At 42.7% G+C, this 144,179-nt stretch overlaps 1 protein-coding gene across 1 annotated transcript; it reads left to right on the top strand.

The window, feature by feature from the left end:
* The first annotated feature begins 75,863 nt into the window (after nt 1–75,863).
* BMS1 (BMS1 ribosome biogenesis factor) lies at nt 75,864–119,761 on the top strand. Its single transcript, XM_063133161.1, has 23 exons — nt 75,864–75,940; nt 78,476–78,708; nt 80,743–80,933; nt 82,355–82,434; nt 84,253–84,441; nt 85,958–86,100; nt 87,829–87,950; nt 88,443–88,639; nt 89,966–90,105; nt 93,123–93,883; nt 94,746–94,847; nt 96,811–96,959; nt 97,783–97,864; nt 98,991–99,067; nt 102,400–102,576; nt 104,346–104,534; nt 105,804–105,984; nt 107,099–107,157; nt 108,097–108,219; nt 113,775–113,922; nt 116,294–116,469; nt 117,664–117,825; nt 119,229–119,761. The coding sequence occupies exons 2-23, from the start codon at nt 78,533–78,535 to the stop codon at nt 119,457–119,459; spliced, it is 3,855 nt and encodes a 1,284-aa protein (XP_062989231.1). The 5' UTR covers nt 75,864–75,940; nt 78,476–78,532; the 3' UTR covers nt 119,460–119,761.
* The last annotated feature ends 24,418 nt before the right edge of the window (nt 119,762–144,179 follow it).

The following is a 144,179-nucleotide window of genomic DNA, read 5'->3' as shown; positions in this document are numbered from 1 at the left end:
TTGACCGCAGTCCTACTTCCATTCAGACATTTACTTCATCATTTAAGGGTGGCATGTTTCCCAAAAGAATGACCAACCTACCTGTGTCATTGGTGAGCATCACCTGGCAAGAAACATGACATTGCAAGGTGTTACATCTCTCACGGATCTGCCTCTTTATGGGTGCTTTGGAAAGAGTTGTCCTCATGGCACTGAATACTATGGGAAGGGGATCTTTCTACTTCCCTTCCTGCTATTCTATATTCCTGTTATGTCTGGCCATGGCTAGACCAGGCTTATATCCCAGGATCATCCCTGTGCATCCAAATAACACACAGGGGATCCCAGGAGCAGGCAGGGACGACCCCTTCATTTGCCTGGGATAATCCTTAGGTCTAGCTAAGGCCTCAGACTTAAAAGACACTTTGGACTCCAAGCCAAAGTGGGAGAAAGCAAATAACCCTAGGAGCCCAGATGCTAGGTGTTGAATACTACATTAGAAGAGGCTGTGGGGTAATTGAAAGAATTGAAATCCTAAATCTAACCTGGCACTGTCCCAAGTAAGGTTGCATTTGATAGTCTCATCCTGTTGGTTGTAGTATGAGAGAATGAATTGAGATAACTAGCTCCACTGGATATTTTTCAAGAAGAAAAGAAATCAGGTTTAAGAGGGGAAAGAATATGGGCTTCTCTTTTTGGAAAGCTATTGGTATGTTACACTTATTCCCCTTTTAGTGGAATAAAAAAAGATGAAATAACAGAGATCTCAATCCTGCTTAGGCTAAGCCTTAACAGTTGAGAGCAAAGAAGGAGGATCAAGTTCATGCTGTATGTGAGTATTACTCAATGGTGAGGGAAGTGCGCTCTACATTTTGTGAAATTGTGATGATCAGAATTCCAGGACAATCCACATGCACACGCACATACACACATACACAATAGTGCAACTCCCCCCCACCCCCATATATCTTAGTGGAAATCTTTCCTCCAAGCAAAAGAATCTACTACCTTGTCAATAGTAAAAAAACACAACCTGCTATTTTCACTTGCCCTTTTACAGCACAGAGCACACAGACGCAAGAAACACAAACACACATAGAAACCTCTGAAGCCAAGGAAGGAACTTATCTCCAGAACTCCACCTTTGCCATTTTGCAGCCAAAGCTGCATTTCTAAACAGGATTAATATTCAGTCCCTGCCAGCCCCATCATCTCCCACTTCAGGATTCGGGGTTATTGTTAGGAAACACACCTCCTGAGAGTTCAACCCCTTCCTCTCCTCCTTGCTGAGAACTGTTTCCAGTGCAGCCGCTCATTAGAAGGTCTACTATTTTACTTTAAGAATGGGATTCCCAGTTTGCATTTTCCCTCTACCCTCCCCATCCCTATGTCCTTTTTTGCTTTTGTATTTTAGATAAAAGTTTTTAAATAAAAAAAACAACAACTTTGAGAATGTCATCAGGTGTTAGATTCTCCATCTCAGTACTAATACATGCAAGGATACCTGCTCCTACCTGGAAAGAGAATTAATCTTTATATAAAAAGAGAAGCTCTAGGTGGAAGAGAAGATTATTGCCTAGGTTGACTGGGCCATTAAGGTAACTACAGCTTAATTTTTACCTTTAGACACATGCACACACTGGAGAGACAGGGACTTCTTACTGTCTCAGACATGGCAGCCAAACGGAACAGTGGGGAGACAGACAAATACGACTGGCCAAAGTTTTTGGCCAAAGTATCCAGTCCACCATAGCCAAGGGGGGGGGGCTATTGCCAACCCCACATAGCCAGTGCCTTTTATATTCCAGCAGCACCAATTTCTTACAGGCTGCACCATCATGAACCTTATTTTTAACCTTACCAAATATGGCAAGGGACAGGACAGGAGGGGGGCTGATAAAATGGCCAATCAGAAGAGAGGACCCAGTAGCCAAAATACAAGGGGCACAAAATCACAAAAGTGCCTGTTTTTATTATGTACCACCACACCCACCATGACTGAGTTGAACTCCTTTCTCAGCAGCTACATTCATCAGTGATTTAAGAACCAACTTTACTGAAAAACTTGCAGTCACACATTTTCAGAGAAGTTTTGATGTTTAAAAACAACACTTAGTTCAAAATCCTTTAAAAAATAGTTGGTTAAAATATTATCCAAAGATCTTTTAATAAATATCCCTTATAGTTTACAAATATTGCATCTTAAGTCTTGCATCTTAATTATTTCCCATATTGGGCCAAGGGAGATTGTGCTGTGATATTAGATGATGAAAATCACAGACTGGAGGAATTTGCTGCTGATTTATTTATTTATTGCATTTATATACCGCCCCATAGCTGAAGCTCTCTGGGCAGTTTACAAAAGTCTGTTGCCTTCACACAGAGGGGGAAGGAAAGGGGCACTGTGTAGAAGGGCCTGTGTCACCTGTGCGCGAAAGTTACAATCCTGTTGGCAGGGCCGGTGCTACCATAGAGGCCTAGGGTGCCAAGCTAAGAGGGGCGCCGGGCAGCCCGGCCTGAGGATTCAGCTGGGCCTGGGCAGGCGAGATGGCACCCCTTGCCCGCCCAGCCGAAGCGAAGCCAGGGACGCTGGGGTGGTTAGGACTTCCAGAAAGCACCCGGAAGAGAGAGAGAGAGAGAGAGAGAATGTATGGGTGAATGGGGTGCATTTGAGTGAATGCATGTGTTCATGCATGTGTTTGTTTGGAGTGAGTGATGCTGAGTGTGTGTGTGCGTGCGCATGTGTGAGTTGGGGGGGATGATTTGGAGGTGATATTCCTATTAAATAATGCATTTTAGACCCATAGACGTTCCTTTCCAATTTGTTTGCTATAATTAGCATGACGCATTTCTTGCACTTTAAAATAAATTTAGCAGTTTCAAGTTTTGTGCTTCTTATTTTTTCCAGGAAACATATGTTCTTAAAAAATCAAAGTTAGCATTTTTTTTTTAGTGTGTGTGTGGGTGTGGGTGTGAAAGTAGCTCACCTTGCCTAGGGTGCAAAATAGTCTGGCACCGGCCCTGCCTGTTGGTAGAGTCCCTTTGGATGAAAGAGAAGCCACCTTCCGCTTGGCTGACGCAGCTGCTGGCGTTGTTACTGCCTAATCTTCGCTCTCCCTTGGTTGTTCCTGAAGGAAGAGGTTAGGACAGAGGATTTACTGGTTTCCATGTGCTGTGGAATAGATTTCAGCCGTCTGGCTTGCCTATTTTGGATCAAATAACAAGAGTGCCAGAAGGCACACAACTGCACCGTAAATTTAACAATGCAATAAAGACAGAATAAGTATACCGAGTCAGACACTGACTTCTATTTACTATAATAATTCAAATCCACAAATTAATACAGATGAAATATATTGTTTTTTACAGAGTCAAGAACACTGACTTCTGTTTTTTATGACAATTTGAATACACAAAATGATACTGGTGATGGGCCGTCCTGTTGCCGCCTGGAAGCTGATGTACTTTTTGCTGGGGCAAAGAAGGAATTCCCCTTTTCGGGTTGCTGGAATCAACTCCGGGAGTCCCCCCAGGGCACATTGCAGCACGTGGTGACCTGAAAGAGTAAACGTCTGAAGAAGTGTTTGAAATGAAATGGGAAAATACCGGAATTCTATTACATAATGTATTGTTTAGGGTTACGAGAAGCAATTGTGTACCTTGTTTTGTCACCAGTATCATTTTGTGCAGTGGTGCAGTTTCGGCAGATGTGCAGAGAATCTCTCTCACACGCTCGTGTGTGTGTGTGTGTGTGTGAGTGTGTGTTCATCTGCCGAATGCACCACTGCACAAAGTGCTTTTTCTATATTTCTGATCAGGAATATAGAAAAAGCACTTGTTAAGCATGGAATGGCCGAGGATTGGGGGAGAGGAAAGAAAAATGTTAGAGGTTTGCTTAAAGTCACTGCTTTATGCAGATTTGAGCTTGTGTAAAATTGTACCTTCACGGCTGTTAAAGAAACCAGGAACTTGAAAACAGTCCTCCCAATAACTATTTTGAGAAAGGGAGATTTTAAAAAGAATTCAAGAACTTCTACATTTATATTGCTTCTCCACTCTCCCTTTGGAAGCCCACTCCTAACCACATCACTGCAGGGGTGGGAGACCCAATTTATTTTAATAGTTTGCAACTAAGCTATGAAGGCGAGGCGATGTAGGGGAATCTGAGCTGCTTCTCATAGCAGCAACTATGAGAACTGCACCCCCCCCCCCGCAGGGGCAGCGTTCCTGTCCCTCCCCCCTTCCCTTTTGCCATGGAGATGACTCCGTAGAAGTTTTGCTGGGGGAGGGGGAGACCTTCTCCATAGTGCTCTCCACAGGGACGGTGGAACGGAACAACCCCATTATATTAAAAAAAACCATATCAAAAACAGTGGCATGTGTTAGCAACACTTGGGAACAATATTTTAGGGCTAAAACCACTGCAATATTATATCACTATTAACCCCAGAACTCCCAAAACAACATCCGGAACAGAATGAGATGGCTGGAACAGCCACTTCTGAACGATCAATATCAACCAAACTCATCAGTCACGCATAACTCCATGGCAGGGATGCAATAAGCCACAAAATGTCCAAAGAAACCACGTTCCGATTCCCGTTCCGGGCATAGCGCATATTGCGCAAAACGAGCCGGGACAGCAGCTTCCAAGTGAGGTATGTTAACCAAACTCACCAGACACACGTTACTAGGTGAGCCTGATAGAATAAGCACCAAAAATTGCCCCAAACCCATGTTCAGATACCCGTTCCCGGCAGCTTCCCAATGAGGTAAGTCAACCAAACTCACCAGACGAACATTACTAGGTAGGACAGATGTAAAAAGTTCCAAATATTGCCCTGAAACCACGTTCCGATTCCTAGTAATGTACGTCTGGTGAGTTTGGTTGACTTACCTCATTGGGAAGCTGCCGTTATGGCCCGTTTTGCGCAATACGGCCTTTTGCCTGGAACAGGTACCGGAACGTGGTTTGGGGGCAATTTTTGGACCTTATTAGATCAGGCTCACTTAGTAATGTGTGTCTAATGAGTTTGGTTAACGTACCTCACTTGGAAGCTGCTGTCCCGGCCCGTTTTGCCCAATATGCGCTATGCGCAGAACGGGTTTCAGAATGCAGTTTCTTTGGATGTTTTGTGGCTTATTGCATCCCTGCCATGGAGTTATGCGTGACTGGTGAGTTTGGTTGATATCGCTCGTTCAGAAGTGGCCGTTCTGGCCATCCCATTCTGTTCCGGATGTTGTTTTGGGAGTTCTGGGATTAATAGTGATGTAATATTGTAATGGTTTTAGTCCTAAAATATTGTTCCCAAGTGTTGCTAACACATGCCACTGTTTTTGGTATGTTTTTTTTTAATATAATGGGGTTGTTCTGGCCTGTTCCGTTCCGGCTTTTACACCGTCCCCTCTCCACAGAGAGGCACTTCCATGTCGCCCATGGATTTACCATCCACGGAGTGGACTATTTCCTCTCCATGGACTAATACAGCGGTTCTCAACCTGTGGGTCGGGACCCCTTTGGGGGTCGAATGACCCTTTCACAGGGGTCGCCTAAGACCATCGGAAAACACATATTTCCGATGGTCTTAGGAAACTGTATTGACTGAACTATGTCATGTATCATCTTTTGTATTATTAAAGCTATTGTTATGTATTATTTTCATTAGCAAACCATCCCACGACAATGGATCGTGTAGAGAAATAATTTTATGGTTGGGGGTCACCACAACATGAGGAACTGTATTAAAGGGTCGCGGCATTAGGAAGGTTGAGAACCACTGGACTAATATGTCATCCAACCGCACTCCAAGTCTCAATGATGCCCCCAAACTGCTCTGGGTTTCTTACTTTGAGAGCCTCTACACAGACGTTAGGGTTCAGAACTCTCTCCACTGTCATATCATCATTTGTCTTTACACTTTATTGGTCATAGTAGGCCAATGGTTCAGTGAGGTAGATGAGGGTGCAACCAAAGGCCCTTCCCTGGAACAAGCCCCCCTGAACACCAGGGGGCTTCCTTCCAGGCAAATAGGAGGTGGCTGCTCTTGTTATGCTGTTTCCCACACTGTGGATGGAGAAGAGGGAAAGGTGGGGCTGAAGGTACTGGTTTGTCGCCCAGTGGGTTTATAGCAAATGTCGCCCAGTGGGTTTATAGCAAATGCCAACTCTAGTGCAGCCCCACCCTTGGCCTGCTTACTCCTAAATAAAGCCCTTTCCCAACCAAGTTGTCTGGGATTGTAGGTTTTGCCCCTGCACTACACCGGAAGGGAAGGGGAGACCTGAAGGAGAAAGTCTTTTCAGGATGCTTTCCAGACACTCTTTCTTGCAAATAAACTCAAGTGATATAAATAGCCATTGTTTCCAAGTAAATGGGCTTAGGATTCTGCTGAATGCCTTCCAGATGAATCTCATATTTACTCCTCCTCTTAGAATGCTTATTTCCAGTGTTCCCTTCTTTTGTGATGCATTTTCCACTTCCCCTTTGGCTTTCTTTCTCCTCCTGAACACACTCGCACTCCCCTCCGTCTAACAAGTCAAAAAGATAAGTAAAGGTTTTCCATTTCATGCTGGGTAGACATTATGAAAGATTCAGAGGCCCCATGGAATGTGGTTCCACATCCTTATCTAAGCTTATGCATGATCAAAACAGGGCCCAAATTAATGGAGGGATGGTGGTGATCAAAAGGAACCCAAAGGTGACCACCGTAGAAAAAAAATAAACCCAATGAATTAAATTGTCATTCAAAAAAATTATACACACTTGTTTTTACTAGAATAACTATTCACAATCACTCTGAGGATGGTGGTGATGGCAGCAAGGCCTGAGTCAAATCAACAAGTCCCACCCTGTGACGACCCCCCCTCCACATTTAAGCCAAGCATGCCGGCCTTATACCTTCTAAAAAGAAAGGGGTCTGTTGCAAAAGTTATGGGGGCCTGGGGGTAGACTGTGTCACCAGAAAAAGGACTCTTGTTGGTGATTTGAGCCAGATTTCTCCCCCTCCCTTTCCTGCTAGATCCATGGGTGGAGTTCAAGAAAGGGATCTCTCCTTACAGCCAGGGATTCTTGGGAAATAGGCCTTATCCCAGGGAAAAGAAGCAACTTCTGAAGCTCTTCCAATTGACTGGAAGCTTCCTTCAGGCACTGGACACAAGGCAGCTAAGAACAGCAGGGGATGTTGTTGATGATGATAAATTTAACAACTAAATATGAACATTTTAGCAGTAACATACATGATCAAACACAGCAAAAGGCTATCCATTCCATATAAGCTTGCCCTGCTATTATACATGTATCTAATCTCCAGAAGACCACTACAGGTCGGGACAGGTCCCTGGCTGGGGAAGGATGCTGTTAGAAATATGGCAGGTTCTTGTCCCTGACCTTAGGTACGAAAGACGAGCGTAGAAAAACACTGCAGAGGACACCACGTATCAGTATACTGAGGTGCGACTCGAACAGGGTCGGACCCTGATCGGAGCTTGCACACCACTTTTATTCACATAGGGTCAGCTGACAATGAAAAAAGGGGAGTGGAATGAAGGGGGTGGGATGAAGGGGGTGGGATACACAAAGAAAAAGGGGAGTGGAATACATTTACACAACCTGTGTGAGAGGAGTGGGATACATTTACACAACCTGTGTGAGAGGAGTGGGATACATTTGTAAACAGGATACCTTTACCTAGTCCCATCCCCCTTCCCTGCCATTCCACATCTCTCTGGAATGTGTGAGTCAGCTACTTCCTCTCGCAGGGTCTCCAGAAAGCACAAAGGGCAGCTTAGAGTTCAATTAACCCCTTCATTTCTTACAATCCCCCCTTTGAGACTCACTTCTTCTTTAAAATGATGTGAAGTCTCACTTATCTGTTTTACTTTCACGAGGTATCACGGTGTATTTTCTTCTCGAGTCTCGATCTTGCTGGCTTAGGGCCATGTAGGTAACTCTTATTTGCTTTTGAGTGACTGACTCAGACACATTACGAATCAAAACAGTAAGGCAGGGAATACAGCATGGCAATAAAAGAAACAGTAATGACACCATAAGCACTATGGGAACTAGACTGCGAAGCCATCTAATATCAGGCAACCATGACCATAACCAAGAAAAGATAGAATCACTTCCTTCGTTCTTCTAAGGACCTTCTTGAATCAGCATTTCCATATGATGGATAGTGCGGTCAATACTTGATGCATAATCAGAAATATACATACAACAATGGGACTTGATCAAAACACACACACTTCTTTTCGCGGCTAAAATAAAATCGAGGGCTTGGCGATTTTGTAAGGCCACATTCTTAATTTCACTTTGTTCTTTGGCCAACATTTTAACACTAGAAATTGTATCATTGAACAAACTCTCCGTCCAATTGGATAATAGGTGTAAGTCTCTATAATTAAAGGCAACTCCCACTCCTGGAATTATTCTTCTAGCAACCTCCGTCCCTCAATTAAATCTTAAGGGAGAGTTAACTTCCCTTCGATTACGAAGCCTTCTTTTGACTGTGACCTATGATGAATAATTAAAGGGGATAGCATGCACTACCAATCTTTTACTCCCCCCCCCCTCCCGGTGGAACATGCAGACACATCCAACAATCAGATACCTTTAGGGTTTTTGACAATTGCTTAATATCCTGAAAATATGCATTTTTCTCCCATAGATGTTTTTCTTCATATTCAAGAGCATATACCTGGGAAAGAATGGTAAGGAACAACACAATTTTTGCCCACACTCTTATGATTCTACAATTGCTAACTCACCAAATATAGCTGTGAGAAGCACCAATAATATAAGAAGTATGAATGCAAATACTCTTTTGTGTATTATTGTCCATAAGAACAGATTTTAAGCTTAGCCCTCCCAAGGTGCTTTGAAGTATATGTCTTTTCTTTGCTGGCTTCTTGTGTGGGACCCCTGTCGGCTTCCGGTACTGCGGCAGGGGGACCTACGTTGGTGTCCACAGGGATGTATGGTTTTAATCTACAACATTGTGTCCATTTAGCCGATCCCAGCAATTTTACACAGGCATGCGTCACCAGTCCAACCACATATGGCCCTTCCCAAGACTCCCCCAAAGTCACTTTATTCCACTTCTTCAGCCACACTCGGTCTCCCGGCTTATATTGATGCAAGGGGGCGTCCAAGGGAAGTGTCTGGGTCGTCACTGCATATTCTTGAAGCTGTAAGAGACATAACTGAAGGCCAGTTAAATGTTCTCGTAATTGGCTGTCTCCTATCTCCCATGTAACTCCAAATGAATGTGGCCGGGGAATGGGGGGTGGAAATCCAAAAAGCATCTCAAATGATTCAAGCTTTTGTCAGGGCTATTGGTAACGCCTCTACCCAAGACATCTGAAGTTCTATTTGTAATTTTGCAACGTGCTCTTCAGAGTCCTATTCATTCTTTCAACCTGCCCTGAGGCCTGAGGCCTCCAGGGTGCATGCAGCTTCCACTCAATTTGCAAAGCTTGTGCAAAAGCCTGTGTTACTTTTGAAGTAAAATGAGACCTTAAGTCACTCTCTAAACATTCAGATACTCTATACCTGGGGACAATCTCTTGTAACAGTTTAACAACCACAATGCAAGTTGTACAGTTTCTACAAGGAAACGCTTCTACCCACCCCGTAAGCTGGCAAACAATAACTAAAAGATATTTATATCCCTTGGAGGGCGGGAGCTCAGCAAAATCAATTTGCACTCGTTGGAAAGGGTAATATGCAAGCGGCTGACCACTTGGTGGCACTTCTTTTGCAGAAGGTCCAGCCTTCTGACATACTTGACAACTCTGGGTGACCCGCTTCGCTGCTATGGTGATCCCTGGGCAAAACATTTGCCCTTTAACATATTCAATCAGGGCTGTCATTCCCGGGTGCCCCAACTGGGCATGAATCATTACAGCAAGGGGGTGTACTAAGGCCTCTGGGATATAAATTCTTCTATCTGGGAGCCCCTTCCATCTTTCTGGGAGGTCCGTCACGGTCAGCTCTTTTTCTAGCGGCCTCTTGCGCTGCCTCATCTGCTAGCTGGTTTCCTTTTCGAAGGTATGGATCAGTGCTCTTCTCGTGTGCCCGCACATGCACTATGGAGACTTTTTCTGGAAGCTTGACAGCCAAAAGCAGTTGTTCTAGCAAACTCTGGTGTTGTACAGGCTGTCCATTTGAAGACACAAACCCCCGAGTGGACTAAAGTCTAGCATGGGCGTGGCAAACCCCAAATGCATACAAACTGTCTGTATAAATGTTCACTTCTTGCCCCTTTCCAAGTTCAAGGGCTCTCATTAATGCCACTAACTCAGCTGGTTGAGCTGAATATTTACTGGGCAATTTCTCCAGGTACTTTCGAGCGGGTTTAATCATGATTACAGCACATCCGGTATATCTCTGTCCATCTTTAACAAAGCTGGATCCATCCACAAACATCTCAAGGTCTGGCTTCACAAGGGGTACGTCTGAAAGGTCGGGGCGAAGTTTGGTATCTATCTCAAGGACTTCTTCACAATTCACCTGGTCCCTTCTTCTGCCCCTCTCCCTCCTTCTAAGATGCTGCTATCATTTTCACAGTTCTCTTTTCCTTCGCCCTTTCTTCTTCTTCATCTCTTCTCTCAAACACCCCCCTTGCTATCTCTAGTAAGGCCAGCAGGGGCAATCTCAGAGCTCCCGGAGTCTTTTGGAGCTTTTCTGAATATCTGGGCAGCCTGCCCGATAAATTGCATAGTCATTAAACGCAAATTCTCTGGTAGGCTCATATCAAGGTCCGTATATTCCTCGAACCCTGTCTTCAGCCTTTCCAAAAAGGCAGCTGGAGTCTCATTCTTCTCCTGCCTGATATCAAGGGCCTTACTGAGATTCGGGGCTTTCCTGGCTGACTTTCGCATTCCTTCTAGTAGCAGAGAAAAATATCTCTGGTGCCTTTCTCTTCCTGCATCACTATTCACGTCCTAACCAGAGTCTTGTGTAGGAAGGGCAGCTGTAATTTCATTTTCAGTGGCCCCAGGCTTCCCGGACAGAAACTGCACTCTTGCTCTTGCCAATATCGTGGACTTAATCTCCGGCAGGCAAGAATTAAGGAGCATTTGGGAGTCATGCCATGTGGGGCAGTGGGTACTAGCGAGAGATTCACTCTCCTGACACGGATGCCATGGGGGACGTGGGCATAGTATATGGAGTAGGCACAAGATCATCATCTTCTCCTTGCTGAAACACTTCCTTTTTCACGGAATGTTTCAATGATTCTTCCTGAGGTTTTATTCTACGGATCACCATGACAGGGTTGCAGGCAAACACCCATTTGGGTGGTGGCTTAGAGGTGACCACAGTCTGCCAAGGAATCGATATAGGGAAATTGATCTAGTCTCCCTGCGTCTGTCACTATAACATGAACAGCGCTAACAAGTGCCAGGGAGAAAGAAGCCCCTTTTGGCCAAGAAGGACAGAGAACAGGCCATTCTTTTTCACATAAGTGCTGCAACCTATCCCTCTTCATCTTAACACCATAATCACCACAAAATGCCTTAAAATTCTTCAAACAACATCCTAGAGGCGTTTCTCCTTTTGAACGGGACTGTGTACCACCCATCGTGACGAGGTCCTAGGGTCTGCTCTCAAACACTCTTGCCAATCGCTTTGCTCCTCGCCGGCCCTGATCTGCCTTTCAGCTTGCAATCAGAGAACCGCGGCTAAGAGCTCCACACTCGCTCGGACCGTCAGACCCTGCTCGGAAGGTCTCCTTAGTGTCCTTCAATCAACTCCACACAAGCAGACCCTGCCCTCCCTCTATGTGTCTGGCGTTTCACAGATCACACTCACCAGGTCTTGGTGCACTCCTTCTGTTCCCTCGGCCGACCCTTTAGGCGCGTCTGCAGTGGCTCGAGCCTAGCCCGTCTCCGACCAGCGGGTTCTATGGAGCTCCAAAGCGCGGGCCCACGTTGGAGAGACAGCTGAACTCAGCCGGTCGCGACTTCTCTTCCACCGTGCCTTCGCAGCTTTGGACTACCGCAGCCCACTCAGGGACGGATCCGAGTTCACGGCATCAGAAATTGTTAGAAATATGGCAGGTTCTTGTCCCTGACCTTAGGTACGAAAGACGAGCGTAGAAAAACACTGCAGAGGACACCACGTATCAGTATACTGAGGTGCGACTCGAACAGGGTCGGACCCTGATCGGAGCTTGCACACCACTTTTATTCACATAGGGTCAACTGACAATGAAAAAAAGGGAGTGGAATGAAGGGGGTGGGATGAAGGGGGTGGGATATACAAAGAAAAAGGGGAGTGGAATACATTTACACAACCTGTGTGAGAGGAGTGGGATACATTTACACAACCTGTGTGAGAGGAGTGGGATACATTTCTAAACAGGATACCTTTACCTAGTCCCATCCCCCTTCCCTGCCATTCCACATCTCTCTGGAATGTGTGAGTCAGCTACTTCCTCTCGCAGGGTCTCCAGAAAGCACAAAGGGCAGCTTAGAGTTCAATTAACCCCTTCATTTCTTACAGATGCCTTACACAAATCTAAGGAACATTAAAGGATACAATCCTATTATTCAAGGACATTGCGCAAGGCAAACATTCTCTTGTGAGCAGACCTCTTCCTGGGGATGCGTCTAGAACTGGCTTTCATTGAGCAAGCTCATTGTCTCATTCACGAATTTTATGGGGGGGGAGGGGCATCCAAGAAGTTAATTTCTTTCCCATTATTCGTCTCCTGGCTTTATTTACCAAAGTCTTCTCAGGCCAACTCACAATAAATGAGAAAAAGAGGTGACTAGCTCTTGTGCTATGAAACGTCAAAAGAGGTTTCTTTATTTTTCTTATCCGAAATATATTTTTTAAAAAATCAAAAAACCCCAACAACTTTCAACCAAACTTGTACAAGAGTGTTGTTGTTTATTTGTTCAGTTGCTTCCGACTCTTCGTGACTTCATGGACCAGCCCACGCCAGAGCTTTCTGTCGGCTGTTGCCACCCCTAGCTCCCCCAAGGTCAAGTCTGTCACCTCCAGAATACCATCCATCCATCATCCATCCATCTTGCCGTTGGTCGGCCCCTCTTCCTTTTGCCTTCCACTTTCCCTAGCAACAGCCTCTTCTCCAGGGTATCCTGTCTTCTCATTATGTGGCCAAAGTACTTCAGTTTTTCCTTTAATACCATTCCCTCAAGTGAGCAGTCTGGCTTTATTTCCTGGAGTATGGACTGGTTTGATCTTCTTGCAGTCCAAGGCACTCTCAGAATTTTCCTCCAACACCACAGTTCAAAAGAGTAATACTGATAAAATGACCATTATTGTAGGGCAGTAGTTGAGGATAGTCAGGCAATAGAGAAATTTCTATAAGAAGCAGTTAGGGTGGCCAGGTGTTCTCTTTTACAATCATAAGAACATAAGAAGAGCCCTGCTGGATCAGACCAAGGGTCCATCTAGTCCAGCATTCTGTTCACACAGTGGCCAACCAGCTGTTGACTGGAAAACCACAAGTAGGACACAAATGCAACAGCATCCTCCTGCCCATGTTTCCCAGCAACTGGTGTACTGCCACTGTCACTCTATTTGAAGGGCTGCTAGAGGACTGTCCTCTACTTGAAGGTGTCCTCTATTTGAAACGCTGTCCTGTCTAATTCTGCTTTTAAGGTAAAGAACCATAAGGACTTTTGCCCATCAACATTTGACACCTGAACATAAATGGCCATCCTAACACGCGCAACGTTTCAGATCCTTCATCAGGAGCTGTACAACTAAATGAATTACTTTTTGAAGTAATTATAAATTTGAAACCTTATAGAATTTTTTTTTACAAGACTGCAGTCATGTGCTTTCTGTCTCTGTCAGCAGGGCTCTGTCAGCCCTGATCCAAAATGGACCTCCACCATCGTAATCCTAGTTTTAAGAAAGAGATTATGAATGTCCAGTTTGGCTCTCCATGTTCAAAGAACACTGAAAATGATCTCATACATTAAAACCAGAAGTAACGAAAACCTGGCTGAAATGGACCTACTTCTTAGTAGGTGTACATAGGATTGCAGCTTCATGTTTACTCAGACATAAACCCCTCTCTGTGTTCAGTGCTCTCAGGTAGGGTTGGAGCCACAGTGTTGGGAATGATTAGGAAATGGCTTTTGATTTGCTTTAGTTATTGGAAATGTGGCTACAGATATTTGAAAGAATCAGGAGATAAAAGCCATAAAATTAGGTGCATGTGGAATGAAAACAGACTACATAAAATAAAGTCTATCTGATCTAGTAGAATAACTCTAGAAGGCAAAGTGAAATGCCAGGGTACAGAATTAGGTGTCATTTTCATGAACAGCATAAATCTAAAAACACAGATTAGGTTTGGATGCCTTGAAAGTCAGTGGCAATCAGACATCTGGGTATTTTATTAGAATTTAGAAGATTATTAAATTCATCAGTGTGTAATAATTAAGAATGATATCATAATATATTTTATATATTTGTATATCTAACATAGTTTCTATGCTAATATAATTCTCTAATTCTGTATTTTATATCATTATAAATTACTATATTTGCGCCTTTACACAAATGAAAGGTGTGGTCCCATTCTGAGTACTGTGAACAGTTCCATTTAGAAAAGCATATACGAATACCAGAAAAGGGCAATTAAGGGTGCAATCCTGTGCATGTTTAGACAGAAAAAAAGTCCCACAGCATGGCTGGCTGGGAAATGCTAGGAGTTTTCTGTCTAATCATGCATAGGATTGCTCCTTAACTGTGCAAGCTTATACATGCCTATTCATCTACAATCCCCACTGGGTTCAATAGGGCTTACTCCCAAGTAAATATGTGGTTGGAACCCCTTCCACATGAGGAATGGTACAAAGTGCTTGTGTCTAATAAAAAAACAAGTAAGGAGGAAACATAGGGGGAAAATCATAGCTTTATTTATTTATTTATTTATATAGCACCATCAGTGTACATGGTGCTGTACAGAGTAAAACAATAAAATAGCAAAACCCTGCTGCATAGACTTACATTCTAATAGAATCATAATAAAACAATAAGAAGGGGAAGCGAATGCACCAAACAGGCACAGGGTAGAGTAAAACTAACAGTATAAAAGTAAGATCAAAATCAAGTTTTAAAAGCTTTAGAAAACCAGAAAAGTTTTTAGCTGAGCTTTAAAAACTGTGATTGAACTTGTTAGAAATATGGCAGGTTCTTGTCCCTGACCTTAGGTACGAAAGACGAGCGTAGAAAAACACTGCAGAGGACACCACGTATCAGTATACTGAGGTGCGACTCGAACAGGGTCGGACCCTGATCGGAGCTTGCACACCACTTTTATTCACATAGGGTCAGCTGACAATGGAAAAAGAGGAGTGGAATGAAGGGGGTGGGATGCACAAAGAAAAAGGGGAGTGGAATACATTTACACAACCTGTGTGAGAGGAGTGGGATACAGAGTGGAATACATTTACACAACCTGTGTGAGAGGAGTGGGCTAAACAGGATACCTTTACCTAATCCCATCCCCCTTCCCTGCCATTCCACATCTCTCTGGAATGTGTGAGTCAGCTACTTCCTCTAGCAGGGTCTCCAGAAAACACAAAGGGCAGCTTAGAGTTCAATTAACCCCTTCATTTCTTACAATCCCCCCTTTGAGACTCACTTCCTCTTTAAAATGATGTGAAGTCTCACTTATTTCTTCTACTCTCACGGGGTATTGTAGTGTATTCTTCTCTCAAGTCTCGATCTTGCTGGCTTAGGGCCATGTAGGTAACTCTTATTTGCTTTTGAGTGACTGACTCAGACACATTACGAATCAAAACAGTAAGGCAGGGAATACAGCATGGCAATAAAAGAAACAGTAATGACACCATGAGCACTATGGGAACCAGACTGCGAAGCCATCTAATATCAGGCAACCATGACCATAGCCAAGAAAAGATAGAATCACTTCCCTCATTCTTCCAAGGGCCTTCTTGAATCAGCGTTTCCATATGATGGATAGTGCGGTCAATACTTGGTGCATAATCAGAAATATACATACAACAATGGGACTTGATCAAAACACACACACCTCCTTTCGCGGCTAAAATAAAATCGAGGGCTTGGCGATTTTGTAAGGCCACATTCCTAATTTCATTTTGTTCCTTGGCCAACATTTTAACACTAGAAACTGTATCATTGAACAAACTCTCCGTCCAATTGGATAATAGGTGTAAGTCTCTATAATTAAAGGCAACTCCCACTCCTGGAATTATTCTTCTAGCAACCTCCGTCCCTCAATTAAATCTTAAGGGAGAGTTAACTTCCCTTCGATTACGAAGCCTTCTTTTGACTGTGACCTATGATGAATAATTAAAGGGGATAGCATGCACTACCAATCTTTTACTCCCCCCGCCCCGGTGGAACATGCAGACACATCTAACAATCAGATACATTTAGGGTTTTTGACAATTGCTTAATATCCTGAAAATATGCATTTTTCTCTCATAGATGTTTTTCTTTATACTCAAGAGCATATACCTGGGAAGGAGTGGCAAAGAACAACACAATAATTGCCCACATTCTCATGATTCTACAATTGCGAACTCCCCAAATATAACTGTGAGAAGCACCAATAATATAAGAAGTATGAATGCAAATACTCTTTTGTGTATTATTGTCCATAAGCACAGATTTTAAGCTTAGCCTTCCCAAGGTGCTTTGACGTGTATGTTTTTTCCTTGCTGGCTTCTTGTGTGGGACCTCTGTCAGCTTCCGGTACTGTGGCAGAGGGACCTACGTTGGTGTGCTCCGGGATGTATGGCTTTAATCTACAACAATGTGTCCATTTAGCCGATCCCAGCAATTTTACACAGGCATGCGTCACCAGTCCAACCACATATGGCCCTTCCCAAGACTCCCCCAAAGTCACTTTATTCTACTTGTTCAGCCACACTCGGTCTCCTGGCTTGTATTGATGCAAGGGGGCGTCCAAGGGAAGTGTCTGGGTCGTCACTGCATATTCTCGAAGCTGTAAGAGACATAGCTGAAGGCCAGTTAAATGTTCTCGTAATTGGCTGTCTCCTATCTCCCATGTAACTCCAAATGAATGTGGCCGGGGAATGGGGGGTGGAAATCCAAAAAGCATCTCAAAGGGAGACACCCCCATCCCCTTTCTGGGCATGATTCAAGCTTTTGTCAGGGCTATTGGTAATGCCTCTACCCAAGACATCTGAAGTTCTATTTGTAATTTTTGCAATGTGCTCTTCAGAGTCCTATTCATTCTCTCAACCTGCCCTGAGGCCTGAGGCCTCATGCAGCTTCCACTCAATTTGCAAAGCTTGTGCAAAAGCCTGTGTTACTTTTGAAGTAAAATGAGACCTTAAGTCACTCTCTAAACATTCAGATACTCTATACCTGGGGACAATCTCTTGTAACAGTTTAACAACCACAATGCAAGCTGTACAGTTTCTACAAGGAAACGCTTCTACCCACCCCGTAAGCTGGCAAACAATAACTAAAAGATATTTATATCCCTTGGAGGGCGGGAGCTCAGCAAAATCAATTTGCACTCGTTGGAAAGGGTAATATGCAAGCGGCCGACCACCTGGTGGCACTTCCTTTGCAGAAGGTCCAGCCTTCTGACATACTTGACAACTCTGGGTGACCCGCTTCACTGCTATGGTGATCCCTGGGCAAAACATTTGCCCTTTAACATATTCAATCAGGGCTGTCATTCCTGGGTGCCCCAACTGGGCATGAATCATTACAGCAAGGGGGTGTACTAAGGCCTCTGGGATATAAATTCTTCTATCTGGGAGCCCCTTCCATCTTTCTGGGAGGTCCGTCATGGTCAGCTCTTTTTCTAGCGGCCTCTTGCGCTGCCTCATCTGCTAGCTGGTTTCCTTTTCGAAGGTATGGATCAGTGCTCTTCTCGTGTGCCCGCACATGCACTATGGAGACTTTTTCTGGAAGCTTGACAGCTAAAAGCAGTTGTTCTAGCAAACTCTGGTGTTGTACATGCTGTCCATTTGAAGACACAAACCCCCGAGTGGATCAAAGTCTAGCATGGGTGTGGCAAACCCCAAATGCATACAAACTGTCTGTATAAATGTTCACTTCTTGCCCCTTTCCAAGTTCAAGGGCTCTCATTAATGCCACTAACTCAGCTGCTTGAGCTGAATATTTACTGGGCAATTTCTCCAGGTACTTTCGAACGGGTTTAATCATGATTACAGCACATCCGGTATATCTCTGTCCATCTTTAACAAAGCTGGATCCATCTACAAACATCTCAAGGTCTGGCTTCACAATTCACCTGGTCCCTTCTTCTGCCCCTCTCCTTCCTTCTAAAATGCTGCTATCATCTTCACAGTTCTCTTTTCCTTCGCCCTTTCTTCTTCTTCATCTCTTCTCTCAAACACCCCCCTTGCTATCTCTAGTAAGGCCAGCAGGGGCAATCTCAGAGCTCTCGGAGTCTTTTGGAGCTTTTCTGAATATCTGGGCAGCGTGCCCGATAAATTGCATAGTCATTAAATGCAAATTCTCTGGTAGGCTCATATCAAGGTCCGTATATTCTTCGAACCCTGTCTTCAGCCTTTCCAAAAAGGCAGCTGGAGTCTTATTCCTCTCTTGCCTGATATCAAGGGCCTTACTGAGATTCGGGGCTTTCCTGGCTGACTTTCGCATTCCTTCTAGTAGCAGAGAAAAATATCTCTGGTGCCTTTCTCTTCCTGCATCACTATTCACGTCCCAACCAGGGTCCTGTGTAGGGAGGGCAGCTGTAATTTCATTTTCAGTGGCCCCAGGCTTCCCGGACAGAAACTGCACTCTTGCTCTTGCCAATATCGTGGACTTAATCTCCGGCAGGCAAGAATTAAGGAGCATTTGGGAGTCATGCCATGTGGGGCAGTGGGTACTAGCGAGAGATTCACTCTCCTGACGCGGATGCCATGGGGGCCGTGGGCATAGTATATGGAGTAGGCACAAGATCATCATCTTCTCCTTGCTGAAACACTTCCTTTTTCACAGAATGTTTCAATGATTCTTCCTGAGGTTTTATTCTACGGATCACCATGACAGGGTTGCAGGCAAACACCCATTTGGGTGGTGGCTTAGAGGTGACCACAGTCTGCCAAGGAATCGATATAGGGAAATTGATCTAGTCTCCCTGCGTCTGTCACTATAACATGAACAGCGCTAACAAGTGCCGGGGAGAAAGAACCCCCTTTTGGCCAAGAAGGACAGAGAACAGGCCATTCTTTTTCACATAAGTGCTGCAACCTATCCCTCTTCATCTTAACACCATAATCACCACAAAATGCCTTAAAATTCTTCAAACAACATCCTAGAGGCGTTTCTCCTTTTGAACGGGACTGTGTACCACCCATCGTGACGAGGTCCTAGGGTCTGCTCTCAAACACTCTTGCCAATCGCTTTGCTCCTCGCCGGCCCTGATCCGCCTTTCAGCTTGCAATCAGAGAACCGCGGCTAAGAGCTCCACACTCGCTCGGACCGTCAGACCCTGCTCGGAAGGTCTCCTTAGTGTCCTTCAATCAACTCCACACAAGCAGACCCTGCCCTCCCTCTATGTGTCTGGCGTTTCACAGATCACACTCACCGGGTCTTGGTGCACTCCTTCTGTTCCCTCGGCCGACCCTTTAGGCGCATCTGCAGTGGCTCGAGCCTAGCCCGTCTCCGACCAGCGGGTTCTATGGAGCTCCAAAGCGCGGGCCCACGTTGGAGAGACAGCTGAACTCAGCCGGTCGCGACTTCTCTTCCACCGTGCCTTCGCAGCTTTGGACTACCGCAGCCCACTCAGGGACGGATCCGAGTTCACGGCACCAGAAATTGTTAGAAATATGGCAGGTTCTTGTCCCTGACCTTAGGTACGAAAGACGAGCGTAGAAAAACACTGCAGAGGACACCACGTATCAGTATACTGAGGTGCGACTCGAACAGGGTCGGACCCTGATCGGAGCTTGCACACCACTTTTATTCACATAGGGTCAACTGACAATGAAAAAAGGGGAGTGGAATGAAGGGGGTGGGATGAAGGGGGTGGGATATACAAAGAAAAAGGGGAGTGGAATACATTTACACAACCTGTGTGAGAGGAGTGGGATACATTTACACAACCTGTGTGAGAGGAGTGGGATACATTTCTAAACAGGATACCTTTACCTAGTCCCATCCCCCTTCCCTGCCATTCCACATCTCTCTGGAATGTGTGAGTCAGCTACTTCCTCTCGCAGGGTCTCCAGAAAGCACAAAGGGCAGCTTAGAGTTCAATTAACCCCTTCATTTCTTACAGATGCCTTACACAAATCTAAGGAACATTAAAGGATACAATCCTATTATTCAAGGACATTGCGCAAGGCAAACATTCTCTTGTGAGCAGACCTCTTCCTGGGGATGCGTCTAGAACTGGCTTTCATTGAGCAAGCTCATTGTCTCATTCACGAATTTTATGGGGGGGAGGGGCATCCAAGAAGTTAATTTCTTTCCCATTATTCGTCTCCTGGCTTTATTTACCAAAGTCTTCTCAGGCCAACTCACAATAAATGAGAAAAAGAGGTGACTAGCTCTTGTGCTATGAAACGTCGAAAGAGGTTTCTTTATTTTTCTTATCCGAAATATATTTTTTAAAAAATCAAAAAACCCCAACAACTTTCAACCAAACTTGTACAAGAGTGTTGTTGTTTATTTGTTCAGTTGCTTCCGACTCTTCGTGACTTCATGGACCAGCCCACGCCAGAGCTTTCTGTCGGCTGTTGCCACCCCTAGCTCCCCCAAGGTCAAGTCTTTCACCTCCAGAATACCATCCATCCATCATCCATCCATCTTGCCCTTGGTCGGCCCCTCTTCCTTTTGCCTTCCACTTTCCCTAGCAACAGCATCTTCTCCAGGGTATCCTGTCTTCTCATTATGTGGCCAAAGTACTTCAGTTTTGCCTTTAATACCATTCCCTCAAGTGAGCAGTCTGGCTTTATTTCCTGGAGTATGAACTGGTTTGATCTTCTTGCAGTCCAAGGCACTCTCAGAATTTTCCTCCAACACCACAGTTCAAAAGAGTAATACTGATAAAATGACCATTATTGTAGGGCAGTAGTTGAGGATAGTCAGGCAATAGAGAAATTTCTATAAGAAGCAGTTAGGGTGGCCAGGTGTTCTCTTTTACAATCATAAGAACATAAGAAGAGCCCTGCTGGATCAGACCAAGGGTCCATCTAGTCCAGCATTCTGTTCACACAGTGGCCAACCAGCTGTTGGCTGGAAAACCACAAGTAGGACACAAATGCAACAGCATCCTCCTGCCCATGTTTCCCAGCAACTGGTGTACTGCCACTGTCACTCTATTTGAAGGGCTGCTAGAGGACTGTCCTCTACTTGAAGGTGTCCTCTATTTGAAACGCTGTCCTGTCTAATTCTGCTTTTAAGGTAAAGAACCATAAGGACTTTTGCCCATCAACATTTGACACCTGAACATAAATGGCCATCCTAACACGCGCAACGTTTCAGATCCTTCATCAGGAGCTGTACAACTAAATGAATTACTTTTTGAAGTAATTATAAATTTGAAACCTTATAGAATTTTTTTTTACAAGACTGCAGTCATGTGCGTTCTGTCTCTGTCAGCAGGGCTCTGTCAGCCCTGATCCAAAATGGACCTCCACCATCGTAATCCTAGTTTTAAGAAAGAGATTATGAATGTCCAGTTTGGCTCTCCATGTTCAAAGGACACTGAAAATGATCTCATACATTAAAACCAGAAGTAACGAAAACCTGGCTGAAATGGACCTACTTCTAAGTAGGTGTACATAGGATTGCAGCTTCATGTTTACTCAGACATAAACCCCTCTCTGTGTTCAGTGCTCTCAGGTAGGGTTGGAGCCACAGTGTTGGGAATGATTAGGAAATGGCTTTTGATTTGCTTTAGTTATTGGAAATGTGGCTACAGATATTTGAAGGAATCAGGAGATAAAAGCCATAAAATTAGGTGCATGTGGAATGAAAACAGACTACATAAAATAAAGTCTATCTGATCTAGTAGAATAACTCTAGAAGGCAAAGTGAAATGCCAGGGTACAGAATTAGGTGTCATTTTCATGAACAGCATAAATCTAACAACACAGATTAGGTTTGGATGCCTTGAAAGTCAGTGGCAATCAGACATCTGGGTATTTTATTAGAATTTAGAAGATTATTAAATTCATCAGTGTGTAATAATTAAGAATGATATCATAATATATTTTATATATTTGTATATCTAACATAGTTTCTATGCTAATATAATTCTCTAATTCTGTATTTTATATCATTATAAATTACTATATTTGCGCCTTTACACAAATGAAAGGTGTGGTCCCATTCTGAGTACTGTGAACAGTTCCATTTAGAAAAGCATATACGAATACCAGAAAAGGGCAATTAAGGGTGCAATCCTGTGCATGTTTAGACAGAAAAAAAGTCCCACAGCATGGCTGGCTGGGAAATGCTAGGAGTTTTCTGTCTAATCATGCATAGGATTGCTCCTTAACTGTGCAAGCTTATACATGCCTATTCATCTACAATCCCCACTGGGTTCAATAGGGCTTACTCCCAAGTAAATATGTGGTTGGAACCCCTTCCACATGAGGAATGGTACAAAGTGCTTGTGTCTAATAAAAAAACAAGTAAGGAGGAAACATAGGGGGAAAATCATAGCTTTATTTATTTATTTATTTATATAGCACCATCAGTGTACATGGTGCTGTACAGAGTAAAACAATAAAATAGCAAAACCCTGCTGCATAGACTTACATTCTAATAGAATCATAATAAAACAATAAGAAGGGGAAGCAAATGCACCAAACAGGCACAGGGTAGAGTAAAACTAACAGTATAAAAGTAAGATCAAAATCAAGTTTTAAAAGCTTTAGAAAACCAGAAAAGTTTTTAGCTGAGCTTTAAAAACTGTGATTGAACTTGTTAGAAATATGGCAGGTTCTTGTCCCTGACCTTAGGTACGAAAGACGAGCGTAGAAAAACACTGCAGAGGACACCACGTATCAGTATACTGAAGTGCGACTCGAACAGGGTCGGACCCTGATCGGAGCTTGCACACCACTTTTATTCACATAGGGTCAGCTGACAATGGAAAAAGGGGAGTGGAATGAAGGGGGAGGGATGCACAAAGAAAAAGGGGAGTGGAATACATTTACACAACCTATGTGAGAGGAGTGGGATACAGAGTGGAATACATTTACACAACCTGTGTGAGAGGAGTGGGCTAAACAGGATACCTTTACCTAATCCCATCCCCCTTCCCTGCCATTCCACATCTCTCTGGAATGTGTGAGTCAGCTACTTCCTCTAGCAGGGTCTCCAGAAAACACAAAGGGCAGCTTAGAGTTCAATTAACCCCTTCATTTCTTACAATCCCCCCTTTGAGACTCACTTCCTCTTTAAAATGATGTGAAGTCTCACTAATTTCTTCTATTCTCACGGGGTATTGTAGTGTATTCTTCTCTCAAGTCTCGATCTTGCTGGCTTAGGGCCATGTAGGTAACTCTTATTTGCTTTTGAGTGACTGACTCAGACACATTACGAATCAAAACAGTAAGGCAGGGAATACAGCATGGCAATAAAAGAAACAGTAATGACACCATGAGCACTATGGGAACCAGACTGCGAAGCCATCTAATATCAGGCAACCATGACCATAGCCAAGAAAAGATAGAATCACTTCCCTCATTCTTCCAAGGGCCTTCTTGCATCAGCGTTTCCATATGATGGATAGTGCGGTCAATACTTGGTGCATAATCAGAAATATACATACAACAATGGGACTTGATCAAAACACACACACCTCCTTTCGCGGCTAAAATAAAATCGAGGGCTTGGCGATTTTGTAAGGCCACATTCCTAATTTCATTTTGTTCCTTGGCCAACATTTTAACACTAGAAACTGTATCATTGAACAAACTCTCCGTCCAATTGGATAATAGGTGTAAGTCTCTATAATTAAAGGCAACTCCCACTCCTGGAATTATTCTTCTAGCAACCTCCGTCCCTCAATTAAATCTTAAGGGAGAGTTAACTTCCCTTCGATTACGAAGCCTTCTTTTGACTGTGACCTATGATGAATAATTAAAGGGGATAGCATGCACTACCAATCTTTTACTCCCCCCGCCCCGGTGGAACATGCAGACACATCTAACAATCAGATACATTTAGGGTTTTTGACAATTGCTTAATATCCTGAAAATATGCATTTTTCTCTCATAGATGTTTTTCTTTATACTCAAGAGCATATACCTGGGAAGGAGTGGCAAAGAACAACACAATAATTGCCCACATTCTCATGATTCTACAATTGCGAACTCCCCAAATATAACTGTGAGAAGCACCAATAATATAAGAAGTATGAATGCAAATACTCTTTTGTGTATTATTGTCCATAAGCACAGATTTTAAGCTTAGCCTTCCCAAGGTGCTTTGACGTGTATGTCTTTTCCTTGCTGGCTTCTTGTGTGGGACCTCTGTCAGCTTCCGGTACTGTGGCAGAGGGACCTACGTTGGTGTCCTCAGGGATGTATGGCTTTAATCTACAACAATGTGTCCATTTAGCCGATCCCAGCAATTTTACACAGGCATGCGTCACCAGTCCAACCACATATGGCCCTTCCCAAGACTCCCCCAAAGTCACTTTATTCTACTTGTTCAGCCACACTCGGTCTCCTGGCTTGTATTGATGCAAGGGGGCGTCCAAGGGAAGTGTCTGGGTCGTCACTGCATATTCTCGAAGCTGTAAGAGACATAGCTGAATGCCAGTTAAATGTTCTCGTAATTGGCTGTCTCCTATCTCCCATGTAACTCCAAATGAATGTGGCCGGGGAATGGGGGGTGGAAATCCAAAAAGCATCTCAAAGGGAGACACCCCCATCCCCTTTCTGGGCATGATTCAAGCTTTTGTCAGGGCTATTGGTAATGCCTCTACCCAAGACATCTGAAGTTCTATTTGTAATTTTTGCAATGTGCTCTTCAGAGTCCTATTCATTCTCTCAACCTGCCCTGAGGCCTGAGGCCTCATGCAGCTGCCACTCAATTTGCAAAGCTTGTGCAAAAGCCTGTGTTACTTTTGAAGTAAAATGAGACCTTAAGTCACTCTCTAAACATTCAGATACTCTATACCTGGGGACAATCTCTTGTAACAGTTTAACAACCACAATGCAAGCTGTACAGTTTCTACAAGGAAACGCTTCTACCCACCCCGTAAGCTGGCAAACAATAACTAAAAGATATTTATATCCCTTGGAGGGCGGGAGCTCAGCAAAATCAATTTGCACTCGTTGGAAAGGGTAATATGCAAGCGGCCGACCACCTGGTGGCACTTCCTTTGCAGAAGGTCCAGCCTTCTGACATACTTGACAACTCTGGGTGACCCGCTTCACTGCTATGGTGATCCCTGGGCAAAACATTTGCCCTTTAACATATTCAATCAGGGCTGTCATTCCTGGGTGCCCCAACTGGGCATGAATCATTACAGCAAGGGGGTGTACTAAGGCCTCTGGGATATAAATTCTTCTATCTGGGAGCCCCTTCCATCTTTCTGGGAGGTCCGTCATGGTCAGCTCTTTTTCTAGCGGCCTCTTGCGCTGCCTCATCTGCTAGCTGGTTTCCTTTTCGAAGGTATGGATCAGTGCTCTTCTCGTGTGCCCGCACATGCACTATGGAGACTTTTTCTGGAAGCTTGACAGCTAAAAGCAGTTGTTCTAGCAAACTCTGGTGTTGTACATGCTGTCCATTTGAAGACACAAACCCCCGAGTGGATCAAAGTCTAGCATGGGTGTGGCAAACCCCAAATGCATACAAACTGTCTGTATAAATGTTCACTTCTTGCCCCTTTCCAAGTTCAAGGGCTCTCATTAATGCCACTAACTCAGCTGCTTGAGCTGAATATTTACTGGGCAATTTCTCCAGGTACTTTCGAACGGGTTTAATCATGATTACAGCACATCCGGTATATCTCTGTCCATCTTTAACAAAGCTGGATCCATCTACAAACATCTCAAGGTCTGGCTTCACAATTCACCTGGTCCCTTCTTCTGCCCCTCTCCTTCCTTCTAAAATGCTGCTATCATCTTCACAGTTCTCTTTTCCTTCGCCCTTTCTTCTTCTTCGTCTCTTCTCTCAAACACCCCCCTTGCTATCTCTAGTAAGGCCAGCAGGGGCAATCTCAGAGCTCCCGGAGTCTTTTGGAGCTTTTCTGAATATCTGGGCAGCGTGCCCGATAAATTGCATAGTCATTAAATGCAAATTCTCTGGTAGGCTCATATCAAGGTCCGTATATTCTTCGAACCCTGTCTTCAGCCTTTCCAAAAAAGCAGCTGGAGTCTTATTCCTCTCTTGCCTGATATCAAGGGCCTTACTGAGATTCGGGGCTTTCCTGGCTGACTTTCGCATTCCTTCTAGTAGCAGAGAAAAATATCTCTGGTGCCTTTCTCTTCCTGCATCACTATTCACGTCCCAACCAGGGTCCTGTGTAGGGAGGGCAGCTGTAATTTCATTTTCAGTGGCCCCAGGCTTCCCGGACAGAAACTGCACTCTTGCTCTTGCCAATATCGTGGACTTAATCTCCGGCAGGCAAGAATTAAGGAGCATTTGGGAGTCATGCCATGTGGGGCAGTGGGTACTAGCGAGAGATTCACTCTCCTGACGCGGATGCCATGGGGGCCGTGGGCATAGTATATGGAGTAGGCACAAGATCATCATCTTCTCCTTGCTGAAACACTTCCTTTTTCACAGAATGTTTCAATGATTCTTCCTGAGGTTTTATTCTACGGATCACCATGACAGGGTTGCAGGCAAACACCCATTTGGGTGGTGGCTTAGAGGTGACCACAGTCTGCCAAGGAATCGATATAGGGAAATTGATCTAGTCTCCCTGCGTCTGTCACTATAACATGAACAGCGCTAACAAGTGCCGGGGAGAAAGAAGCCCCTTTTGGCCAAGAAGGACAGAGAACAGGCCATTCTTTTTCACATAAGTGCTGCAACCTATCCCTCTTCATCTTAACACCATAATCACCACAAAATGCCTTAAAATTCTTCAAACAACATCCTAGAGGCGTTTCTCCTTTTGAACGGGACTGTGTACCACCCATCGTGACGGGGTCCTAGGGTCTGCTCTCAAACACTCTTGCCAATCGCTTTGCTCCTCGCCGGCCCTGATCCGCCTTTCAGCTTGCAATCAGAGAACCGCGGCTAAGAGCTCCACACTCGCTCGGACCGTTGGACCCTGCTCGGAAGGTCTCCTTAGTGTCCTTCAATCAACTCCACACAAGCAGACCCTGCCCTCCCTCTATGTGTCTGGTGTTTCACAGATCACACTCACCGGGTCTCGGTGCACTCCTTCCGTTCCCTCGGCCAACCCTTTAGGCGCGTCTGCAGTGGCTCGAGCCTAGCCCGTTTCCGACCAGTGGGTTCTACGGAGCTCCAAAGCACGGTCCCACGTTGGAGAGACAGCTGAACTCAGCTGGTCGCGACTTCTCTTCCACCGTGCCTTCGCAGCTTTGGACTACCGCAGCCCACTCAGGGACGGATCCGAGTCCACGGCACCAGAAATTGTTAGAAATATGGCAGGTTCTTGTCCCTGACCTTAGGTACGAAAGACGAGCGTAGAAAAACACTGCAGAGGACACCACGTATCAGTATACTGAGGTGCGACTCGAACAGGGTCGCATAGGGTCAGCTGACAATGGAAAAAGGGGAGTGGAATGAAGGGGGTGGGATGCACAAAGAAAAAGGGGAGTGGAATACATTTACACAACCTGTGTGAGAGGAGTGGGATACAGAGTGGAATACATTTACACAACCTGTGTGAGAGGAGTGGGCTAAACAGGATACCTTTACCTAATCCCATCCCCCTTCCCTGCCATTCCACATCTCTCTGGAATGTGTGAGTCAGCTACTTCCTCTAGCAGGGTCTCCAGAAAACACAAAGGGCAGCTTAGAGTTCAATTAACCCCTTCATTTCTTACAAACTTGTAGTTCGCAAAGGTTCTGGAAGAGCGTTCCAGGCGTAAGGGGCAGCAGAAGAAAATGGACGAAGCCGAGCAAGGGAAGTAGAGACCCTTGGGCAGGTAAGAAACATGGCATATGAGCAGCGGAGTGGCGCAATAGTGTGAGATGAGAGAGGAAAGATAGGAAGGAGCTAGACTGTGAAAAGTAGGGGTGTGCATGGACCCTCCAATCCGCTTTGTGGCCCGATCCGGAGAATCCGGATTGGGCCCGATCCTCTTCGCGCCGCTCCGCCCGTCTCCCGCTCCGCTCTGCGGAGCGACATCCAGCTTCGCCGCCGTCACTATATGGACGGCGGTGACGGCAGCAGCGCAAGATAAACCACCCACCCACACCGCCCCCTTACCTTCCTCCGTCGCGGGCTTCAATTGAGGCCCCGGTTGAAGCCGGAAGAGGGCTCGGCCTTTACTTCCAGCTTCAACCGGGGCCTCAGTTGAAGCCCGCAACAGAGGAAGGTAAGCGTCCCTCCTCCCTGCTCCCTTACCTGGTGCCGCCGCCGCCACATGGATGGTGCCGCCGGCGCTGCCCCCTGCCCCCTTACCTTCCTCCGTCGTGGGCTTCAATTGAGGCCCCAGTTGAATCCGGAAGAGGCCTCGGCCTTCACCGGGGCCTCAATTGAAGCCCGCGACGGAGGAAGGTAAGCGTCCCTCCTCCCTGCTCCCTTACCTGGCGCCGCCGCCGCCGCTGCTGCCACTTGGATGACGGCGCCGGCGGCACCAGGTGGGCCAGGCCCCCGTTCCCTTACCTTCCTCCATCGCGGGCTTCAATTGAGGCCCTGGTTGAAGCCGGAAGAGGGCTTGGCCTTCACTTCCGGCTTCAACCGGGGCCTCAATTGAAGCTCGCGATGGAGGAAGGTAAGTGTCCCTCCTCCCTGCTCCCTTACCTGGCGCTGCTGCCGCCGCCGCCACATGGATGGTGGCACCGGCAGCGCCAGATTAGTCCCCTTCCCCCCCACTTACCTGCAGGCGAAGCTCCGGATTGAGGCGATCCTCTTCACCTCGATCTGCAGCCCCCCTGACTCTCTTCGCCTCCGCCTTTTCTGGAGGCAAATTAGGCCGCCACGCTCCTGCTTCTCTGAACCAAAGAGAAGCGGAGCACATCCCTAGTGAAAAGCTTTGTGTGTTTTTTTAATAAATTTTTTTAAAAAACATCCAAACAATACAATATGAAACAATGCCCCATAATACACAATAATATAAAGTAAACAATTTAATAACGTATGTTCTAACTTAATTCCATTTAACATAACATAATTAACATAAGTGTCCTCCCTCCAACCCCGGGATCTTATTCATATTTCTAAAATCTCATTACTTCCTCTGGAGGTGTTTTCCTTCTCCCCTTTAATATTACAAATTCTAAAAACTGTTTCCATATTCCTTCAAAATCATTCGTTTTTCTCATTCCTCTTCTAACTTTCATGTTACATGTTAATTTATCATTAATAGCAATATCTCATATTTCTTTATACCAATCTTCTATATGATAATCCCCTTGAATCTTCCAGTTCCTAGATATCATTAGTCTTGCTGCTGTCAACAAATTCATTATCAATTCTTTTGTCTCTTGATTACAATTCAGCTCTTCATAAACTGATAATAATGCCACAATAAGTGTCTCTTCAATCTCCATTCCTAAAATTTCTTTTATCTCTTTAAACACCATTTCCCATAATTTTTGTACATATTCACATTCCCACCACATATGTGAATACGTTCCTTTCTCTAGACAACCTCTCCAACATATTGCTGAATTCATCTTATTTATTTTATTTTATTTCACAGAGATTAGCTACCACCTTCAAACAAGCTTGTAATAATTTTCTTTTATCCTCACAGACATATTTCTCAACACTCGTTTCCATATCCCTTCCCAACTCTGTTGCCCTATTTGTTCCTTCAAGTCAGTTTCCCATACCATCTTACCTACACTTTCCGTCTCTCCCTTTTCCACTAATATTGTTTATATTTCACTCATTAAACCTTTTATTGATTTGATTTCTCTTTTATCATTTTCTTTTTTTAAAATCAGCTTCTCAAACTTCATAATTCCTCTACACTCTCCATTATCAATTAACCATTTCTTCGTCCACTGTTCTAATTGAATATAATTTAACAACGATATATTTCCCGCTTTTAATCTGTCCTTTATTTCTTCCCTAGTTTTCATCCTTTCTAACCAATCTTTTAACTGTGAAAAGCTTTGTAGGTCAACAGGAGAAATTTATATTGGACTTTATGAAGAGAGTCGGGAGAGGGCAGCTTTGATGCCTTTCAGTGGGGCCTCGTGATAACAGTCTTCCAAGCCTTTGCTATCACAGGCAATATGCATCTGAATGCTGGGTGGGGCGGAGACCAGTCCTAGCGCTTAGCCAACTGACAGAGGCAGGCTGTGGCTGGATGCTTCTCAAGATCAAAGAGCAGAGGAGGACAGGCCTGGGTTTAATCTAGCAAATCACCTTAGATTTTTTGTACTGGTTTTCCAGTGTCTGAATCAAAAATGCCCTTGAAAGTATCATTGATCTGGAATGCAAGTAATGGAGAACAGAGGAGGAGTAGGGTTGTCTAGTTGCTGCAATAGACAGGTAGGCCTTAGTTAGACCTAAGGATTATCCCAGGAAAATGGAGGGGTCCTCCCTGCCTGCTCCCAGGATCCCCTGTGTCATTTAGATGCACAGGGATGATCCCAGGACAATCCCGGGATATAAGCCTGGTGTAGCCATGGCCATAGTTGCATGCGCTGGGTGAGATGCTTTATTTTAAATTATTGTCTTGTAGCGTTTTATTGTATCAGAGCCGTAAGTCTCATCCTTGGAATCTCCTTTCTGTGCCAGGGCTCAGTGCTGGAACTTGAGAATGAATACTACAGATGGATCTGCCTCTGACCATGTTCAGAGTGCATTTCCCTCACTTCTGATCACCGTCAGGTACATCTAGAAACTGGAGGAAAAGTCAGAAGGTGTCGATTCTGTGACTACTTGAGCCGCAGCACCTTCTGTTCAGAAAATCTACCCCAATTGGCTCCTTGTCTGTATCTTTGGAGTATGAAATAATAATAACTTCACCCTGGCTGACCCCTTCCCCACGCTATAAAACATTTCTTTAAAAATAGGAAGGAAAAAAAGGGTGCTGCAGTGAGCAGCATGCACCCCACCCCAGTGGACCCTGGCAGTGGAGGCGCTGCCCCATCATTTGGGAGGAGCAAGGTCCAGCATTAGCTTCACCACTGCCTGCAAGAAGAAAAGGTATGCTTTAAGTAAGGTCAGCTCCTGGCGTGAAGCTGTGAGGAAGGTCAAAAGTCGGGCTGTGCTCCACTTCCACTCGAAGCCACTGCCTTAACGTGACAGACACAGGTAAGGGGGGAGGAGGGAGGGGGCCTTACCTTGCACCGCCACCACCACCGCAGTCCATGTGGCAATGGTGGCAGAGCCAGGTAAGGGGGCAGGGTCTAACCTGTGTCGTCACGTTCCGGCATCGGCTTCACCTGAGGCTGAGGCTCAAACCGGAAGACCAGGCCACAACTGCAGCTTGGTCTTCCTGTTTGAGTCCTCGGCCTCAGGTGAAGCAGCTGCCGGAATGTGATGGACGCAGGTAAGGGGGAGGAGGGAGGGGGGCCTTACCTGGCACCGATTGGGAGCGGAGCTCCGCAGCGGAGCAGAGAGGCCCGTAGGTGGATCCATGCGGGGCAGAGCGGCCGGATCTGGAATTTGCGGATTGGGTTTGTAGCAAGGACAGAAGCCCTCCAGATCCATGCAGAGAAAGAGGTTGCACACAGTGTATTCCAACCCTGAGCAAAGCCTTTTTAATGGTCAGAGTCACACTGCAAAAGCGATGCAAACTGCTTGCTGGCAGCTCAAGCTGCCTTTAAGGGGCTTGACTCGGACCCAAAGGAGCCCTCCCTGCACCCTTATTATCCAGCTTGGGCACCTTCTAAGAGCCCAGTGCCTGCTTTTAAAGCCATAAGAAACAAGGACTAAGCATACTCATAATTGCTTTGAATGTTGCTGGTAGCTGAGCACCAGGGGCCAGGAGGGTCCTGCTTGAGCATCCTACAATATTTTGGAAGGAGGATTTTGGTAAGGGAATGTGAACCAAGAAACACACCCACCGGACCCTAATTCCCTTCATTCCTCCCCGCACTCATTCCTCAATGCTGCTTATTATTATTAATTGTCATAATCACCACCATCATCTGCCCTCTTCCAATCTTCACCCAAGAGCTCTCTCCCATCAAGCTTCCAAGTACAGAGTTCTGAATCCTAACATTGGGTTAGAGGCACTCAAAGGAAAGAAGTCAAAGCCATTTGAGGTCCTTCCTGAATGCATGGCTGTGAGCTGGAGGGAACCAGGCCTGTTTGGACCTTAGCTGACTTCACTCTGAGTTATTCATTAACAAAACTCCCCTTTGCCTGGAAGAAAAGTCATGGCTCCTTGGAAGGCAAACAGAAATTAGCATTTTGGAGGATGCCCCCCAGGCCAAAAGATGTCTAAGGGCTCTTTGGTGTGTTGTTTTTGTTTTGTTTTTTAGATATCTTGCCTGTGATTGGGTCTTTAATCAATAGAGGCGTGGCACCTGAGTGTGATTCTGTTGGAGGATGTCCTCTGAGTTCTAGACAAGCCCATAAAAATGGGAAACCACGTTCAGAGTTTTATTTAAGGAGAAAACGCCCCACTCCCATCAGAAAAACAGATTTTTTTATTAAAAGAGCCTTCACAACAACAACTTACATGCAGGGCATGGAACCAGCTAACGAAGGTAAGGTAGAACCCCCACCATTAGATCTTCTTTAAAAAAAACTGCCTAGGACAAATACTTTACAATAGATTTGATGTGTGGGGTTAGCAGTTATTTTTCTCTGTGTGGTATAATTCAATCACGGTCAAGCAATTTGAAAGAACAGAGATGCTCAACTGTGGGAGGAAGGTGACTGATTTCTTAAACTTCTTGATGTCTTCAGGGGAAAAAAGAATTTTGTTTAAATGTATTTTATGGATATGGTGCTTCTCCCACAGTAAATTATGTTCAAAGCTGCTCTCAGATAAACAGTTACAAAGCCTCAATGTTTCATTTTAAAAGTTGAGAGTGCTTTCCCCCCCTTAGCGGTTGTGATTGTACTCCTGTTTGGAAGGAAAAGATAGCACCAAATCGTGTAGTTGTTGTTTTGTTTAAAGAATGTGAAGACAATATCTGCATCCTTAAGGAACACCTATAGACAGGAATGTGGGTGTGTGTGGTGGGTGTGTGGGTGCGGTGGGGTGTTTCTGTGTTTTTAATGCAGCTTAGTTCAAACGGGGCAAACTCGAGATTTGCTACAGAGTTTAGGATCGAGAAATCCAAATCTTGTAAAGCTCTGGAAATGAGCTTTTTTGTTGTTCAGTTTGGGGGGTTTGCAGCCAGCCGCACTTTGTAAAGTTTTGCTTGGAAGTAAGTTGCCCTTTGCCCTTTGCCAAACCTGCTTTTAAAAAAGGAAGACAGAAAGGCTTTGGCATCCGCTTTACCTGCTCTGAAACATACAGTACCTTAGCCCAGGAACAGGTAACTTCTTGGTCTCGGAATGTTTTGGACTACAACCCCCATCACTGGAGTCCAAAACAGCTGGTGTCCCCCAGGTTGCCTCCCCACCGCCTGAACACGCTTGAATCCGGGTTTCCGTCCCGCTTCTGAATCCGATGGGGCTGCTTGTCTGGCAGCCTCAACCCAGCAGCCTTGGGTTATACCTAATGCGGATCCTGCTTAGAGTAGACCCGTTGGAATGAATGCCTTAAGTCTGATTCATTGGGTCTACTCTACGTAGGAGCTCCATTGGATAGAACCCCTTGGGTGTGCGTCTGAAGTGGAGAAGTTTCCATCAAGGCTTGCGAGGCAGTGGCGCCTAATGGCACCTTGCGTCCGTGTCTCCCAATCCTCTCTTCCCTCACCGCAGGATGGCGTCCCAAAAGCGCAGCAGGCGGCCAGAGAAGGAAGCGGACCCATTTCAGTGCTGCCGACCTGGCGATCCTCGTGGAGTCCTTCGAGAGGAACCCCCGCCCGCTCTTCCAGGAAAGGGAGAGGCTGGCCGGAGAGACGGGGAAGGATGAATCTCGTATCCAAGTAAGACGAGGGGGGAGGCCTTGGTCGTTCTCTCCTTTTAGCCCATGCTGACTCTGAGGCTGCTATTCCTGGACCCTGGGTGAAGGTCCAGGAGAGATGCTCTGAATGGTCAAGGGACAGGAAAGGGTGCACAGAGTTTGGAGTTAAAAAGGCTTCTAAGTCACTTGAAGTCAAGCTGATTCCACAGGGTATTTGGAAATGCTGGTGACATTTTAATCTGATTCTCTTAATGCTGCTGCTCCTTTGTCCTGGGGCCCGTCTACACTTGTCTAGATGAAACGTAACAAGTTGGCAGAGATGACGTCAGCAGTCACGTGATGCTGTTGTTGTTAAGTTTCTTCTGACTTTTAAAACCGTTCCACTTTCTGTTAAAATCGTTTTAAAACTAACAATGTGCTCCAACCTTTCGTTGTTTTCAAAGCCATCTTTCAAAGTCATGTCTCGTGACCATGGTCTTTGCTTCCTGATTAGGACGACTTCCGGCACAACGCGACGAGGGGGAGGGGGAGGGGGAGGGAGGGCGGTGAAAGAGGGGACAGAGGCTTAATTTTTTAAAAAAACCGCTTATCTTTTGGGGCGCACATGGCCCCTTTAAGACGCTGCAGGGCTTCCCTCGTCCCTACGCGTTGCCCCGCCTCCCTGCCAGTTTATCCAGGCAGGTCTAGCTCAGAGTCACCGGATGAAGGAGGTTTACTTCAGAGCCGGTATGAGCATAATGAAGAACGTTCTAAAGAAGAGTGTGCCCTGGTAAAACGATAGAAGAAAAGGTATTTCGATTGACTGGGCTCAAGTTGCATTTTGTAACGTAGCAAGGGAGGACGCAACAATGCACTTAAACAACGGTGTAATGAATAGTGTAGATCCTGCCCTGGTTTGCTTCTAATTTAAGAATCATCTTGGCTACGTTCTCAGTTTATTCTTCTTTGTAACTGAGGAGTTCAACAAAGTGTAAAAGGATGCCATTCCAATTGTATCTCTGCAGATATGCTACGCCAAGCAACATATCTTGGCTTTAACCACTGTTTTAACAGAAAACCAGAATTGCGCTTGTGGGCATATTTACAGACAGATTGTTTCTGACCTTGAGTGACATTAGAATTTATGTACTCCCTCTCCCCACGGCCTGAGTTCGATCCCAGCGGAAGCTGGTTTCAGGCAGCCGGCTCGGGTCGACTCAGCCTTCCATCCTTCCGAGGTTGGTAAAATGAGTACCCAGTTAGCTGGGGGAAAGATAATAATGGCCGGGGAAGGCAATGGCAAACCACCCCGCTATAAGGCCTGCCAAGAAAACGTCAGCGAAAGTTGGCGTCCCTCCAAGAGTCAGTAATGACTCCGTGCTTGCACAAGAGGTTCCTTTCCTTTCCTACTCCCTCGTTATTATTATTTTTAAATGAATAAATAAATATTCTACCCAAGTTCTTATGCTGAGAACAAAAACAAGCAATTCAAATAAGAGTAGCAGTAAAAGTAACCAGATGAGTTGTGTGGGATAAATTTTCCTGGCCATAAACAGAATGGAGTCTGTGACGTCAGTTCTGTTTGCAGTATCAGTTGTTGTAAATGATTGGAAATCATCACTTCTGCCTGAATTGTTCCTAAGAAACTAAACTCCAGTATTTAGAATTGCCACCTCCCAACACACAAATAGGCAAGGAGTGAGAGGAAAACGTAAGAGTTCAGTAGATGCTATCTTTTGCCATGAGGGCTGCCAGCATCCATATGTACCGGATGGCTTACGGTCATCCAGTTAACTCCTAAAAGGGATGAGTCATCCAGAAGTTTTCCTAGTTTTATCTCCAGGGGTGTCTTGCACAAGAAGCAACTTCCTCTTTTCTGTCTCTGGGGATCTTGTAGACCTCAAGGTGTTGTTCACCTTGTGAACAACACCTTGCATAACCTTGCATCTTGCATAGCCATTGGTGAGGGACAATGTGAAGTGCAGCCCAACAACATCTAGTGTGCCATAAGTGGACCACCCCTGCACCAGGAGAACATGCTGATGAACTGATTTTGCTTCTTGGGAGGGGTGTATTGCTTCATTTTCCTATACTGGTAGGGATCTTCCTGCGGGATATGTGAGGTTATGCTTTTCCACATACGCAGAGTGTGTTTTAGAATTGCCGGATTGTGAGGAGGGCTTTCTGGTTGGAGACTTCAACCCTGTCTCTCTTTGTTGCATCTTCTCTGCAACCATCAATCAAGTTTGATTTTCCTCCCAGTAAAGTTCATAGAAAACTGTCCTTATTTGACTGCTTTGATACAAGTTCTGGGTTTCAGTAGCAAAAAATCTTTTAGAGACTTGGGTTAGAAATCCATTTCATACTAGGGCTAAGAGTACAAACTATTCCTAGAAACTACTTGGTGGGATGAAAATAAGTACAGACGGTGACTTCTGGAGAAATCATTTGGTTAAGAAGCATAGTGGTGTGTGATCTGACTCCGTCAGCCTATTGTGGGAGAAAAAAGAAATTTAAATTCAGTCTTTTAAATGTTGTTCATTCTAAATCAGAAGTGTTACATTTAGCAGCTATTGCCATGTGATGTATGAATTTGGAATTGGGAACAGCAAATGCTGCAGAGGACAAATAACCCAGGAATGGGATCAAGTGTATTTTATTAAATATAATTGTTATCTATAATGTAGTAAGAACAGAAGATTGCAATGCCACAATGGAGAAAGTCGAGAATAGACAACAGTTCCTCAAGGTTATGATTGTTTCAGTAAGACTAAGACTACTGTATATTCATCACAGGAAAACAAACGGGATTGTATAAGGTCTCCTTATTTGATGCAAATCTTTGGTTTGTTGTTGTAACTAGAAAGTTAAAAACATACAATCCCAATCTTGGAATAATGGACATGTGGTTCTTTCCTTTTAGGTGTGGTTCCAAAACAGAAGAGCGAGGCGACCAAAAACCACCTCTTCAAGGGCACATGGAAACCAACATGTCCTTCCTCCCGACTGTTTCATTCAGGAGCATCCAGTGGGGAGTCAACACTATTTGGAAGAAGCACCAGCATCTGAGAATAGTGTTCATCCACCAAGTCAGCCAGGAGCAAGTTGGCATTCTTCTCACCATGCTGGAGTGAACACCCATTTCCAGTGGCCAAACAGCTCATTTGGAATAGGGCAGCCAGACCCTTTTCCACAAAGTGACTTTCAGTTCGGTTCTGTGGCTGGTCCCATGCAGTCCAATTTCGGAGGTCCTGGTCCTCTTCCATATCAGGACCAGGAGAGCAATGGTTATGGGGAATCTCTGCCGCAGAATTATGGAAGCTTCCTGCTGCCTTGGCAACAGACTCTTCAGAATCCAGCTGATGGTTTTCAGCAACAAATGACTCAGTACAATCTGCCTTGGGCTGATATGGCAAATAATTAAGTCCTTAAACTGTGTGAGTGATATTTCTGTATTAAGTTTTTTTAATCAACTTGCCTGGGATTCTCATCTTGTTACTGCCCACCTGTCTTGCTGCTGGGCTTCACATTTGCTTATGCAAATAGGATCTTCTTTTCTGGGACAAATACCAGCTTTGGCAGTGAGTAGAATCTTCATCAACCCTCCTTTCCATGAAAAATTGGTCCTCTGGGTAAAATCCAACTGAAGTCTTAGCATCTCCTGATAGGACAGGAAAACCACTGCCTGAAATCCTGAGGCCCCACTGCCAGTCTGTGTCGACAATATTGGGCTAGATGGACCAATAGTCTGACTCAGTAGAAGGCAGCTTCCTAGAGTAGACTCACTGAAATGAATGGGACTCTACTTAAAGTCTACTCTAAGCAGGACTTTAGTTGACTTCTACCCTCTGATTTCTTCTCTGTAGCTGCTTATGAAAAAAGAGAACGATACATTTAATACATGTCTCATGTAAATAGTTTAAAACAAACTGACTTAAGCTGTTTTTATAAGGTTACTGTGTTTTTATGCTTTTTGTGTTTTTAAGCTTTGTATATTTGTTTTAATGTTTACTGTTCTTAACTTTTGTAAAATGCCCAGAGCTTCGGCTATGGGGTGGTATATAAATGCAATAAATAAATAAATAGCTTGGGAGGATAACAAGGTCTGCACCTGGCACTGCAAGGGCCACAACATAGGTGCCAGGTGAGCTTCTCTGGAGTGGTGGTTGAGGCATTTCCCACCTGGGTGATACTCATACTGGAGATGTAACATTATAATTTTTTTGCAGCTGTGGAAATAACCCATTTTCCAGGGTGGCGGGGGGAGGGTGGCAGTTGGAAACAAACGGAAGTTTGGGAAACACGGAAAAATAAGATTTTTTTTTTAAAAAAAAGTACTTTAGAGCAGTAAAATCACTTATTGCTATAGTTTTTAAGTTTGAGGCAGCATTACCTAGTGGTGAAGTATAATTGAGAACTTCATTAAAAAAATGGCAGTGAGTTTTATAGACCTCAAATCTATAAAATTTATAGGCCTCAAATCTAAGTAAAAAGAAAAAACACGGGTTGGACAACATGCATCATGTCGTTGTCCCCACACACGTGGGTGTTAGAACTGCAAAAATTTACTGTTGCAGTTCCTAACTAGAATGAGCCTGGAAAAACATCCCCCTCCCACATGACTTCATTATTTCCAGGTGGAAGAAGCTGGTAGTCTTGGCTTCATATTTGATTCTTCACTTTCCTTCACCTCACATGTCGAGGCTGTAGCCAAGTCCTGCCACTTTTTCCTATATAACATTGCTAGGATCTTCTGCTAAGACTCTTGTACACACTTTGGTTATCTCCCCTTTGGGCTTTTGTAATCTTCTCTTGACTGGTCTTCCTTCTGTTCATCTTTCCTCTTTGGTCTCTCTTCACCATTCTGCAGCTAAGATTATTTTCTTGGCTCATGCTTTGACCACTTCGTTGAAATCTCTCCATCGGCTTCCAATATAAGCTTCTTTCGCTGACATTCAAAGCATGCTATGGTCTTTCACCTTCTTATCTCTCCTCTCTCATTTCACTCTACAATCCCCCTCGTAAGTATCCTGTATCCTCCGCTCTTCAAATGCTATGTTGCTCTCCCTCTAGTTTCTGTCTCTATTGTCGGGCTTCGCTCTCTTTGGCTCTACGTTTGAAAACTCATCTGTTTTCCATAGCTTTTGGTATTTTAGCCTGATTTACTGTTCTCATTGCTATGATTATTCCCTTATTTTTGTTTTGTGTAACCCAGTTGTTCCCAAACTTTTTCAGGTCACCGCCCCCTTGGTTCCACAAACTCATGCCCAGCGCCCCCCTACCCTACACTATAAAAATCATTATTCAGAATAGTGGTTTTCAACGACCCACCAAGGAAGATAATAACAATAAAATTCAAAACAGTAACAATTAATTGAATACTTTATTCAAAATCCAATTGGTGTGCCCTGCCATGCTGGCTGCAAACAGAGGCTTCGCTCTCTTTTCCCTCCCTCCCTCGGCAAGCCTGGGGCGGGTGCTTCCCATTTAGAGGGGATTCTAGAAGGACTTTTTTCTGTCTAAATGTGCATAAAATTGTGCCTTTAACTTATCATGTCACACTAGCATGAATACAGGAATCAAATAGGATTTCCTTCTTCAGTGGAACACACTTACTTAGGAGTAAGCACCATTTTGTTATAGGAAAGGATAATGTATTTTAATTAAAATTTTAAAATAATTATCTGCCACCTGGTACAGAGCTTTCCTATGGAAAATCTGGCTGGGACTGAAGTAGAGGGGCACTAATTTTACTGTACTTATTGTCTTTAAATATGGTTAAATATCCCACAGTTACCTTGCTATTCTATTTCTACAATTCATTTTCTCCTGTCTTTTCTTCACCCTCTCTTCGTTTTCAGGCTGAATCCTATGCACATTTACCTCAGAGTAAGTTCTATTGATCTCAGTGGGGCTTACTTCTGAGTAGACATACTTAGGATTGTGTCGTACATGTTTTTATGGTGATACAAGATACACACATACCATGTTTACCAAAAGAACGCTTGAAAAAAGGGGGTTGGACACCCTGAAATAAGCAAGGGCAGATAGGAATGGTTTCAACAAGCATTCTGGAAAAAGGTGCTGCTGAATCTTCTTTAGCCAGGAAGGACCTGGGAAATTGCCATTCTCCCTCCCTCCCCCTTTTCTTTTCTCTCCCAATCCTGTTGTAGTCCAGATTTTTTGGGAGGTGGAAGCACACACAGAGACACACAGCATCTCTCTCTCTCTCTCTCTCTCTCTCTCCAACCCCCCTCCCTCCAAGCCCCCTCCCCCCAAGCCCCCTCTCTCTCTCCAACCCCCCCTCCCCCCAAGCCTCACAATAGCTGCTGGGCTGATTACGACAGGAGGGCAGCAGCTCAGAGGGGAGATGGCCCCAATCTGCAACTCCTGATGGGGGAAGGGAGCCTGGTGATACCTTGCAGCAGCACAAGCAGTCCTGCTTCCCACCCAGCCTGCCGGCTGACTGCTGTTCTTGGCAGCTGCTCTGCCATCCTCCACATGCTCCTTCCTCTCCACCACACGGCTGCTGCTCCCGCCTTGTGCAGCAACTATCGTGAGAGGTCTGCCGGGGCAGCTTGTAGGAGGGAGCAGCTCTGGCCGAGGGAGCGAGCCAGCGAGCAGGCGGCGGTGGCTCCAGCAGGAAAGAAGCCCTGGGCCCTCCTAGGCAGGAGAAGAGTGGGCAGAGCAGCTGAATTTGCCGCTGTTTCCTGCTCTGTTGCCTCCTGTGGGTGCTTCCCCACCCCCTACTTCTGGTGGGGCCGCTGTGGGCTTGAGATAGGAGGAGAGAGCGGCTGCGTGAGTGAGAAAGTCCTTCCTGAGCAGGAGCGGTGTGGGGAGAACAGCTAAATTTGCCGCTCTTTCCTGCTCGGTCCCTGGGTTTTAGGACCTTCTGGAGAGACCACCTCGAGTGCCCCCCTGCTGCCCCTTTGCCTCTTAACGCCCCCCTATGCAATCCCACCGCCCCCAAGGGGGCAATACCGCCCACTTTGGGAACCACTGGTGTAACCCCTTCCCCCCTTCAAATGTTTTAATGTGATTTTAGACTGTAAGCCTCTAGGCAGGGTATTGCTGTTTTATTTGTATATTTTGTATAGCACCAAGGACATTGTTGGTGCAATATAAATAATAATAATAATAATAATAATAATAATAATAATAATAATAGTCTTTAAGGAGGGGGTCTATAGTATTTCCATTCAAATGGATCTCTGTGCAGTTTCAGGTAATAAAATAGCACCTTGGTTTGCAGAGCCTAAGCTTAAATTTGAATGCTACCTGCCTCCAATTTCTAATCCTTGTCTTGGATCACGATTCAAGATGCAACAAAAGAAAACAGCAGTTCTAGAAGCGCGTTTTAATAAAATTCCTTATGCCTCGAAACTCTGCCCTTGCCCTGGTGGAAAAGTGGAGGAACTGCCTCATTTTTTGTTCTACTGCCCTATCTATCCTCATATTCGTTCTAAATATTTAGATGGTTTTCTTGAGAAAAATCCAGCTGGTCAGATTCATAAATGATTTGTTTTCCCTTTTTTTTTTTTTTTTTTTTTACTATGCTTGTTGTAATCACTGGTTGAAACAATAAAGCTCTATCTATAAAAGACATTACATAGCATTTAGAAATCATTTGCTAAAGGAGTAAAGGCTTTGGTAAGTTTTTGTTGTTTATTCGTTCAGTCGCTTCTGACTCTTCCTGACTTCATGGACCAGCCCATGCCAGACCTTTCTTTTGGCTGTCGCCACCTCTAGCTCCCCCAAGGTCAAGTCTGTCACCTCCAGAATATCATCCATCCATCTTGCCCTTGGTCGGCCCCTCTTCCTTTTGCCTTCCACTTTCCCTAGCATCAGCCTCTTCTCCAGGGTATCCTGTCTTCTCATTATGTGGCCAAAGTACTTCAGTTTTGCCTTTAATACCATTCCCTCAAGTGAGCAGTCTGGCTTTATTTCCTGGAGTATGGACTGGTTTGATCTTCTTGCAGTCCAAGGCACTCTCAGAATTTTCCTCCAACACCACAGTTCAAAAGCATCTATCTTCCTTTGCTCAGCTTTCCTTATGGTCCAGCTCTCGCAGCCATAGGTTACTACTGGGAATACCATTGCTTTAACTATGCGGACCTTTGTTGTCAGTGTGGTGTCTCTGCTCTTAACGATTTTATCAAGATTTGTCATTGCTCTCCTCCAAGAAGTAAACGTCTTCTGATTTCCTGGCTGCAGTCAGCGTCTGCAGTAATCTTTGCGCCCAGAAATACAAAGTCTGTCACTGCCTCCACGTTTTCTCCCTCTATTTGCCAGTTATCAATCAAGCTGGTTGCCATAATCTTAGTTTTTTTGAGGTTTAACTGCAACCCAGCTTTTGCACTTTCTTCTTTCACCTTTGTCATAAGGCTCCTCAGCTCCTCCTCGCTTTCAGCCATCAAAGTGGTGTCATCTGCTTATCTGAGATTGTTAATGTTTCTTCCTGCAATTTTAACTCCAGCCTTGGATTCGTCAAGCCCAGCACGTCACATGATGTGTTCTGCATACAAGTTGAATAGGTAAGGTGAGAGTATACAACCCTGCCATACTCCTTTCCCAATCTTAAACCAGTCCGTTGTTCCGTGGTCTGTTCTTACCGTTGCTACTTGTTCGTTATACAGATTCCTCAGGAGGCGGACAAGATGACTTGGTATCCCCATACCACCAAGAACTTGCCACAGTTTGTTATGATCCACACAGTCAAAGGCTTTAGAATAGTCAATAAAACAGAAATAGTTGTTTTTCTGGAACTCCCTGGCTTTCTCCATTATCCAGCGGATATTGGCAATTTGGTCTCTAGTTCCTCTGCCTTTTCTAAACCCAGCTTGTACATCTGGCAATTCTCGCTCCATGAATTGCTGGAGTCTACCTTGCAGGATCTTGAGCATTACCTTGCTGGCATGTGAAATAAGTGCCACTGTCTGATAGTTTGAACATTCTTTAGAATTTCCCTTTTTTGGTATGGGGATATAAGTTGATTTTTTCCAGTCTGATGGCCATTCTTGAGTTTTCCAAATTTGCTGGCATATGGCATGCATCACCTTGACAGCATCATCTTGCAATACTTTAAACAGTTCAGCTGGGATACCGTCGTCTCCTGCTGCCTTGTTATTAGCAATGCTTCTTAAGGCCCATTCAACCTCACTCTTCAGGATGTCTGGCTCTAACTCACTGACCACACCGTCTGAGCTATCCCCGATATTATTATCCTTCCTATACAGGTCTTCCGTACATTCTTGCCACCTTTTCTTGATCTCTTCTGTTTCTGTTAGGTCCTTGCCTTCTTTGTTTTTGATCATACCTATTTTTGCCTGGAATTTACCTCCGATGTTTCTAATTTTCTGGAAGTGGTCTCTTGTCCTTCCTATTCTATTGTCTTCTTCCACTTCCGCGCATTGCTTGTTTAAAAATAATTCCTTATCTCTTCTGGCTAACCTCTGGAATTTTGCATTTAATTGGGCATATCTCCCCCTATCACTGTTGCCTTTTGCTTTCCTTCTTTCTTGGGCTACTTCCAGTGTCTCAGCAGACAGCCATCTTGCCTTCTTGGTTTTCTTTTTCTTTGGGACGTTTTTTGTTGCCACCTCTTGGACAATGTTGTGAACTTCTGTCCATAGTTTGTCCGGGACCCTATCTATTAAATCTAGTCCCTTAAATCTATTCTTCGCTTCCACTGCATATTCATTAGGAATATTAGTGAGCTCATATCTAACTGATCTGTGGGTCTTCCCTATTCTCTTTAGTTTGATTCTAAATTGTGCAATAAGAAGTTCGTGATCTGAACTACAGTCAGTTCCAGGTCTTGTTTTTACCGTCTGTATAGATGTCCGCCACCTTTGGCTGCAAAGGATGTAGTCAATCTGATTTCGGTGTCGGCCATCTGGTGAAGTCCATGTATAAAGCCATCTTTTCGGTTGTTGGAAGAGAGTGTTTGTTATGCACAGTGAGTTGTCCTGTCAAAATTCTATCAGCCTATGTCCCGCTTCATTTTGTTCTCCTAGACCATGCTTACCTGTAATTCCAGATGTCATTTGACTGCCCACCTTGGCGTTCCAGTCTCCTGTAACGAAAATAACATCTCTTTTTGGTGTATTATCCTGTAGGTGCTGCAGATCCTCATAGAACTGATCTACTTCTTCTTCTTCTTCTTCTTCTTCTTCTTCTTCTTCTTCTTATTATTATTATTATTATTATTATTATTATTATTATTTATATAGCACCATCAATGTACATGGTGCTGTACAGAGTAAAACAGTAAATAGCAAGACCCTGCCGCATAGGCTTACATTCTAATAAAATCATAATAAAACAATAAGGAGGGGAAGAGAATGCACCAAACAGGCACAGGGTAGGGTAAAACTAACAGTATAAAGTCAGAGCAAAATCAAGTTTTAAAAGCTTTAGGAAAAAGAAAAGTTTTTAGCTGAGCTTTAAAAGCTGCGATTGAACTTGTAGTTCTCAAATGTTCTGGAAGAGCGTTCCAGGCATAAGGGGCAGCAGAAGAAAATGGACGAAGCCGAGCAAGGGAAGTAGAGACTTCTTCAGCATCTGTGGTTGGGGCATATATTTGGATCACTGTGATGTTAAATGGCTTACCCTGAATTCGAATTGAGATCATTCTATCATTTTTTGGATTGTATCCAAGCACTGCTTTAGCCACTTTATTATTAATTATGAAGGCTACTCCATTTCTTCTGTGATCCTCTTGTCCACAGTAGTAGATCTGGTGGTGATCTGATGTGAAGTGGCCCATTCCAGTCCATTTCAGTTCACTGACACCCAATATATCTATATTTAATCTTGACATCTCACCAATAACCACATCCAATTTGCCCTGGCTCATTAATCTTACATTCCAGGTTCCTATGGTGTGTTGATCTTTAGAACATCGGATTCGTCATTCACCACCAGCACCGTCGGCCGCTAGCCGTCCTTTCGGCTTTGAGCTAGCTGCGTCATCACATCTGGGGCTAGTTGAACTTATCCTCTGTTCCTCCTCAGTAGCATTTTGACCATCTTCCGACCTGGGGGTCCCATCTTCCGATGGTATACCGACATATCTCTGGTTGTACTGATCCATTTAGTTTTCATGGCAAGAATACTGGGGTGGGTTGCCATTACCTTCCCCAGGGATCGTATTTAGTCTGACCTCTCTACCATGACCTTCCCGTCTTGGGTGTCCCTTCACGGTTTAGCTCATGGCATCCTTGAGGTGCTCAAGTTCCAGCACCATGACAAGGTAACAATCTCCTTTTATATATTGTTACTTTGGTAAAAGAAAATATTTCACAATCCAAAACTGTTCAATGATTCCATTTTTAAAAAAAACAAAACAAAAACAGTCATTGGGGAAGGGGAATGGTGTGTGTGTGTGTGTGTAGAAACACTTTGGTTATGAAATTATGAGCTTACTTAATATGAGCTTAATTAATGTTTGGTTGAAGGATGCTCTTGGATTCCTTGACTGCAATTATGAAAACTACATACAACCCACAGAAATCCCCCCGAATAAACCCTCTCTTCAGCCCTCACAGTTTAGTCCTAAACCTCTGAGGAAGACACCTTGAAAGGCTGAATCTCCCCCTCTTTTGAAATCCAGGTTTGCACCCTGAAGATCCCACTCTTGACTCCTGTGCACCTCAAATTCTTTGACTGCATTTTACTGCCATTCAGACTTTTACTTCATCATTTAAGGGTGGCATGTTTCCCAAAAGAATGACCAACCTACCTGTGTCATTGGTGGGCATCACCTGGCAAGAAACATGATATTGCAAGGTGTTACATCTCTCACGGATCTGCCTCTTTATGGGTGCTTTGGAAAGAGTTGTCCTCATGGCACTGAATATTATGGGAAGGGGATCTTTCTACTTCCCTTCCTGCTATTCTATATTCCTGTTATGTCTGGCCATGGCTAGACCAGGCCTATATCCCAGGATCATCCCTGTGCATCCAAATAACACACAGGGGATCCCAGGAGCAGGCAGGGACGACCCCTCCATTTGCTTGGGATAATCCTTAGGTCTAGCTAAGGCCTCAGACTTAAAAGACACTTTGGACTCCAAGCCAAAGTGGGAGAAAGCAAATAACCCTAGGAGCCCAGATGCTAGGTGTTGAATACTACATTAGAAGAGGCTGTGGGGTAATTGAAACGAATTGAAATCCTAAATCTAACCTGGCACTGTCCCAAGCAAGGTTGCATTTGTTAGTCTCATCCTGTTGGTTGTAGTATGAGAGAATGAATTGAGATAACTAGCTCCACTGGATATTTTTCAAGAAGAAAAGAAATCAGGATTAAGAGGGAAAAGAATATGGGCTTCTCTTTTTGGAAAGTTATTATGTTACACTTATTCCCCTTTGAGTGGAATAAAAAAAGATGAAAGAACAGAGATCTCAATCCTGCTTAAGCTATGCCTTAACAGGTGAGAGCAAAGAAGGAGGATCAAGTTCATGCTGTATGTGAGTATTACTCAATGGTGAGGGAAATGTGCTCTACATTTTGTGAAATTGTGATGATCAGAATTCCAGGACAATTCTTTAAAATAAAACATTTCAGGCAACCCAATGTGCCCAGAGCATGCATGTCTCTATTTGTGGTTAAAAAGAAAAGGACACCCCTGCAATTCTAACATCTATTACTTGGAAGTAAGCCCTGTGTGAGAGAAAGTGTGTGTATGGATGGTGGTCCTGGGGTGAAAAAAGAGAAAAGATGGGGTGGTAGGAAATGAATTCGCGGGCAGAGAGAGAAGGAAGAGAGAGGAGAAGAGTTTGCCTTGGGTGAAATAGATTTGTTGGCATGGAGAAATGTGGGTTTCAAGGAGTTGTTTAGCATGTTGGGGCTCAGACCTCACCTCTGCCTTGTACTGAGGGCCAGGGCTGGGCAGAGGGGGGGGGGCAGTGGGGCCAGTTGGCAAGGGCCTACGATTTTGAGGGGGCCTACTCAGAGTCCCCCTGGGCAAAGTTGCTTGATTTTTCTGTTGTTGATGATGGATTTGCCCAACGAAAAGTATGTAAAGCATTTCTGAATGTGAAGAAGTGATGTCTTATATACATCTTGAATAAAAGTGCTTGCCACTACCTTTTTTATGTATAAATCGTTCTACATATGTATTTAGAACTGATTAAAAAATACTTAATGAGCAGTTTGAAATGGGGCCTACATTTCCTATCTGGCTCAGGCCTATTACTTTATTTATTTATTTATTTATTACACTTATATACCACCCCCATACCCAGAGCTCTCTGGGCGGTTTACAGAAATTCTAAAATTGAGATTAAAATAAGTATACAAAATTTAAAATACGGAACATACACACATAAAGCATTAAAAACCATTAAAAAATTAAACATGTGGGTGATTAAGATGTGCTGCCATACGCCTGGGCAAAGAGGAAAGTCTTAACCTGGCACCGGAAAGATAGCAGCATTGGCGCCAGGCGAGCCTCGTCAGGGAGATCTTTCCATAGTCTGGGAGCCACCACTGAAAAGGCCCTGTCCGAACAGCTTTGCCTGAACCTGTTGAGAGCAGGTGGTTACTTGCTGGGACTATCCTATCAAGTAGATCAAGCAAAAGTCCTTCCTGCCTCTAGCAATTCACAAGCAGGTCATTCAGCCTTTCCCTTTGGCTTGGACAGTGCCCTAATCATCACATGCAGATCAATTAGTCTCAATTATTTAATCATTCCCTTTCAAAGGTATCACAGCACCTGTATGATAGCCCCATAAGTGAAGAAAGCTGTCTTAGCAGCCCTGGTCTTTTTGCCATATGTTCCTGGGCTTAAATATTATGCAGAGTATCATTTCCCTCTCTCAACTTTATTCACAGTGTTATGAACTTTGCTCATGTCTCCCCCTTTGTCACCTTTTTGAAGCACCTTTTCTCATCTGGAAGGAGTTCCAACACCTGGATCATTTCAGACTGCAATCCTATACATGTTTACCTGGGAGTAACTTCCACTGAACTCAGAGATGACTACTTTTGAATAGGTGCATATAAGTCTGCAATGTTTGAGTCAGAGCTATTAATGGTATTGAAAATGGAACCACAGGCTAAAGAATGAGCATGGTTTAGCGCCGTGGTTCCCAAACCTTTTCAGGTCACCGCCCCCTTGGTTCCACAAACTCATGCCCAGTGCCCCCTACCCTACCCTATAAAAATCATTATTCAGAATAGCGGTTTTCAACAACCCACTAAGGAAGATAATAACAATAAAATTCAAAACAGTAACAATTAATTGAATATTTATTCAAAATCCAATTAATTTTTTAAGTTTATTCAATTAAACATAATTGATGAACTTGATCCAGTGATATCATCTTTTCAAAGTACAATAGTCATTTAGCAAGAACATTAGATATCACATTTAGTAACTAGGGTAGAATACCTCACTATTCTGTAAATTCTTAATGTGATGGATGGGCTTGATGAAGGGATACCAGTTTCCCAATGTCTGGTTTAAAGTCACTTCACATGAGTCTTAAATCACCTTAGTAATCTGGAGTCGATTTCTTTGCTTGGAGAGAAGTAGGCAGACAGCAATAAAACCACATCCCACCAAATAAGATGTTGGAAATGCAACCAGGAGCTTCTGAACCACTCTCCATAGTGCAGAATAGTGGGGCACACCAAGCAAGGTATGTCTCTTCACTAGTGTTTTGGTGCTTTTGAAACATTTCTACTCACCAAGGACTCTTCTTAAACGGTATTAATACATGTGTGGATTCTTCCCCTGTATGGCTTGGGACCAAACTATCTTCTCCCATAAAAATGTCCCTGGGTTTTAAGACCTTCTGGAGAGGCGCTTCTCAGAAAATACCACCTTGAGCACCCCCCCTGCCACCCCTTTGCCTCTTAACATCCCCCTATGCATACCCACCACCCCCAAGGGGGCAGTTCCGCCCACTTTGGGAACCACTAGTTTAGCATGTTGTCTGAACCAGGCCACAGAAGAGGGCCAGGATCTCTTCTCGATCATCCCACAATGCAGGACACGGAATAATGGGCTCAAGTTACAGGAAGCCAGATTCCAGTTGGACATGAGGAAAAAATCCTGACTGTTAGAGCAGTATGGCAATGGAACCAGGTCATGGGCTCTCCCACACTTCGTTGTTTATTCGTTCAGTCGCTTCCAACTCTTTGTGACTTCATGGACCAGCCCACGCCAGAGCTTTCTGTCGGCTGTCCCCACCCCTAGCTCCCCCAAGGTCAAGTCTGTCACCTCCAGAATATCATCCATCCATCTTGCCCTTGGTCGGCCCCTCTTCCTTTTGCCTTCCATTTTCCCTAGCATCAGCATCTTCTCCAGGGTGTCCTGTCTTCTCATTATGTGGCCAAAGTACTTCAGTTTTGCCTTTAGTATTGTTCCCTCAAGTGAGCAGTCTGACTTTATTTCCTGGATTATGGACTGGTTTGATCTTCTTGCAGTCCAAAGCACTCTCAGAATTTTCCTCCAACACCACAGTTCAAAAGCATCTATCTTCCTTCGCTCAGCCATAGGTTACTACGGGGAATACCATTGCTTTAACTATGCGGACCTTTGTTGTCAGTGTGGTGTCTCTGCTCTTAACGATTTTATCAAGATTTGTCATTGCTCTCCTCCCAAGAAGTAAACGTCTTCTGATTTCCTGGCTGCAGTCTTTGTATTTCTTTGCACCCAGAAATACAAAGTCTGTTACTGCCTCCACGTTTTCTCCCTCTATTTGCCAGTTATCAATCAAGCTGGTTGCCATAATCTTGGTTTTTTTGAGGTTTAACTGCAACCCAGCTTTTGCACTTTCTTCTTTCACCTTCCTCATAAGGCTCCTCAGCTCCTCCTCGCTTTCAGCCATCAAAGTAGTGTCATCTCCATATCTTAGATTGTTAATGTTTCTTCCTGCGATTTTAACTCCAGCCTTGGATTCCTCAAGTTGCATGATGTGTTCTGCATACAAGTTGAATAGGTAAGGTGAGAGTATACAACCCTGCTAAACAGATTCCTCAGGAGGCAGACAAGATGACTTGGTATCCCCATATCACCAAGAACTTGCCACAGTTTGTTATGATCCACACAGTCAAAGGCTTTAGAATAGTCAATAAAACAGAAATAGATGTTTTTCTGGAACTCCCTGGCTTTCTCCAGCGGATATTGGCAATTTGGTCTCTAGTTCCTCTGCCTTTTCTAAACCCAGCTTGTACATCTGGCAATTCTCACTCCATGAATTGCTGGAGTTTACCTTGCAGGATCTTGAGCATTACCTTACTGGCATGTGAAATAAGTGCCACTGTCCGATAGTTTGAACATTCTTTAGTGTTTCCCTTTTTTGGTATGGGGATATAAGTTGATTTTTTCCAGTCTGATGGCCATTCTTGTGTTTTCCAAATTTGCTGGCATATGGTATGCATCACCTTGACAACATCATCTTGCACTATTTTAAACAGCTGGGATACCATCGTCTCTGGGATCTCTCCCACACTAGAGGCATTCAAGAGGCAGCTGGATGGCCTTTAAGGTGGATTCCTGTATTGACCAAGGTGATGGACTCGATGGCCTTATAGGCCCCTTCCAACTCTACTATTCTATGATTCTATGATTTGTGTGAGCTATCATGATATTCCCATTATCTTCTTTAATTTTTTTTCTGTGCCAATATACAACATGTACAATTACATAAAATACAGAAAATATAGTAGAGAATTATATTATTGAAATTATGTTAGATACACACACATGTACAACATAATATTTAACAATTTTGCAATCATTAATTTAGAATCCTCTACATTCTCCTAAAATTAATTGTCTGACCATACTATCCTAATGCTAAATTATCCAGTCATACTTAGTCCTTTGATTCAGTAATGGATATGTTTGCTCCAATTCATTCCAGCAACTATAGAAAGTTTGTCCGGGCAATTAAAAAATATCTCTGAATAATTCATTTCTGCCGTGTATAGATGAACAATGAACTTTTTATTTTTGTAATGATGTGAAAATGCTCAACGTTTCAGATTCAGAGGAATCCTTCCTCAGGAGCTAAAACAAATAGATTACAAAGCCATTATTTAATATAAAAGGTTAAGAACAAGAACAACACCCATACAAATATAATTGAAATTTGGATAACTGTGATATTATAATTTTTTTGTTCTAGTAGCTGAAATATTATGCATATCTATCAATCTTGGCTCCTACTGAGCAGATTCTTAATTTAAAAAAAACTTGATAAAAACTAGTATATCTACTGTCATTTATCTAAAAACTACATGTAGTATATTTAAAAAAACAAGTAATACAACAAATTGAAATTCATAAACTACTCTTTTTCAAACATGTAATACATTCTAGTCCTTCTTTTAAACTGCTTCATTAGCTGTTAAGACCATAACAGGAAGAAAACTGAGGAAATTTAAATAGTTATACAAGAAAATCTGGCAACAAGATTAGAAATACCAGTTACATATACATATTTTGACTAACCTGTAATAAGAAAAAAGAAAGGACAAGCTGAAAAACTGCAAACACAGTTTGCTTGATTAAAAAGCCTCAGTGTTTGTTGTGTGTCCTGATATCAGAATGAACAAATTTTCTGGGCTGTGTGAGCAAGCTCTGGTCCATTAAGGAATGTACTGATTGATTTTATAGTACTCTGCTAACCCGTGATGGTGTAATTTAACCCTAAAATGGTGATAAAAGGGTCAACAATTTAGTTTTTAGATAAATGACAGTAGATATACTAGTTTTTATAAAGTTTTTTTTTAAAATTAAGAATCTGCTCAGTAGGAGCCAAGATTGATAGACATGCATAATATTTTAGCTACTAGAACAAAAAATTATAATATCACAGATATCCAAATTTCAGTTATATTTGTATGGGTGTTGTTCTTGTTCTTAACCTTTTATGGTTTTGTAATCTATTTGTTTTAGCTCCTGAGGAAGGATTCCTCTGAATCCGAAATGTCGAGCATTTTCATATCATTACAAAAATAAAAAGTTCATTGTTCATCTATACATGGCACCAGAGCTGGTCTCTCTTTCCTCTACCTTCCTACTGGTGCCAATTCCCTTCACCTACCAGTACCAATATAACACAACAGGTACAACCAATTTGAGTGTAGTTCCGTTCAAATAGTAGATCCGGAGGCTGGCAGTCATTCGAAGGGTAGGAAATGCCATAGCACACGTGCCATCCCTGGTTACAAGTCTAAAAGCCCCATCAAATTTGAGGATTTGTTTACTGGCGACCATTAAGGATATTTAGTGGGAGTTTAATATTCCTGTTACCAGTACAAAGGAGTAGATGGTTTGCAGTTGTTATGAAAGCCCTTGGGTGTTTTCAGTAATTTCTCTTAGGATATGCTGAAAAACGAATATTCTCAATTTACATGAACCCCAGTAGTTGGATTAACTTCAATAAACATTAGTGAGGAACAGTACTGTGTGCATAACATTTTTAAAAGAATACAACAGCATCCCTTTGACTAATGTCATACAAGTCTTATTACAGAGCTTTTGTGCAGGGGAGTCTTCTGCGCTGATCACATTCAATGCTCCCTGCAATCTTACATGTGGACAGAAGTAAGCCCCATGGAGTTTGAAGAGAATTACTCTCAAGTAGGTGAGTGTAGGAGTTCAGTGTAAAAGAACCAGATCTCGTGCTGATTAATTCTGGCTCTTCTACTCTCCTGTGCAACACTTCTCAACATCTTTGATAAGAAACGTCCATTGTCTTTGGAGTAAGATGTTTGACATGAGTCCTTTTGCTGCTTTTCTAGTTTTGGGAGAAGACGCTCAGCAGAATGGACAGCACCTGACAGAGGATTTTTTAACCCCAAGAGTATCTTCTCCTTGCTGCTCTTTGCCCTGAATTGTACCTACAAATTCCTACAGCACAGGGCAAGGACTAGCCCTGGGATTTAAAACCCTTCCTCAATACCAGAGATTGCTGACCATCATCATCATCACATACACCCGTCCATCTGTGGCTGAACCCTTTCCTTTTGTTTTATCTATATCAGCAATTGTGCATTTTCTTTCCATTAGTACAGGCATTTTGAATCATTCCTTGCCACTCGTTCAGTTGGAAATATGCACATTTTAACCACAGCAATTCTTCCAAAGCAAGAACAATTCTGCTTTCCATGTTGTAAAATGTTTGGAGGGTTGTTTTCTTTAAAGGAGTGGATTAAAATTAATGAAATTAAATTATCTCATTGAGGAGTTAATAAAATACCTGGATATCTAACTGGCATTGACTTCTAGGACACCCAAACATAATATTTATGTTAGATTGATGCTGTTCATCCAAATGAAACCAAATAATTCTGTGTTTGATCAATTTATTTTGTTTTCTGAGACCTCTCCTACTACCTCACTTCGCCTTCTGTAAGTATTGTATTAGGTCAGCTAGATGTTTAATTGAATACATTTTTGTTCAACTTTTATTGTTTCTATTGCATATGGTTTTATTTTGTACATTGCCTTGTGATCGTTCATTCTTTAAAGTCAATAGTCAAATAATGTTAAATAACTAACTTAACTTTATGTTGTCCATTTTGATTTCTTGTGCACCTAATTTTATGTTTTTTAATCTCTGGGGTTTCCCCAATTATAACTTTTATTTATTTTCCACAAGAAACAGACACATAAGGAAAGGTACAACAACAAAAAACTCCCACAAAAAACCCCACAAAACACTACAAACTATACAAACTACTACACCACACATACATCTACTAAAATAAACACAATACATAAGGCTATATTTCATCTAAAGCGATCTTCATGTCAGACGGCAAACATCCGTTGTTTCTAGATTGCCAGGTACAAATTTCATAACAATAAGCTAATGTATATATATCCAAGGCAAAGGAACAAGTTATATATAAAACCCTCAAACAAATAAATCACACTTTTGCTGTTCTTGTATATACTCAATAAAAGGTTTCCAGTCCAATACATATGAGGCTATTCTTCTTTCATGTACTAGCGCCGTTAATTTCACCATCTCCGCCAAATTCCATCACCTTGAGGAGCCATTCTTCCATTGTTGGTACTTGTGTTTTTATCCAATATTGCGCATATAGTAGTCTTTAACACCAAATGTTGAAATAACAATCTTTTTTCTTTAAATTGATCATCGAGTCCAAGGAAAAACAATTCTGGTTTCATTTCTATGTTTATCTTTAATTTTTTTTTGCATTAATACATGTATTTTAACCCAGTATCTTTTGCTCTTTTACAAGACCACCACATATGATAAAAGGTCCCTTCTTGTTCTTCATATTTCCAACAGTCCCCCAAACAACCACTATGCATTTTCTATGCTAACTTTAATGGAGACATATACCAGCTATACATCATCTTATAAAAAATTTCCTTTAGTCTGGTACTTAATGTGTACTTTAAACCTTTAGTCCACATATTTTTCCATAATTCAATTGGAATCTTATGCCCCACGATCGATAAATTCTGATGCAACGAAATGTCTCCAGAAGTCACATAAATAGTTGAATGAAATCCACCTGTGTGCAATTCAAGTGTCACATGATCTCAAGATAAAATACACCTGTTTCTGGAAGGCCCAGAGTTTATTGGACAGCATATCTAAAGGAACAGTGTCATGAAGACTGAGGAGCGAAACAAGTCTGGGATAAAATTCTGGAGAAGCATCAATCAGGATTGGGATATCTATCTATCTGTCTGTCTGTCTGTCTGTCTGTCTGTCTGTCTGTCTGTCTGTCTGTCTGTCTATCTATCTATCTATCTATCTATCTATCTATCTATCTATCTATCTATCTATCTATCTATCTCACACGGTTTCTGAAGTGTGCCACATTTGAGCCCAATCTGTGACATGGGAGGCACTTTATATATGTCCAACTTTCTGTTTTTCTCTCCCTTCTCTTTCCCTGATCTTTTCATACACAGAGACACCTTCCTTCCTCCCCCCCACACTTTTTGCTCTTTTTATTTTTTATCATTATTTTTTTTAATCATTTTTGCTCTTTTTATTGTTTACCTTCTTTTTCTCTCGCCCTCCCCGCCCCAGACAATATATGAAAAACCCTGCTAGCTCTGGAAGTGGTATAGTCGTCATGCTGATAGTGGTAAGACTTTTTTCTTTCGATCTTAATACGCATAGGATGCCACCCTGCCATGGCAGTGTTTGCAAACCAGGACGACGGAACTCCCGGCGACAGCTTTATTTTGACAGCTGCCGGAGGGCTCCCCCCACCCCCTCAATGGTGCGTTCGAGGAGAAGAAAAGGAAAGCCCCAGCCTGAACCAGTCACTTGGAGAGGACCCCTCGTTTGCCTTCTTCGTGCTCCAATCCGCTCCCTCAATTTGCTGGGAGCAAACCGCGTTGAATTCGTTGGTGCTTCTGAGTAGACCCGCAGAGGCTTGCAATGAAAAGTATTTCTCTCTTTATAGTAGGTTGCCTTAATTCAGCATTTTAAAAAGTCCTTTCCGGGGCTTAAGAAATCCTTGTTTTCCCCAGGGGCGTCGCGCCTTTTCCCCCTCTGAGCCAGCCTGAAATCATGGCATGCTCATTATTTGGTTTGCGTAATTTTCCACCTCTGGGTTGTGACTCGAGAAATTCAGTGTCTGTGGTTGGTCTGTGTCCTCATGTTGCGTAAAAAATGCACTGGGGCTTCACGTGAGGTGTGGAACTTGCTTAAATTTCTGTGAATACAAACTGATGAATTCCGTGTATACAAATCGATGAATTTTATCATTTTATTGTAAAAATCGGGTTGGTTAGGTTGTACCTTTAAAACAGATGGTCTAAATTTATGGCTGCAGTCATTTATAACTACTAATGCAAAATGCACATCACATTGATTATTTATTTTCCAATTTTTGTGAACTGCCCCGAGAGCTTCAGCTATTGGGCGGTATAAAAATGTAATAAATAAATATAAATAAATTAATTAATATTTGCTTGTGGGCCAAATGCACCATGTAAGTCTAGCTTTTGGGCTTGCTTGTTTACTTGGGGGGGGGGGAAATAAAGCTCCTTGTGTTGTGTTTTTTTAAATTCTTTTTATTTGATTGATTGATTGATTGATTACATTTCTGTACCGCCCAATAGCCAGGGCTCTCTTCAAGATCTGGAGAGCCCAAGGTGCCCCTCCTGCATTAGGAGGACATGATGATGACCCACTTGTACTTTTTAGGAGGGGATTTTCCTATACTGGTAGGGCTCCTCCTGCAAGATAAGTGAATGTGTGCAGAGTGCATTTTAGAAGTGACTGACTGTGTGGAGGGTGTTCAGTCTGGAGCGTGTCATTTCATGTAGACTTGAACCTGCTGCCTCTTTATTATATCTTCTCGGAAGTTGTCACTGCTCACTCATGTTAAGGCCTAATTTTCATCCCTATGAAAGTAAACTTTTTTTAGTTGACTGCTTTGATATAGCTTGTGTTTTCAGTAATAAAAAGTCTTTACAGACCTGGTTTGGAAAGTTAGTTTCTGCAAGGGTGACGAGTGCAGAGAACTGAGGTTTACATGCTTCCTTTCAGGAGTTGGCAACTTGTAGGACAAAATATCTGGAGGGCCGTAATTTGCTCGCCCCTTTCTTGCTGTAACAGCCTGATCCAGCTACATCGTTCTGAAGTGTGTGTCTTATTGCAATCTTTAGTGTGTTGCACTTGAGAGAGCAAAATGTGCACAGTTCAGCTAGAACAGAAGGGCATTTGGAAGGATTGAGCAAGTGCTTAATCATCTCTATAGAAAGAAGTGGGTTGGAGATGTCTTCAATGGCCACAACTGGACTACTCAGAGGAACCCTATGCTTCACTGGGCAATTGGAGGACACCAAATTAGGGAAAGTTGTCATAAGTTGTCATAAGCATGGCTCTCTATCAGCACCTCCTACTGGGTGTTGCATTACATGACAATCAACTCTGGAAAGCTTGTGAATTTCAGGGCACACTCCTGTAAATGTCTCCTTAGAGGTATATCTCATTGAATTCAATGGTGCTTACTCTCAGGTAAATGTGTATAAGATTGCAGCCTCACACTTGTAATGTTTGCTTTGTGAAAGGTAATTTAGATTTCCAAGTGAAGATGCGGTAATCTCATTGGATGTCATTTCAGAAGGGCTCAGCAGCACAATACTACTACTCTGTAATTCTAATAGCCCTTCTCTGAGATTGCAGTCTTACCCTACACGAAATGTGTACAGGATTGCAACCTCTGTCTTACAGCGTTTAGCTTTGCGAAAGGTAAATTAGCAGTAGAACTGAATGTCATTATTTGCATGAACAGGGTTCTAGTAGCAATTCTCTGCTATTATGCAGTTCTAAGCAAACTTACTAAATGGCAGTATCCTGTAAGATGAGTAGACCTGCTTAGATCAAGCTGCACATGTGTCCATAGATTAATAGATACTCTATGTTATCTTTAGACAGTCAGGGAACATATGTTCTTGTCTTATAGATGACAATTGTGGGACAAGAATGTTCAGAACTAGAATTGGCTGGATTAATACCCTATTTCTTCGATTCTAAGACACACTTTTCCCCCCATATAAACATCTCTAAAAATGGGGTGCGTCTTAGAATCGCGGGTGTGCCTTAGGTTTTTTTTTCTGTTGGTGGTACTGAAATTAGTGTGCGTCTTACAATCGATGGCGTCTTACTATCGAAGAAATACAGTACCTAACATTTTCAGGGTAAGCACTGATAACAGATGGGGAAGATTTCATTGAGAAGAGAAGAAGTATGGTTCGAATGCTCAAAGAAACTAATGTGATAAAAGTACATACAACATCTGACTCATTAAGGAATCTTTTGGTTAAGATGCATGAAAGTATTTGAACTGATTCTGTAAGCGTAATATTTTTTAAAAGGGAACAAGATCAGAATCTCTTTGTTGTTGTTTATTCGTTCAGTCGCTTCGGACTCTTCGTGACCAGACCACGCCAGAGCTTTCTGTCCGTCTGTCACCTCCAGAATATTATCCATCCATCTTGCCCTTGGTCGGCCCCTCTTCCTTTTGCCTTCCACTTTCCCTAGCATCAGCCTCTTCTCCAGGGTATCCTGTCTTCTCATTATGTGGCCAAAGTACTTCAGTTTTGCCTTTAATACCATTCCCTCAAGTGAGCAGTCTGGCTTTATTTCCTGGAGTATGGACTGGTTTGATCTTCTTGCCATCCAAGGCACTCTCAGAATTTTCCTCCAACACCACAGTTCAAAAGCATCTATCTTCCTTCGCTCAGCTTTCCTTATGGTCCAGCTCTCGCAGCCATAGGTTACTACAGGGAGTACCATTGCTTTAACTATGCGGACCTTTGTTGTCAGTGTGGTGTCTCTGCTCTTAACTATTTTATCAAGATTTGTCATTGCTCTCCTCCCAAGACGTAAAGGTCTTCAGCGTCTGCAGTAATCTTTGCACCCAGAAATACAAAGTCTGTCACTGCCTCCATGTTTTCTCCCTCTATTTGGCAATTATCAATCAAGCTGGTTGCCATAATCTTGGTTTTTTTGAGGTTTAACTGCAACCCAGCTTTTGCACTTTCTTCTTTCACCTTGTCATAAGGCTCCTCAGCTCCTCCTCACTTTCAGCCATCAAAGTGGTCTCATCTGCATATCTGAGATTGTTAATGTTTCTTCCTGCGATTTTAACTCCAGCCTTGGATTCGTCATGCCCAGCATGTCGCATGGTGTGTTCTGCATACAAGTTGAATAGGTAAGGTGAAAGTAATACAACCCTGCCATACTCCTTTCCCAATCTTAAACCAGTCCATTGTTCCGTGGTCTGTTCTTACCGTTGCTACTTGTTCGTTATACAGATTCCTCAGGAGGCAGACAAGATGACTTGGTATCCCCATACCACCAAGAATCCCCATACCACAGTTAAGAATCTCTTAAATGTCATTTATTATGAATCAGAGGTATGGACATGTGATATATGGATGTGAAATTAGAAAAAGCAGAAAAGTGCTGCAGAAAACAAGTGGCCTAATACAGGAATTTTGACTTTATGAAATGTAATTTATATCTGTAACATAGCTGGATCAAGAAGTCTTGCAGTGACAAAATGAAGAACAACACTTATTTCATAAGGGCTAATACATATTTACCACAGAAAATTCTTTCACACAACAAAACCAAACAAGATTATGTAGGATTGTTTTTGTACCTAGAAAGCTAAAATGTAAAGTCTCAATTCTAGAAACAATGGACCTGTGATTCTTTGCATTCTTCCATATTAGGTATGGTTCCAAAATAAGAGAACCAGATGGACCAAATTCTCCAGTTTAAGGTACAAGCAAACCTCAAGTACTGCCTCCTAATGTTTACCTTCAGGACCAAAGTTATCACTAAACATTTAATTTAAAATCCACATACTGAGATTTATTTATATTAAAGAACTAAGTAAGATAAAATGAAATGGTGACATCAAAGTTCCGCCCATGATGTTGGGGAACGTAGCCCCCATAGCCAAATCTCTCCGTGGTCTCATGATCCTTTGCATCTGTGTAGGTAAATACCTGTAGGATGCGCACATCTTGGTATCCAAAATGGCAATCACTCCCATCTACCTATTCATCTCCCTTAATTTCTTCCATGAAACAGCAGCCCGGATTTGCACAGCATCATATATATATACAATTGAGTGCCCAGTCTACCCTCTTAAGTGTTCTCTCTCTGAAAGGAGCAACTTGGCTTGGCAAACATTCTTACACTTTTCATTCCCCTTTCTAAAATGGCGATTGCTCTTCCCGGGCAGGAATAAAAACAGCGATAAATGTTCTTCTGTGTGTTTTAAGTGACTTTAAATGGACTTTAGGTGATGTAAAAATAAATAAAACACAGACACTTGTCAGTTTTTGCTTGTTTGAGTGAGAGAGGTCCCATATACCCATAGAATACAATTGCTGTGTCCCGTCTACCCATAGAATACAAAGGTAGACTGCTCTGCTGATTCCACACAACTTCTTATAAAATTTTAAGATCATTTTAGAATGTTTTTAGGATGTTTTTAACAATGTATATTATGTTTTAATTCAGTTTTATGTATTTTATCGTTTATTGTTGTTCCCTACCTCGATCAGAATGGAGAGACGGGTAAGAAATAATAATAATAATAATAATAATAATAATAATAATAATAATAATAATAATAAGTGGTTCCCGTAACTACAATCTCGCTTGCAGAAATGGGCGGGTATGAGAGAGGTATGGGAAGTGAGAGGTGTGATGGGAAATGGGCAAGATGTGAAATCACTTTGTCCTGCCCTCAAAGCGACACCCACAAAAGCTGAATTTACACACACACACACCAGTGACACGTAAGGGATAAAGCAGGGTAAATGCGAAGGTTTTGGAAAAGTCGTATAATTGGAGGTATGAATATGCGCATTTTAGGGGTTATAGATCTGCACTGCAGCGACTGTGCAGCTGTCATGTGACAAACAACGGAAAATGAGTTAAGGCGATGTAAAAAGCCCATTTAGATGTGCCCCTGTACATACTGCCTCTTCCCACAACCCCTTCCATTTCCATCTCTGGCTATTCTGCACCCATATGCAAAATATCCCATATCCCGTCAGCCCTGTTGCCGGTCCACTTAATCTCTCTCTCTCTCTCTCTTTCTCTTTTCTGTCTTCCCTCCTGAACTCCTTTTCCTTGTGTGTCATCTCTTTATTAGACTGTAAGCCTGAGGGCAGGGACTGTCTTTTTTGCTAAGTGTAAGCCGCTCTGAGAGCCTTTTTTGGCTGAGGAGCGGGTATAAGTATGATTAATAATAATAATAATAATAATAATAATAATAATAATAATAATAATAATAATAATAATAATAATAATATGGAACACATGAAGTGGCAAATGGCTGTCGGTCAGTCTGAATATGATATGTTTATCCCAGGTGTGCTCATTTTCCTGGCGTGGCTGATTCCATGCTTTTAGTACCTGATTTGCAGTGGTGGGAAATATGTCACTTGCTATATCTGGCAGCCAGAGGTAAATACAACAGAAGCCTGTAAGTAGCGGTGCAGCAAGTTAGTTTTACAAAAGGGACTTCATGTCTTGCATCTCCTTTCCACGCCCCCCATACACAGCCATGGGTGTTACTGCATTTGCTAAGGCTTATCGTCTCCTCCACCCCGCCCTCACATCCCCCTGCTTCTGCATTCTTGATATTTTAGTGCAAAATATCTGCACTACATATTTTTGCTAACATTGATAAAAGAAAGGGGAGAAAATACGAGGGGATTGTGTTTTAACTACGTGAAATCATAGCACCATCCTGACTATGAAAGCAGCCTGCTTTGTATCAGGGGCATCTTCTGTCTCCACGGGCTCCCCACCATTCCCTACTCAATGTTGACCCTTAGCTGCTCCTCCGCATTCAGCCCGACCGCACCACCCACCCTCTGCATTGCCCCAATTTATTTATATATTGCATTTTTATACCACCCAATAGCCGAAGCTCCCTGGGCGGTTCACAAAATTTAAAACCATTCAAAGTATAAAACCAACAGTATAAAAACATGATATAAAATACAAAATAAAAGCACAACCAGGATAAAATCAGCAGCAGTGCAGAAATACAAAATTAAATTTCAAATTTAAAAACAGCAAAGTTAAAATTGAATTTATAGACTGTTAAAATGCTGAGAGAATAAATAAAAAGGTCTTCATCACCTGGCGTCTGAAAGGATGTAGTGAATTCTCAAGGCCTTCCTTTCAATTTTCTTATGTGGGGGGTGTCTCTCTGAGAACAGAATGAGGATTGCATTGGGCTATAATCTGGATTTTAATGAAATCGGCTTTGTCCATCAGCAGCAGAAGAAAAGCAGAGACAACAGTACATAAAAACCTGCTTTGCAAAGGTCAGACTGCTGTCGAAATCGCCTTACTTTGGGATAGAGTGGCCAGAGCCCCTAGTAGAAGTGAATGTCCTCAGCTCCATTGATGCTGCTTGGCCAATGAAAAAGTCCAGTGGGAAAAAACGGATGTAGCACAATTTAAATTAAAAGTTAAACTGGTGTAATCCTGCTGGGAGGTGTAGGACTTCTTTCTGTCTAAACATGCATGGTTTACATGGCCTAATGTGCAGCTAATGATGTGGGGCTCTGAAAGTATTCCCCCCTTCTCAACTCCATAGCAGTGAAAGGGTGCCTCCTTGAAGCTACGCAGCTCTGAATCAACAGGCGCCCAGCCCACCCACTCTTAGCTGTGCTCCTTCATAGCTGCAAAGCTTTGAATCAACCGGCTTTCCTCCCTCGCTCACATGCTCATAAAGTGAAATGAGTTACTTCTGAGTAAACAGACAAACCTCCGCCCTCATACCCCACTCTCTCCCTGTGGTGGTAGGAGCGGCCCTAAGCCTGAATGACTGGGCAGCAGCAGTACTGATTCTGGCCCGCTTGCATTGGCTGCCTGTATGTTTCTGAGCCTGATTTAAAGTGCTGGTTTTAACTTATAAAGCCTGACGTGGCTTGTGACCTCAGTACCTGATGGAACGCCTCTCCCGACATGAACCTACCTGTACACTGCGCTCAACATCCAAGGTCCTCCTCCGGGTGCCTATTCTGAGGGAAGCTCAGAGGACAGCAAGAAGAGAGAGGGCCTTTTCTGTGGTGGCCCCCACAACTGCGGAATAATCTCCCTGATGAGGCCCGCCTGGCACCAACATTGTTATCTTTTTGGTGCCAGGTCAAGACTTTTCTCTTCTCCCAGGCATTTAGCAATATGTAATTAGCCTGGGTTTGTTTTTGTATGTTTTTGTGGTTTAAAATTGTATGTTTTTGTGATTTTAAATTTTTGTATATTGTTTTTAACTGTTTTTTATCCTATGTAAACCACCCTAAGAGACTCTCCTATGGGGTGGTATACAAATGTAATAAATTATTATTATTATTATTCTCTCCTAGCTGTGGCTGTTGCCCGGATAGGGGGCAGGGAAGGAAGAGAGAAAGAGGGACAGAGATAGGGGTGTTTACAAAGCGCCAATGCTTCACACTTCCTGAGGCTCAGTTTGCCCATCCGTGCTTCAGAATAAACATGATTACCCAGCGCTCAATGAGTATTTAATGCAAGAGGCAGCGATTGAGCCCACATTCCCAACACAGCTGTTTTTTTGGTGTGTGTGTGTGTGTGTTTTACCAAAAAATAGGCTGGTAAAGGAATTCTCCAGACCCCTCTGCTCCTGTGTTCCCAAACTACCAATTGAAGGCAATGAGTAGACATGGTTAGACCTCTGCTCTTCTGAGTAGACATGGGCTGTATTTGGACATCACAGTAGTCAACCCTGTGGGCTCCGTGCACTCCATGGTTGAGCATTAGCAATACTCAACCATGGCATGGGCGTGCATGGAGCCCACAGGGTTGACTATTCGTTTCTCCCCACCCCCACCCCGCCCTCCCTAACGAATGATGGCACTGGTTCCTCCTTATCATACTGGGGCACCACCATTCTGTAAGGAGGGGAGGGGGGAGAGACGCCACTTGTTGTAGTGGCAGCCATGGCATAAGATGTGCCATGGCTGTCACAGCAGCAAGAAATGGTGGATGGATCTCCTTCCCTGACAGGAGAGGGGATCAGTCTGCTGCTTCCTTATTGCTACAGCGGCACACCGTTGATTATTTACATTGGTTATTTCTAGAAAATAACCAACAGTGTCATGTTTTTTTCCTGACAAACAACACAATAGTCAAAGGTGGACTATTTAGTCTACGGTGAACTACTGAATCAACCGTTGACTATTGTGTCATCGGAACGCAGTCATGGTTAGACCTCTGCTCTCCCCACCTGCCCCTGCAACTTTCCCTTTCTCCAATCAGTGCCCAAAGTATGCTCACCGTTCTAAGCCACATTCACCCCACATGCATAGAGAACCGTGGTAACTGTGGAGCGAAGTTAACACACATAGTAAAATGGCACAGCACAGCTTTGGGACGGATAATATGATGTGGCTGTGACATCTAAACAAAGGTGTGCAAGTTCGCAGGCACAACGGAGTAAATACCCATGTAGACATGCCCTTGGTTTCTCCTAGGTGTGATCAGAATGGAAATGGTGAAAACCTGGAAATTGTCAGAGGGTGACTCGATTGCAAATTGGTTATTGAGGGTATGGCAGATTCCCCCTTGCGTAAATTAATACCAGATATCCCTCCACCCTCTCAGTATATAATTTCATCCTCTTGCTATGTTGGGCAGCCTTCTACAACCAGCCTGGTGCCCTCCTGAAGCTTTGGACTTAAACACCCATAATCCCCAGCTTACATGGCCAATGGCCAAGAATACTGGGAGTTGGAGTCCAAAACATCAGGAGGGCATCAGATTGGTTGTGGAAGGCAACCAATTAATTCTTAATTAATTCTTAACTGTACTTTTATACTGCAGATTAGACAGATGTATAATAACAGGAACCAAATAATGTACAATGCACATATCATAAACTTTTATTGTGTTTGTGTGTGCTGTGGTTAAAATGCTTTTATTTATGTTTTGGGTCTATTGGAATACCACAACATATCTTTAACAAAGTTTTGCCTAAGTTGGCTAATTGTTGGAGGTGTCATGCAGTTAATGTTTCTTTTGTTCATATGTTTTGGAAATGCCCAATGGTTGCCTCCTTTTGGGATGAAATCACCAGACAAATAAACTTCGTGTTGGAAAGCTCTTTCATATTTTTTGATGTACATGTTATCTTAAATTATGTACCAGCTTCTTGGAAAGAAATGCACGATCAGCATAAATGGATTTTTCGCACCTTCTTGACTGCTAAAATGCTGATACTACAACATTGGAAAGATAAAAGCTCACTGCCTATAATGCAATGGATTGAAGACTTAACATTAGCAACATTTGAAAGAGTAGTATAAAGGCACCATTTACAAATGGACTTATATTTAGACATTTGGTCTGCCTTGACAGACATTTATGTGTAATTTATGCTACTTTCCCTTTTTTAATTTAGAACGTTGTGATATTTGAAACGGAGGCTTTTGTACTATGTAGTCGCATATGTCCATTTTTTATTTATTTTATTTTATTTTATGCTTTTTATTTTGTTAAATTTCACAGTAAGAATTGATTAAAATACAGCCTCCAACCCTTACTACTGTTTTTAGAAGAGTATAAGGGAGAGCATGCTTGGATAAAAGGGCGTGGGGTCACTACAGCATGGGTATTGAGGTTTTGACTCTGCCCCCCCCCCCTCTGCCTTTCCAATCCTCACCCCATGCAAGCAGAGAGTTCTGAATCTTAAAATCTGGGTGGAGGGAGGCTCTCCAAGAAAGAAAAGCAATGCCATTTAGTAGCATTTCTTGACATCTCACTTTTAACACCACCTTTTCAGACCTTGGCTGACTTGACTCAGATGTCTTACCTATGATGAAGTTAGCCTATTGGCCTATACAGGTTGTGAGCCTATCCTATCAGAGGAGATTGGATGTGTGGAGGGGGCAGGCTACTAAGTTTCAAAATCGGAAGCCCTACAAAAGGAGAAGCTTTTTTCAGGAGAAAGCCAACCCCCCCCCCCCCACACACACACAACTGAAAACCAGCTATCTTTGTTAAGAGTCTTTCAGACTTCCACAAACAAGATGGAAAAGAATAACCGAGGTAAGAACAAAACTTTTTTTGGATTAGTTAAATCTGCTTTAAAAAAGAATTGGGGCAAATAATTTATATATGGGGTTGTGCAGGATTCTTTTGCGTTCTTTGATTTAGAGAAGGATTTGAATATTTACTTATTTGCTATTTACTGTGTAATCTGTACAGCACCATGTACATTGATGGTTCTATATAAATAAATAAATAATAATAATAATAATAATAATAATAAATGAATAAAATGGTAGCTTCCCAAAGTAAATGTTATTGTTATCAATGGTATTATTATCTTTGTGGTAAGGCAGACCCTGTACTTAATGGAATTCTGCTGCCAATATCCTATTTATATGGACAGAAATTTGGGCGTTTCGCTGTGTTTTTAGTTCATCCTGCAAACGGCGGCTTGGAAGTAACTCACCCTGAACAGAGAAGCATTTCCCCCGGGGCAAAGCGCTCAGAGTTCTACGCAAAGGTCCTTGGACCTTAGCGGAATCCTATTAAAATAAATTGGAGATTTTTTTAAGCTCTAAAAGTAAATGTGGCTAGGAGGGGTCTGTCAAAGGGAGGGGGGGAAAGAAGGAATTAAAATGAAAAAGTTCTTCTAGTTTTGTTTTTAAATTTGAGTCTCTTTTTGGAGAAGTGTGGTTTATTAAGCACCGCGAAGCGCGCGGCTTTCCTCCCAAACCTGCACAAAGTTGGTTCAAAATCGTGGCTAAGATGCGTGGCTAAGATGGCGAAGCCCAAGTTAACTAAATGTCAAGAACTGGAAACAGGCCTTTTTCAAATCGGTTGTTTTGTAAAATAAATTGGAATTTTTTAAAGCTCTGAAAGTCAATGTGACTAGGAGGGGGCTGTCAAAGGGAGGGAAGGGGGGTAGAAGGAATTCAAATGAAAAAGTTCTTCCAGTTTTGTTTTTAAATTTGAGTCTCCCTTTGGAGAAGTGTGTGCTTATTAAACACTGCGAAGCGCGCGGCTTTCCTCCCAAACCCAAATTTGCACAAAGTTGGTTCAAAATCTTGGCTCAGCTGGGTAACTTTAGAGTTTGGGGGGTCTTATGGGCGCCCCCTGGACCAACCTGAGCGATCTCTCTTTCTCTTTCTCCCTTCACTCGCCAATGGCAACCATTCCATGATTAACAAGCGATTAAAAAGAAAGAATGAGCCATTTGCTCAATGGCTCTGTGCCATTGAATTCAATGGGGCGTCCCCGTAAGGCAGCCTCTACCCAGCAATCTTGGGGTGCAGCCGAAAGGAAGCCCACGGAAATGCATGGGACCAGTTTTGATGATCTTAAATCAGGCATTTCCTTGGGTCTACTCTAAGTAGGAGCCTCATCGGATACAACCCCTTGAGTACGCATCTGCAGGAAAAAAAATTGGCACCCCAAGGAATTGGTAAAATTTGCGTCCCAGCGCGGAGCTTAACGCAGCGCGCGTTTCTCTCCCCGGGGCCCACTTTTGGGCTCTTTGCAGGGAGCTGGCGCAGAGCCAACGCAGGAGCTGGCGCGGGCTACCGGGGCGGCGAGAGGAGAAAAAGGACCCATTTTACCCCCGCTCAACAGGAGGTCCTCGTAAAAGCCTTTGAGAAGAACCCCTATCCGGGCTTCGACGAAAGGATCGGGCTGGCGCAGAAAACCGAGAAAGAAGAGCCTCGCATCCATGTAAGGAAAAATAAAAATCTCTCTCTCTCTCTCTCTCTCTCTCTCTCTCTCTCTCTCTCTCTCTCTCTCTCTCTCTCTCTCTCTCTCATTTAGAGGTCACAAGGTCTAAAAGGATGCCGTTCAAACTGTGTATCTGTAGATATTCCCCTCCCCCTCCAACTTTACCTTGACTTTAATTACAATCGTGGCTGAAAACTACAAGAGTGCTAGTGGGCATATTCACAGATAGCTTTTGAATTTAGGTGGCATTAGATCTTATAAATTCTTCTAGAAAAAATCCACCGTTCCCACCCTAAGTGGTTCCAAAAGATTCACAATATAACCAAGCAATTCAAATAATAATAGCAGTGTTGAAAGAAACCCGATAAGCTCTGTGGGATAAATTTTCCCTGCCATAAACTTGTGGCCACATCAGTGCCGTAAAGAGAATTTGCCTAATACCAAACTTCAGTGCTATTTGCAATATCAATTGTTGTAAATGACGAAGTCATCAGTTCTGCTAAATTATTCCCAAGAAAGTAAACCCGAGTGTTTAGGGTTGCAACCTTAACCCATGCAAATAGGCAAGGAGAAATACACAAGCCTTTGTAAACCGCCCAGAGAGCTTCAGCTATGGGGCGGTATATAAATGTAACGAATAAATAAATAATATTGACTGTAAGTGTTCAGTGGATGCTATTTTTTGCCATGAGGGGGGGGTCCAACATCCGTATGTACACAGATGGTTTAGCACCTTCAGAAGAGTGATGTTATGTTAGCTAGTTAATTCTTACCAAGGGATGAGTCATACACACAAATTTCCTAGTTTATCTCCAGGGGTGTCTTATGCAAGAAGTAACTTCCTCTTTTCTGTCTCTGGGGAACCTCGAGGTGTCGGGCTGCAACTCCCATCAGCCCTAGCTAGAATAGCCAATAGTGAGGATGATGGGAGTTGCAGTCCAATAGGATATGGAGGGCCACAAGGTGCCCACCCCTACATTAGAAGGACATGATGATGAACTACTTTTGCTTCTTTTTGGGAGGGGATTTTCCTGTACTGGTAGGGGTCCTGTGGGTTATGTGAGGTTAGGCTTCCCAGTGTATGCAGAGTACATTTAGAATTGTCTGACTGAAGAGGGCTTTCCGGTTGGAGGGTGGTGTTTCCATGTAGACTTGTGCCGTGGCTAGAGCTAAGGTTTATCCCAAGATCATCCTGGGTTCGTCCCTGCCTGAGCGCTGGATGCCCTGTGTGGCACTTAAATGAACAGGTTTGACCCCAGGACAATCCTGGGATAAACCTTAGGTCTAGCTACAGCCTTGGTCTCTCTGTTGTAGCTTCTCAGAAACCATGGATCAAACCAAGGATTGATTTTTTTCCTCTCCAGTAAAGTTCAGCCTTTCAGCCCAATACTAACCAGGTTTACTCAAGTGTAAATCAATTTCAATGAAAATTGCATTGTAAATGAGGAGGTATTGGGATTACTTAGCGATTTGGAAACACTTTCCACTGAATTTGATGCCTTCAACTGCTGTGATGAAGAGGGAATTTCACCAGGTTCTCCATATATACAAATAATACCTTCTGAAGTTCCCTTTTCTATGCAACTGTTAAAGATACAGAAGCCCTGTCCTCCTTTTCATATGGTCAATCTAGGTTAGCACTAATCACAAGCCATGCTGTCGCACACAACACTTTAAGCCACGGTTAAAGCCGCTAACCCTGCTGCAGACAGTCTGACTGTGATTAGTGAGTGAGCAAGGCTTAGCAAAACACGTTGCACAAGACACTTTAAACCCTGCTGCTTAACCAAAAACTTTAACCAGCAGGGTTTAAGGTGTCTTCTGAATAGGCCCGTCATTATTTGCATGAATAGAGTTCTAATAGCACTTCTCTGCTATTATGCAGTAATAAGCAAACTTACTAAGTGGGACTATACTGTAAGGCAAGTATACCTGCTTAGAGCAAGCTTTACAAGTGTCCACATCTTTTGTGAACCGCCCAGAGAGCTTCAGCTCTTGGGTGGTATAAAAATGTAATAAATAAATATAAATAAATAAAAATATCTTCTTTTACCTTTAGACAGAAAAAGAATCAGGGAATTTGGGCTCCTATTCTATAGATGACATTTGCAAAACAAGAGTGTTTAGTGTTTAGGCAAACTAGGACCGGCTGGATTAATAGGTACACATTTTGCAGGTAAACAATGATAATGGACAGGGAAGATTTGATTGAGAAGAGCAAAAATATGGTTCAAATGCTCAAAGAAACTAATGTGATAAAAGTACATAAGACATATGACTTAAGGAATCCTTTGGTTAAGAAGCACGGAAGTATCTGAACTGATTCTGTAAGTGTAATATTTTAAAAAAGGAAATGTCAAAAAGTTAAAATGTCATTTATTACAAATCAGAGGTGTGGACATTCAATATATGGATATGGAATTGGAAAAAGCAGAAAAATGCTATAGAAAATAAGTGGCCTAACACAGGAATCTTGACTTTATTTAATGTATTTTTTTTTATCTATAACATAGTTGGATCTATAAAATAATTGGATCAAGAGGACTTACAGTGACAAAACGGAGAACAGCACTTATTTCATAAGGGCTAATATGTATTCACCACAGAAAATTCGTTCACACAACAAAAATAGGATTATGTTTGATCTCCCCATTTCTGAAAATCTTTAATTTGTTTTTGTACCTAGAAAGTTAAACTGTAAAATCTCAATTCTAGAACATAACGGTCCTGTGGTTCTTTGCATTCTTTCATATTAGGTATGGTTCCAAAATAAGAGAACCAGACATCCCAAATTCATTGGTTTTAAGGCACAAGAAGACCATCAAGTCCTTCCTCCTAACCTTTACCTTCAGGTGCAGAGCCAAAATTATACAGAAGCAGTATTCTAAGGCACAAAGAAACCAGCAAATCCTCTCTCCTAAGGCTTACAGTAATACAATGGAGAGCAGTGCTTATTTCAGGAGGGTTGCTACATATTCACCACACAAAATTCATTTCTTTCGCGCAAACAAAACTACAACCCAGTGCTATGTAGAATCTCCTTGTTTGATGCGTGTCTTTGATTTGTAATTGTAACTTAGTTAAATCATAAAATCCCATTCTGAAAATATTGGACAATGTGGTTCTTTCCATTTTTCTGTTCTAGGTCTGGTTTCAAAATAGAAGAGCCAGACAGCCGAAATCTGCTGATTTCAGAGCACGTAGAAACTTGGAAGCCCTCCTCCGAAACTTCTGCCATCGGAGTCAACCAAGGCAGCACCGAAGTTATGCAGGAGCCGTAGCTCAGATTTTTAACAATGAGCCAAGCCAGCCAGGAAGAGGTTGGAATCTCCCACATCCAATGGGACAATATCAACAAGTTAACAACTTCCAGCATTGCAACAGTCCTTTTGGGACAGGTCAGACAGTCCCTTTTCCACAGAGCAATTTGGGCTTGAGTCCTGTGGCTAAAGGGCTGCAGTCTAGTTTAGGTGGTGAGACTCTTACCATGATGCAGCAACAGGACCAGCAAAACACATTTTATCAGAAATCTCTCCCAGAGAATTATTACGTTGATCAAGACCTACTGCCTTCTCAAAATCTGCAGCTGGGAGGGCCAGTCTATACACCCCATCACCAGTCCTCAGTTCCAAGAATGAATTTGGACAAGCAAGAAGGTGTAATGCACCATTTTCATGCTAACCAAGGTGCAGTTAATGAGGAAAATAATTACACACAGGGCTCTCAGGGTCTGTATAGTGATCAAGTACAGTTGGAGAAACCTAGCCCATCATGGGATGACTTGTCTCATGCATCTACAAGTAACATGTCCTTGGGGTATAGTAGCAATGACACTGCTCCTTCCCCCTCTGAAGAATATGAAGAGGATTTTCAGACGCTGATGCCTCCGATCCATGCTCTTAATCAGCCGATGACTGAATATAATCCCCTTTGGCCTGAAATGGGAAATAATCAAATTGCAAAACCTTTGCAAATGCTGCTTGCAATTGACCATAGCCACCAGCAGGTTAGCAATCACTTCCTTTCTCCAAGCCAGTTTTCAAACTCCTACCCTAGTCACACATATTATTAGGAACATGTTTTATATTTGTGAAGTTGTTTGCATTGATCATTTTAGGCTGCAGGAGGTATTTATTAAAAGATATTCAGATATTTTGACAAATACCTAAATATTTTAAGAGGATCAAGAGCAAGGGGCTTTTTAAAGCATGGAATGCGTGGGATTGAAGTTTCCTTACGAAGTCATGCCACGGCACCAGCTTTCACATTGAGCCAAGCCAGCCAGAAGGAAGTTGGAGTCTCTTACATCTAAAGCAGCATTTGGGACAATATCAAGATTGCAACTTTCAGCCTCAAAACAGCTTGTTTGGAACAGATCAGAAAGACCTGTCTCCAAAGTTCCCCTTTCCTCTCGCTCTGTAGAATAGCAGTAGACTCATCAGATCCCAATCCATAGTTTTCATCAGCAAATACCACAATATAACCCCCCTTGGCCTGAAACTGAAAATCAATAAGTTGCACAACCTTTGCAAATGACCCAAACAGCAAAGCAATTACTTCCCCTCTGCACCCATTTGAAAACTGCTACTCTAGTCTTACATAACATTAGGAACAGTTTTATATGAATGTGTAAGATTCACTGTAAATGTGTTTTTGTATAGTAACATGTTTTTGTACATTTCCATTTAAACTGCAAGGTGTACTTTTAGCAAACTATTTTAAGAGGAACATGTGTATGGTCATTTTAAAGTAATGAATGTGTGACTGAAATTTTTATGTTTTCCAATGAAGTTCGGTCTTCAACTGACGTGCCAGGAATTATCTCGTTATTGCTCTCCTTCAGTTACTTCCCCTTTACAGGCCAAGAGTCAAATTCCAACCCTAGTCACATATACAATTAAATTGAAAGACCTTTGCAAATACTCTTTAAGAATATTTCTAGACCTGTAAAGTTTTTGAACAGGTTTATTTTTATTGGCTCTTTAAATTCTGTATCACTGAAATTTCTGCATAGAGTTTTTCAGTGAAGTTTCTTCAACTTGCATGGGATTATTATTATCTTGTTATTGTTCCTGTCCTGCTCATGAGTTTTCCAGAAACATCTGCCTGGGTACTGTGGGGAACAGGATGCTGGACTAGATAGACTTCCTGGGCACATATAAATGGGATCTTTAAATTGGCTTACCTCCTCTTTTTCCCATTGTTTGACACATGATGCAGCCGCAAAGTTGCTGCAGTGCCAATGTATAGCCCTGAAAATGCACATATTTATACCTTCAGTTATACGACTTTTCCAAAACCTTCGTGTTTACCCTGCTTTATCCCTTATGTGTCATGGGGGGTGGGGTGTAAATTTGGCTTTTGTGGGCGTAGCTTTGAGGGCAGGACAAAGTGATTTCACATCTTGCCCATTTCCCATCACACCTCTCACTTCCCATACCTTTCATACCTGCCCGTTTCTGCAAGTGAGATTCTAGTTACAAGAACCAATTTCATTGGAAATAAAAGGGGGTTAGGTTGGCAGAGCAGTCCACCTTTGTATTATATGGGTAGACAGGACCTCACATCACATAAAGTCCATTTAAAGGGAGAGCACTTAAGGGGGTAGAGTGGGCACTCGATTGTATACACCATGCTGCATAGACCGGACCACCATTTCACGGAAGAATTGAAGGGAAATGAATCGGTAAATGGGTGCGATCACCATTTGGGGTACCAAGATGTGCACATCCTGCAGATATTTACCTGCACAGATACAAAAGATCATGAGACCATTGTCAAGATTTGGCCCTCAGGGGCATACTTTCCCCAACATCATGGGCTGAACTTTCACATCATTTCATTTTATCTTCCTTAGTTCTTTAATATAAGTAAATCTCAGTATGTAGATTTTAAATTAAATGTTTAGCCATTCGGGCGTGCAGACTTCTGTACTGTTGGGTACATATATGCAGAGGTGCGCATAAAGAACAATACTTTAATCTCGCTCCAGAAGGGCTTGTATGACAGGATTCCCCCCTTTTAAATTGAAGGGATAACGCGCTGTAGCTGCTGCAGTATGATGATGTGGGAGGAGAATCGAATCACGGAAAATGCAGGTTAAAAAATATTGAGGCGCAATCCCGGATTCTTAAAGATGAGTGCCTTGTTTGATCCAACATTGCTCTTCTTGCGTTTTTATACAACTTAGCATATGCTTAATTGTTCTAGATGTGAAAGGTCAACTCTGCTGCTCATTGAGATAAAAATTCAATTGAAGTTATCATTAATGGCGGAGTCATCCTGAGGCAATCCAGTTCTAATGCACTCTAGTCTGCTTCTCTATGTATTTGATGAGCATTGTCTCCATGGCTGAAGCAGGTGACCTTGAATTTATTCATTATTTCCAGCTGAAAAACATTACATTTGGAATAGGTTAGCTAGACTCTATTCTACAAAGAAACATAAGCTTGAGTTCTATGGCTAATCTCATGCAATGTTTACATTCTAAACATTTTACACTTATAGAAAATGCAATTGCAGTTAAATGCAGGTGAGGACTACAGCATTAAGCACATGCTTGTTTTCTAAAGAAATCAGTTGGGAGTTAAAACAGCCTCCATATTTCCCTGGATCTCTACCCACCCCTCAATTTTTACCTATTGAGTCAAGTCACAGAAATCACTCTTGGTGCCCCTTGCCCATGTCTTAACTTGCTAATTTCACACATTTCCCAGTAAAAATATGCCTGGGCCTCCAGTGACAAGGATGGATCTAGGAGTACTCCCAAGCTACGCACCTGCTCCTTCAATTCCTAGACTCAGGAACCACCAGCCAACAGATCTGTCTTATCAGGATACAGCTTCAGTTTTTTAGCCCTCATCCAGCCCATTACAGTCTCCAGGCACTAGTCCTTTCACAGCCCCAGCTGACTCCGAAGACAAGGAGAAGTAGAGCTGAGTAACATCAGCATACTGATGGCACCCAACCCCAAAACTAATGACCTCTTCCAGCTGCTTCATATAGATGTTGAATAGCATGGGGGATAGAATAGAGCCGTGTGGTACCCCAGAACTCAAGGGGTGGAACAGGAATCCCCCAACACCACACTCTGGAATCAGCCCTGCAAGTAGGAGTGGAACCACTGTAACACAGTGCCTCCTACTTGCATCTCACAGAGCCGATCCAGTAAGATGCCATGATTAATGGTATTAAAAGCTGCTGAGAGATCCAGGAAGATCAACAGGGTAGCACTCTGTCTTTCACCTGGAGTAGGTCATCGGTCAGAGCAACCAAGGCTGTTTCAGTACCGTGCCCTGTCCTGAAAACAGACTGAAATGGGTCCAGATAATAAGTTTCTTCCAAGAATGTCCAGTTTCTTCGTTTCTGCCCAGCAAAAGGGGGTATTAGCGATGAGGCGGTAGTTCTCACATACCTCTGGGTCCAAGGATGTCCTCTTCAGGAGAGGGTGCATTACAGCCTCTTTCAAGGCAGCAGAGGCATTTACAATATACTAATTACTAAAAGGGGGTGAACACTTGTATAAAACAAAAGTTTATATAGCATGATAAACAACCATAAACAGTCATAGTACACATTAGAAAATCACAGTAAACACAAATCTCAACAGTATTTTTAAAATTGATATAAACTACTTTTAGTAGGCTTTAACAGGCTACTGGTGTGAATTAATCCTGTTTTTGCTGTTTACGTCTTCAGAATTACACCAACCATAGGGATAATGCTGTGGCCAAAAAGGCAGGGGTTCCAAACTTCATTCTATATATATCCACTTGAATGCTTAAAGCCCCACAGAAAAACCTCAGATTTTTTTCTTTTAACAGCTGGTGGAATTTCCTCTTCATCACACCAGTTAAAACTGCAGCTGCCCTGCCCTCTTTTAAATCTGGTCACTATTATAGCTCATGCAGTTTTAACTGTTGTGCTGAAAAGGGAATTTCACCAGGTTCTCCATATATACAAATGATATCTGCTGAAATTCCCTTTTCTATGCAACTGTTAAAGATACAGGAGCCCTGTCCTCTTTTTCATAGGGTCACCCTGGTTAAAACTGCAGCAGCCCTGCCCTGTTTTAAATCTGGTCACTCTAGTATAGCTCCTGCAGCTTTAACTGTGGTGATGAAGCGGTAATTTCACCAGGTTCTTCATATATACAAATAACACCTTCTGAAATTCCCTTTTCTATGCAACTGTTAAAAGATACAGGAACCCTGTCGTACTTTTCATAGGGTCACCCTATGAATTGCACGGGGTGGGACACTTTATCCTTCCCTAGTCCGAAGAGACGTCAAACGTGACGCCACTGGCCCTCTGACGTCATCGCCCACCGGCTTTTCCTATAGCACACTCCCCAACGTGGTTGCCCCTCCCCCAGATGTGTTGGACTACAACTCCCAGAATCCTCCAGCCGGCAGAGCTACACGCTCCTCGGATGGGTCAGATCAAGTTCAGTTTTGTACGCGCAGGCTCCTGTTTGCTTTTCTAGCTTAGGGCCCGGTTGCTATGGTTCCCCGGTCGTGTCACTAGTATAGCCTTCCTTCCTCCCCACGGAACCAACTGTCGCGGGCTGTTGTTTCCGGGAGGGTGGGGAATGGCACCGGACACTCCCAAGCACGCGGTTTCCTCCCTGGCTGCTCCTGAGGCACCGTTGGAGACCAGAACGAGGCTGAGAGATGTAAGCGAGGGCTGGGGGCAGTTTAGGTGCGGAGTATCCGTGTGGGCCCCTGAATAGAGAGGAGGAGGAGGAGGAGGAGGAGGGGGGGGGGGAACGGGAGGAAGCGCGTGAGGGCCTCTCGGGGCCCGAGCCGCAGGGTCTGCTTCTGTGACTGAGGCGCGGTTGTCCAGGATTGGGCAAAAGGCGGGATCATCATCATCATCATCATCATCATCATCATCATCATCATCTTATGACAGGAGTAATTGGTCCAGGCTATAGCTCAAAACAAAGCATTTCCCAGAAATAGTATGAAACGGAGCACACAAGTGAGCCCAGCCTCACACAATGTGAATAAAATCAATTATCATAAGCTAGGGTGACCCTATGGAAAGGAGGACAGGGCTCCTGTATCTTTAACAGTTGCATAGAAAAGGGAATTTCAGCAGGTGTCATTTGTATATATGGGGAACCTGGTGAAATTCCCTCTTCATCACAACAGTTCAAGCTGCAGGTACCCTGCCCTCTTTTAAATCTAGTATTGCTCCTGCAGCTTTAACTGTTGTGATGAGAGGGAATTTCACCAGTTTCTCCATACATACAAATGACAGCTGCTGAAATTCCCTTTTCTATGCAACTGTTAAAGATATATAGAATGTAAGCCTATGCGGCAGGGTCTTGCTATTTACTGTTTTACTCTGTACAGCACCATGTACATTGATGGTGCTATATAAATAAATAATAATAATAATAATAATAGGAGCCCTGTCCTTTTCATAGGGTCACCCTATCATAAGAATAAACTCTTGTCAACCATTTGTCACAGATACACGCCGTGAAGGCAAACGAAGAAACTGCTTATTTCCGATGGCTGGCAACCATTATTTTCATGATCCTAGTAATTTTTATTTTGTTGTTTTAAACGTTATTGGTTGCTACTTTTGGGGAGTGTATAGTAGTATTTTGTTATTTGTACTTATCGCTTTGTAAGTCGCCCTAAATGTCCTAAAACAGCCATCCCCAGCGTGGTGCTGTCCAGATGTTTTGGATTATAATTCCCATCATGGGAGGATGGGTATTGTAGTCAGAAACATCTAGAGGGTACCGTATTGAATACCTTTATTAAATAAGTCTTCTGACCATTTCAAAAAATCACATAATCATTAAGAACAAACAGACATTCCTTAAAATTTATGATTTAAGTAATTTATGATTTTAGGGGAAGGCTCCCCTAAAAGGTAGCATTAAAATGTATTGCATCATCATAGTACTATTCCTTGGCAGGTCGCTGCCCGTATTTTGTCTTTAGGAGAGAAGTAGGGAATGTTTTCTTAAAAATTTTGTTTGTCTGAGTTGCTAGGATTGCAATTTTCAGGTTTCATTCTTGTTCTTCCATGTCAAAAGAAGTTGCACATCTGAATGGTTGTTGCAGAAACCATTCAGATGTGCAAGCCAATTTAGTGAGAGTATGTCCTGTTGAATACAGTGGGCCTGACTGGCAAGTAAGCATGCACAGAATTGCTAGCAGCATTCCCCAGTGTGGGATTTTCCAGATGTTTTGTGCCACATTGGACTACAGTTCCCATCAGTCCCAGCCAGCAGGGCCAATGGTCAGGGATGATGGGAGTTGTAGTCCAAAACTTCTGAGGGGGTGCCAGATTGAAAAAGGCTTCTCTAGAGACTACACAGTTCCTGTAATAGGGAACCTGCCATTTCACTCCCTACAGGTGAGAAAGTTAATTTCGATGAGTAGAAAGCATAGGTGAAGTATATTTGACTAGTACATCTTTAGCCAGGAGAGTGAACATCCTTGCTTTTTAAATCGAATCAAGCTTTTGTATTATAAAATTAATACAGCAGGTAGCGATGAGAATTCAGCAAAATGTTAGGGGGAAGGCATTTGGACAGTGATCCTGAATGTGGAAGTATGGATTTTACAAATACTCAAGCTTTCTCTTGTTTATTTTCATTTATGGAGTGTGTATGGCTATATAATGAAATTCCACTTCAGTGGAATTGGCTGATAGCCATTATAGTGTAAATTCCAATAGTGGTGACCAGATGCAAACGAGAACAGGGCTCTTAATTGTGCATACATGACAATTGCTAACATTTATTCCTTTGCTGTTATTCTCCTAGGCAGAAGACCTTTGGAGATCAGTGAATCTTATACTTTCATGTTGTATTTGTTCCACTTTAATTTCAATAATAAACATAGTGAAAATAAATACTTAAGAAGAAATAATGTGGTAGCAGGTGACTATAAAGGGTAGTTTCTGTGTCTAAAATTCAGCCCTGCATCTAAAGACTGGAATGGCAAGAACGTCTGCCTGTTCTAAGACTGTACAGATGTCTTATTAATTTGTTTACATAGTACTAGCCAAGATCAGCAAAAATTTCACCATTTTCATGAAAAACAGTGTCAATCTATTGACGATTTCTATTGCATGTGAATCGGAACACGTATTCTGTTGGTGTTAGAAATATTGAAATAACTTGGCTTCTCAGTCATGTGATGATACATGCTATAAAGATATATATATTTATTTCTCTCAGTTATATTGGTAAAAGGAGGTCTTCTGTCAGAAGTTGTAGTTGAGCATTGGAAAAAGGATGGAAGAGAAGGACAAAAAACAGCATCGCAAGAAGCACAGTGGGCCAAAGTCTGGCAAGAAAAAGAAGCGTCATTTGAAAGATTTGGGACTTGAAGATGAGGAAGATGCCCGGAAGAGAAACCCAAAGGCCTTTGCTGTCCAGTCTGCGGTCCGGATGGCCAGAACATTCCACAGGTATGTTACAACTAAACTTCGTTATGCTAACAATATTTATGTCCCCCCCCCCCCCCGCCGCAAAGCTTTATTCCCTTTGAAACTTAACAATGTCACATACGGCATTACCAGCTTCAGATACTGTTCTGCAGCTAAGTTACTAATGATATAACAGCTTGAGCTTTCTCCAGATGTATCCTCAGGACAGATCTTTCTCTGTCTGGTGTGATGCTTGCATTTTTGTTACACGTATGTCCTGCCTTCAGTGAGATTAGAACAGTGTTCTAGCCTCGTAGTAATCCTGTGAACCGAGTGGCCAGCTGAAAGCTGTCCAGTGAATGGGGTGTTCCACATCCAATGCCCAGCAATGTAGCCAGTGCATTGTACTAGTTCTAATAGTAGTGTATAGATAATTTTCATGTTGTGGGACATGGATGGATGCAACTAATGGAATTATTCTGTTTGGACTCAGTTCAGCAGGCTGTGATAGTAAATGGTGAGATTCAACGATGGGTGAATGATTTGGCTGAACAAATGTGATTATTCTTGTGTTTCTCTTATCCACCCAAAAGGCAAATCACTGCTGATTTGTAGATCTTTGTAACTTTTAAAACTAGTACCTGTGTTTGCTTTTTACTTCCTTCCTTCCTCCTTCCCTCCCTCCCTATCCCTTTTCCTTTTGCGTAATACAGAAAGTCTTGTTATTGATTTGATGTAAGTTGCCCTGGGGGCCTTTTCAACTGAAAAGTAGGATAAACATGCTTTAAATAAGTAAAACAGACTGCAGCTTGTTAGACATTGTCATCCTGATCATTACTTTAGAAATCAAAAGTATGTTCTCCCTTTCATCAAGGAACGTCTCAGTGAGCCACAAAATAATAAAATGCAATATTTCTTCACACAGCACATAGTTGAACTACGGAATTTGCCATCACAAGTTGTAGTGATGGCCACCAATTTAAAAGGGGGTTGGATAATTTCTTGGATGAGACGACTATCAGTGGATATTTCCCGTATCAGAGGCAGTAAGCCTATAAACACCAGTTGCTGGGAACATGAGTGAGAGGGTGCTGTTGTACTGTGTCCTGCTTGTTGGTCCTTGGTTCAGCTGGTTGGCCACTGTGTGAAAAGAGTGCTGGACAAGTTAGACCTTGGTCAGATCCAGCATGGGTCTTTTTATATTCTTAATGCCCCCCCCCCAATCAAAACTAAAATAATCCAAAAATAGTCAAATACTGTCACCTCTGGCTGTTGTCACTCATGCGTCAGACTTCTAAATTAAACTACTGCAATGTGGTCTCTATGTGTGTGCACCTGTGAAAATGGTTTGGAAGCTATAGGTGTACAGTATGTAGCTATCCTGCCTGTCCTTTCCCTCATATTTCATCTTTTTGAGATAGCTGCACTGGCAGTCAGTTGAAATGGGCTCGCAAAGTTTTGGTCTCAACATTTATAGCCCTAAACAACTTGGGTCCTGATTATCTCAGGGAACACCTTCTCCCTTAAAAGTGAAATGTTAAATCAATATGCGCAACTTTCCTTTTATGTGTTATTGACTTTAGATTTGTTAGTTTTATACATAATAGGCTGTTTTATACATAATTATGATTTAGGGATACGAGAATGAGCATATCCATTCCTTGGGCTTGTGCACTCTCTGAGGATGAGCTTAGAAGCCTTCAGTGTTTACTATAAATTGCAGCTTGCTGTGCCATCCAAACGCTGACAATCAAACTCTCGTAAAACTTAGTTATGATTAATGGAAATGAAATAACTTCAATCGCAGTTAATGAAGCTGGCTTGTTTTCAGTAATCATAGTTAAAGTAAACCATAGTTTAGGGTTGGACAGCACACTAAACTGCAGCTAGTGTAAAGCTGAAGGGGAAGCTTCTGATCTCCTTGTAGCCATGCTAAGGGTGTAGAGGGGAGTACTTGAATCGGGAGGCTAGACTTACTCTTCTAACACAAAACCATGGATTATTGTTTTATCTTAATGCAACCATTGGAATTATGTTGTTGCTTTATTATTTAAAATAATCCTTATTCTTAAACAGGACTCAGGATTTGAAGACAAAAAAGCATCATATTCCAGTGGTTGATCGCACTCCGTTAGAGTCTCCACCTGTGGTGGTGGTCGTAGTTGGCCCTCCAAAAGTTGGAAAGAGCACCTTGATAAAATGTCTGATTAAGAATTTCACAAGACAGAAGTTGGTTGAAATCCGAGGTCCTGTAACAATTGTGTCAGGTAAGAAGTAACAAACACACACAAGTCGGTGTCAGTGTGTATGTTTGCGTTTAAGCATTTAAAACTATCAATTCAGACATCACATTAAACAGGGGATGGAAACTGCCCATGCAGCCACCATGGATGTCCTGCCCTACATACGTGCTGCTGCCTCTGCTACGCAGGGCATGTGAGGAGAGACATCTCCACACATTCTATGTAACGTCAGATCCAGGTCCTTGCCAGCCCACCAAGGAGCCCAGTTCTGGGAAACCGCAGAGCCTCTTTGTCCACCTATTTCCCAGTCCTGTTGGGAAACTGGAGATATGGAGATGACTGTCTCATGCACCCTGTTTCCCAGCAGAATTGGGGGGCCTAACAGCCCACCAAACGATTGTTTGTTGGGCTGGTCGGAGCAGATTCTGCTGGGAAAGAAGACATACGGGGAAGACTCTCCCCACACACTCATTTTCCAGCTGTGAATGTGCTGGCAAAGAGGGCACGCAAGGAAAGTTATTCCTGTGTGCTTTCTTTCCCAGCAGCATCGTAAAGTGATCTGGAAAATGTGTGTGTATGTGCATGTGTATGAGGGTGAGTGTATACATACAGGTGCCGCCAGGCCAATGCCAGATGTGACTTTTGGGCCCATACAAGTTCCCCACTACTACTCTAAACCATGTTTGTTCCTTACCATAATTCAGAACCCAAACCATCCATGGTTTATTTATTGCATTTCTATACCACCCAATAGCCGAAGCGCTCTGGGTGGCTTACAAAATTAAGACAATTCAAAGTATAAAACAACAGTATAAAACCATAATATAAAATACAATATAAAAGCACAACCAAGATAAAAACAGCATCAATACAAAAATACAAATTTAAAACAGCAAAGTTAAAATTAATTTTTAGCTTCCAAATGTACAAGAGACAAACCATGGTTGCTTCTCTGCTTGTGGGGATAGTATGAATACAGGCCAGTTGAATGTTCCTGGAAAAAATGCTTCACAGCCCAGATGCTGCTGCCGCCAAAATGGCCAGGCACTGATTGGTACCCACATCACCTCCAATAGAGGAAGCACTTGTCACAGGGCCTCCAATAACAATCCCATAGATTGGGAAGGTGGTCCTTCTATATTGGCTGAAAGTCATGGGTATAAGTAATTAGAGGAGTGCTTTCGAATGAACCCACGTGCTATGCATTATCATATAAACTATAATATATTTTAATAAACCAAACTAAGCCAGAACTCCTTGGATTTCCCTGCTAATATATCTAATTTTGTCAGGGCGTCAGTTGTCACATAGTGGCAAGAGTTGATTGTATCGATCAACAAAAGAGTTGTAGTCCTACTAAATATAATCGTTTAACCCATGATTATTATAACAGAAACATACTTTGTAATAAAATCGATCACATCCTACTTTCCTTTTGTTTACAGGTAAAAAGCGTAGGCTAACCATAATTGAATGTGGATGTGATATTAATGCAATGATTGATTTGGCTAAAGTTGCTGATCTGGTAAGTTGTATCAATATATGACGAGGCAAGTTTTCTTGATATAAAATCCATTATCGGGGTGAGTGGGTAGAAACCTTGCACAACAATTGCAAGATGCTACCTCATCATGTCGCTCTAGAGTTGGGTTCTATGAACAGTTGCTATAGTGTGTAATCCTGCACATATTAAACAGTAGTTAAGTACTTTAATTCCATAAACCTAATTCCTAATAGATATATTGAGGATTGCAGCCTTAAATTTGAATCCTAAATTTTAGCTCTGTGAACAAAAGGCGCTTCTATTCAATATGGCTTGTTGGACTGAAATTGTTACACCTTAACCAGGCACTATATTATAGCTAAGCCATATTAATCTATTACTCTTTTGTTTTGTTTGAACAATTCAGTTGCTTTCCAGTTGGAACCACTTATTTACCTTTATTTATTTCGCTACCCATGATTCCATGTTAAACCATTAGTATTGAAAGTGTGGCCAGCTCTGTTCAGACAATGGAGGTACATGCCAGGAAGATGGAAACAAATGGTCTTTTCTTTTGTGAATTATGGCCTCATAAGGCCCAGTGGAAAAAAGAGACAAAGTCTCAAGATGTAAAAACGACATGGTATTATTCCTTGAAGTAGCCCAACATGTTTCAGCCCAATACCATATATTTGATGCCTTCTTCAGGGCCTTAGCAAAAGAAGAGAGAGACAATAGAATACATAAGTATACGTTCTTAAAGGAAATGTTTTAGTGTTTCTGATTAAATGTTATGTATACACACTGTAGCAAGGCTTATGCATACTTATACTTTTAAAAAAATAGCCTGCAGAGATCTCTGAAAGATAGGTCTCCAAGATAAACTGTTAAATGCAGTAGATTATATATGTTAAGCCTGATACATTTCAGCTGTATCCATATTTGTGCTGCATTCTTAGGGAGCGTCTAAAAATTTTGTACTTTAGAAGAAAGGAAGAAAAAAATATCTCTTCATTAAAGTCCCCAGGGGTCAGAATTTTCAACTTTAAAATCCACTTGAGTTCTTTTCTCAGTAGGATTTTTTCCATCATCTGTGAAGTGTTTCTTTAAGGCCTGAAAACTAATATCCTTTACAGATTGTGCTCTATAAAATGTCCTATCAAAGGGATGCTTTGTTCTTATTTCTAATATTGCAGGGATGTTATTACCCTATCCATAATTTGAGAGACCTGGATGTTTTCCCCACAAATGGAGAATAAAATATTATTATTATTATTATTATTTACATCTTGAGACTTGGTCTTTTTTGCCCCACTGGGCTATTTTGGATGTTCTCCAGTTTGGTCTGACCCCCACAAATTAAGTGCCATACTATTATTTCAGCAAACCTCGCCCTCCCCTCCCTTTTGCACTTTTTGGATTCAGTAGGAACAGAGTTGTACTACTAAAAGGCTAAGCTAAAAGATTTTGCAACAGACAAGGTTGAAAAACGAGCCTATTTTTAGCTACATATAATAATTCCATGCATTTGAATATACATGTATGTGGGAAAGGTTACTGCAATGAATGGAAAGGATTGATATTATTTACTGCAATTAGCATGTTTTAGTTGAAAGGGGGAAATGCTATTTATCATACAACTTGCCTTTTAATTTGATCCAAGTAATCATTGTTTATTTTTAGATCACAATACAAATTGTTCCCTCTGTTAATTTTTCCTCATAATCTGATTGAAAAAAATCCTTCCTCCTCTGGAACAGCCAATTGAGAATTATTAATTTAAAATGATATTAAAGTTGTTCCAGTTCATTGTTGGCACATTCATTTTTCAACTGCTTTCTTTCTATTTTTCCGTCTCAGGTTTTGATGCTTATTGATGCCAGTTTTGGATTTGAAATGGAAACATTTGAATTTCTGAACATTTGCCAGGTTCATGGCTTTCCCAAAATCATGGGCGTTCTTACACACTTGGATACCTTCAAGAATAACAAACAGCTCAAGAAGACTAAAAAGAGATTAAAACACAGATTCTGGACTGAAGTGTATCAGGTATGATATTGCAGTAACTTTGAATAAAGGAATTGCATTGTGAAATGTACCTAAAAGATAGGAAAACACAAATGCTCACAACATCTGGGTGGATTTTGCAATTGTATTTAGAATTGTAGGCACTGATGCTACGAGGATATATTGCATTTCTTTAGTTGGTTTCTGCCACAACTTGATTTCATTCCATCCTGAAAATCTGTTGTGATGTCTTGTTGTTCAATGTTTATTCGTTTGTAAACATACTTCAATTTTATTTGGGGAGGAAATTTCATCAGGCAGCAGTACAGTGCTTGGTAATAATCCTCCAACAGTGCAAACATTTTTTTGTGCTCAGTGTGCATTTCAGTGCCTGCATGATTTCACTGTAGTTGCGCCCTTTGCGTTGTATTGTAATCTCGACAGTAATTTATGTAATTCTATTTATGCAGCACTGTGTGTTATGTGCACTTAAAAATAAAAATTAAAGGCAAGAATAGTTGACAATGCAGCGTACTGGCTTCTGCCAAGTTGTTGAGTGTGCCTGCTGGACCCTACCACCAGACCCCTTTCTTGCCTATTTGCCCACTTGCTTGTCCGCTGCCCCTTCCCCTCATCTCTGCTGCCGGGAAGCCTCTCAATTGAATGCTTCCTGCTTCCTCGTTGCTGTGGTGTCTCAGAAGCAGCAGTGGCAGGTGAAGCAGTCAGCCAGCCCACCAGGCAGGAGAAGTGAAGGCAGGCAAAGTGGTGGCAGGGTGGGGAAAGCTGTGGTGGCAGGCAAAGCAGCAGTGGTGGGTGGGTGGTGGGAAATGTGGGGTGAGGAGAAGAAAGAAGGTCAAGAAAAGCTTCTGTTTGTTACGGGCAAGGAGTTGGGCAGGAACTTCACCTTCTTGCTCACTGAAAGTCTTAGTCTACCACCGCATGACTTCGGAGGCTTCATTGGGTATTGTCAACACAATTTGAAGTGTATCTTTTCTGTAATATGTGATAGAAAAAGATCAAGGTGAAACTAAACATTGTGCTCGTCAGAGGACTGCTGCTGCAAATGTCCCTGTCCCCGTGGATGTGACATTTGTCTCATGTGTGATGACATTATGTTGTCTGTTTTCCAGCCAGTAGTTTGGAGCACAGGTGGTGAAATATACAATGTAGTGATGTTGCTAAGCATTACGGGGGAGAGGCACTGGGATTGGATGGGGATGCTGATTTGAGCAGCAACCTTGTTGGTCATAATATGTAATCCTTCCTGAAATTCTCAGAAAGCTGAACTTTGCTTTCAGTACCATGTTCTGTGCTGTTTCCTGTCCTTGCATAGGGTTGCACATCTCCTTACATTTATTTTGAGAGAAAATCCCAGAGTTGCTGGAAAAACAGTTAACAGTGCAATCTTTTACATGCCTACACAGAAGTAAGCCCTGTTGAATTCAGTGGGATTTACTCCCAGCTACGTGTGTATAGGAATGCAGCCTAAGTGTAGTGTCTTGCTTTAAGTGCAGAATATTTGTGTTCTGTGAATTAATGGTTTTATTTGTGGATTTAGGGTGCCAAGTTGTTCTATCTCTCTGGGATGGTCCATGGAGAATATCAAAAACAGGAAATCCACAACCTGGGGCTCTTTATTTCCGTTATGAAATTCCGTCCTCTTACGTGGCAGACATCTCATCCATATGTTCTAGCAGACAGGTGATTTCTGTTCGCATTTTTCGTGTTTCCCTTGAACTGTCCACAATAGTAGATTATTTTTTAATCGTATGAAAATAGTGGTTTTCTCTAATGTTTGATATTTGCAGAGGGAATATAGTTTAATTGTTTTATTTCAGAGTCTGAAAGTGAATCAGGCTAATAGAGTAGTCTCTGCAGCAACTTCAGATCCATCGATCAGTGCACATTTTACATTGGGGAAAGTTTTTGAAGGTGTAGAAGCTGTCTGCATGCTGAAAAGCTATGTTGGAAGTAAGCTGGGAAGTATGAATGTTTAGCTGTAGATAGTGAGATCCTCAATTTATCAGCTCATATCCTACGTTGGACAAAGATCTGAAGATTATAAAATGCTTAAAATTGTAAGTCTAGAGAAAATTCATAGTCATTAAAATCCTGTTAATGTCAAGCTTTAAGTGTTTGTATTGGTCCTGCCAATTTAGATGGTTAGATAACCATTATTTATTTACTTATAGTTATTTGTAGTTTGATTTTCAGGATACAAATCCTTCCAGGTTGCCTTACAAATAACATCACAATACTGTGTATTGTGTTTTTTCAAAATATGTCAACCGGGATCCTTCCCACAGTGCAAGGGAACAGTCCAGCTGCGACAGGCCATGAGGTCTTTTTGGCTGGCTGGCTGCCTCCTCTTCCTGGAATTCTTGCCATAGGCCAGGTGTTGATGAATGCGCCTGTGGGCATGGAGACATTCCAATGAGAATAGGCTTTGAAGTTATCTTTGCCTTGTTCAAGGTGAAAGGGATGACTCTGCTTCATGTCTGGAGATAAGAGAACTTTTTTATGACATGCAAATCCTGTTCAACCAAGTTCTCTAAATACTGTGTATTTTAAATACTCTACACACAATTCTTTGTTTTTGAACATGTTTTTTTCTTACTGTCTTTAAGGGTGTAATTCCATGAAGTAAGTTTTCTAAGATAAAAGTACATAGTAGGTTTTTTTCCCCCAAACCCAAGGCACTAACAGAAGAAGAGAGATCTTACATAAGCATGGAATAAAATAATAATAATAATAATAATAATATTTCTTACCCGCCTCTCCATCCTGATCGAGGCGGGGAACAACAAGTATAAAATACATAAAATATTGATTAAAAACATAGTATACATTGTTAAAACGTCCAAAAAAACATACTAAAAACGTACTAAAAGCATCATAAAATTCCACTGGATAGGCCTATAGTCTTCCATTGTTGTGTAAAAATGGAAGTATATGAAATGGTTTTGGAGGCAGTAGGAATTATTCTACTGTGGGGTTTTTTCTCTCTTTTTGTTTTTGGTGTCAAATTTACAGAAAATAATTTGGAAATGAAACTTTCCTGGAAAACTTGTACTTCTCTAGTTTTGTTGCCCTGGTGTGTAAAAAATTGCTGCTGAAGGCTAGCTATATATATATATTAAGTTCTTGGCTAGCGTGTTTTTTGCGGATGACACTTAAGACTATGGTTCAATTCAGATGATGTTCCACACCAGCAGCCATGGGATGTTGTTGGCATGTGCAGAAGAAGAGTGCATAGTAACATTCAGATTCATGGCAAGAATAACGAGAGACCATTGAAAAAACGGTAAAAGTTGGAGATGCTTAAGTAAGGCGAATTTATAGTGCCAGGTTAGAATATGCATAACATTTCCCTCTTCATTCTGAAAATATAGATAACTTGGTTTTGAAATATCTTCTTACGTTCTGTAGGATGGAAGACTTGACAAACCCAGAAGATATCAGAGTTAATCCAAAGTGTGACAGGAAAGTTTCACTTTATGGTTACTTAAGAGGAGCACACTTGAAAAACAAAAGCCAAATACACATGCCAGGTTGGAGATAATCACTTGTTAAATATTTTTGTTTCTTACTGTACTTCGTTGTTGTCAAAGAACTGTTTTGTATTTTAAAGATTTGTTAAGAATATAATTTAATCCAATGGTGCTTTACATGTAGCCCCTTCCTGTATTCTCCATTTCGCTCAGCTGTTTGGTGGGGACAATAATCCAGCCCCTCAAGAATTTTGTTTTTTTTAAAAAAGGGCTTGCAACAACCCTTATAAGATCAGTAAATAATACTATCCTATTATTGGGGGTCTGAGGCCGGAATAATACTATACCTTTGTTGCAGATTGGGGGGCTGAGGCCGGAATACTTAAATTCTGAGTAAACAGACATGGAATTGTGTGAAATAGGGGTACAGAACCTCATTATAAGACATCTAATCCATATAGTGCTTCACTGATACGAAATCACTATTATGGTCATTTTGATGTCTACATGGTTAATTTATAACTATTTTGACTTTCTTTCTCTACCCATCAGGTGTAGGAGATTTCACTGTGAGTGATGTCAGCTTCCTGCCAGACCCTTGTGCCCTTCCTGAGCACCAAAAGAAACGCTCCTTAAATGAGAAGGAGAAGCTGATTTATGCCCCACTGTCTGGTGTGGGGGGTTTAGTATATGACAAAGATGCAGTTTATATTGACCTCGGGGGAAGTCATTCACATCAAGCTGAACAGGTAGGGTTTAAGGCTTACTTCATTATTCCTTAGTAATGGAGTGCTAATTGTTGTCCAGTATTGAAGAAATCATCTCTAACCACTCTTTTTAGTCTTCTTTCCCCAGCCTGTTTGAGGTTTTATTTTTCTTGCATAGAGATAATGTCTATGTAGGAAAACACATACATACTATAATGTTGTAAATGTGGCATACATGACTGGTCTTTTGCATGCCATCAAGCATGCATTATGTGTACTGGAAGAAAGGTAGAAATATCTAAAATTGTCCTTTGTTTTAGCTAACTGGACCAGTGGTGCCTTTGGCATGTGTAAGATCAAAAGGAGTGACCTATATTGTGGTAGTTCCTCTTTTTCCATGTGGATTTTAGTTGTGTTTTTGTTAATACTCTTTTAGCATCTCTCTCTCTCTCTCTGGAGGAATAAGATAAAAATGTCCTGTTGAAATGGTTACTTAAGTCCTGTGTTTTTGTACTATTGGAACTTTGGAGGAACGTTTTCTTTTGAATTAAAGATGGAGGCACATTTCACTCTTGACACTCCAAACAGCTTACTTTTAGAATGTGTAAGACTAAAAATAATCCACCTACTCCCCGTGTTTCAAAATGACATTTCTGTCTGCCCTTCTGTTTGGAAGGATGCCTGCCTTAGAGCAGTAACTCGTATTGACATGCAATGAACTGTCTCCTCTCAAGTTTGGTCATCTGACCCAGTCATACCATATGCAGACGTGCGCCAGAATTATTCTCTTAGGATGTCACTCAGTGTGGATGGGTGTTTGGGCTCTTAGAAGCCTTTCATTACTCAATTTAATTTATCCTGGTACATAAGTGTTTCTCTTAACAGCATACTAGTTTGGGAATTTACTGTCTTAATTCATTAGGCTCTGAATTACGGCCTTTACCGATTTTTGTGAGCCTATGACGTTGTAACACTCCTTTCTCATAACCATGGTTAAGAAGAGATGAAGAGCATTACATCTGCACCAGGGCAGTGGTAGTATGCATTGAAGAATTTGGCTCTGTTTCTAGCTTTTGCTTAATATGTGAAATTTTCTGTTTTTATGATGGGCATGTGTAAGTGACATATGTTTCTTTGTTTGTCTGAAAACGTTTGTGATTTCTTTCTTAAACATTTGACAGCATTTGTTTTTGAAATTGACTGAAGGGAGAATAAAATCCATTCTTGCCCAGTCCCTTTTAGCTTTTTTATAACTAGTACACTTCTCAAAGACTGCTAGAGCAGTTCTCTGTGAGAGAGCTTATGCGAACAGCAAAAGAGATTGGTGTTTTTTAAAAAAACCTTACTGAAACAATTTTCTTTTGTCAGGAGTATGTGAGACCAAATCATGAATTAGTCCAAAGCCTCATCTCCACACACTCAACCCTTGATGCCAAGCTGGCATCAAGCAAAGTCTCTCTCTTCATGGATTCCAAACCCCTAGGGACTGAGGACATTGAAGACCAAGGGTAAGTTGCCGTCAAATGAAGGCAATGTTTCTTGGTTACAGAGAAGAGTAGTTCAGAGAGCATTTCACTTCCTTGCTATTTGCAACTTCGGTCATCCTACCAAACACAGGTCCTGATGAGACCAAGGCATCCTTCAGGTGCATGCTGGAAAAGAGAGAACACGTCTCAGGAAATAAAAGCAAAAGACAACTTATTTTATTCATCAAAGTAGTCCTATGCATTTTAGCCCTGTGGGATATATTTCAGGGTTTTCTTCAGGGGATATAAAAATATGGACAGTACAATACATTAATTTGCGTCTCTATATATGAGCATTTAAAAGATCATACTAGGCTATATAAGCATGCTAATACTATGTCTATGTGTACTTACTAAAAATTCGTAAGCCTACAAAGGTCTCTGAAAAGATATCTCGAAGAATAAATCCTGCAACACGTGACAAAAATTGTAAGAGTTTTTAATATATTTTCTTTAAATCTTTTCAGCTGCACCCATAATTGTACTGATTTGATTCCAGCTCTGCAAAGCTCTGCACCTAAAATGGGGAAAATCTAGCCCTTCATTGAGACCACATTTTTTTCGGCCTTAAGATCCATTCTAATTCTTCTTTTATAGGATTTGCTCATTATCCGTGTTTATTACAAATATATACGTAGGATGACATAATGTGAAGATCGTGCTATTCACACAAAATACCACTTGTAACACCAGCAGTATGATTTATTTTATCCAGGATCTCATACTACATGCTGGGGAAAACTTGAATAATATTAGAAATCTTTAAAAAGGCACTTCTTTGATAGACCACATTTTAGAGCAAAATCGCTTTATAGAGGATATAGGATTTGGGGCATTACAAAAACTCCCCACGGATAATGAACAAATCCTGTAAAAGAAGAATTAGAATGGATCTTAAGGCTGAAAATGTGTGGCCACAAAGAAGAGCTGGATTTTCCCCTGCTTTAAGGTGCAGACCTTTGCAGGTACTCCCTACATAAACATAGTATTAGCATGTTTCTGTAGTCAAATACAATATTTTTAAATGTTCATGTATATAAATGTATTTTACTGTATTATATTGTCCATATTTTATAGCCCCTGAAGACAGCCCAGAAATATATGCCATAGGGCTGAACTGCATTGGGCGTCTTTGAAGAATAAAATTGTTCTCTCTTTTCCATTGGGTTATTTTAGATGTTCTCTAGTTTTGTCTGACTCAGGATCCTTCCAGTGCGGCCATGTAAGAGCTGATTTCTGATGTGATCCCATGGGGCTGTAAGCTATATATGTATGATGCAGCCACATGTGCAGGGTAGAAGCATTGGTCTTTTTCACCTGAATGGGCACGTACTGTGCTGATTGTGTGGGAAAGGCCCATGTTATGTATTGCACCCATGTGACTGTAGGATGTGTATGAGTTTTATATCAGAAAATTTGAAAAGTCTAGCATTTACTCCAAGCATGTAGCCTGTCTTCCATAGTAGAGAATAACTTGTAGTGGTATTGGCTGTAACAAAAGGACTCAGTAGGTATATAATAATAATAATAATAATAATTCTTACCCGCCTCTCCCTTTGGATCGAGGCAGGGAACAACATTAGAACAGGAATCAATACATCTTAAAAAATCATAATTTAACATTGATCTGGATAGGCCTGCCGGAAAAGGCTAGTCTTTAAAGCTGCCTTAAAATTACACATAGTGTTAATTTTACGAATCTCCTCCGGCAGGCCATTCCACAATCTGGGGGAGACAGAAGAAAAGGTCCTCTGGGAAACTGATGTCAGCCTAGTTTTAGCTGACTGAAGTAAGTTCACCCCAGAGGACCTGAGTGTGCGGGGCGGACTATATGGGAGAAGGCGATCCCGCAGGTAACCTGGACCCAAACCATTTAGGGCTTTAAAGGTGATGACCAACACTTTGTACTTTGCCCGGAAACTAATTGGCAGCCAGTGGAGTGATTTTAATGTTGGTGTAATGTGGTCACCCCTAGGTGTACCGGTGACCAACCTGGCTGCCATATTTTGAACTAGTTGAAGTTTCCGAACTAGATACAATGGTAGCCCTATGTAGAGCGCATTGCAGAAGTCAAGCCTTGAGGTTACCAGCGCGTGCACTACTGTCTTTAGGTCTTCTGACTCTAAGAAGGGACGCAGCTGGCTTATCAGCCGAAGCTGATAGTAGGCACTCCTGGCCGTCGCATCTATCTGGGCTGTCATTTGGAGCGACGGATCCAGGAGCACCCCCAAACTGCGAACACAGTCTTTCAGGGGGAGTGTAGCCCCATCCAGAACTGGCTGACACACCTCCAAACCTAGGTCAGAGCCCTTGACAGCAAGCACCTCTGTTTTGTCTGGATTCAGCTTCAGTTTGTTTTTCCTCATCCAGCCCATTACTGCCTCCAAGCATTCATTCAGAGGAGACACACTATCCTTAGCTGATGCTGTTATTGAAGGTATAGAGAAATATATTTGGGTGTCATCAGCATACTGATAGCACCCCGCCCCATGCCTCCGGATGATCTCTCCCAGCGGTTTCATGTAGATGTTAAACAGCATTGGGGATAGGATGGCACCTTGTGGTACGCCATACAACAGCTCCTTTTTTGAGGAGCAACTATCCCCCAGCATCACCATCTGGAATCTACCTGAGAGGTAGGACCGGAACCACTGGAGCACAGTGCCCCGGATTCCCAAACCCCTCAGGCGTTCCAGAAGGGATACCATGGTCGATGGTATCGAAAGCCGCTGAAAGGTCCAAAAGTACCAGCAGGGACACACTCCCCCTGTCAATGCTCATGCGGAGATCATCCACTAAGGCGACCATAGCTGTCTCAACTCCGTATCCTGCCCTAAAGCCAGTTTGAAATGGGTCTAGAAAATCTGTATCATCTAGACCAGTAGTTAGATTAAAAAGTCTCTAGTCTCACACCACTGGAGTGTACTTTTCAGTATCTTTATTTTTGAGCTTTTCCTGAAACTTGATTTGATGCTTCATCTTTTTGCTTATTTTGGAAGCATTTTTGCACTGCCTAAAGAAGAGAAGAAAATGGACCCCTACACTGGGAGAGTACGTCGGAAAGCACTGTTCGAAGATGAAGAAAATGAAGATGGAGGAAGTGATGAGGAAGATGAAGAAATGTCTGTGGATGACAACGGAGATGAGAGTGATGGTGACAACGAGGAAGGAGAACAAAGTGATAAAGGTTTTCCAGATCAGGAGCTGGTTTTGAGATCATCCAAGCAACTGAGAAAAGACGACAAAGAAGCAACACTCACGGAACTGCCAGCATTTGCTGACAGCGATGACAATCTTGAGATGAGTTCAGATGAGGAAGAAGGAACCGGTCTTGGTGGGACCAGAGAAGAGGCAGATGGAGATGGACAAGGAAGCGACGAGGAGGGGGTTAATGATTCTAGATCTACAACTAGAAATACTGATTTATTTAATAGACCTTTGCACTGTGAAACAGACAAAAATGACCAGGAGTTCAGAAATACTAGAAACCTGGGTATAAAGGTGACCCCTACAGATTCTGGAAACGAGACAGCTGAAGAAGCACCGGCATCTGACTTAGAAGAATCCTCCTTGGAGGAGGAAGGAGGATCAACGGATGATTCTGATAGTGAAGGATCTGATGGGGAAGCTTCCCAACCACAGAGGGCTGGAGTTAAAACACATAAATCGAAGTTGGTAAAAAATGAGGATGATGTTGAAGAACTTTTGAAAGAGGAGGAAGAATTTAAAGAAGCTTCTGACTTTTCTGCAGACACAGCTGGTACGTGCACATGTCTCTCTTGGTATACGTGATAAGTTTAACTGTGATTTCCCCATTTCCTTTTAATGGTATTGTCCATTTTCTAGAAAAAAGAGCCATGTATGAAACAGTTTACTTAATGATTATCAGCCAAACAGTTTGAACACTGATGTAATTCAGTTCCATTGCTGTTCATTGCTATTCAATGCTTTTTACATATTACCTTGCCGTTTTCTAGTGTGAGGAACTATAGCTGAAATTCTGTATGTGCTTAGCTGGGAGTAAGCCCCACTGAACTCAATGGGATGTGTAGATTTGCACTGTAAACCATACATATATTAATTTTATTCAAAGCATTTTATCTTGCTTTTTAGTTAAGGCTCTCAAAGTGACTTACAAAGACTAGAAGTAAGTCAGACCCTGCCCACAGGCTTACAAACTAAGAGACAAGACACAAAAGGAAAGGGGTTTGGGAGGGAGGAGGAAAAAGGAAATTCAGGCACAAGATTCTTAGTTGCAAAGTTCAGCAGATCGTGGAGTTGGATTTAAACACAAAGGAAGGGCTGCTGCTTTCTCTGATGGACTTTAGCAATGGCAGGTTGTAGCAGGAGTTGTGGGATGGGGGGAGGCTTTAGTTGGTGGTGAATCCAGGTATGATGGAGGAAGCTCAGCTGCTGTTCCCTGTCCCTCTGATGGCCTCAGCATCATTTGAGATCAGATTAAGAAAAAGCAAGCTCAGGTAGAAACTGGAGACTGTAATGTATCTTTTCAAGTTGAATGCTAGCAGGCACAATTTTTATTAGAGATTTTACAACAGGCAGTTGCAAAGATCATAGGCAGTTTAACCCCAGTCAAATAAGGAGAACATGTTTCTTTCTTTCAGGAGCACTTAAATGGAAAGAAGGCCTTCCTCAAAAAGCAGCTGAAGCCTTTCTGAGGCAACAACAAATGGCTCCTAATCTCCGCAAACTTGTTTATGGGACAGGTACAAATACATCGCTCGATCTGTTTTATAGAATGAAAATGGACTAACAAAATGGGCTGGGAAAGGGCGGGGGAAACCACTAGCAGGCAAAATTATGAGTTTTCTAAAACTTTTATTGGTCTGCTTGACAACACATACCTATGATGTTTATCCATTCCATATAGGCAGCATGAAAGATGAGAAGGCCCAGCTTCCCTCTAACTTATGAAAGCTTCCCTATCTGCTCAGATGAGTTCTTATTTGCCATAGGCAACTAGGGCAGTACCTACATACAAGCTATCTGTCATCCTGGGGAGGGGTGTCTTTGAGCTCTGATGGGCACTCTGCTCTCTACCTTCTAATGCAGGTGGGGGCAGAAGGGAGATCTGGATCTATTGTGTGATAAAAACAGCAAGGAGTTCTGTTTTTCAGTTGTTTAACAGTAGTAGCAACAAAATGACTCCCTGTCCCTTGCCCTGAATTATACTATTGAAACAAAGGAAACTTGGAGTGGATTTTTGTGTTGTAAGACTGTGGCCTCCATTCACCTCCGGTACTCAAAACAAATCCCAAGGCTGAGATTTTTTGAAAAAATTCTAAGTGTCTGTCTTTTGTACCAGGCTCCAGGTAAGTAGATCTAAGGATTCTAGTAAAGTAGATATCTTAAGCCAGAAGTCTGACCACTCCTGTTCTAATGTATGCGCTCAGCACCATTAGCCAGTTTCCCAGCATTCAGCTGAGCCAAAAATCAGGTCATCAGAAAATGTACTGAAAATTTTGTAGCCTACCAATCACAGTTATGACCAGGGTGGATTTGATTAAAATCAATTTGATTTAAATCATGATTTAAATCACGATTTAAATCACTACTCAGAAAGACTCGATTTAATCATGTCTCCCCCCACCCCCCCAAAGTGCACTCTATTCATTGAATGTTTTGAAACTTAGCACTTAAGAGGTATGGGGTTGATTCTGTGTACCTAGATTTGCAAAGGAACAATGGGTCTGCGATCTCTGCAGACACAAATTCACAGTTTGGAGAACTGTAAAACCAAGCATCTGTGATAATATCTTCTAGATAGAAAAAATGCCCAATAATCTTACAGAAACCTCTGGAAGAGCATGACATTCTGCTCATGACATTAATGGAATTAATTTACCAAAAAATTTAAACATTGCATGAATATACAGCTTCATGCTACATAATTAAAAACTAATCCTTATTTCATGATGAATAACCTTTGGACTATAATGTTTCTTAAATAGAAAACTACCTTTAGATAGATTTTTCCTCAAAAAGCATTTTATTAAAAAAAATCCATTGATTTTTATCCACCCTGGTTATGATTAATGGTAAGTAATTTCTTCAAGCAATTTTGACAGGTTGAGAAATTACAAATTTTGACAGGTTACAACTGATTAAGACACAAGGTCGTGATTGTTCCAGGGAGATGGAGAAACCTAATAACCAAGACAAGATGTAAGATGATAATCAGGTGTGGATTATGATGTAATAGTAATACTGCTATTATCTTTAGAGGAGAAGCAAGAGATTTATACTGTCAAAGATGAGTTTTGAGACCTTGTCATCAGACATTCCTAATGGCTGGAAGATATATAAATTTCTTCACTACAGTACAAATGAGATTCATTCTGCTTCTCCCTCTGTCAAATGTAGAAGATTGGGGGAGCGATGGAGTTTCATCTCATTTGTGCTGACATTTGCACTGTGGTCCAAGCTGCAGGCCAAGTGAGAGCTTGGGGGAAGGAATTTATGCTGCTGAACATCCTTCTCATCAGAGGACAACAGGAAGCTTTCAGCTCTAGTGAATGGATTTATGGAGGCTTGTTGTTGCCTTCTGAGGCATACACTCTGTATAAAATAGCTGCAAGGACCAACATTTCCGGGATGTCGTCTTGAAGTACAACTGCAGCGCACTGAGAACTTTAGGGTAGCTAAGGTGTTTTATTGATCCTTTTTTAGTGGCAGAGGATGATGAAAATGAAGAAAATGAAGAACTTGGAGGGTTGTTCCATGTCAGCCGTCCCAACAAAGAATCCAAACGAAAAGCCGATGCTCTTGACTGCTCCAGATTCCCTGTGGAAGTCCCACAAGATTGGGACTTAGATGAGGTGCTTCTACGTGAGATTCATTGCTTACTCTGTTTTAAGACATGTGCCTTGTTGGATTGGTCACTTGCGAGCCTTACAGGGTCTGAGTTGTTCAAGGAAATAAAAAGAGGAAGAATTAAAATAGGCAACTGATAGATGCAGATGATACTGTTCTGAAGTTGTCTTCTCCTAGCCACTTACTGAGAGCAGTGGAGCTTGGGAGGAGGACAGGAGGTGGTGGTGGTAGAAGCAGAATTTACTAGTCCCCAACGTCACTTATCTCTGGGGACTGTGGATCAGACTGGTGGAAAGAGGAGCCGTGGCTGGGCTTTGGAAAGAGACAGAGAAGCAACAGCCAGTGGGTTGGGATAGGAGGGAAGATTTTTGAGATGGAGGGAGAAAGTGTGGTGAAATGGCTTGTTAAGGAAGGAGCAGCCATATTGGAAGTGTGCATGTGTATATGGTTTAAGTTTGGCCACTCTAGTCACATAGGTGGCTGCATTTCAGGGCAGGTTCAAAGAAGGAAAGCTATTTGAGACAAAGTCATGTAAGACTAATTGACTCCTCACTTCAATGAGGAGTTGAGCCAATTTTGTTCTGCCTGATAGCCCTTGCATCTCAAAAAGTGCAATAGCTAAAATTTTACTTAGATGGCTTCCTTCAGAAAGGTGTGGGCTAGCAGTGTTTTTCAAAGAGCAAGTCACTGAAAGTATTTTTAAAACGTTTAGTATGGTGGGCTCCAGTCATTATAACTAACTATGTAAAATGATTGCAGCTAGTCAACTCTTCAGTATGGATCTGTATTTAGACATATAAGAAGCATATTGCTCTATCCTACTGGCAGGTTATGGACAGTATCAGAGACTGTTTTGTGACCGGAAATTGGGAAGCTGATAAAGATGCAGCAAAACTGTTGAAGGACGATGGTAGGTCAAATGGTAATTCTCTTCTTAGCTGCAGTGAAAGGCTTTACTTCTTAATAGTTTAACTTAGCCCGTTTGGGTGAAGCTGCTTTGATCCCAGCTTTAGTGTGGGTAGAGGCTAATAAAGACATGGGTCAAGGGAGCGGGGATAGTGATGAATTCTTCATTAAGGGGACAGTGATGAAAATTGGAAGGAGAATTCAGTGAGGGTCACTTTGGTTGGGAGATTAGCAGTATCTGGGGAGGATCTCTGTTTGACATTTTTCCAGGTAAAGAAGGAGTGAACTCTGTGAGGAGGGTAGGATCCCTTGGCTAGGAGGTTTGGGTGGCAGTGCACTCCTCCCCCTGCTTTAATAGGGGAAATGGTTTTAGGCCTTAGCTAGACTTAACTGCTATCCCATGACGAAGGAGGGAAGACCTCGCGTTGTGTTTAACGCGGGATCCCTCCTCTGTTTAACATATGATGACCTCAGAAGGAGAGGCGTTGCGCCCGCCATTTTTTAATTTTTAAAGGGGCAGCAGTGCACGAACGCTCGTGCGCACAAGGTAGGTAATTTTTAAAATTTAACTTATTTTCCCTGCTCCCCCCACCCCCGATGGGCGCAGCACTCGTCCCGGCAAGGAATCACGCAGAGCCGGGTCAACCCACAACACCCGGCTCAGCCTGGGACCGTGGAAAAAACGGTGCCAAAGGGGTTGGCTATATTCCGGGGCAAGGGAGGGATGATCCCTCCCTGATCCTGGGATCCCCCGTGTGTCATGTGGATGCACAGGGATGATCCTGGGGTTCGCCCCAGGATAAAGCCCCATCTAGCTATGGCCTATAGCTATGGCCTATAGAGAGAAGGATCAGGAAGAGGCCACTGAACCGGGAGGGCATAAGGCAAGGTAAAACATTACCATGTACATTTGTTTTGTGTATTATTGTAACTCACTCTGAGCCTATAAGGGAAAGCACATAATCCAAATAAATAACCCATACTGCCCCATAATTGGGTGTCAAGCCTTATGAAAATGTCTGCATTGAAGAGCCAAGGAGTAGGGATGGAACACAAGTGAGTTTTTATTAATGATAAGCTGAAAAGTGGTGGAAAATATTAATGATGTTTCTGATTTCTCTGTTTTATAGAAGAAATCTATGGCGATTTTGAAGACCTTGAGACAGGAACTGTACACAAAGGCAAACCAGCTGAGCAAGATGATGAGGTTTGCGGGGAATATATGTGCTTATGGCCCAAAGCTAGCAGTGTGCTATTAAGACATTACAGTTTCTCTTTTTAAGGGGAATCAAATTCTGCAGTGCATAAAAGATGCAGATCATGCAACGTTGAATACACGGAGTGCATTTTTGCATAGTTGTATACAAATGTGTATGGATTCATTCTTTGTCCATAGTTTTTCAGATACCTCATGGCCTCTCAGCCTTCGGCAAACAAACATTTTCTTTAATTCTTATGTGGGACAAATAATTGCCCTTGAGCTGCTCAGGGACTCTGGGGCCCACAGCCAACCCCTTGCCACCCCCCAAATTACATCAACTTCCCTGTGGGAAAGAAGAAGGAACAAGATAGAGACAAACAGGAAAGGGAACATCTGGGCCTGCTCCAATTGGGCTGCGCTCCTCCCCCGGTGCATGCATCCCAATATGCCAACTGACATCATTTGCCTTGTGGGAAGGAACATCAGATGCTGGGTCCTGCCCTTGTGGAACTAGTTGTATTCATTTGTTTTTTTAGGGTGACCATGTGAAAAGGAGGACAGGGCTCCTGTATCTTTAACTGTAATGTAGAAGAGGGAATTTCAGCAGGTGTCAATTGAAGAGGGTGAAATTCTCTCTTCATCAACACAGTTAAAGCTGCAGAAGCCCTGCCCTCTTTTGTATCTGGCCACTCTACTATAGCTAGTGTAGCTTTAACTGTTGCGATGAAGAGGGCATTTCATCCACTTCAATTGACATCTGTTGCAATTCCCTTTTCTACATTACTGTTAAAGATACAGGAGCCCTGTCCTCCTTTTCATATGGTCACCCTAGTTTTTTGAGCTTATGATTCTTGCAATATCTGTTGTATTAGTTGAAAAGTGGCATATAAATCTACTAAATAGATTAGTAGAGGTCATCCGAGGGCCTGCTCCTGGTGGTTCCACATAGATCCATCCTCTGATTGGAATCCACCAGGGGAAGAGCCTTCAGCGTGGTGGCCCCCCTCCTGTGGAATTCCCTGCCTCTGGAGGTCAGGCAGGCGCCAACCTTGTACTCCTTTCGGCACCTCCTGAAAACATCTTTATTCCAAGAAGCCTTTCTTTAACATGCAGCCTTGGATTTCTGTTATTGCTTCTTTTAAATTTTGTTTTAACTGTTTTTATTCTGCTTTTATTTTCCTTTTACCATGTACACCGCTCCAAAATTTTTCAATGGGGAGCGGTATATAAATATTCTAAATAAATAAATAAATAATAAATAAATAAATAAACAAACAAACAATGCCAACAGAGCCAAAATCACTAGAGTAGCAACGTAGCATATATCTTCGGGTCTTAGCGAAGCTTTTTAAGTTCCCATTAGTTGGGCTGCAATAAAAAGAAAACAGGATTTACAGACACTATAAGCTTAATAATGAGGCACAAACTCAGTTGCAAACTTATTTGTTCTTTAAGTCTTAACCAGTTAATGGGCTGCTTTAATGGGCGTCCTGTAATTTGCATACAATGCTTTACATCTTCTTCAGGCCTTAAACATTTAGAACATGATAAAGTTAGATAAGGTTAGAAACAAGATGAAGAGCATTTCATCTTGTGGGTGGGAGCCACGCAGAGTTAAAGTTCTCTTTGATCATGTTCTGTGGGAGAACAAAACAGTGGCTAATGTTACAGCATTTCTCTCCCCACCCCCATCAGTTTCTTTCATGTGCTTGGTTGTGCTGTGTTGATGGGAAACTATCAACATATTTGGAGGGCAAATTATATATACAGATTTCTGCTTTAATATTTGTTTAGAGTCTTTTTATCCCGCACCTCAGTGAAAAAGTCGCCCCGAGCGCCTTACAATTGATCACTAAAGAAGACAGGCCTTGCCCTCAGGCTTATATTCTTAAAAAAGTCATGACACACAAGGAAAAAGGGTTGGGGAGGGAAGAGGGAAAAAACGAAAAAGAAATTAAGGAGACTGTTCAAGCTGGTGAGAAAGCCCTGCTCTCCCTTCTCATCTCCCCATAGAGGGACAGATCAACAATAATATGTGTTTCTGTAAGCTGTCTGGAAAAGCCACGAACAAACATTTTTAATAAATATTTTTTATCCCTTCCAGCTCCAATCCTCTGAGGTTCCACCTCTTTTGAGTCTGATTTTTTTTTTAGCTTCAGGTGTATGGTTACCAATCTTTGTAAACCTCAATGCAATTAGAAAGCTCTTGGAAGTCTCAGGCCATATTTATACATGCAGAAATAAATACATGGTAGAATCTTGATGTAGCAGAGTGGATTGCACCAGTTTAGGTGGGGCTCACCATTTTTAATGTTTCCCTAAATGAAAAACTCATTGCAAGTTGAAAACTGGTATACCTGGAGAAGAGGTCTTAGCCCACCCCTCTCCTTTCTTTGCTAGTTTTCTGCTTGCAGATAGGTTTTGTTTCTGGAGTGATAGTCCTTTCAGCCAACCCATTGTCACCTGATTTTGCTACATTTGTAATATCCAACCTCAACTTCTTGGTTTTCAATAAATTAGTAAAAAAGAACCATGGGATACTATAAAAACAAAGGTACCTATGTTTGCCATAATTCCCCCCCCCCCCAAATCCATATATTGCAATACCATTATGAGGCCAACATAAATGTCACAAACGAAAGTGCTTTTGAGTTGGCCTAATAAAGATATTACACCATATGGAATACTGTGTAAGTCATGTATGTTCGCTTCATATGTGGCTACATTTGTGTCCATTTGTCTCTTTGGGGGCAATTTCCTCTCATGAATTTTACATAGTGTATAGATGTGGCGTTACGTACCAGAAGTGTTATTACCACAGTACATTGCCATCACACAAACAATCCTTCGTCTCATTATTGGCATGATAAAATTGGCTTTTGCCAAGACATTAAGCAGAGCTATTGCAGGCCTTTTCATAGAATCATATAAGGCCCTCGAGTCTAAGCCCCTACTCAATGCAGGAATCCACCCTAAAGCATACCTGACAGAGGGTTGTCCAGTTGCCTCTTGAAGGCCTCTAGTGTGGGAGAGCCCACAACCTCCCTAGGTAACTGGTTCCATTGTTGTATTGCTCTAACAGTCAGGATTTTTTTCCTGATGTCCAGCCAGAACCTGGCTTCCTGTAACTTGAGCCCATTATTCCGTGTCCTGCACTCTGGGAGGATCGAGAAGAGATCCTGGCCCTCCTCTGTGTGACAACCTTTGAAGTATCTGAAGAGTGCTATCATGTCTCCCCTCAATCTTCTCTTCTCCAGGCTAAACAGGCCCAGTTGTTTCAGAAAGGTTTTAAAAGTCTGAAATGAAACGTCCCTTTCCTTTCCCCCCACCCCAACCAGGCAGCAAGTGAAGAAGATGATGAGGGAAAAAATGTCAAAGCTGGTGAGGAAGCTGAAGAAAAGAAGAAGCGCTTGGATAAGAAACGTAAACTGAAAGAAATGTTTGATGCTGAATACGATGATGGCGATGCCACCTACTTTGATGACTTAAAAGAGGAGATGCAGAAACAGGCTCAGGTATCCACTGCTGACTTGATAGCTTCTGTAGTCTAGCAGCTAAGAGAATGGGCTACAAATTGGGAAGTCTCAACTCCTTTTGAGTATTATTATTATTATTATTATTATTATTATTATTATTATTATTATTATTATTTATATAGCACCATCAATGTACATGGTAATTTATATAGCACCATCAATGTACATAGTAAATAAAGCTTTATTGTTCCAGCCCATGGTTACAACAAGCACAATAAAAACAATTCCAAAACAAACCATACATACAAGGTCAGAAATTTTGCTCTATACATTTGAGCTGCAAGAGCGAAGTTGACCAATGCCAACATGACAGTCTTGTTGTTGCATGGAAACAGAGAGTGTATTCTTGAGGGAATGTGTACTTTTACTTCTATATCATATGTACCAGGAGAATCATAATGCAAATGTTCACTATTATTGTTTTAAAACACTTTTAAAAGGAATTGTGGGAGATAGGTGATAGTGGGGCTTTGCTGAAGGAAAATCTGAGTGGGTGATAGTGGGCTACAAAGTATATATGAGCTACTGGATAACAATAAGAAGGCAGATTTCATTTTATATTGCCCGGCTTTTATTGAATGTAGATGTGTTGGAGGCAGTTCCAAGGAGTACAACAGGGATATGTTTTTTTTTCTTTTTAAAACCTGAAAGGTGAGGGGAAGTTGAAATTCCTTGAGAGCAATTGTATATCTGTATCCGAATGTCTTTAATTCCTGGCTTTACATTTGCCAGCTGGGAAGATCCAACATAGATAAGCCCCCTATTGATTAGTAAAGGCCCTGGATCTCATCAGTTGGGGGAGAGGACAGGGTTCCTTCCTGCAGTTACACTAATCTTCCAGATGCACAGTGTCAAGGGGAGAATCCCCCCCTCTTCAGCTCCAAGCTGTATAGAGGAAGCCTGGAGCAATGGGAGGTGCTTGGAGGGCTTTGCCCCTACCCAGCATCAAAATAACCCCCTGGCCCCATATAGATCACTTAGAAGGAGCTGGATGTTCTGCCAAGCAGTTAGCTTGAGAATCTGCAACTTGTCTCTCCCTCTCTGGCAGAAGTGTATAACCAACCAGCTTTGTAGGGGATAGCAGGCGCATGAGGCACAGCAGCCACTAGCCTGCTTGTGGTTCTCTGCCGAGAGTACCCCATGGTAGAATCTCCATGTGGCAAGCACCCAGGCTGCTTAAACAGAAGAGAGGCTAAGCTAGAGGTTCAGTTGGAAGATCTTATGGCTGTATGTTACCTCCTGTGTCGGAGGCAGTATTGACTCTTTACACCAGTTGCTGCAAAACTCTAGCAGAAGGGTGCTATTGCATTCATTCATATTTGTAAACAGAATGCTAGACTAGATGGACCCTTAGTCTGATCCAGCATGGCACTTATGTTCTTATCTCTAACGGCGGGGGGATTTCCCTGCTATATAGAGTTTGCTTCAAGGATGGTGTTGGAGTGAGGGTATGGAAAAAATATTCAAATATTTGGAAAGGTACCAGATATGAAAAAGGAACCAACTCAATACCATTTTGGCAGAGGTCAGTGCAAAATCAGGAGGCTCAAAGTCACAAGAAAGCAACTTAGGTCCACTACTAGGGGGGAAAAATACTATTTATAGCTTTAGGTGAGCATTGAAAAGTAGCACTGATCAAGAGGTTGAACTAATGTGGTGTAATCATTATTCCTAATTTTTAATTTACTCTTCCTTTCTGTCTTCCTTTCTTTCTATTAATGGCTCTCTGAACCGATTTTATCACACAGCTTAACAGGGCTGAATTTGAAGATCAAGACGACGAAGCCAGAGTTCAGTATGAGGGCTTCCGGCCTGGAATGTATATCCGGATAGAACTTGAGAATGTCCCTTGCGAATTGGTGTTGCATTTTGATCCACACTATCCAATTATCCTGGGTGGCTTAGGAAACACGGAAGGAAATGTGGGATATGTGCAGGTATGCAGTCACAACACTGTGCTCTTTTTTCATTATGGTGTAGGGTTCTGATGTGCTACTTTATGTAATGTTTGTGAGTGTGCATATTTTCCCCTTCCTTACTTTTCATTTGGTGTTAAAACACTAACATGAGTAAGCGAGAAGTTTTCATGAAGATGTGTCATGAAAAGTGCTGCTCCATGGAATTATATCCAGTTATTTCTTAACAAGAACGTTCAGTCTACTGCTACAGATAAATCCTTCCTTTTTAAAAACTGTCTATAATGGCTGTCAGCTTGCCTCCAGATTCCTTGCCCTCCTGTGGATAGGGCTATAACATGATTACAGATTTTAAGCCTACTCAGAAGTAAGCAGGGCAAGGTTTCTGAATGTAAGCAGGAAAAGTCTCCAAAGTAGTCAGGACTGAATGAACAGCAACTCCTTTCCCAGGCCTCAACCTTTCTCCCCTTTAGGGGAAACCTCTTATCTCCAATCAGCAGTTGAGATAAGAGTTTTTCCTCTAATGCATAGTGACAAAAGCTCCCTTTTCCACTCTGGAGAAGGGAGAAGCTGTTATTTCCAGTAAACTACTGATCAGAGATAAGAGCTTTTTCCTGGAAAGAGAGGAGGAGGGGAGGGCCTGGGGAAGAAGGCAGAGGTTCCCTATCTCTTGTAAAACATTAATTTACATGTAATGTTTTAAACCACAATTGATACCTTGCTTACATCTGTTGCCTGAATGACATTTTTGGATTGAACATAGAGGGCGCTCTCTTCTGCATGCGTAAAATGTCTGCTGCCCAGTGTAGAGCTGTTTTGTACATTGCAACAGAGATTTTCGTGAGAAAAGTGAAACTAAATCTTAAATTGTTCTCTTATGTGAGCAGAAGCACAAAGAGGATTGTAGGACCCACGAATTAAAGCACAATGCAAGCTTTTAGCTAGTGCAAGAATTTGAAAAATGGTGCTAGCAGCTATTTCCCATCCACTCATGGTTCTTTGAATCCAGCCCTTTGAGTGTGTCTTTCAGGATGGAACTCATGAAAATCTTTATGTATCTCCTTTATTCCCAAGTCATTTCTGTTTCCAAGGGCCCTGTTTAGCAGTTAGGGTGATCATACTACATAAACGTATTAATTTTGAATTGGCAGTTAGCAAACTTGAATACGCCATTGGTAACTTTTTATACAGTAAAGGTGTTGTCAGTATCAAGTCAGGATAGGGATTTGCTGAGATCATTGTTAATGCTGAGGTTTGCTTTTGATGAAACTATCCCTTGGTTTTCCTCAGATGCGCCTGAAGAAACATCGCTGGTATAAGAAAATCCTTAAGACTCGGGATCCTCTGATATTTTCTTTAGGCTGGAGGCGGTTTCAGACCATGCCTATGTACTACATTGAAGACCATAATGGCCGTCACAGGCTACTTAAGTACACACCGCAACATATGCATTGTGGGGCAACATTTTGGGGTAAGCGTAAACTCCACAATGTTCTGGCTTCAGGGAAAGCACCAGCATCCTCTTGTAAATCTGTCTTACTAAGAATACATATTTGTCGAAACTTTGCAGAAGAGTAACTGTGGAATTACTATGTTTAATGCGGAAAGGTCATTGATACAATTCGTAAGGCTGGGAAGGATCTGAAATTTGCTCTATAAAAAGGCAGGGTTTGCCATGCTTTAATCATTGACCGACAGATTAGTTTACATAATTTGTCCATTCTCTCCCAGATGATGGGATACAACAAAAGTGCTCTGGGCTATGGTGACCATATGAAAAGGAGGACAGGGCTCCTGTATCTTTAATAGTTGCATAGAAAAGGGAATTTCAGCAGGAGTCATTTGTATATATGGAGAATCTGGTGAAATTCCCTCTTCATCACAATTAAAGCTGCAAGAGCTTTACTAGAGTGACCAGATTTAAAAGAGGCCAAGGTGAAAAGTTAAGTCTTTAGGGCTATTTGAAAATATAAGTCTTTAGGTAATGATGAAACCAGGTGGATGGCAGAGTTCCACAAGCAGGTGGCCACTACAGAGAAGGCTTTATCTCTTGTGCCCACCAGTCTAATTGCTCTTGCAGGTATGCAAGCAAGGCTTCCAATGCCAATCTCAGACTTCAGGCAAGTTAGTATAGATAAAGGTGATTGTTTAAGGAACCTGGATTCAAACCATTTAGGGAAGGGTGGGCAATTTACCACCCTCCAGATGTTTTAGCCTACAACTTCCATCAGCCCTAGCCAGTATAACCAATGGTGAGGTGTAGACCAAAATATTTAGAGGATCACAAGTTGCCCACCCCTGGTTTATGGCTTCAAAGGCCAGTATCAGCACTTTAAATTGGTAGTCAGAGCAACCGGTACAATCTAGGTACCACATAATCTGACTGCCTATCACCTGCCATTACTTGAGCAGCTATATTTTGGGCCAGTTGAAGTTTCTGAACCATCTTTAGAGGCAGCACCATGTAGTGGTCCATCAATCCATCTTCTGATCGTAACACCCTGGTTTTCTTTCTGTTTTACTCACTAATGGATGATAAGCTGTTCAGCCATACACTGAAGATGCTGGTCAATCTTGCTTTTCAGGTCCAATCACGCCACAAGGGACAGGATGTTTGGCAATCCAGACAGTGAGGGGCACAACAGTAAGTATTTTATCATTCACAGTTTCCAATCAACCTAGGGCAGCCAGGTGGTCTCCAGAGGTTTTAGACTCCAACTCCTATCATCCCCAGACAGCATAGCCATTGGTCAGGAATATTGGGGGTTACCATTCAAAACATTTGGAGGGCACTAGGTTGGGGAAGGGTGGCCTAGGGCAGGGGTCCCCAACCGCTGGGCCATGGACCGGTACCGGTCTGTGGCCTGTTAGGAACCGGGCCGCGTTCTCATTGACAACAATGCAATTTCTGCATTGACAACAACCAAAACGAGATTACAGAGTAGACTGGACATAAGCAACACACTTCGGGTGTCACTGTCTCCCATCACCCCCAGATAGCACTGTGTAGTTGCAGGAAAACAAGCTCAGGGCTCCCACTGATTCTGCATTATGGTGAGTTGTATAATTATTTCATTATATATTACAATGTAATAATAATAGAAATAAAGTGCACAAATCATCCCAAAACCATCCCCTCAACACCCTCCCTCCCGGTCTGTGGAAAAATTGTCTTCCACGAAACCGGTCCCTGGTACCAAAAAGGTTGGGGACTGCTGGCCTAGGGTAAGATGGATTTATTTGTGAAGTGTGCCTGGGAGGTTATATTGATGGCAAAATATTAATCTGATGTAAGAGCATAATTAGACCTGCTTGCCAGGGTAAGTGCCCTGGCTCTGTCATGCAGGGCTCTAGTCAGGGGCAGAGAAAAGTGGGGTTCTCATGTTATGTTGCTGAACTTTGGGCCAGGTAGAAGCAGTGAGCTTTGAAGCCTGGCTTAAAATTCTGCCCCAAAGTTCTCTGCCACACACACAGAAAGCTAAACCACCATTTGTGGACCCCTGACCACAGTGAACCAGACACGGAGGTACACACTGTTAAATCTGGCATTTTCTAACTTTGCCTGTACTTGGATCTATTTCAGCCTGATTTTCGAATCGCTGCAACTGGAGTTGTTCTTGACTTAGATAAGTCTATAAGGGTTGTGAAGAAATTAAAGCTGACTGGTCTCCCATTCAAAATTTACAAGAATACAGCATTTATCAAGGTATGTGTTCGAGCAGTAGTTATGGCATTTGTAGATATGTGGTATCTAATAATCAGTGTTACAATTGCATTTTTTAGAAATGTTTTTCTTAGGGTGACCATATGATAGGAAAAACCCGGATTTGTCAAGATTTTTGGTAATAAATCCAGGAAGGGGGGGATTATGAAATTTGAAGAAAAATCTGGATTTTCCCCATCTTCCCCACCAAAAGGGCAGATGTACTTTAATGGGAATTAACAAAAATGCTTATAGCCCTGTCATTTTTAAAGATAAAGAGATGAAACTTGGCACCATGATAGCTTCTTAGGTATGGCTTTAGCCATGCCAGATTTGAAGCAGCTCCGTTCATACATTTATATTTAGGATTTTTTAAAAGTTTGAGGTTTTAAAATTATTATTTTTTAAAAAAACCACTGGAGCCATATCCTTCAAGCTCAGGTTGGCAAATCTCCTCCTTGGTGTATTGCACCTTGTGAAGTTTCAGCCTTTGGCATCAAGGGGATCTCTAGTTTTTAGCTAAGAAGTGCTGGGTGAGCAGGGCACCTTTCCTGTTGCAGATTTGCTGGGCAGTCGGGCACCTGGAGCTCAGCAGAGTTGAGGCGTCCACAGAGCAAAATGTGGGAAAGGAGAGAACTCTCATGACCAACAGTAAACTGCCAGTCGAGAGAGAGGTTCTCATCTTTGGGGATGTCCTGTTTCTGTGGATGTTGGAACCTGGCATGTCATTGGTTTGCTTCACTACCCTTTCCCTCCCACTTCACTTTGTTCACTTGTGAGCTAGGCTCTGTCTGCCCTGCTGGCATCCAATGAGGAATGTTTGAAGTGCATGTCAGAGAAAAATAGATAGATTTGCAGCTTTGGCTGGCTGGCATATCCCTTAGAGGAGGAGTTAGACTGAAGACACAACTCAGAGATGTCTGTAGCTGAGCCCTGAGAGGCTGGTGCGCCACACAGCTTGGCGTGCCACCCCCGGCCACAAGTGCGCAGCCCAACTCGACCGTCGGGAGACTCTGACAGAGAGAGAGGGAGATTGTTTGAAGCCGGAGGCTTTGGTTTGGCTGCAGTGACTTAGAGAGAAAACAGAGGCTGCACAGAGAACCCAGAGACACCTGTTGTAACTTAGCCCTAGCCCCACGGTGGTGGCATACAATGCAGGCCATTAGAAACAGGGTCTCAGAGTCGCGTGTTTGTGCAGGACGCAGGCAGGAGTTCAAAGTCTGGATATGCCAAGCGGTGCCAACACACAAACCTTGAGAAGCTAATATATATATATAAGTGAAAAGTGTGAATGGGTGAAGTGTTCACCGCCCACAACACCCACCCTAATGTTAGAGTAGGGAAACTTGACAATCATACACAAGTGTGAAAAAAATTGAAATTTAAAAATAAAAAAGCCAGCCGGCCGGTCAACAGCAAAGCCCATTAAAAGCAGCAGCAGCTTGTAGCAGAGTGAGGATACAGTCAGAAAAGATATTTGAGGGAAGGGGAGAATGTATCTCATAGAATATAGTAAAAGCTTCAAAGTACAGCAAAAGCTACAAAAGTAGGAGGAAGTGAAGTTAATTTCAGATACATTGAATGTCTCACTTGTTCTTTATTTCAGTGATTTTAACATTAAGATGTTATGTAGAACAGATTTGTCTTAATTGTGTGCTGTAAAATCAGATATGTGACCAAGGCTATGTTTGGGTGGGCACGACCCCTTTGGGGGCAGCCATGTTGTCCTCCTTTTTGGTTTCCAAAATATGGTCACTCTTCTGGCCATTATGGTTTCACATGAAATATACTGGCAATATATCATATCTGCGAAAGGCCTTGAAGCTAGGGAGAATCTGTGTGAAGCTTAGGTGGGACTAAACTCTAGTCACTTCCCTTGAGCAGCTTTCCCCAACTTGGTACCCTCCAGATCTTTTGGACTCCAGCTCCCATTAACCCCATGTAACATGGCTAATGGTCTGGAATTCTGGGAATTGTAGTCCAAAACAACTGGATGGCACCAGGTAGGGGAAGTCTGCACTAGGGCATTTAGCACCTTCTGGCATGAGCCAACTTCCTTATTGAATGTATTAAATTCTTGGTTTCTGGCTGAGGATTTGGCACAGTTTTAGAACTTTGAGCAGCCAGATGAACCGAGAGTACAGGGCTTGTAATTCCCTAGTACCATAAAGCACCTTGTGTACAATCTGGAAATAATAATACTGGTCTACCTTACAGGGCTGTTCTAAGGTTTATTAATGGTTAGGTGTATGAAGTGCCTTGAATCCTAAAAGCACTGTATAAAATGTCTGAGCATAGAGATTCCATTTAGTTGTCACACAGTGCATAGTTATACTATTGAGTCTTGCCAGTTGCCTTGAATTTGCTCAGGGCCATAAGCTGACCAAGATCTGTCCACATTTCAAGCTAGGCTTCCAATATATGTTACTGTCATTATTAAAAATGTTCTCACTCAATTCATTAAGCCACTTTGATATATTTTTTTCCTGGCACTCTTTAAATCTTTCAAGACTAGAGGGATTTGGACTTTGCATTTTTTTATGTTCTCTTGCAGAGCTTTCCAAACTGTGTGTCGGGACATGTTAGTGTGTCAGCTGCAGTGTGTAGGTGTGTCACGCGAACATAACGAGAAACCTCTGAGTCTATGCGGAATAAGCAATACCAACTTGCATGCATTTTTACACAGCAAAGGTGCCGATTAGTATGGTGTACTAGTATATTCCCCTTCTGTTGTATCCGTGTATGCACACCACGGTCGAGGGATCATACAGGTACTGCGCATGCACAGTATGCATAATAGGGTTGAAATAGCTAATTCTGCATCACTTCCGGTGACGCAGCTGCACCTGAAGTGATGCATTCGAGAAATTCCTTGGGTCTAGTTTTTTGATAGAACACCGTCTCAACCGCCACTCGATCGCAGCTCAACAAAATTGGTTCAATGTGAAAAGTCTTGGAAATGTATATGATTATCTTGCAAATCATATATTTTAAAAAATATAAATGAAAGGTTTTCATGAGATATGTTGTGTCCCCATACATTTCATTATTACAATTTATGTATGTGTCCATATCTCTTATAAGGGGTTAGTTTAACCTCCGGTTTGCTAGGAAAACTGAATTACTGTGTCGCGAAATGATGCATGTCTAAAAAGTGTGTCACCAACATGAAAAGTTTGGAAAGCTCTGTTCTATTGGTTTTGCTTTTATGGTAATTCATTTATTTACAGTAAAATAAGAAGTTATGTCTTTAAACAGTACTGTAAACTGCCCTGGGATAGACTTTAATGAGGGTTGGTATAAAAAGAGTTTAAACAACAATAATTAATAAGTAAGCCTTGATGTGTTTATTTTCCATTGCATAAAGAGAACAATATTTTGTTTACATTATTTTTACTGATAAAAGGTGCAGATCAGGGGTACCTAAGTATGTCTCTTATATTATTCAACCCTATTTCCTGTGGGTTGAATGATGACATTACTCTTTAACTCAGAACAAATCTTAATTGGCTTACTGGTAATTGGCTTAACAGTGTCTGAGTTATCACCTCTAAGCTTTTGCAAATGGATCTGTGAAGACAATATTCACTGTCTCTCTATATATTTTGCATTTCATTGTCAAACACAGATTCCTCCCTGCGGTCACCACGCATTTGAGGAAGTGGGCAAGGTCCAAAAGCTAACTTCAGAACAACTGTTTTATAGTTTTTAAGGTTTCAAAAGACTGTTTGTTGTTTTTATTATTAACATGCGCTCAAGGCTATTGGCATGTTAATAGTCCAGAATGGCTAGCTTCCTGATTGAAAAGTTACGTTTTGCATTTGAAAGCTCCTCTGATTAGATTTCACCCCCCCCCAAAGAATTTTGCTTCACCTTTTGAAACACAGTAAATAATTAATTTCCAGCACCTGACAACAAAACAAAAGGTTCTGGAGAATTTGAAACTTACGTAATGGTTCATCACTTTTTTTATTAGCTCTAAGAAAGGGATTGTTAAACATGGAATTTGGATCTATCTCACCCTCTATTTTAATTGTGTTTTTTAACTTATAGGGCAGTGCAAATGTGTGTGTGTTTTTATGTGCCTTAGGAAATGGGCTGGTCTTGGAGAACTCTAAAACTTTATATCCAGAGGATTTTATTTATTTTATTTTATATTTATTAAACTGCTTATATACCACTTCATATTGTAAGATCTCTGAGGGGTTTACATAAGAAAAACCATAAAATACAATATAAAAGCCAATATAAGAATATAAAAGAATAAATATATTTAAAACAATACATAAACAGTAAAACAGCAGTGCAATTACACATCAGGGAAAGTCTGAGTAAACAGATATATGTTCAAGAGGCGTCTAAAGTTCACCGCAGTTTCAGCCTCTTGGTCCACACTTGGGAGAGTGTTCCAGAGGGTGGTTGCCACTACTGAGAAGGCCTGCTTTAGTGCGGTTAGTTGGCATTACATGAGGAGGAAGGCATTCTGTTGCTCTTCTGTCTTGGTTTGTAAACAATGGGTTTTGGGGAGGTGAGGAGGTTTATATTGGGCAACAAACCCCCTCGGTGGGGTGGGGAGGAAATTCTTGGGTGTCCTCTGCTGTTTTCCGGGTGATTCAGTCTAGAGGCCAGAGCAACAGGGCATATAGGACCGTCCCCTGGCTGTCCTTTGCTCTTCTACAATACATTACAGAATTATTATTTTATTTCCACTGAAAACTGCCTTTGGTAGAAGGGTGCTTTCGGGGTGCAGAAGTATTAAGATCAGGCACCCCTGTCCTTTCCTAGAAGTGCGTTCTGTTACACTCCAGTTCTGGGGCCACTGAGACATGACAAGTGGGGAGAATGGAGAAATTGGTTTTTCCTGGGCATTCTCCTTCCTGTTTACTGAACAGTGGTTTCTCTGTGCTGTTTCCTTAGTCAGTTATTCTTTATTTACTTATTTGCAACATTTATATTGCTCCACATCTAAAAGGATTCTGGAGCAGTGAACCATAAGAGATAAAATAATAAAAAGATGAAAAGAGTTAAAATTTCTCTTTTTAAAACCAGAGTACCATTAAAAACTGTGGCTGGTTCTTCAAGAAAGGCTTCCTGGAATCGAGCTGTTCTCAGGAGGAGCCGAAAACAACACAGTGTTGGTACCTACCTGACCTCCAGAGACACGGAGTTCCATAGAAAGTGCGCACACACACACACACACATACACAGAGCTACTGGAGGCTCTTTTCTGTGTGGACTCCAGTCAGACCATAGGTCCATGTTCCGTCTGATGACTTTAGTGACCAGGTAGGTTGGTAAGAGAGAAGGCGCTCTTTCAGGTATCCTGGTCTCAGAATCATAGAATGGAAGGGGCCTATAAGGCCATCAAGTCCAACCCCCTGCAAGCTGTTTAGGGCTTTTAACATGTTAAGAGATTCTCTGGGCAGATTACAAAGCTACATCTTTCGTGATTTATTTTTTTAATGATCCTCACAAATGTGCCTACGAAAAGGTTTAGAAGTTTCACAAAACATGAACAGCCTTTCATTACTGCATTGTCTTTGTTTCACTTCACACAGGGGATGTTTAACTCTGTCCTAGAAGTGGCTAAATTTGAAGGTGCAGCCATTCGTACTGTGAGTGGTATCCGAGGGCAGATTAAAAAGGCCCTGCGGACCCCAGAAGGTGCTTTCAGAGCAACATTTGAAGATAAGTTGCTGATGAGTGGTAAGTTGCATCTTCTAATTATGTATGTTAGACTTATTTAATAGGATGACCTATTAAATAAGGTCAGCTAATTTAATAGGTAAAAGTCAGTTTGTACTCTTGAAACTGTAACACTTGGATTGATTATGCAGTCACCACAGAGCCAGTGTGGTGTAGTGGCTAGAGTGTTGGACTGGGAGTTGGGAGATCCAGGTTCTAGTCCCCACTTGGCCATGGAAACCCACTGGGTGACTTTGGGCCAGTCACAAACTCTCAGCCCGACCTACCTCATAGGGTTGTTGTTGTGAGGATAAAACGGGGAGGAGGAGGAGGAGGATGTATGCCGCCTTGGGTTCACTGGAGGAAAAAAAGGCGTGATATAAATGCAATAATAAATAAATTTCTAAGATGGTAAATTCCTGAAGCTGTGTTCTGACCCATGTCCTTTCATGTAGAAATCTGTTTGTCTTAAACTGTCCTCCTGTGGAAATCAGTGGTTACTACATCACGGACAAAAACTACTTTTCTTTTCCGCCACTAATTAGTAGGGCTGTGCACAGGGCCCCTGAACCCGATCCAGACCTTCCCTGGGCCCGAACCGCTTCAGGTCAATTCGGACCTCCTCCGATCCGCTTCTGAACCGGAGCGAGATCCGGAGGTCAGGATCGATATTTGGCGCCCATTTTACCCCCCCCCTTCCCCACTTACTTGCCTCCATGGCGGATGGCGAATGCAGGTAAGTGGGAAAATGGGGACCGAATAAGCCCCCTCCCCCCTTACCTGGCTCCACCGCCGCATGGACCGCAGCAAACTACGGAGCCAGGTAAGCTCCCCTCCCTCCAAGTAAGCCTCCCTCTGCCCTTCCCCACTTACTTGGCTCCGTTGCTGCACAGACTGTGGCGGCTGAGCCAGGAAAGCCCCCCTCCCCCACTTACCTGGGTCCGTCACGGTCTGGGCGGCGGCTTCAACTGACACCGCAGCCAGTTTCCGGCCATAGGCCTCGGAGTCAGTTGAAGCTGCCACCCGGACCGTGACGGAGCCAGGTAAGCCCCCCTCCCCCAGGTAAGCCCCCATCCTCCCTTACCTGGCTGTGCCACCACCGCCGCATGGACTGTGGCAGCGGCGGTGGAGCCAGGTAAGCCCCACTTACCTGGCTCCATTGCGATCCGGGCGGCAGCTTCAACTAATGCCCAGGCCTAAGGCTGGAAACAGGTAAGCTCCCCTCCCCACTTACCTGGCTCCAAAGCTTCGGATCAATCCGAACCACTTCGGGCCAATCTGGACCGCCCCCAATCTGCTCGAGAACCGTGCTTCGGAGGTCCGGATCGACCCACTCCGCTTCGGATCCGAGGATCGGTAACGGAGCAGAGCACACACCTACTAATAAGGGATCCGTGTTATGGTTTCAGTGCATATCTTCTCTCTAGGTAGCAGGGAGTTATGCTCAGAGATGCTGAGCGTGTTCTCTAGTGGCAACACTTCTGCGTCCTACACCTATAACTAAAGGCAAATTTTGTAAGACCATTTTTCACATTTGCTCCAGATTGTGGTCATCTTTATTCTGAGTTAGGTTCAGATGTTCCTGTGGGTGGTAACTGGAGTGTTCAGCTTATGTACACGGCTAGAGTGGCACTGGTTGCATTTGTGTGTTACATTTTGACAGTAAAGCCTGATCCATTCATTCAGTAGAATGAGGTGACAGAACAGGTTGTGCTACTTTTTACTGCAGGTGAGGCGTCACATCCTTGAATGCTCCTCGTGAAAAACCCTGTTCAAGTAAAAAAAAGGACCATAGCAGCGAGAGAGCTAAGCGAGACCGTTTCTTCTTGCTGCATGAAGTTTTCTTAACTTACGGAGCTTTTCACAGAGGAGATCCTTCAAACATGCCATTCTTCCACCTGCAGTTTAAAAGCCTACAGTCCGCTGCACCATGTGGGATTCTCCTCTCTAGGGGGAGATCTACACTTGAGATCTACGCAGGTTCATCTAGGAAGTGAAATTCACCCACTGACTGCACAGCTCTGCTTATTTTATTTCAGACATTTCTGTGCCCCATTTCAGGGCGACACCATTCCAAAGAGGCTCACATGTAATAAAACATTTAAAAACTAAAAAGCATCATTAAAATAAAAATAAAACTACATTGTGAAAAGACTGTGCCATCCAGTACAACACCAATTTACCCACTGTTTAAATCAGTGGTTCTCAACCTGGGGCGCTCCAGATGTGTTGGACTGTATCTCCCAGAATGCCCCAGCCAGCTGGCTGGGGCATTCTGGGAGTTGTAGTCCAACACATCTGGAGCGCCCCAGGTTGAGAAAGGCTGGTTTAAATGATGAAGAGGGAAATAACTTAAAAGCCTGTGTAACCATTTTCTTCCATTTTTTTTAAGATATTGTCTTCATGCGGACTTGGTATCCTGTATCTACCCCAGCTTTCTATAATCCAGTGACATCTTTGCTCAAGCCTGTGGGTGAAAAAGACTCCTGGGCAGGAATGAGAACAACAGGCCAGTTAAGGCACGAGAAGGGCATCAGGCTGAAACAAAACAAGGACTCACTGTATAAGGTAGGGCTGTATGTGGAATGCGCATGTGCTCTTTTAATGTCAAATATGTGTAACAGATCTGTATTTCGGTGGTCCTCCACATCAGTGAAAGGGGAGGCGCTCAGAACAACTGCAGGGCTGTGACTATGCAATTCCAGCTCCTGGAGAATTCCAACTTGAGCAGAATCTTGACTTATTTACTTTAAAAACAACTCCCACCATGTTGATTGTTTAACAGAGCCTGAGAGATACATTGCGCTACGGATGTACAAAGCCACCCTGGGGATGAGACTTCATTTAGCACAATTTTAGCCACTTCATGGTCTCCCTGAACTTTTACACTCATCCCCACCCCTTTTTTTTCCTGATTCCCGCCTCTTTCATTTTCTTGCTCTTTCACAAAAAGGTGATTAAAATGGCAAGCTCTGCTCCCCTTCTCAAGAGAAACCCTATCGTGGGCATCTTTCCCTGGTAGTGTAATTTATTCCTATTATAGAAGTTTGGTTCTGTATTTGCAGAATAGGTATTTTAAGCACGCAGGAATACCGTTTATGGAGAAACTTGCATGTGTGTAATGTAGTCCAACTTTCAGCTTACAATCCTGTCTTTGCCCAGCTTGCCAGAAGTGCTGCATTCGTTGGCACAGGAGCGGGCAAAATGTTGGCTCTCCACCTTTTTCGGCCTAAGATTCCCAACAGCGCTTGGTAGCATAGCCAATGCTGAAGGCTGATGGGAGTTATAGGCCCATCTGGAGGGGTCACAAGTTGTCCACCCTGCAGTTTAGCAGTATATAGAATAAGAGTCTGTCTGTGCATTTCAGTTCTGACATCTGTCAAATGATGGATGAAGTCTGTTAATGAGGGCCCTTTGTCACATTACGTTTATGTTGTAAGCGCAACTGCAGCGCAGTTCCTTCCTGAACTGCTGGGCTAACAGGGCAAGACTTCTTCCCCATATCAGCATCACCCAGATGTTGCGGGGAGAAGCTGCAGTGTGCATTCCTCCCACAAGGGCAGGAATTTTGAAAGTACCTTTTGATTGTGAGAAGTAGCTGTGAATGTTTTCCGAATATGTATCATGAATGGATTCCAAATATTTATGATCAGTGCCTTCCTAATCTTTATTACGGTGCAAAATGTAATGGGTGAATAGAAAGTACTATTCACATAAAAACAAAAGGAATACCACTACTCAATTTATATTCACTCTTTCTAGCTCATTGTGCGGGAGAAGAAACATTTCAATAAACTGCACATTCCAAAAGCATTGCAGAAGGCCTTGCCGTTTAAGAACAAGCCTAAGATTCAAGAAAGAAAAGCAAAAGTCACAAAGGACAAGTGGAGACCAGCTGTTATCAGGGAGCCTCACGAAAAGAAGGTAATTGCTTCCATTGAACATTTGTCAGGAAAATGTAAAGTGATGCATAGTGGGGCAATTTTTTAAAAATGTATATGCTGATGGGATCTGAGCCAGCAGTGACTGAACAAGAAAGGGATCTTGGGGTTGTGCTGTGTAGCTGAATGAAATCTTCGAGGCTGTGTGCTGCTGCTGTAAAAAAGGCATGTTGGAGATCACTAGGAAAGAGATCAGAAATAAAACTACTAAGACTATAATGCCTGTGTACAAATCTACAGTGCAACCCTGTTTGGCATACAGTGCACAGTTCTGGTCACTGCACCCCCAAAAGGATATTATCATAGAGCTGGAAAAGGTGCAGAAAAGGGCAGCCACAATGATCAGAGGCCTGGAATAGCACCCTTATGAGGAAGGGTTACAATGTTTGGAAATTTAGCTTAGGAAAAAAGCCAGTACGGGGGAACATGTTAGAGAGGTGCATAAAATTGGGTAAGGTGGAGAGAAAACGGATAGGGGGAGAGTTTTCTCCCGCTGTCATAATACTAGAACGCAGGGTCATCCGGTGAATTTAGGACAGATAAAAGCAAGTACCTCTTCGCACGGAATTAGCTACCACAAGTTGATGGCCACGAACCTGGAAAACTTTGAAAGGGAATTAGACAAATTATTGGAGGATAAGGCTATCAGTGGCTATTAGTCAAGACTGGTATGTATTAACTTCAGTATTGGGGGCAGTATGCCTCTGAATATAAGTTGGAGGTTGTTATAACTGTGCTCATGTCCTTCTTGTGGACTTTCCATTGGGGTAGCTGGTTGGCCACTGTGGAAGCAGAATGCTGGACTGGACAGGCCTTTGTTCTGATCCAGCACAGTTTTCTTTATGTTCTTGTGTGTTTTGCAATAATTCTTTCTTGGGCACAAGAATCAAAATGGTAAGTTAGGAGTTCTTTCTTTTCTGTGACTCATTGAGGTTAGTCATGACCAACTTAAGTCCCAATCATTTCAACGGGTCTACTCTAAATAGGTCTTCCGTTGGATTCTCCCCCATGTGTCTTACAAGCCTGCTTTTTATGGTGTGTTGATCCAAGGATCAAGCGATACTGGTTTTGATATCCAAGTTAATCAAAACAATTACCTAAGGGGGATAAGGGGTGTGATAAAAGAAACTGAACCAACAGCTTTCCATGGCATAAGAGTTGTGGTATTAGCACAAGAGGAAATTTCTTTTTTCATACTGGCACTGTGACCCTGTCCCATTTCCAGCTGTGCTTACATTGCTACAACATAAACCCAGTATGTAGCATCTAAGTGTCAGATTTTCCCTGTTTGGCTATAATGAAATCCTTGGAATCGTACTTGTGTTTGCCAGTTCTTATGTCACTTGTCAGCTTTGTAGTTACATGGTTGTTGTTTTTCTCATTCAGATTGCAGCACTTCTCTCTGCTTTGGGGACGGTGCACAGCTACAAGCTGAAGAAAGCCAAGGTGAAACACCGGCAGCAGCTTAAAGAACATCTTAAAGGGAAACAGAAAGAAGAGGAAGAAAAGCTTAAGAGGCAAAAGGAAGCAAAGAAGAAACTCTTTCGCATTATTGGACAAAGGGAGAAGAAGAGGCAAAAGTCAAGCCTGAAGGGATCTGCTGAAAGAGAGAAGTGAGTTTCTAGCAGGTGTCTGCCGGAAGCAAAAAAAGCATTTAACTCTTGAGAGCCTAATGAAGAGCGCGACCCAAATCCTTTATACTTTATAATGAAGAAAGAGACTTAAATATTGTAATAAAGTTCTAGACTCCAGAGAGCTTGCCTCAGAGGCAATGATGGAGAGAAGCCGATATAACATTTTGAAAACAGACATCAGGTGTAAATTATGACTTGTTGACCCGCAATATGTGTAAGGAACACAAGTGCAGGCATTGTGCCCTGCACAGTATCTGATCATTATTAAAGTGTTTTATGGATGAATGAGATTCATTTATGATTTTGTGTTTAATGTTCAAGGAGTTTTACTTGTCACTGAATAAGAAATGGATGATACGGTATGTGTACATGTTTTTTTAATACTGCATGTATAATAATGATGCAGCCCATTGAAGTTTTGAAGAGCAGCCCCTGTACCGATTAGAATTTGTCCACAAATTATTGCTCATACATGGAAATGTAGTGTATGACGCTGGGAAATGCCTGGCTCTGAGCGGTGCCTTCCTGAGAGCTAGGCATTATGGGAGGGCTGTCTAAGACGATTGCCTGTATTATGGGCCCTCTGCTGGGTCATTCTTCTGACAATGTCTGGCTCTGAGGAAAGACCTCAGAGCCAGGCATTTGAGCCTGGCCAGCCCTCTGAATAGCCTCGCTGTCCCCTTTCTCTGGCTAATGCATCTACACAGAGCCCAGCTGGCCCTGAGAGTGGGAAAGTGGCACGTGGGACTCTCCGGAGCACCTACTGTGTAGTGGTGCTGCTGGAAAGGTGGCAGCTCTGAAGAGCCCTGCCAGCCCCAGCGGGAGAGCAGCCACTGGGGCCCTTCGGAGCACTCGCTATGGTGCTGCCTCCCTGGAGCAAGGCAGCAATCAGAGGTGCTCCTGGTGGGTGGGTAGCACATTTTGCCATGCCACCCACACTGCCACTGTCAAAGGCAGGAGATTGTCCCTCTCATGAGAAAGTTAGCAATGACCTCTGCCCTGATTATACTGAGGGCTCAAACTACCAAACGTGGAAAAAACAGAGGATAAAGGAGGAAAAAGGATAAATAATGTGGAGGAAGAAAGCTCCACATTATCAAGTTAGGTCATCAGAATCATTCTGGGTGGGAGGAATTGACCTGGCAAAGCCTGACTAAGATAACTCTGCAGATTACTTTTAGGAGGGGTCTGCTCGCCTACGGGAAGTTCATTGTTCTTAGATAATAGAGTGATAAGATGATCAGCGCTCCAGCCCAGTTTCTCAGAAGGGAAGAGAAATGCCGATATTGGATGGCTCTTCATGATTGTTGCTTAGCAATGCTCCTTGCTGCCACTGAAATTAAGAGGAGATAGAAGAGCCCAATGGGCCCTCAACGTGAGCGTGCTACCTGAAACTGGCAGTCAGGCGAGGGGGCTCAGCCTTCCTCCAGGACATCTGAGGGGGCCTGAGTTCCACCCCCCTCCGGAACTTTATGCTCATGAATGGGGTGGTCTGCTACTCCACACCATTCCAACATGGTGTCTGTGACGCCCCAGAGCAGGCGCAGGGAATGTGTGGCCTTCCAGATGTTGTTGGACTACAGTTCCCATCATTTGTCTCCATTAGCTATGCTGGCTAAGGATGATAGCTGTAGACCAACATAATCTGTGGTCAGTGGTAAATATTGAACTGCAGCACTCATCATAACAGTCTCCACAGCCAAAATGCTGAAGAGAGGCCTCAAATTGAACCTACATGTGTTGATCCATATCAACAAACCAGATCTAGGGAATATGGGATTAGGTTTTATGAAAAGCTAAGAGGTCTTAATTGCCCATTCAAGACCAAACCACCCCAAAATATTTTACATTGCAACAAGGACCAATATAATGTTGCTGGGTAATACCCCCACCACCACCACACACACATCTGCTGTGAGGAATGCAGTTAAACTCAGGCACTCCATTCCTGTAAGCCCTGCTCCTCAATAGAGTGGCCACAGTTGAAGCTACAGTAGCTATACTAGGGTGATCAGATACAAAAGAGGGCAGGGCTCCTATACCTTTACCTGTTGTGGTGAAGAGGGAACTTCACTAGGTGCTGCATGCATACAAATGACACCTGCTGAAATTCCCTTTTCTGCACAACCGTTAAAGATGCAGGAGCCCTGTCCTCCTTTCCACATGGTCACCCTACACTACACCATCAGATATGGGAATGATTTACCAAATCTTCCATTAATGGTTTGAATGAAATACTCATCTCCCAAACATGCCCACACTATCCTACTATTATGATGGGATGGGTTTTTAAGCCAATCATTTAACCCATTGTCTGAGGAGATTAAATGGAATGCTTTAGTTCTAATGCAGTGAAAGGTTGGCTCAATATTTTGCTCCCTTTGCAAAGGCTTCTGGGATTAATCATCTTAGAAGATGAATCTCCCTTTTCCAGTTGGGACCATAACCCTCTGAGCATTGATCGGCGTGGCCACATCCCTTTCACCTAATAGAATTTCTGAGCGAACTAATTGTTTTCTCTCCTTTCATCTTGCCAAATGAAGTCAATAGCAAGGACGAAATGAGAGAGTTAGCTTTAAGTGAACTTGACATCAAAGCTGGCTTGGAGAAAGTGGTGGAACACTGTTGGATCCTGAAAGTATCAAATATAAGCCACTGAGAAGCTTTCTAAGAATTCTAAATACGCTGTCACCTCAGATTAAGAGGATAGTTGCCTTTCTTTCAGAAGTTATGTTTTCTGAACATTTTAAAAAATGTCCAGAAAGCATAACTTCCTTCATAGCATGCGCTAAGCAGGGCCAGGGCCACCCCTTCCATGAGACAGGGGGAATCCCTCACCTCAGGTGGCAGTTCCTGAGGGGGTGGCAAATCCTGTGTGCCTTGGGCTGCTACCAGGGGAACTGTATACCCTGCCCAGCATTCTGGAAAGCTGTGCTTGTTGCTCTCTGGAGTGCTAGCTGCCTCACTTCGATGACCTCAGAGTGCAGCATTGGGCAGGTAGACGCTTTGGGGAGGTCTTCCAATTGCTCAGAAGAGACAGTGGCCAGCACAGATTTCCAGAGAGTCTGGGCCAAATGCCTCGCTGTGAGGGATCCTTCTACAGAATGAGACGTTGGTGGGGAGGTGGCCCTGGCAATCTTGAAATGGTCTCGAGAAGCACTAGGTGTTTCTTGCTAGGAGTCTCATGTGAATTTACGAGCAAGGTATCAGCTCAAAAACAGTTGCAAAGTCCTTTCTCAGGCCCTGGTTAAACCCCAAAGTAACCACTTTAAATCAAAAACTCATCTCTGAGCTGGTCACATTACATTATATGTCCTCTCCTAGTAATCAACAGAGCCATATTCAAACTGAGAAATGAGAGGCAGAACTTTAATGGAAGGATGGTGGGGGAAAGGTTCTACAATGTCAAGAACAATACTTACACAGCAACAAATATCAGATGCGTTCATCTTCAAAGAGGCCATCTGGAGTCTGTTTTTGCTGCAGCAGACTAAGACAGCTATCTCTCTGGAGGTTTTTGTACTCAGGTACTCAACAGGTACTATTGTAGATGATTTCCGTGTAATATATATAAATATCATTGTTTGCACTTATTCATTTTAGGGAGATCTTCAGATTGATTTGTCTTGAAAAGGCAACTTTAAATCCCCCCTCCCATGTGTTCTTTGGGGTTTAAGCAGGCTCCCACATCACTCCAATCAGTGGTAAAGGAAATGCCCTTTGCATATGTTCAGAGACATTTATCTTGTGTTATTCAGACCTGGTTCACACGTAATACTAACCCATGGTTTATTTAGACCATGGTTTGTTGCCATCCCCAGGGTGTGTCTAGAAGATGATCAAACAAAACACAGTTTACTTTCTTAGGCCCTGGATAGTTTGTTTCCCTCTTCGTTTGCCCACTCCCTCTCTGTATCCCAACTGTCTTTGCAGCAGTGCAACACTGGCATGTAAAGAGTCTTATTTAATTGCTCTTACCCGCTGCTTCTGTAGCCTGGCAAAACAACATATGAACAGCCCATGATTCCAAGTTCACACATAATGACAACCCATGGCTTAACCCACACTTCACAACCCAACTTCAAACCACAGGTTCTTTTTGTGGTTAACAATCCACAGTTAACCCATAGTTGTGAGTTCGCACGTAAGAACAATTCATAATTAAACAAACTATGGTTAAACCATGGGCTGTCATTACATGTGAACCAAATCTCAAGAGTTAAGCTCCGGCACAAAGAACAAATTATGTGGCTAAAAAAATCATATGCTCTGGAAGTCCTGATCTCTTTTTATATTTGCTACTGACATGGTGCCATAGACAAGAACCATTATGTCCTTAAATAACCAGCACTATATTTGGCAACATCAGAGGTCATCTCAGAGACAAAGGTTAGGAACTGAAGAACTGAAGCTGGTTGCTGAAGCTATGCATTGAAAAGTGCAGATTGATATTGGCATAGTGACCTCTGGCATTACATAGGGCAGCTTATTTCCCTTGCCTCTAGCTTTCGTTTGTTCAGATCTGAGAACCGATAGTAGGACTTTATCCATCCACCTTCCTGCTTTACTGCAATGATTAGCATGATTTACTGATGCTGTTTTAAAATGGGACATTAGTACATTCCAATTTTTGGAATCTATTCTATATCAACTACACTTCAATACCACGTCAGAAAAGATTTTCTATCTCCTGTCTGACATTGACTCTAGGGTAACGCACAAAGTATCTCTTTTTGCCCTGGCAGCAATGAAAATTCGGGCAAGATTTATTACTGAGATTGCAGTTGACTGTGCTGGAGATGCTGTTATTTAACTACAAATTTTATATTCCAATTATGCTTTTAATTGTACTGAATTTTATCCTTTTATTATGTATGATAATAAATAAGGCTGTAAATTGCGAGGTTGTTAGTTCTCTTTGTTTAATGTCATATTTTTTTTTAAAAAATTATGCTTTTAATTGTACTGAATTTTATCCTTTTATTATGTATGATCTGTTTGTGATTACATGTAGTATTTTTATATTGTTGATTCTACATACTGTGTTTTTATTCTGTATGCGAATGGCCTATGGCCTAAGCATTAATAAACTACTACTACTACTACTAACAGAGAAGCTGTGGACCAAAACCCTGTGTATGCCCTTTGGCTGTTCCTAAGTTGAACTTTAGCGCAGTGTAGACTATCTGGCAGATGGTTCCCAACTTAAATTGTGCTGCATGATGTCAGCTCCTAATTTGCCTTCCTGTCCATTATTCATGTAGTTTGTCCTTTCATGTGGACAAACTAGCTCCTTGTCAAATAAGACAAGGACAATCTACCTCCTTATCAAGTAAGGTAGTAGATTACCTGTCCCTCTTTGTTTTCTTATCCTTTAGTGCAGTGGCTCCCAATTAGCTAAGTACTGTGGACTTCTTGTTTTTCAGATGCCAAGCCATGAACCCCCTCCTTTTGAAAATTTTGTTATCTCTGTGGTAGTTACCTGTGCGAAGCAATTTTTTGGAGAAAATAAGCGGTAGCCCCTAATAAGCAAAGGATTTTAGGTATACTAAAAAACAGACCATAAGATTTGTGATATTTGTGAGATTACCACGCAAAAATGACAATGATTTAGTTAGGAATATAAAGACAAATTTAATTTTAATAACGTCTAGTTTACAATTGAACAAATTATGACATGTCTAGCAGCTACTAAACCTAAATGTGATGGGAGAAATCATGCCTCTTTTTGTCTCGAACAATCCCTTCCACATCCGGTTCAATATTTCCTACTTTTAATCTCAAATTGGATCAACATTGAGCCGATTTCTATACTAGTTCTTCATATAACAAAATGTTGAAAATGTTTCTTCACAAAGATATGTGGAACAAAAGGGAACTAGATGTTTCAAAGCTTTTTCACCTCACTTCTTATAATCAGGAAAAAACCTTCACCCAGAATTGTTCCAGTCTATATTCTTTGAAAAATTATTTCAATGAACCATCCCAAGTCATGTCAACAAGTGCATCTTGTTCTTCCGTAGATAGAGTTGTTAGTTGTACATCACCACATTCAAAAGGATTCCTTCTCCATGAGTTTTCAGGATTAGGTGCAGGGAAGTAATCTCTAAAGCTAATCATTAATCATGCAGGTGCTCAGTGATGTTATATTCTACTTCTGGTAGGAATTCATCATCAGTGGACTCCAGAAATGAATGGTGAATATGTGAATGGTGCCGCGGACCCCCTGGGATCCACGGACCCCCAATTGGGAACCACTGCTTTAGTGAATTATATGAATTATGGTCCATTTCCCCCCCCCCCCATATTCAAGTTGTACATAATTTTATTTTAAAATTTGCTTGCTTTTAGAAGGACCTTAAAGATAAATGCGGTGATTTTTAAATGATTGTTGTTCTCAGTTTCAGATTGTAATGTTGCTTCACAGGCCGATTAGAAATTGTTTCATGTTTTCCCCACCTCACATTTAGCATAAGCCGCCTTGGGAAAACTTTTGTTTTGAAAGGCAGCATATAAATCCTTAAATAACAAACAAACAGCAAACTTCATCTACAAAATAGGCTTGAATTTGCATTCATCTGTAATGTAGACTTGAAGTTTAATTCATGTACCGTATTTCTTCGATTCTAAGATGCCATCAATTGTAAGACGCACACTAATTTCAGTACCACCAACAGAAAAAAAGCTTTGATTCTAAGAAATAATAAACGCACCCGTGATTCTAAGACGCACCCTGTTTTTAGAGATGTTTTATATGGGGGAAAAGTGTGTCTTAGAATCGAAGAAATACAGTATTTAAAAGTGTTTAAACCTACAGCTTTGTCTAGTGATGCTTGAAGTGAAGCCTGCTAAAATACTTTGGGGGATAAGAACACAAATACTGCTGTCCTAGTTTCCTAGTAATGTGTTCCCAATGCTTCGGAAGAAATGTGTAAGAAGTAAAGAGACCAGCAGATCCATAAGTAAATAGTAGACATTGATTTCAAAAGAAGTGTTTTATATATATATATATATATATATATATAGAGAGAGAGAGAGAGAGAGAGAGAGAGAGAGGCTGCAACCTGGCCTTTGTCTGGGCATAACATTTTTAATAAGAAGTTTATATTGGTTCAGATCATGTTGCCATTCCTGGATTTTATTGGGGATATCAATTGCACTCATCAAGTCTACATGTGCATGCAATTTTAAAACCCTATCTGCACACATTGATTTTCCTTTGTGTTCAGCACACTTAAGACACATTATTTAGTAACTTTTGCAAGAGACAAGAACAGGGATGGGGAATGTGTGGCCCTCCAAAGGTTGCTGGACCCCAACTTCCATCGCCCTCAGGCATCATGGCAGATGGTCAGGATTATTGGAGTTGTCCTTCAACAACATCTAGGGGAGGGCGGTACAGATCCCCCACCACCCCTGGTCTAGAAGATAAATAATGTTTCTCTGTTTAAACCAGTAGGTTATATCGAAGCAAAACATTTCTGTAAGGTGGGCTGGTATCATCTCCATCTAACAAGTGAAAGGAGCTGAAGCTGAGAGAATAATGGCTCCCCTAAGGCCACCTAATGTGTTTATGGCTGAGGTGAGATTTGAAATGGAGATATTCCCATGCACTTAGTGCCTGTATACCACTGTGTTTGGATCTCATTCCCTCAACCCCCCACAGCATTGCTGCTATGAGGCAGAAACAATAAAGTTAGATGGCAGGAGGGAATGTGGGCTGTCTGGCCAGAAAAGCTGCACCGCTGGGGCCCATTCAGCTTGTCAAGCCCTGATGAGGAAATGCTGTACCTTCTGAAATTCTGCCTCCTCTCACACCCCACTGGGACAAATACAATTAACCTTTTTAGACACCATCACAGGGAGCCTAAGAAAAGAAGCCACAGCACTGACAGCCCTTTGGTTTGTCAACCCCACCCTGCGTTCCACACTTACCTGATCTGCCCACTTGCATAACCCAAACCGAGCCTGTGCTGATATAGGGTCATGTGCTGATACAGGGTCATGTGAAGAGGCAAAGCATGCCACATGGAGACTTTGACCTCACGCTTGATTGCTTATGGCTTGTATTAGCTCTGATGGATTCTCCCTTGCATTGGAAGTGTGAGGTTTATCAGCTGCATATCTTGAGGGGTAATGGTGTTGCCTACATTGTTGGCTGGAGAATGTAAGATGGAGGAGAATGGTTGATGATAATACTCTCATTCATGCTATAAGTTGTTGTTGGACAGAAACTCACTCCCTGTTCCTTAGGGAGGGGGGTTGCCTTTGCTTTTCTTAGCTTTAATATTCCCAAGTCCTTTTAGATTGATGGCTCCTAGTTTTATCCAATTGTTGCTCTTCTGTTATAACCTACAAGGAAAATTGCAAGGCTATAGCCCTTTTTTGGTGTGCATATCCCACTATTTTCCATCCACACTAGTGACTATTAGGGTGACCATATGAAAAGGAGGACAGGGCTCCTGTATTTTTAATAGATGTATAGAAATTTCTGGGAAATTCATTACAGCCCTATTCCTTGAGCCAGTACATCCTTGCTGAAAGGAGCCAAGTAATTCAGCCTGTTCTTTGCTTTTCTTTAACCTAATGGTAGGGTTGACAGGAGGACAGGGCTCCTGTATCTTTAACAGTTGTATTGAAAGGGGAATTTCAGCAGGTATCATTTGTATGCACCTGGTGAAATTCTCTCTTCATCACAACAGTTAAAGCCCTGCCCTCTTGACCAGATACAGAAGAGGGCAGGGCTCCTGTAGCTTTCACTGCTGTGATGAAGAGGGAATTTCACCAGGTGCTGCATGCATACTTGCTGAAATTCCCTTTTCTACACAACTGTTAAAGATACAGGAGCCCCGTCCTCCTTTTCATATGGTCACCCTACACATTGGTCACTGCTCTTTCCTATCCATATGTAAACTTCCCCTGTTAACAGACGTTGTTTCATGAATTACCTCAGAGGCTCCTCTTCTTTCCTTGCCAGTTCCTGTTTTCTTCTGGACTATCGTAGATTAGGCCCAGTTCTGGGAGGGTCCAGTTCCTCTGCCTCCTCTTCTCCTCCCTCTGAGGCCCTGAACTTGCAGACTGGCAAGGGATACCTCCAGGGAGTGACATTGCTACTGTTGCAAAATAACCACTACAATTCCCATTGGCAGTACCCTGTAGACAATGTTGTCCTACTAAAATATAATGTAGGCACCCTGCCTTCAGAGCATGTCAAAGCTCCAGACCAACCTTACATAGAAAATCAGGCTGTATGGGAAGCATACAGAATAGCTGTTATTCTTCTGCCTTCTCACATATGGAAAGGCAACAGACTATAACTGTAAAGTTGCACGTAATTTGGCACCATATATTGCTGTCATTTTATAATTGTCTGTGGGCATGAAGAAAGATGTAGGGCATTTGATAGCCTTGTCTAAGGCTTGGCATAAATGTGCTGTTGCTAAGCAGCGTGATCCACTGTGACATCACTGCAAATAGTGACATCCCTGAAACCAAGAACAGAGTTGGCTCTTAGTGGCTTGGCCCATGGCTTGGTGAGGGCTGGTGATGGTATGGGGCCTCATGCAGTTGTGAACTGCCCCAAAGCAGTGTGGGTCAAGGCAGAGAGAACCTGGCAAGAGGATGGATTGAATATTCCAAGTTTAGTGCCTGAAGGAAAAGATTTGGGTGGGCTGTGGATATCTGATGAGAAGTTAGGCAGGACAAAATTTCTGAGAATACTTGAAGTTAAACAGCAAAAAGGGAAAAGTTTACACACCTCTTTACATAAGTATTAATATGTACCATTTATTGAGTTGTGCCCATCTCCTTTCTGATTTGTTCCTGTACGTTTTCATCTCGACGGAGAGCATTATACAGAAAACAAGGTCAGTACTTGCTATCTGTCAAGTTTGACAGAATACAACCATAGTATCTTGTACCTTAAGTGTGGAGAACGACCCTGTGAATACTTGACACACCACTCGCTCAAAGTGTGAAGGGAAGAGACTGGTGTCTCATTCATACGTTTACCATCCTGAGCTTAATTTGATGCGAATTTCAATGAAAAGCTCCACTGGGTGTACTGAATAAGTATTTATTCCTAATTATTTTATAACTTAATTTTCAAAACCTATATTCAGACTGTCCTGAAGATTCCAAGTTGGTTAACAATTAAAAATGAAAAGGACAATATTAAAAAAGACAACGTTATATATTAATTTTGATCAGATGTTTCTTACGTCGGAATTTTATTTCTCTCCATTATCTTGGCATGTTGACTTTGATTGCGGTGGTAGTTTTTTTGCCATGTCTTGTTAGTGCTTTACAAGAGATTGTTAGCCAAGCCCTTTGCCTTGCAGCTTGATAGGCTGTGGGTGAGATCACCTTCGCAAATGTCACACACAATAGCATAGAGCATGGAAAGTTGGCCTCCTGGAAGGGTCCATATTTCTCTTGGGTTTTGCTGATTGTCGGCCAAATGTAGTTCAGATGAATTTTTACACCATTACCTTTGCTACTGTGGATCCTGTTTTCATCCCTTGGATGCTGTCCGTCAAACAATATCTACTCAAGAGGAACGTAATGTCAGTACTAGAAGCTGCCCTGACTTTGTCATATCTTTGTTGTTTCTTCTTCATCTGACACTTCCATCATCGGAAAATTCTTGTAATGCAAGGCGAGATACATGTCAGCATTACAAAGCAATCAGTGACTAGTTGCTACCATTATCAGTGACATTTTACTACAGCTAGACAAATACCACCCCGGTCTAATCTGTTACTGTTTAAAATAAATTAACATGTTTTTAATTTTACTGTAGATTTAATTCTATTTTAACTTTTGTAATTTATATTTATATGTCTTAATTGTACATGTTTTCATCTTGTAAACCACCTTGAGTCCCAGTACTGGGGAAAAGGCGGGATATAATAATAATAATAATAATAATAATAATAATAATAATAATAATAGTAATACCTTGTTTTTAAAGCCAATAATTTAAGCAGTCATTGTAGAAAGTTACAAATGTTGATCCTATCATTTAAGAGTTTTGAAACATAAAAGCTAAATTCAGGCCATTTTTTTCCCTTGAGGAAGTCAGATAAGTTATCTTTGTCAAGAGATTTGAGAGTGTTGAATCAGTCTCGTTCCAACATGTGTCTAGGTACTGACTCATCACCTCTTGAGAAATCTCCCCAAAGTCTGTTGAACCAGAATGTGTTGATTTCTGATTGAAACAGCTTGTGGGAGCATTAGCAAAGTCAGCGAAAATGCATCCAATAACGCAAGACTCAACATACTTGATCAGGCTGCATTACAAATGGTGGTTTTAAGTCTGCAAGTAAGACATAAACAACCATAATGCCAGTGTGTTGGCCTGAAGTAAAAGAATAACTGGTGGCAGATTAATAATCACAATGATAGAGGAACACATCCATCCTGGTGGGCAATGTGTGGCCCCACAGATGTTTTGGCCCGCAAATTCCATCATCCTTTGCCATTGGCTATGCTGGCTGGGGTTGATGGGAGTTGTAGGCTAAAACATCTGGCTAGCCACCCATTGCCCATTCTTGACATTTATAATTATTACAGAAAGAGCAATGAAAACTGTGGGGATTTTTTAAAAGATGTATAATCCCTCTTATACTTTTTAGTTAGGGTCTCAACTGAATCATGATATAATCGCTGTACAAAATGGCACTGCAGCAAACTGTTTATTTCATTGGATGTCACAAGACAAGCAATAACATTGTCCAGGTCTGTCACATTATAATTCCTAGGGTTCCTTTGTGGACACGAGAGTAAATAAGTCATGGCGCCTTGGGAGGGCTTCTGCCCTGAAAGGTGGCCAAGAAATGTTTTAAATATCTGGATTTAAACTTGTTTAGCTTTGTAATGCAAATCTGGTAATGCTCAGTATTCTGCCACCCCCGTAGCTCATTTACCTGCTGTGAATGATATTTATGTGGGATGGAGTACAGAAGAGAAGTCAAATGTAGCCACTGTGTCGTAGTGGCTAAAATGTTGGACTAGGAGTCGGGAGATCTGGGTTCTAGTCCCCATTTGGCCATGGAAACGCACTAGGTGACTTTGGGCCAGTCCTAGACTCTCAGCCTACCTCGCAGGGTTGTTGTTGTGAGGATAAAAATGGAGAGGATGATGACTTTGTACTCTGCCTTGGGTTCCTTGGAGGAAAAAAGGCAGGATATAAATGCAATAATCAATCAATAAAATAAATATATGTAGTTTGTTTTACTTTTGTATTATAGATCAATGTAAATCGTGTATGATGACACCTTTAGAGTAAAGCAGACTTTCTCAAACCTGGAATATAATCCAGATGTTGTTTGATTAGAAATCCCAACATCTATGACCACTGACCATGCTGATGGGGATTATAGTGAGACAGATGTTGCTGGGGAAGACCTGTGGGTCTTGAGGTGAGCCAACTGGGAACCAGTAGACAGGAGGCCTTCCAGAAATCAAGACCTAAGGACGAACCAGGAACTAGGGTTGAGGAGCAGGACTGAAGAACCAAGGTTGCAGGAACATAGCAGAGGTCAGAAAGACCTCATTGGAAAAGGAAGCTCTCTTATAGACCTTCCTCTGCAGGAAGATCCAATAGCCACCTTGAGTGGGTGGAGTCAGTCCAAGGTTGCAAGGTTCTTCACTGAGAAACTGCTGCCTACAGTTCAAAGGTTCACTACACAGGGGTGCCACACCCAGATCCTGAGAGTAGGTTAGGCTGAAAGAGAGAGGGAGAGAGGGACTGGACCAAGGTCACACAAAAAGGGAGGGAGAAAGGTCTCTTATCTTCAGCAGTGCACTAGTAAATTCTAAAGTACAGGACTCATTATGGCAGCTCTCTTTAGCCACCCCCTCCCAAGACGAACCCATAGCTTTATCCCCAGGAAACATCCTGTTTTTCTATTATTTATACTCAAAGGAACCAATGCTCTGGTTAAAAATTCCGTCATACAACACATACATCCAAAATAAACAATTTACTAAAAATATCTCACAATTAGGTTTATGGCTCATGTATTCTATGTTTAGTTAACTACCCGAGAGCAAGCGTCCTTAAATTAGTGGTGCTTACTAGGGATGTGCACAGACCCCCCCCCCCCAATCTGCTTCGTGGCCCGATCTGGAAAATCCAGATCGGGCCCGATCCTCTTCGTGCCGGTCCACACGTCTCCCGCTCCACTCCGCAGAGCGAGATCCGGCTTCGACACCGTTGCTACATGGACGGCGGCAGCGCAAGATAAGCCACCCCCCCACCCCCTTACCTGTGTCTGTCATCGCGGGCTTCAATTGAGGCCCCAGCTTGAAGCCGGAAGAGGCCTCAGCCTTCACTTCCAGCTTCAACCGGGGCCTCAATTGAAGCCCGCGATGGACGCAGGTAAGCGTCCCTCCTCCCTCCTCCCTTACCTGGCTCTGCTGCCACTGCCACCGCCGCCGCATGGATGGCGGCACCGATGGCGCCAGGTAGGCCAGCCCCCCCCCTTACCTGCATCTGTCACAGGCTTCAATTGAGGCCCCGGTTGAAGCTGGAAGAGGCCTTGGCCTTCACTTCCGCCTTCAACCGGGGCCTCAATTGAAGCCCGCAATGGATGCAGGTAAGCGTCCCTCCTCCCTGCTCCCTTACCTGGCGCTGCCACATGGATGGCGGCGCCAGCAGCGCCAGTTGAGTCCCCCTCCCCCCCACTTACCTGCAGGCAAAGCTCTGGATTGAGGCCATCCTCTTCGCCTCGATCCGCAGCCCACCCCCCTGACTCTCTTTGCCTCCGCCTTTTCCGGAGGCGAATTAGGCCGCCTCGCTCCTGCTTCTCTGAACCGAAGTTTCAACTAGTAAAACACACTCAGCTTTAACAAAAAACATTTAGCCACCTAAAATGCAAGCCCTTAACTTTTAATTAGAAATGCAAACCATCTTGTACAGAAGCATTACCACTTAAACTGTTAACGTGAAGTAGGAACATAGGAAACCGCTTAGGAATTTTATTATATTAAGCAGTACTAGGGTGAACCGGATGAAATTCCCTCTTCATCACAACAGTTAAAGCTGCAGGAGCTATACTAGAGTGACGGGATTTAAAAGAGGGCAGGGCACTTGCAGCTTTAACTGGTGTGATGAAGAGGGAATTTCACTAGGCTCCCCATATATACAAGTGACACCTGCTGAAATTTCCTTTTTAAAAACCCTACAGTTCTGCTACTGATTACAGCTTTTCATATGTAAACCAGGCCTGTGGAAGCACATGGAAATCAATGGGGGGGAAATAAATAGATAAAGCTGGGTAGAATTAGAGATTTCCTTCTGTTTAGTGCACGGGTGGAGGACTGTGGCCCTCCAGGTGATGTTGGACCCCATAATCCCCAGCTAGTGTGGCCAGTGGTCAGGGAAGATGGGAGTTGTAGTCCAATATCATTAGGTGACTGGTTCCTTGGTCCTTTGAAATAAAAATGTCTCCCACTCAAAATCTACTTTGCAACTGGGTTAGCCTGTTCCTTTTTTGGTCTTCTTTGAGCATGGAAAAGATTAATACTGCACTGGAGATACTGGGCAGTATCTAAGGATAGTCCTACCTAGAGTAGACCCATTGAAATGAATGGGACTTAACTAACTTAAGTCCCATTCATTTCAGTGTGTGTACTCTACACAGGATTAACAATGGATACTACCCACTGAAAGCTGGCATTAACTGTATATGACATTTCATTTGTTTTGCATGGGGTGCAATCCTACGAATGTTTAGACAGAAAAAAGTTCCTGGCTGGCTGGTGAAGGCTGGAAATTGTAGGACTTTTTTCTGTCTGTACCTGCATAGGATTGCTCCTTTATATAGTGTTTTGGAAACTGAAACCCTAGTAATGCAACCGGCATAATTTTAAAGCAATATTCCATTGTCTAATTAGATTATATGATTTGCTAGAGGGACAGAAAGTAGAGATAATAATCAGGGCAATTAGGAGAAGAGCAGGAAGAGAAGTGAGGTCTTGGCCAGAAACAGACAAGAAAACTACCCATGCCTTCCACTAGAGGGTGCCATCCACCTCCAAAAACAACAGCAGGCAGATTACAACACGAAGTAGTGCAAGAAAATGATTCTGTCATCTGCTCTTGCTCTTTGGGTGTTTTTTACCAAAAGAGCCCACTGAGAATTTATTGGACTATGGGTACGCTTTGACATTGCAGATACAATGTTGGGCTTCAACAGGGGAAATCTGTGCCTTTCAAAGGCTGCACTGCAGGCAGAAATTCAATAGCTGCACGCCACTAGGCATGTTGGCGGAGAACTCTGCCTATTGAATGTTGTTGGCCTGTCACACGGCATTTAGAGCAGGGCTGGGGGATGTGTGGCCCTCCAGGTGTTGTGGAACTCCATTTCCTATCAGCACTCGCCAGCCTGAGGTCAGTAGTAGTTCATCAACATCTTGGTGGCTCAGCTGTGCTTTAGAGGCACAGTAACCTACCCAACAGATAAGTTTCAGTCTCACCTTCTTAAAATCCTCTCTCCTCTTTGCATTTCCATTTAATTAATTTCTGCTGGTTGGGAGGCATGTTATTTATTTGCTGCATTTAAATATCACCTTTCTGCCAATGCAGTAAGATGGTTTTACAACAGCGCTTTAAAACAAGCTGAAAAATGTTAAATGCACAGGGGGGGAAAAAAGAGCTTTAGCTTCTTTTGCATTTATCTTGGATAGAGAGCATGGTTAGTTCAAAGTAATGAAAGAAAGTCTCCGAACCTGCCTGGCTTGATTTTTATTTTTATTTTTGCATTAATCCTTATATTCCCTTTGCTTTTAAGAAGGGTGACCATATGAAAAGGAGGACAGGGCTCCTGTATCTTTAACAGTTGCATTGAAAAGGGAATTTCAGCAGGTGTCATTTGTATATATGGAGAACCTGGTGAAATTCCCTCTTCATCACAACAGTTAAAGGTGCAGGAGCTATTCTGGAGTGACCAGATTTAAAAGAGGGCAGGGCTCCTGCAGCTTTAACTGCTGTGATGAAGAGGAAATTTCACCATGTTCTCCATATATACAAATGACTCCTGCTGAAATTCCCTTTTCAATACAACTGTTAAAAATACAGGAGCCCGGTCCTCCTTTTCAGATAGTCACCGTATTTTAAGCCACACCTGGAAGATTGTGCCAGCTGTAATCGAGAACTGCAAGTCCTGCTAGAGAACCAAACTGTAGGCCAGGGGATGGGCAATGTATGGCCTTCTAAATGTCGTTGGACTGCAATTCCCATCTTCCCTCACTATTCTGCTGCTCTGTGGCCACTATCCAAACAGTGGCTGCTTTTGGAAAGAAGAGAAGTGTTGAGAGTTGCCATCTTGGAATTCCCAGGTCACATCCATTTTGAGCTAAAGATCCAATGGAATCCCTTAAGCGCCATCTTTCCTTCTGCAAAACAGGGCAAAAAGCGAGAGAAAATAACCTCCCCCACTCCCCATCCCAGTCGGCTGCAGCCTGCCCATTCTCTAGTCCAGAAAAAAGAGTCTTGCTTCACCCCAATGGGCTTTGAAGGTAGGAGTTTCTCTCACGGCTGCTGCTGCCACTGGCTCATTTCCGGTACCAAGGGAGGGACAAACTGCACTCCTCCCTCAGGTTCTGTTCACATGCCAGAAGACTTGGGATGGAGGACTGATCTCTCTATGCTCATCCAAAAGATCTGCTTCCCTGCAATGCCAGTTCTCTGGTTAGGGTATTTGTGGAAACCTGCCTGGGGTCAACAGTGGCCTAGGCCTACCTTACAGGACTGTTGTAAGGCACTGATGTAACAAACGTGAATGCTTTCAGCACTTTAAAACACTACCGATAGGAATGTGTAGAAACCTCAATGTGGAGCAGGCTGGATACGCGTACAGCTTGCAACAGCAACATCCACACTGGGTAAAATCCAGCTTAAGCGCTACTTAGAGTAGACTCCTTGAAATCAACGGGAGTTCCATTCATTTCATTATTCTAAGTAGCACTTAGGCTGGATTTTAGCCACTTTTCCCAGCTGCTGTGGCGAGGGCCATTTCTTGACGCAGCATTGGTGCCGCGGGCCCTCAACGCCCCGCGTTTGCGCTCCCTTCACGTTGTCCCCACGGCAAGGAGCGCAAATGCAAGTTTTGAAACTTTACTGGGAGGAGGAGGAGGCCCCCCCTCACATACCATTCCTCTTCCCCTGTTTTCCTCCCTCCTCCTCCTCCCTGGGCAGGTCCTGGGACAGATTGAGTCCAGTGATTGTTGTGTTGAGGGGAGATATCCCACCTGCTGACAGAAAGAAAGCAGTCCTGGAGGGGGGAGATGAGCAGCTGCTCTCTCTCCCTCTCCACTGCAGCAGCACTGCTACTCTTTGGGCAGAGGGGCGTTGAGCAGCCGCTGTGTTGCTGTCGGTGCCCTTAACTTTTGTGAAGTTTGCAGTGCAGTGGGCATAAAGAGTGAGCACTGACAGAAGATGCATGGAGACGTTCCAGCCCCCTCCTCCCTGTCTGGGGATGGTGACCAATCAGGGGTCGTCATTGGCCAGGGCACATCTCCGGCGCAAAGCCGCAGGATGGCGACAGAGGGCAGATGCTCGTCTGCGCCTTGTTTGCATGAGAAACTCTGAGTTTTTTAAACCGGAGCTTTGGGAGAACGCTGGGATGGCTCCCAACGGCTGCTGCATCATATAAATGACCTAGCTCTGCTGCGGATCCATCCCGGGGCTTTGCCCTTGTCAAGACAAGCTCTAGTGCTGCAAGATCAAGGAGGCATTAAAAAGCTGGTCGCTCCTTAATATTTTGGGGAACAAAACTATTCCAGCTTTAGCCTAAACTAGTGGCCATTATTGCTTCTGTTTTACACAGATCCATAAAATGTAGAGTTGAGGAGAAAGCTCCTCTATATCTGATAGGGGGTGTTGTACTGTGTTTGGGTCTGGCAGACGTATTTTTCTTCTTTGTGGGGTGTAAACATCTCATAGAGACATGAAGAGCATTTCCACTCTGACAGCCATAACAGGCAGGGGGTCTCAGGCCATTTTCTTTGTGAACAAGATTACATGTCATAAAGCTGTCATGAGACGGGCCTAATTTGACAAGTCTGCTGGCTCTGGAGGCTGAGAGATGATACACGTTGGAGATGGGAATATCTCATGCATGCTGCAAAGCCTTCGCGAATGGCCCTGACAAAAGGCAGATGGATTTTATGGGCAAGTGAAATTGTCTTTGCGAAGGAATAAAGCCGTTTGTTAGTGCAGTGAGGCAAATATGTCCCCCAACACACTGTGGGAAAACAAAAGATGCCTCAGGGTTTGGTACGTTCTTAATTCCACGTTGGCCTCAGTTTATGAAAAGAGGTGTTGCAGGATTAATTGCACAAAACATGTTCGCTAGCAACTGCACTGATGAAAACATGGTCTCCTGTATAATTGTAAGTCCCATATTCTTTCAACAAGGAACACCCCATGAACTCCTTCTTGTGGAAGCCTCTTCTCTGCATGCTCGAATATTCGAGCTGTGGTGGGTGCACCTTGTATCTTGTTGTTGTGTGTGAATCCAGCGAGAATCCAGAACCTACGGGTTGTTTTAAGGTTGTGGGTGGCTTGTCAAACACCACAGTAACCCACTCTCGCTGGGTTTGCACATAGAGTCTTTCTACACAAGGCTTTTATTGTGTGCTCCTGATTGCTCACTCATGGTAGTTTACAGGTCCCTTACATGACATCATCATCCTCCACGGCCTCTCCCGTGCTTTGCCACTATTATTGTGGGTTGTTTTTTTTTAGGTAGAGGAAAGTGCAGTGTTTTTCTGAATGCTGTTAGGTTTATAGCGGATAATTGCAGGATTGTGCTATACCACTTTGCCATCTAGTGGTTGTATAAGGAAACATATAGAACTTACAGACAAAGGAAGTCCCAGAATGAAAGCACATGTTCACCTGTGTAAAGGGGCCTATCTTAATAGTGCAAAGAATCCGGAAGCAAAAGCCCCCAGTAAAGGTGTGGGATTTTAAGCTCATATAGAAAAACTCTAGGAGGGGAAAGAAGCCACTGCTGCCAAAGTGGCATGAAGAGGTTTTCTCTTTCTTATTTATTTATTTATTTATTTATTTATTTATTTATTTATTACATTTTTATACCGCCCAATAGCCGAAGCTCTCTGGGCAGTTCACAAAAATTAAAACCATAATAAAACAACCAACAGGTTAAAAGCACAAATACAAAATGCAGTATAAAAAGCATAACCAGGATAAAAACCATGCAGCAAAATTGATATAAAATTAAAATACAGAGTTAAAACAGTAAAATTTAAATTTAAGTTAAAATTAAGTGTTAAAATACTGAGAGAATAAAAAGGTCTTCAGCTGGCGACGAAAGGAGTACAGTGTAGGCGCCAGGCGGATCTCTCTGGGGAGCTCATTTCACAACCAAGGTGCCACAGTGGAGAAAGCCCTCCTCCTGGTAGAACCTGCCTCACTTCCTTTGGCAGGGGCTCATGGAGAAGGGCCCCTGTGGATGATCTTAAGGTCCAGGCAGGTACATATGGGTGAAGGCGTTCCTTCAAATAATCTGGCCCCAAACCGTTTAGGGCTTTAAATGTCAATACCAGCACTTTGAATCGGGCCCGGACCTGGACTGGCAGCCAATGAAGCTGGAAAAGGACTGGCGTAATGTGATCTCGCTGGCCAGTGCCTGTTAGTAAACGGGCTGCCCTGTTTTGTACCAGCTGAAGCTTCCGGACCGTTTTCAAAGGCAGCCCCATGTATAACGCATTGCAGTAATCCAAACAAGAGGTTATCAGAGCATGGATAACTGTAGCTAGGCTATCTCTGTCCAGATAAGGGCGCAGTTGGTATATCAGCCTAAGCTGATAAAAGGTGCTCTTTGCCACTGAGTTCTTAAGTTCACAGTTCACTCTTCCTCTTCCTCTTTTCTTTTCAACGGCTACTAACCACATGCTTCCTCTGCCTGCAGTGGTCATGATGTTTTGCTCCTCATGTTGGCAGGGTAGGCTACCAGAATTGCAGCCCCTGCTCTCTTGTCATGCAACAATGCAAGCAGCCAAGGGGGCTCAGCAAAGGAAGCAGGATGGGTCCTTTGATATGAATCCTCTGGAATCGTGAATTCTAATGGCATAGCAGGGGCTCTCTCCCTGGCCCTACCTGTTCAGGGCACCTACCTGTTAATCCAGGCCTCCTCTGTTTACTCACAGCATCTCACCCTCATCCATGTAGGTTGACATAGGCATCTATCGAGTGGAAAAAACACAGCCATTTATATAATTATACTTAACCCATATGATGCAACCGGGGTAAGGCAAGTTCATGGCCTTGCTGAGCAGCGGAGTTCATTTTGTACTCACAACGAGTTTATATTATTAAGCTGGCACATCCGGTCAATATCTAATTTAGCACAGCAGGCAAAGCTCACTGACAAGGCCAATGACAAATGGGGTCCTTACAGGCAAGTATCAAAAGAGGCAAACAAGAGACAAAAGGCAACAGGACTGCAAAGGATTAGCCACTTAAAAAAGGCATTCGTTTTTCTCCCATATTTGTTCAGCTGGTTGACTTGAGAGATAAGCCAACTCTAAGGTCGTACGGTGAATAAAAATATCTGATAACCGGCTGTTACCAACAATATGACGCAATGCCATCTTTTCAGAATAAAATTCAACGAGACGGCAGAGATAACGTCTTTATTGTACATAGCAAAAGGCTAAAATAGGATAAAATTATATCAATGAAACCCAATACACAGGGATTCTCAATAATGAAAGAGAAAACATTAAAATGTAAGATAAAATACAAGGATCACCTTTAGGACATGGACTAAACCATCACCTATAAAACTAAAATAGGATGTGTCCTTCTGACTGTCTGTCCATCCATTCATGTCATAGCACCATGACCATGAAACCTAGACACCTAAAACTTGACATGCATACTAAGGGGACCCTACGGGTGTGCACTTCTGGGTTATTTTGGTTTTTTGAAACTCATAAATTAATTTTGATTAATGAAAATGTCTCCATGTGCTTGAAGCCTGCAACAACATTTTCAGTCTTTAGGGGGCAGGCTTCCCTTACCAATGCATAGCTTTGCAGTCAATACAGTTTGAAGCCGGGAGAGATTAGTAGGCTGAGGCACAGAATTATACGCCTGTCTTCTCCCCATTCTTCAGGGCAGCCCCTGTGAAGGAAGGCCAGGGTCCACCTGTCCTACCTGCAAGGTAGGCTCTGGACCAACTGTCTGGTTACCCAGGCTCCCACCTCCCTAGCCCCATGCCAAGACGGCAACATTCAGCCTTCGGAGAATAACTACACAACAGACTAATGACTGAAGTACTTTATTTAAAGCTCTAAAACTAACACGTAAGACCTCAGTCAAAAGATAAACTTAAATCACAGATGCAGAAAGGCAGGGGGTGGGAGGGGGAAGGGGGGAAATGAAAGAAGCATGAGGTAGTAGCAGCACTAAAAATATTAACCACGCCTCAGAGGCGACAAGTCACTCCCTGGAGCAACCAGGCACTTTTATTTTATTTTATTTTATTCCATTATATCCTGCCTTTTTTCCTCCAAGGAACCCAAGGCAGCATACATAATCCTCCTCCTCCTCTCCATTTTATCCTCACACAACAACCCTGTGTGAGGTAGTTGGGCTGAGAGTCTGTGACTGGCCCAAAGTCACCCAGTGGGTTTCCATGGCTGAATGGGGACTAGAACTCGGACCTCCTGACTCCCAGTCCGACATTTTAGCCACTACACCACACTTTAACACTAAAAACAAGAAACCTGTCTAAACCCAAGTTGTAACCCTACTTGCCAGGGGATCTTCCATGCTCACTTAAGTTTGCTTCCAGGGAAGATGGCCGGCTCCCTGTTGCTAATTTATCCCTTTTGGGCCAGCCGGTACAGTGACTTGCTTGGGGCAATTCCAACCCTTTCTCAAGCCCCTGGCTTCCTTCCCCTTCGGAAGGGAGCCGTTCCCAACAGGCAACTTTTCCCATAGCTGAACTCAGTCAGCCCCACGCTTGCCAATTATTCCCGGCTTTGAGCCTCACTGATAACTGCCCACGTGCTGCCCCAGGGAAAGCGCCTAATAAGCTGTTTTTCAGAAATGGTCCTTGAGAGCTTGTTCTTGTTAACGCTTCCATATAAATGATTTGTAATCGTTTATCAGCCAGTAACTCCACTATCAAATCCTGGAGTTGTGCATTGCTAAAGAATGTGCAGCAGAATCCCCCCCACCCAGGGATTAGATAAAAGTGGCAAAGCAATAGATAATATACCGGATCTTTGATCTAGTTGCATTGGAAAATACATACGCATTCTGCTCATGACATTCCTAAGTATCTTCCATTGAGGTATGCAGAAGGCATCAACAGCATCTAAGTTCTGTGACAGCTCTAGGATTTGAAAGGTGGTTGTCTCAACATAGTGTGTCTTTGTGTGGTTCATTTTGAGCCAGGGCATCCAAAGGAAAAACAGGAGTCCTGAAATAAAGCAAAAAGCAGCCAATGACCACTGAATACATTGCTTATTTGATTCTACATAAGAATCCATCTCCATCAAGATGAGAATTTAATGTTAAAGACCAGACACAGCATTTTGAGCCGTTAGAAGTAGGTTCTATATCTGCAATGTGAACCCGGCTTTGCAGCTGGAGACACAAATGTACGACACACCAACAAATCAAATGCAAGATTGATAAGTGAGTTAGTCTTCAGACTTACCCTTTTTCTCAGGTGTCAGGCAGCTGAAGCACGTATGTGTTTATGTACATATAGACAGGTCCTTCTTTTCCTTTACAAATAAATCATACACATTTTTAAAGCAGTTGCAAATCTGCTCCAGGGATTGTGGCAGGACAAACCCCCCCTCCATCCCTATTTCAGCCTGAAAGCACACCAAAAATGCACAGAATTGTTTCTCCCCTAGAACCTATCCCCAAGACATAATAATGTACATAAGAATGCAAGAAGCTCCATGCTGGATCAGACCAAGGGCCCACCTAGTCCAGCACACAGTGGCCAAACAGCTGCCCAAGGGGAAACCCACAAGCAGGACGTGACTGTGCAACAGCACCCTCCCGCCCATGTTCCACAGCAACTTGTTGTGAGGGCCCTGATGGTTCTTTCAAAACTGCCTCTGCTACTCTTAAACTGTTATTTCTGTTGTTGTTTTTTACTGTAATTAGTATTAAATAGATGTATTCATTGGGAATATCTGTGTATGTTGTATAGACCAGGCATGGAAAACCTGCAGCTGACGAAGTTTTCCTCCTCACCCAGAACCAGTGCAAGACCTCCTGCCACCTGAGCAGGTTGTAACGGCAAAGGTGAGGAGGAGCAATTCCCAGGGGCTCTTGTCAGGGGCCCCAACTGGGTTGTGGGCCCTCAGCCGCTGCCCAACCATGCTGAGCCTTGGTTTCTAACCCTGTTTGTCTGTCTTCCACCCTGAATTTGCCTAATCCTTAACAAACAGAAATGAAGCTAGTGACCCTCACCTCTTAATCAGGTTTAGTTGACGGCTGTGAGGACGGAACAATAGTCAACTCGGTTTCATAATTGCTATCATTCTCTGCACACATTTTCTCTGTTGGCTTTCAAGAACATGAAATGGCATCATCACCCTCATCGTTTTCTGTTGAGCACCTGTGTTGTCAAACTATTTGTTACCTTAATGTGCTTATTTTTTTTATGCATTTAAATTTTAGCGAAGGCGGGGGGAAGCAGGAGGAGGACTCCGTCGTATGGGAAGGGGGCGGTGGTGCCACGACACAGGCTCTTTACAACAGGCCTGTCCGCGGACACTCCCTGCTCAAGCTAAGCGCAACCACTTTATGAGCCTGAGGTGAGGGACAAACACCACCTTTCGACAAACTACGTGGAGAAAGGGGTTAAACAGGAATTATTTCAGAAATAAAATAATACGCTGTGGATTATATGTGCTGATGGTGAATTAATGTCAGAACGGGTGTTATATGTATATAACTGCAGATGATAAATGCCAAGGAGACACGTGGGATTTTTGTGGTAGTAAAACAAACTGAATAAAAATTTATTTCAATGTTCACAAACTTTGTTTCATAATAAAACTTTTCAGACCCTTGTTAAAACCTCTCTTCCAATCCTCTCTCTCTTCTCATACACACTTTCCTTTCTCTCTTAATTTCACTCTTGAACTTTCTTTATTATCAGGATTGTTTAATATACACCAACTGACTATCTGCACGCTACACTCAAAAGACAACCCTCTTTACCCTGATCTTCTAACTCTTCCTCGAACCCAAGTACTAAAAAAAAACACCCACCTTATCACCTCAGTCATTCCCTTATATATCCTCCTCCCCCCTCCTAAGATATTCAATCTCCACCCACTCAGGTTAACATTCTCAACACAATAGACTTACAAATTCTAGACATACATTAGGGAACTGACTTGTGGGGTGTAAAGCCACAGGGGATTTAACCTCCCCCAAGGAAATCCCCCCTCCCCAGTTGCTACTAAACCCAGGAGATGCCAATTGATAGCTTCTCTCCCAGATAAGGGTGCCAATGGAAGTTCCTTCCTGGGGCTAATGGCAGCTTGGGGGGTGGGGGAGGAATTTCTTAGGGCTAGTGGGGCAGGGAGAGTGTTAAATCCCCTTTGTGCATGTTGTAGTCCTGCTCTTGTTTGCCCTCCTGCAGCATATGCAAGTCTGTTAATGCATCATGTGGCTTGACAGCAA

Source organism: Elgaria multicarinata, chromosome 8, assembly GCF_023053635.1.
Source record: "Elgaria multicarinata webbii isolate HBS135686 ecotype San Diego chromosome 8, rElgMul1.1.pri, whole genome shotgun sequence".
Classification (NCBI taxonomy): Eukaryota; Metazoa; Chordata; class Lepidosauria; order Squamata; family Anguidae; genus Elgaria; species Elgaria multicarinata.
Note: the sequence above shows the minus strand (reverse complement) of the source record. Positions and strands in the feature narration are given on the sequence as shown.

Coding starts and splice junctions, on each gene's coding strand:
- BMS1 (XM_063133161.1), top strand. CDS start 78,533: ATGGAAGAGAAGGACAAAAAACAGCATCGCAAGAAGCACAGTGGGCCA. Junction 84,442..85,957: donor TCTGGACTGAAGTGTATCAG/GTATGATATTGC, acceptor TTGTGGATTTAG/GGTGCCAAGTTGTTCTATCT. Junction 113,923..116,293: donor AGATAAGTTGCTGATGAGTG/GTAAGTTGCATC, acceptor ATTTTTTTTAAG/ATATTGTCTTCATGCGGACT.